The sequence below is a fragment of the Phoca vitulina genome, unplaced genomic scaffold (genome assembly GCF_004348235.1).
Source record: "Phoca vitulina isolate PV1807 unplaced genomic scaffold, GSC_HSeal_1.0 scaffold18, whole genome shotgun sequence".
NCBI classification, from domain to species: domain Eukaryota; kingdom Metazoa; phylum Chordata; class Mammalia; order Carnivora; family Phocidae; genus Phoca; species Phoca vitulina.
The window spans coordinates 35353562-35485936 of record NW_022589721.1 but is presented as its reverse complement, the minus strand read 5'-3'; the positions used below and the strand labels follow the sequence as shown (position 1 = coordinate 35485936).

Here is a 132375-nt window from a genome sequence, read left to right as displayed (position 1 = left end):
CCTCACTTCCCTGACAACAGAGCCCAACAGAATTTGGAACCCCGGTAACCAGGCACCCACATTCCAGAGACAGCCCCCTGCCCAGCTCATTTCATTGGAGACCCTCCAACAAAAAGCATGTTCGGGTGTTGCATCTCAAAGTCCGGAGGCTGCAGGCTGAAGAAAGCACGTCCTGCAAATGCTGTCCCCCGCTGGGGATGTTGTGTCAGGGCTCCCCACCGCCTCTGGCCATTTGGCCGGAAGGACAGACAGGTGACACCAGGAGGCCCAGAGCTGGCCACCCAGCCCCACATGCTCTGATCTGACCTGTGCAGCCCCAGGTCCCCCTCCGTGTGTGCGTGTGTGCATGTGTGTGTGTGTGTGTGTGTGTGTGTGTGTGTGTGTAAAGAGGGGTCATGCAGGGTGGGGCCACCCCGAGCAGGAGCAGGCTAATGAGGGGTCAGATACTCAGTGGGCAGGTCATGTTCAAGGTCAAGGCTGGCTGGGTGGGATGGGGTGTGGGGGGCTGCGAGCTTCTGCCCAGGGTTTATCCCAAGAGCCCTGCAGGGATGGGTCACTGCATCCGGGTGCAGGGCTGTGCACACACAGGTCTGCGTCTGATCTGGAAGCAGCGAGAGGACTGGGCAGGAGGACAGTGAGGAACACCGGGCAGGGCTGTGATGGCTCCAGCCGGCTACCCGTCCCTGTCTTTGCAGACCACGGATGAAATTGGGAGGAGGCTGGCGGACACCCATTCCATCTCCGGGACCTGGGGCGTGACCCCACAGGGGTCCCCAGGAGCAGGTGCTGGGGATTGCGGGGGAAGGCCTCTGACACACCCAGACCACTGTCCCTGGTGGTCACTGACTGGATTGTGCTCCAGGAGCCGGAGCCCACGGAGGCCGAGCCCGAGGCTGAGAAGCCCGGGGCTGGGTGCCTGTGGGTGTGTGGGGACGGGTCGGGGCTGGCCCCACAGGGAAGAGCCCCCAGAGGCTGGTGTGGGCCCTGGAGCAAAGACTGGGCGCAGAGCACCCAGCGGGTGGACGGCAGTCGGGGAGACGTCCCCGTGAGGGCTCCTTCCTGGCTGTGGCTTCTCTGGGAGGCCCTGGGCTAGATTCTGTCTCCGCAAAGGCCCACGGAGAGCAGGCACTGGGTGAGCTTTTCTCCTCTCACAGCTGCTCCACCACCTGAGGACATAGAGCCGGCTCCAACTCCATCGGCAGCTCTGGAGGGAGGGGTGGTGCCTGCAGCGACTTCAGGAGGAGACCAGGAGCCGGCAGGTGACCCAGCACCCGCCCACGGAGAGCCTGACGTGGGCCAGGAAGAACTGGCACCTGCTCCTGCCCCTGCTCCTGCCCCTGCCAGAGCCGCTGCCCCTGCCTGTGCTCTTGTTCCTGCCCCTGACCCAGATCCTGTCCCTGCTCCTACCCTGGATCCTGCAACTGCCACTACTGCTGACCCTGTCCCTCCCCTTGCCCCTGCCCCTGGCCCAGCTCTTACACCTGTCCCTGCCCCTGCCCCTGCTCTTACACCTGTCCCTGCCCCTATGCCAACCCCTGCCCCTCCCCCTGCCAGAGCCACTGCCCCTGCCTGTGCTCCTATTTCTGCCCCTGACCCAGCTCCTAACCCTGCTCCTGCCCTGGATCCTGCACCTGCCACTACTGCTGACCCCGTCCCTTCCCTTGCCCCTGCCCCTGGCCCTGCTCTTACACCTGTCCCTGCCCCTTCCCCCACCCGTTCCAGCTCCCGTTCCTGCCCCTTACCCAGGTCCTGCCCTGGATCCTGCACCTGCCACTACTGCTGACCCCGTCCCTTCCCTTGCCGCTGCCCCTGGCCCTGCTCTTACACCTGGCCCTGCCCCTGGCCCTGCTCTTACACCTGGCCCTGCCCCTGGCCCTGCCCCTATCCTAACCCCTGCCCCTGCTCCTGCTCCTGCAGGGCTCCCAGAGCCACAGCCAGAGCCCACAGCCCTGCGGGAAGAGCTCCTTGTACAATTACCCTTAGTTCCATCGCTGGACCCCGACGCCCCACCAGATTGTTTCATCCCCTCCCCCTATGTTCTTTCTCTCTGGTACCTATTAACTGTTATTTTATCTTTTCATGTTCTGTATACGGTTTATTATTTGTTTTAAATAAAATTACTTGTTTTCAATTGAACACGTCATGAGCATTAAGTACATTCCCAACGCTGTGCCACCACACCACAGAACATTACTGCGGAATATCTCATGCCGCAAAGGAGTCCCTGAACCAGAAGCCCTCCCTGCCCATTTCTGCCCCACCCCAGACCATCAAAACCCCTAAGCTGCTTTCTCTCTCTGTTTCTTTACCTGTTCTGGATGTTTCTGTAAGTGGAAGCACGCAACAGGTGCCTTTGTGGCTGCCCACCTGTTTTCAAAGGGGACTTGTTTTCGTCTGTGTTTATTTGTCATAAAATTTCCCTTATTCGATATTGAAATCCCTAATGGATTACAGATCAGATGTAATCAGAGAGGCCGCTTTAGGAATTATGGGCACAATCTCGGGGCCGAGACCCCTGTTCCTCCTGGGACACCACAGCCTGACCCCAGACAGGACAGGGCTGATTCCTCCTGTGGCCCACACAGAAACCGGGGAAATGCAGAAAGCTGGAAGACACACCACAAAGGGCAAAAGCATTGTTCACAACCCAAGGCCAGAGAAAGGTTTCACCTGACTCTGGTCCAAACCACGCTCCAAGTCACTGGGTTCCACAAGGATGGAGACCAAACACATGCCAGTCCAAGGGGGAGGATAGGCACGCAGGGAATATGTGTCACAGATGTGGAGCTCCCGGGGAAGGACTCCGGCAAAGGAAACCCTATGGAGGCAGCGCTCGTCACCCTCAGACTGGCAGGTGTCTGGTCTGGGGAGAACGTGAGGAAGCGGAGGTCCAATGCAGGTCCCCTGGAGGAAAAGGGTGACGGGCACCCCTGTCTAGGAGAACAGTGAGCAGCACCCATCCCAAGCCACAGGGCACCCATCACCTGGTATGCTCAGCCTCGGACTCACCCCTGGAAACTCTGGCTCGGTTTTTCACAGATGTATTTTCAGGAGTGTTCATCACAGCAGTGGTGGAAAGAGCAGGGAATGGAACAACGCTAATGCCCAAGGAGATGGATGGGATCCATGGTCCAGTCCTCATGATAGAATACCTTGTAGCTACTGTCACATTGTCCTTCGAGGCACAGGATCCGGGAAGCCCCTCCTGAGAGCCCCTCCTGCGACCCTCTTCCTGGGAACATTGAGAATTGTTTGAGGAGGAGGTGGAGAGGATCCAGGATGACAGCGGGTCCAAGGAGAAGGAAGGTCAGCACTGGGAGGACAGTTGGACGTGCCCTGAGCCACCATCCAGGGCCCGGGCTGTGATGCCCTTAGACCTCACCCCAAATAATGGCTCCTGAGGTATGGATCCAGCTTCTGTGGTTTCACTTCCTCCCTCCCTACATCATTTATTCACTCCCTCATTCATTCCCCCCTTCCCCTCCCCTCCCGTCCTCCCTGACTCCCTCCCATCCTCCCTGCCTCCCTCCCTCCCCTCTACCCCTCCCTCCCCTCTGCCCCTCCCATCCTCCCTTTCCTCCTCCCTCTCTCCCCTCCCTCTCCCCATCCTCCCTCCCTCCCATCCTCCCTTCCCTCCTCCCTCTCTCCCCTCCTTCTCTCCCATCCTCCCTCCCTCTCTCTTTCCCTCACTCCCATCCTCCCTCATGCCCTCCCTCATTCAGCAGAGGATCTGGGGTCCCTGCTGTGTACCGAGCACCGGGGCTTCATCAGTGAGCACCCCCCAACCCACAGGGTCATGTCTACTGTGGGAGGTGACGGGGGCAGTCCTCAGGGCTAGCACTGGTGATGAGCACCAGGAATCTGCTCCTGAAAACAGAGGCCAGTTGCACAAAGAAAAGAATGGAGAGAGCCATGCTTAGCACTTCCTCTGGAAAAATCTAGTCCTGAAAAGTGATGAAAAGTAAGTATATCCTAAACTTCATGCAATGTGAGTTCTAGTGGCAGGTACATACTGATTCTTAGAACCAACAAAGAGTAAATCATCCAGTGTCGACTGGGGTGTTGTGACCCAACTTTTCTGACCAAATGACAGCGTTTCAGCCAACATCTCCAGGGCTTCTGAGTTTTCCCAAGGGTCTCTGCAATCCTCTGATCCTTCCATCAACCTCCTTGGGAAGCTCTATCCTGTCGTCTTCCTTGTCTCCTGCCTCTTCTGGGACCCTTCCGTGGCCTCCCCACGAGGGCTACCCCCACCAGGACTCCCTGTGCCCCCTGGCCTGATGCCCACATCCCATGCTGGGTCCTGTGAGCCTAGTGCTTTGTGCAAGGACTGTGTGCTCCCTCTGGGGTCACTTGGCATCTCCCTTGCAGTGGCCTGCATCTTCCTGCGCTGGGTCTCCTCTGAGCAGTCTGTGAGGTCGGACTGTGCCCATGTCACAGACATGGAAGCGAAAGTCCAGAAGGTCCAGACAACCTGCTCCCAGTCCCAGGGTGTGGAGCCTGGGCCAAGGATGGTCAGTGAGCAGAGGAAGACTTGGGCCCAGGGAGACTGAGGGAGGACGTGGCACAGTGAACCCACAGGAGGAGAGTGAGCTATGTGGGGGCCTGGTGCTCAGACCTGCTGGGAGACCACGTCGCACTGGCTCTGTCCCCAGGGCTGGAGGTTGTCAGGGTATCCACCCTCCCAGGCTGCAGGCTGGCAGTGACTGGCAGGAGAGGAGGCACCTGGTGCAGGAGAGAGCCCTCAGGCAGAGAGGAGGGGGCAGGTGCTCCCCCAGCAGCAGGTGCACTGGGGCGGGCTGAGGGGGCATCAGTGGACAGCAGTGCCTGCAGCTGGAGTCTCCACACAGACCCCCTCTTCAGGCTCAGCACAAGCTTGTCTGGATGGCCTTTGTCCCCCAGATACAAAGTCTGGCCCAGGACCCCCCTCAAGCCCCGACTCCCAATCCTTTGTGCTCAGCTCAAGTGACAAGAAACGGCCAATAGTTTAGGTGATGTTGGGTGCACAGGGACATTTGTTTTTCTGGCCCATGCTGTAACGTTGCTGGCATTTTAAAGATCTCAGGGCTTTGATTCAAAAACGGTAGGATGCCAGGGACCCCAGTCGGCTTTCTGGAAACCTGCCTCTGGGCCTTGCAGCCCTCCCATCCCACCAGCTCTGCTCAGAATCCCTCCAGGTTGGGGCGCCTGGGTGGCTCAGTTGGTTAAGCAACTGCCTTCGGCTCAGGTCATGATCTCAGGGTCCTGGGATCGAGCCCCGCATCAGGCTCCCAGCTCGGCGGGAAGCCTGCTTCTCCCTCTCCCACTCCCCCTGCTTGCGTTCCCTCTCTCGCTGTCTCTCTCTCTGTCAAATAAATAAATAAAATCTTTAAAAAAAAAAAAAAAAAAAAAGAATCCCTCCAGGTCACAGACCCACAGTCTTGGGTCCTCAGATGGCCCAGACAATGCACCTTCAAAAAGCGATCCCGGTGGGGCAGTAGGACACACTGCGGATTCCAGCAAATCCCCCTCCCAGAAAGTGAGGGTACCGCTGGACGAGTTGTCTGAAAACAGCCAGGTCAGGGTTCCAGGAAGATACCAGAGGCACAGGAGTAACTGAGGGGCATCTGAAGGTCAGGTACGGGCAGTCAGAGCTTCCAGGCCCTTCTTCCCTAAAGCTCCTCATTCCTCAGCCTTTCTTCCGGTGATTCTGCTCGGTTTCTATTTGCCCCAACTATTATCCATTGCCTAGGCAGCAGAGACTCACATATGACTTTAAATGTTTTGAACACTGAATGTCCACTTCAGGACATAGCCACTTCACTACTGGGAGAGTTGGTAGCAAGCAAGAAGTCACAGAGGACTCCAAGGGTCTGGACTTGGTGTTTCCCTCCCCTGAGATGGGGACACCTGTGGGACGAGCAGGTGGCCAGCTGGTGGGGGGGCAGGGGCAGGCACCTGACGTGGACAGATGCAGTAGGTGAGGCCCGAGGCCCCCGGGGTATGTGCCTGGCATCTGGACTGAACAGGTCTTCAAAGCTGCAGATTGGCTGGGACCATCTTCAGGCTGAGGAGGAAGGGGAGGGGAGCAGAAGGGACTGAGGAGGCTTGGCTTAGACAGGAGAGGGCTGAGCCACTCCTTTGGGGGAAAAGTGGGTCAGGTCCAGGCTCACAGGGACAGACCTTGAGGCCATTGTGCTATGTGAAATAAGCCAGTTCCTAAAGGACCGATACCGGAGGACCCCACTTGTGAGGGACAGAGAGCACTCCAATTTATAGAGGTGGAAGGAGCTGCTGGGTGCCGGGGCTGGGGAAGGGGAATGGGGGGTTAGGGTCTCGTGGGTAGGGGTTCAGTTTGGGATGATGAAAACATGGCGATGGATGGAGGTGGCAGGTGCAGAACAGTGAATGTACTTATTGCCACTGAAATGCGCTTAATGGTATCAGTTGTATGATCTATTACACCACAGATATGAAGCAGGGGATAGAAGAGTGATCCTGACAGAGGGCACAGCAAAAGCAAAGGCTTGTAGTCAGGCCCAGGGCACATGTGGGACGACCACACACTTGGGTGGCCCACATAGGGGGGGTCGTGGTGGAAGAGGTGAGGCTGGAGAGGCCAGGCAGGAAGGGAGCAGACCACAGAGAGGCCCAAAGGTTATGTTCCGAAAAGATCACTCTAGTTACCAGAGGAGAATGGGTTCTGTGCAGCAGAGGACAGGGAGACCCTAACCCTAGCCCTAACCACTATTACCAACCCCACAAAATCAGCAAAATACATTCCTGTACCTTTCTTAAAATAGATGTAAGAAGCCACATCAGAAGGATTGCAAAACCAAGAGCTCATAAATATACTGTGCACCATAAGCAAGTGACTCTTCACAAACACCTCAAAGGTTATTCAATATAGTGAAACCAAGCAATGTTATACACCACAATAAATTTTTAAATAAAAACAAGTGGTCATATTAATTGATGCAGAAAATGTTCTAACCAAAGTCCAATGTCTGTTGCTGATATAAATATTCATGAAAGCAGGAATAAGGAGTAATTTTCTCATTAAATCTCTAGCAAACACCATGCTTAAGTCTGAAGATGGACAGCTCTACTCTGAAATCAGGAACAAGGACAGGATGCTGGTTTTCACCCGTTGCTCAATATTGTACTGAAAGTTCTACCCAGAATGATAAGGCAAGAAATAAGGCATCCACATGTGAAAGTAAACACTAGAACTCTGTCTATTCAGAGACCAGAGATAACATCATCTTATATAGGGCTTCCTAAAGAATCAACAAGAAATGATTACAGCCAGTTACCTAATTCAGCAAAGTTACAGGACAAAATATCAATACACAAAAATCTCTCTTATTTGTATACACTAGCAATGAATCATCCAAAAAGCCTTAAAAATGAAGGGAGTTCTGACACAGGCTACAACACAGATTGAACCTGGAAGTCGTTATGCTGAGTGAAATCAGCCAGTCATAGAGGACAGATACTGTGTGATTCCACTTATAGGAAGTATCCTGAGACACAAAGTAGAATGTGGCTGCAGGGGCCGAGGGGAAAGAGGAATGGGGAGCTGGTGTCTCATGCACAGAGTCCCCCTCGGGGAGAAGGAAAAAGTTCTGGAGAATGATGTACAACCGTGGGAACTCAGCTAAGGCCAGAGAACTGTGCACCTGAAATGTTTTGAGTGGTCAGTGTTATGTTTAGTCACAGTGAAAAAGTGAATGAGGGACTGATGCATGTCATAACATGGGTGGACACTGAAAACAGTCCCAGTGACAGAAGCCATCCAGAAAAGGCCACTCAGATTGGAGCCATCTGTGCTCCTTAAATCCATCAGGGTTATGCAAATAAGGGAAAGTGTCGGGAGCAGTTCCAGAAGAAGAAAACTGGATCCGAATGGAAAAGGACGCTTCAGACAGTGGGGCAGGTGGTGACAGTGGAAGTGGGCCTGTGGTCTGGGTTAAAATGTGGAAACCGCGATGATTTCCTCATTCAGGGTTATGTGGTGGTTCCGCGGGACAGTGTCCCTGTTTGGGGTAAAACGCACTGAAGCACCCCGTGTGAAGTGACAAATGTGGTAAGGAAACGACAGCTGGGGGGTCTGAGTATGGAGTTAAAGCGTATTTGTGCTGTGGTGACAGGTTTACTGCACTTTGAAATCACCGCAGAGTCAATTACTCTTCCAAACAACCATGTCAGCACCTCCCAGAGAAGCAGAGACGACATTGAACTTTGTGATGGAGGCCAAGCCCTCCCAGATCCAGTTCACGCACCATGGAGAGGCCACTGGCCCTTGTAGGAGGCCACATGGTAGCAAGAGACTCGTGGGAGGATTATATCCACGGCCCCTGTGTCTTGGGTGCAGTAGAAGGAGTGGGATTTGGAATTCCAATTTTCCACAGTGCTCCACCAAAAACTGGTTAGAACTGTGAAAATGCATGAAAGGAAGCCTCAGTAAAGTGGACTGGGGACGCCAGAAGGGGAGGCTGGAGGGGAGCCTACCACTCAGGGTCAGTTACAGGAACAACTGTCAGTTACAGACCCGACCTTAGAACCCCCCACAGGAGAGACTCATCAGGCACAGACCCCAGAGGGGAAGATGTAGGTTTCACCTCCTCCAAGAAGTCCACCCTCCCTGCAGCTCAGCAGCTGAGAACCCTCCATCACCTGAAGCCCTGCTTCTCTCCAGTGGACTTTCCTTCAAAACAACCCTCCCAACTTCCCCCACCTTCTCCTGAAATACTGACCAGGTGACAGACCTGTTCTCTGACACACACACACACACACACACACACACCCGTGAGACTCTGATGACAGGCATCGAGGGAGACACACGGAGACGGGAAGACACCCTGTGCTCAGGGAAGAACCGACACTGGGAAAATACCTACTCTCCCCAAAGCCGTCTACACAGTCAGTGCCATCGCTACCAAAGTTGCAGGGGGGTCTTCACAGACACCGAACCAACAGCCCTGAAGCGGGTGTGGACGCGGGGAGGACCCCGCAGGGCGGAGACCGGGAGAGCACGAGCACAGCGGTAGCGGCCGCTCCCTGACCGCACACCGCCTGAGGAGCCCCAGGAACCGAATCCGTGTGGCGCATAAACACAGTCGCGCGGACCCCGCAGACCGGATCCGAGCCCAGAAAGGGGAGACCCCACAGCCCCGCACACAGCACCCCCGGGAACCCACGTCACCGCACACAAAGCCACGGAAACCCCACGGTCTACACAGCGCACCCTTCCTGTGGGCATGGACCCCCTCAACAGTCCCCGCTCAGGCGGCTTCTCCTCACCTTCTCCTCCCAGGCGGGTCCTGAGGAGGCCGGGCTCCTGTCGGTGTACACACGGACCCACATCCTCCACAACGGGCACCGGTGTAGATGCGGACCCACGTCCTCCACTGCGGGTCCTGTCAGCGTGGACGCGGCCCCACATCCTCCCCAGGCCTCCACAGCATGTCCTGAGGAGGCCCGGCTCCTGTCGGTGTGGGTGCAGACCCACGTCCTTCAGAAGCCCCCACAGGGGGTCCTGAGGAGGTCGGGCTCCTGTCAGAAGGGACGCGCATGCCTCCCACGGCTCGGGGAGCTGGGCTCGGGCGCCCCCTGCAGGCGCTGGAGGCAGTGCAAGATGCTGTGCACTCACTTCAGTGGAGGCACCTGTCCCCTGCCCTGGATCCAGCGGAATCCATTAAATTTTGGAAATTCACACTGAAATCGAGCCCAATATCCCCTGACATCTCCAGAAATAGGAACAATTAATTGGAAACTATATGTACTTAAATGAAATGCAGATACAAACTTAAAAACTTGTATCAAAATTCATTCAAAATTGTAGATAAATTTAAAATGCAAAACTATCAAAATATCAAAAAGAAAACATAAAGGAAAATCTACATGACCTTAGTTTTGGTGAGGAATTTTAACACACAACACCAAAGGCCAATCCACAAAAGAAAAAAAATGATAACATGAACCTCCTAAAATTAAAACTTCTACTCTGTGAAAGAAAGACCTTGCTCAGAAAACTAAAAGACAAGTCACACGCTGGGAGAAAATATTTGCAAAACACATATCTGATAAGGGATTTGTATTCAAAATATACAAAAAACTCTCAGAAATCAACAAAAAGGATATAACCTAATTGATAATGGGTAAATATCTGAATGATGCCTAGACAAAGAAGATGTACAGATAATATGCACGTGAAGTATGCTCAACATCTGCTATCATTAGGAAATTACAATTTTAAACAATAGTGAGATAGCAACACACACCTATCAGAAATGCTAAACTACAAAAAACAAGAATAACAATTTCTGGAAGGTGAGAAATGACAGCAACTGTCCTTCACACTGGGGGAATGTACCTACTGCGGCTTCAGAAGACAGTTTGGCAGTTTTTTTCCAAAGCTAAGTAAGTCTCACTTTTAGGATCCAACAATCTTGCTTCTGGAATTTAGACAACTGCTTTGAAAAGCTATCTCCAAACAAAAACTCTCATGCAGTTATGCACAGCAGCTCTATGTCTAGTGGTTAAAATCTGACAGAAATCAGGAGGTACTTCAATAGATGAATCCATAAGCAAACTGGAGTGCATCCATGTGAAGGAAGCAGAATATGCCACCCCAAATATGCCTCTTTGGCACAAGGAATATTTGGGGCTGATTAATTTTAAGAACCAGAAGACACAGGAGAATCTCTGAAAACTAAGCAGAGCTTGCCATTTGGTGAATGAAATGTATGTACACAGATAAAGGAAAGCTCCATTTATAAGGGTATCTCCCTCTCTGTACCAGGAAGAGAAGAATGACTAAATCTCAAAACACTCTTACCAAAGGAGAAGGCACAGACTTAAATCTGCGTAACAACCATATCCTCCTTTACTGTGCTTGGCCTGGTAATGTCCCTTAAGTGGTGTTCCCACCACCCAAAACTTTTGTGTCTTTAGCTGAAGATGGCATTTAGGGTGATGGGAGTTACTGTTTTCCTGGGTATCTCCCATGTAAACAGGATGTATGCATGTTATTAAACTTCTATTTGTTTTTCCCATTTATCTATTCAGCAATAAAAAGGAATGAACTATCACCCCATACAATGACATGGATGATTCTTACACCTATTTTGGTAAGGGAAAGAATCCAGTCTGAAAAGGCTACACACTGTATGACCCCATTTATAGGACATTCTGGAAAAGAAAAAACTACAGATATGACAAAAGGATCATGGGGTAGGGAGCTTGAAGTATGCCATGATATTTTAGTGCTGGATACCTGCCACTGCGCATGTCAAAACCCAAACATTTTCACACCCCAAAGAGTAAATCATAATCTACTCAAGTTAAGTTATTTAGGATGTGGGAATGTCACATTTAGGATGTGGGATGTTTGGGCCAAAGGCAGACTGCCCCAAATGTGCCACTTTGGCATACCAATCATTTTATTTATTTTTTTTTTTTTTAAATATTTTATTTATTTATTTGACAGAGAGAGATACAGCGAGAGAGGGAACACAAGCAGGGGGAGTGGGAGAGGGAGAAGCAGGCTTCCCACCGAGCAGGGAGCCCGATGTGGGGCTCGATCCCAGGACCCTGGGATCATGACCTGAGCCGAAGGCAGACGCTTAACGACTGAGCCACCCAGGCGCCCCTGGCATACCAATCATTTTAAATAAAAGTTACTTAAGAGACAGCCTATGTAAGAGAGACACTCAGACCCTCCTCTGTCCCCCTGGAAGCAGGAAATCCATCTCCACATGAAGATCTCCCTGTGCCAGGAAGTGAAAAGACTTCCTAATCACCAGAGATGGGAAATTTAGAGCCCAGAAGGCTGCATAAACAACCCTTGTTACTTTTGACTAATTTACTACCCCAGCTCAAATTCTGTTTAGAACTCCTTACTAATTGAAGCTCCTAAGGTTGTTTTCTTTCTTCTCTGAACTTCTCACAGATTTATTTTCTCTTTGTCCACAAAGTATAAAACCTGCCTGCCTTAGTCATTTAATCATGTGTACAGGATTAAACTTTGTGGGCTTTTTTTCTCCTGTTAATTAATCTGTCTCATGTCAATGTAATTCCTAGTCGAGCTGGAAGAACCTTGAAATGAGCAAAATTTCTTCTGCCCCTTTAGTGGAAATACAGAATATGACAAATAATCTAACCGTATTGGAAATGTATGAAAAAACACTCACTGTAGGTTGTATGGCAAAAGATGCTGACCTAAGTAGCGTTGGAAATGAGTGGAATCTGTAGACTAAAGGAAAAATGTACTGTACGTACCCAGTGGACTCTATTTCATAAAGTTCTTTCCCATCAGGGTGGTAGCTAATAGTTCTGAAAACACCAGATCCGTAATCTGCAATGGAGCAATGAATTAAATACATGGCAGGTGGTGAGAGCCACTTTGTCACTGTTGAAGTAGAAAGTTACAGATCAGCAAAGGGAGAAGATCACAATATGACCAGGTTGGAGACATCAGCATGAACTCACCTTTGACTTAATATGGACACAGAGAGTTCCACATAGAAATCTTTGATTAGGTGTGTTTACGTAGGCTGGAATACATGCATATATTGCCTTGCATTGTCTGCTGAGCACATTCAGTTCCCGCAGGTAAGACTTTAACACCATTCTCTAATAAAAGGAGCCAGAGCTCTTTGAAGAAATTGCTGACACTAGGACTGAGACAGTAAATGTAGGAGCCAGGATAACCTCGAAGTATCATAAACTAAAGAAGTACCAAGAAAAACCCCACAAAGATGACATTATGTCAATGGAAGGCAGGAGCCAATGGAAAGTGCTGGTGAAAATGAACGATTTGTTAAAAAGAAACCACAGGCCCAAAATGGAGTCACTTATGTTAAGAGACCCAGGTCAGCAAACGAGGACTTACTACCTAACCCAGCTGCAGTTTCACACACCCCCACCTCTATGTAAACTTTAACCAGTCAACCTGGAAAATGTACTGAATGGCCCCTTCTGTTCCCCTTAGGAGGGTGACCTTGCCTAAAACAATGCATCCTTTGCTAATGATTTCCTTTTTTCAATTTCCTGTCTGCTTTTAAAAGCCTTTCCTTCCATGCAGCTCAAAGGAGGTCCTTTCTATTTACTAGATGGGCTGCTGCCCAATTCATGAACTGTTCAATGAAGCCAATGTGATCTTTTAAATTACTCAGTTGTATTTTTTATTAACAGATTACACAGGTTTTTACAATTGGGATTGAATAGACCTGTCCTAACAGAATTCCAAATAATAGATGTAGACACTCAGCCATCCATCAAGGAGGAGAAACTAATTCCCCTCTCCTAAAGTGTGTGGGCTCCGCACAGTGTCTTCCTGCTCACAAAGACACACCATATGCACATGGGAAAGAGTAACTTCATGGTGGGGAAGCCTGGAAGACCAACACTGCCTCAGCCAGGTGACCAACGTTAACATGGACAGTGACAGGTGTTCCCTTGTTGTAGAGTGATGACAGAGCACTTTACCTCCATGATCCAATTCCTCGAAACCTACAACCCCAGTCTAACCATGAGAAAAACAAGTAAATCCCAATGCAGGTCTATGTACAAAATGCCCGACCAGTCCTCCTCAACATGGTCAAGGTCACTGAAACAAGTCTGAGGGACTGTCACAACTAAGGAGAGCCTAAAGAGATGTGATGACCACATGTCACTTGGTGCCCTGCATGGGATCCTGGAGCCAGAAAAGGTAGAACAGAAGGAACCTGAATAAAGTATGGACTTTAGTAATAATGTATCAACATTTATTCTTCAATTGTGACAATTCTGAAAAAAAATAGAGAGTAGAAATCAAAGGTCAAATAAGAGAAACCTATTGCATCGGACTGGAAGCCTAGAGGAAATGGGTGATTTCCTAATAAAAATGCACAACAACAATATGGACCCTAAAATAAGGAAAAAACAAGCAGACCAATTAGCCATCCAGAGGCCTCTTCCTCCTGCTGGTTCTCCCCTCACTGTTCTGGGGTTTTCCTCTCCCAGAACAGAAAAGGAACAGGGACAGAGCTGTTCTGGAACTGCCCTGAGACCTGACCCCACCTACTGTCTTCCTCTCCCCCAGCCATGGCCCGCCCAGTGAGGACACCGTGCATGGGGAGTCTCAGGGACTGTTGATCCTGATGTGTCACCTAGCACTTTGGATGGCAAGGGACTGGACATACTTACTGAAGTAAAAGAAATTAATACTTTTAAATGGTAGAAATACATGATCACTTGCAAGAGGCAAGTGAAGAGTGGGTTTAGACCTGGCAGTACCAGGGGCTCACACTCTCACAGTATGATCTGGACTCTCTCCAATCCTCCATCCTGCTAAGTGTTCTGGACATTCACAGGCATAGTCTCTTTCACTGCATCTGGGGCCTCCAGCAACTGCAGGCTGACACCCACTCATCATCTAGTCTACTGGGAAGCGTTTCTCCTTCCCTTGAGTTCCAAGAAAAGTCACAGCCTTAAGTATCTTTGGTCTTGGGACACATTCTCATCCTTGAAGCCATCTGAGCACCCAGAAGATGGAGCATGGGGTTGGCTAGACTTGGATCATACACCCACCTTCAAGGTGGGTGGAATGTGGGGGTCTATACTCTGGAACCCTTTGGATGGGAGGCAGATGATATTATTGCTCAGTGAATCAGTGGGAGGCTCAAGGATTATTCCACAGCCCAGAATCCACACTTGGCATGTTTTCTAGAGGCCACAGTCCTTGGGTCATGCACATGACTCTCCAAGACCATGCAGTCTCATTGAGAAACTGCCTGCTGAAAGACACAGTTGTTCCTATATCCTTGATTCTTTTTTTTTTTTTTAAGATTTTATTTATTTATTTGACAGAGAAAGAGACAGCGAGAGCAGGAACACAAGCAGGCGGAGTAGGAGAGGGAGAAGCAGGCTTCCTGCCAAGCAGGGAGCCCAATGTGGGACTCGATCCCAGGACCCTGGAATCATGACCTGAGCCGAAGGCAGATGCTTAACGACTGAGCCACCCAGGCGCCCCCTATATCCTTGATTCTTGATGCCCTCACCAACTACCTTGCCTGGTTAATTCCTACTCATTCACTTCCCACCTTGAAAATGTTATTGCACTTGAATAAAATTTGCCCTGTTGATTTAACAAATCCAATGAGGTTACCAAAAATGTTTTGCAGGGTGTTAATGTCTCAGAAATGGGAAGGTTCAACAGGCTGAAGAGACCTAGGAGCTGTCTAGCTACTGAAAAATATGCTAAATGAGACCTAAGAGCAGCCGTGGATTCTTTAAATTAGTTTTCAAATGTGTCTGTTTTGTATAGGAAATGATAGGAAACTCAGAGAAGCGTCAAGAGGGTTAGATAAACAGGTTTGAGGCCTAGTAAGCCTCCAGGACAATGTCACACTACAGAATTGGCCTCCAAACTGTACAGGAAGTTGGTGCCACCCCAAAATCCCTATCAATGGCATTGTTCAGAGACGACAATGGGACAAGGACACTACCACACTGCTGTCAGGAATAAATGAGGGGAAACTGCCATCTTGTGGCAGAATTTACTAACTGAAGTTGACAAAATAGTTTTGTTTTTTATTAGGAATTTATATTGTTTAAACTTACAGTAGAAATTCACATGGGGGATAAGAAATTAATGAATATTGACCTAGTAAAAGTAAAGGTAAATATATTTTAAACTTAGGAGGATTTACCATTGGTGATTTGGCTTTTCTTCTTTTTTGACATAACAGGAAATTTTTCCAATATAGTGAAGAGAATGGTGTGGTGAATGCCATGTACATATCATTTAGACTTAATTATTAATAATTAGCTATATTTGCTTCACATTTTTATATTGTAAAATATTATAAATTACGGACATAACAACACTGCACAGCTAACTCTTTCAGTATGCACTTCTAAAAATACCAGCACAATTTTCCACAGAACCACAATACCGTTATTGAACCTAATGAAAATCAACTATTCTCGGGTGCCTGGGTGGCTCAGATGGTTAAGCATCTGCCTTAGGCTCAGGTCATGATCCCAGGGTCCTGGGATCGAGTCCCGCATCGAGCTCCCTGCTCCTTGGGAGCCTGCTTCTCCCTCTGCCTCTCTCTCTCTGTCTCTCATGAATAAATAAAATCTTAAAAAAAAAAAAAATCAACTATTCTCACATATCATCAGTGTTCGATTGGGGGGGGGTTTCCAAAAACCAATCAACATCAGAAGGCAAACCTAAGACATAACCAGAAGAAATGATATTTGCAAGTCTAAGAATCTATTATAATTTCCCCATGAAAGACAAAATAAATACCTCCCTTATACACTTAAGAGGAAATATTTTTTCCATAAAATTATCCGGGAATGGGCAATGTAAACCTAAAATTATGCATGAAGGAACTTCCCTGTAGCTGTGTGGAGAACTATGTCCAAATGTTCCAATATAACTGTGTTTTTTTAGTGGGAATATATAAGAATTACCGAACCTGAGACATTACATCTCTGCTTTCTCATCACACAGACGCCTGTGTGAGATGTGCAATCACTATGAAACAGTAAGAGAGACTGCCACCCCCCAAAAACTGTGATCTTTCTGGTTTTTGACTTGGGGGGTCTTTGTAAAGCTCTGAGTCGATCAACAACCAATCCCTCAGCTACATCCTCCTCATCTCCCTCGCCCTGTGCCTCCTCTGCTCCTTACTCTTCATTGACCCCCAACACAGCCACCTGCATCCTCTGGCAATCCACATTTAGTGTGTGTTTACCATAGGTCTTTCCATTGTTTTGGCCAAAACCATCATTGTGGTCATGGCTTTCAGGTTCACACCAGGAAGGAAAGTGAGGTGTCACGGGGCCTCTAATTCTGGCATTCCCTAATGCAAGTGACTCTAATCTGGCTAGGAAGGTCTCCCGGCTTCAGTGACACATACACTCTGAGCCGAGATATGCAATCTTTTACAAAATTCTGCAAATCTCTCCTTACCAGGTGTGCAGTGATCTCATTTTACGTTCCATTTTTTGAACCACTTCTCTGTCACTAGGCTTTATTTCACTTTCCTATTTTCCTCATTTACAAAAGTCTTTCCCACACTCCAGTCTCAAACAGGTCTTTCTACTTTTTTCCCAGCATTCCTAAAGGTTAGTTTACAGCTTTCTATCTTCTACTCCTCTGGAATTCACTATTGAGAATTTTAAGAAACTAGCATTCCCTTTTTTTTTTTAATTTAAATTCAACTAGCGAACACATAATACAGCATTAGTTTTTGATATAATATTCGTGACTCATTAGTTGCCCATAACACCCAGTGCTCACCACGTCACGTGCCCTCCTTAATGCCCATCACCCAGTTACCCCAACCCCCCATCCACCTCCCTTTCCACAACCCTCAGTTTTTTTCCTGGAGCCAAGAGTCTCTCATGGTTTGTCTCCCCTTCTAAGTAAAACGACGGGAAAAGGGCTGAGTGTCACCTGTTTCTGAAGCTCCCCATGTGGGGTGTCCACATGACCAGAGATGGGGGGGGGGGGGACAGCTGAGCCAAGGACTGGAAGGGCAGAACTGGAGAGAGTTTCAGGCCAGAGGGCCCAGCTTTTGGTGAGTCCCACAGGGGCACAGCAAGTGGGCAAACTAAGCTGGGGGCTTCCTGGGAACCCCAAGATACCTGGGGCATGTGCAGTTGCATGTGGGCATTAAAGGGGCTTCCAAAACCTTGGGGGATATGGGCATATCCTGGCCAGACACCCCATAAGGTAGGTGATACACCTCTATTTTTCAGGAGACAATGGGACTCAAATAAGGGGGAGAACCCCCAGCTGCTAGAAAGAATATAGTCCTTGGAATAGTCCATGGGGAACTGAGCAAGTGCTGATAAAAGTTTGTAGAACAAGGACGCCTGGGTGGCTCAGTCAGTTGAGCCTCTACCTTTGGTTCGGGTCATGATCCCAGAGTTCGGGGATGGAGTCCCACATCGGGCTCCCTGCTCAGCGGAAGGTCTGCTTCTCCCTTTCCCTCTGCCAGTCCCCCTGCTCGTGCGCTCTGTCAAATAAATAAAACCTTTAAAAAAAAAAAAGTTTGCAGAACAAATGATCATCGTCCAGTGGTATTTGTATCAGACACGTGGGTGTAGTTGCAAAGGTCACTAGGAAGAACCAAACATGAGCTGCAGAGCCATGGAGCTGCTGTTGAGACCCCCACACAGCAGTGCCTGTTGCATAGACCAGAACAACGAGGCCTGAGAGTGGTGTAGGTAGGCCAGTTAACCTCACCTAGCACCACCTATACCCACCCCATTTATAGATGGGTGAACTGTAGTCAGGGTAAGGGGTGTGACTTAGCTGTGGTTGCCCAACAGGCAAGCCATGGATGAAACACCACCAAGAACACAGCTGAGTACAAGCTAAAGGAGCATCCTGAGTAGAAAAATGACCTAAGAGGGAAGCAGGGTTGATGGCCCAGAGGCTAAACAGTGCCCTCCCATCTCTTGTCTTCAGATGATTCCTGTTCCCCATTCTCCATGCACCATGTTCCCCAAAGTCCAAGACCTGCTACAAGTGGACTCTTAGTGAACATCATACCAGGATTGAAACCATTGAGGCAGGACTGAGTTGGTTATCTCAGGAGCAGACAAGAAGCCAGCAAGGTGGGAACAAGAAAAGGGGGCCACATCAGAGAGGTGGTCAGGAGCCTAAATGTGTGCAGGCCCTAAGTGGGACCTTGTCCACCAGCCTTCGCATTGTATCCTAGGTACAATAAAGTCACTAGATCAGAGAAATAGGACCCAACCGATATACATGGAGGACCACTGGCTACACTGAACACACAAGAGGCAAAAGCGATGTACTGACACTAACCGGGAGGCTCACACAGCAGTCAGGAGAAGAGCCAGGGCCAGGACTAGAATGCCGAGCAATGAAGAGAAAGCACAAAAGATCAGAGATTTAGCTTGAAGACAGAACTCACATACCAGCTAAAGTATTGAACACTTGTATGGGAGAAGGAAAGCAAGAAAGGATGACACAGGTTTTTGGCCTAATCAACTAGGTGGGCAGTAGGCCCATTCACTCAAAATCAGAAGACAAAGGGAGATTTAGGGGCCAATCAAATGTTTTGGACACGTCAAGTTTGAAATGCCCATGAAACATCAAAGGAGAAATGCTGGGTAGGCAGCTGGGCTCCAGGTTATCTATCTAGTCTGGGACGCAAGCTTGGGAGACACCAGCAAAGATGGCATCACAACTGCATTAAGCCACCCGATGCGATGCAAGAAAAGTCCTGGGACTATCACTTGGAGCAGCCAAGGTCTGGAGAGGTCATCTACTGAGGCTCAGCCCCGGTCTTCAGCCAGGATTGTGAGGACAAGCTCTCTGCCCCTAAGAACAAAGCCTGGCCTTCTGGGAGCCACACTGGCTCCCTGAGGATGACATATGCTCAGGAATGAGGGCAATACTAAGGACCAAGAATTGTGGTGAGCCTGGAACCCCACCATGCCAGACGCCTGCCTCATCTGTACTCAGATGGGTTAGCACTCACAAGGATTCACTAATCCATTTTTACCAAAAATAGTTTTATTAGTGCAACGTGACATTATGACATAAAGCACTACACCATTTGACAGGGCATTCGAGCACCAGTATACAGTTATATAGCTTCCTCCGTAGTCCTTACTACAAACAGCTGCTTAATCTCAGCCTAAAGACTGAGTAAAACATTCTTTCTACAACACGCTGAACACTCACTTCAGGTTATTGTAGAAGCTTTTTTAAACGGACCTCCTTCTTCTGACAGGAAGAACATTTCATCTGAAAATCTACAAATGGGTCTTGTACTTATCTGACAGTACCCAACAGGCTGGTCTCACATGGGTCCCACAGCCATGGCACCAGATCGAATGACCAGCCATGGACAGACCAACCCCACATCTGTCTGACAGAGCATTCCTGGAAAGGCTCTGCACTCAAGACAAACCCCCACACTACCTGGGCAGGGGAAGTGTTCCAGGATGGAAGACAAGCTAAAAGAAATTGAACCTAAACTCTTCATCAGGAGTGTCCAGGGTGGCCTTGGCTACCCCCGCCTGGCGAGGCCTGCAGACCCTTCCACTCTTCTTTCTGGTGGCCTCACCTACAGGCTGCAGCTGTGCTGTGCGGGCTGCTGTGGGGGAGGGGACAGACGGTGTCAGAACAGTCAGAACAGCTAACATTACCTGCGCCCATTCAACTCTAACCCCTTGGGACAGAAAACTGATGCACTCCTCAAAATTTTAGGGAAGGTATTATCATCAAACTCCACTTAGAGACAGGAGCACCTGGGTGCCTCAGTTAAGCTTCCAACTCTTTGATTTCAGCTCAGGTCATGATCTAAGGGTCAGGAGATCCAGTCCCCCATAGAGCACAGGGCTCTGCTCTCATCGGGGAGTCAGCTTGAGATTCTCTCTCTCCCACTGCCCCTCCGCACCAAACGCTCTCTGTCTCTCTCTCTCTAAAACAGCCCCAGCTTCTTCTCTCCCTGCTCTCCCAGGCCTCCGTGAGTCGGTGTCCTCCCCCTGCCCGCCCCCGCCAGCCCTGTTACTCTGGCCTTCTTCCTGTCACTCCCTGGGCTCTTCCTCTCTGCCCCCTGGAATCAACTCCTCACCAGTTCTGAGTACCCGAAGGGCCTCGCACCGCTCAGCTTCCATCTGAGCCCTGTAGTCCCCAAACAAGGAGTGCATCAGCTGCCTCTTCCGGGGCAGGGGGGTTCTTTCGCTGCGAAGGGTTCGGATTGCCCCAATAGCCTGCTCTTCTGAAAATAAAAACAAATGACTAGTAATCTCTATCCTCACCTCCTGCCGTCCTACAGCAATGACAACTCCATCCCGTGGCACCACCCGCAGGCCATAGCAGCACTATCACAATGCCCCTCCCCCCCCAACTCGACAGAAAGGCTCCTCACTCTGTTTCGGACTGGGTCTCTGCATCTTGAGGCCCAGCTCCAGCTGTTCCACGCACCACGCCAGTTCCCGGGCCAGCTGCTCCGCCTGTGATGAATCGGGGAGAGTGGCTATGAGACGGCAGCAGGACCCCGCGGCCTCCAGCCCCATCTCACAGGGACCCCTCCCACCCTCCCGTCCCATCCCTCTCCCTGCCTTAACTCCGAAACTCCGAGACCACACGCACCGGCCAACGCACTCACACCCGGGATGCATCGGGGATCGCCACCCTTCCCGACCGAGGCCCGCCTTGCCTGAGCCTCCGCGCTTAGGGGCGCTTCCTCTGAGGCCGGCTTTTCTGAGACCTTCCCGCCTCCATTCGCCCCAGAGGGCCCATTCCGGATTTTCTTCTTCTTTCGCTTCTTGGAGGCTGCAGCGCCTCCGCGGCGTTCGGGGTGCTCCCCGGGGGCGCTGTCACTGCACGTGGAGAGCCCTAAGCAGAGACCGACCGGATGGGGCCTGATGGCGGAAGGACTCGGGGCGTTGGGCAGCGATCCAGGGGGCCGGGGGCTGCGGGGCGCGCGGGCGGTACCTGGGCCTTCGGCCGCTGATTTCTCCCGAGCAGAATGTCCTAGGGCCTGGAGAAAGGGGGGGCAGCAAGGGGTCACGGGGGGCCGCCGACTGCCCAAGACCCTGGCACCCCCACGATTTCTCGGCTCAGCTCACCGCCATGCGCCGCCGTCGCCGCCGGAGATTACGTAGGGCCTGAGGTCCGACGCCAAATTCCCTCCTCCGGAAACGCGTCTGCGGCGCCGAGTTCCGCTGGGCGCGGACGGCGCAGTGGGCAGGCACCGCTGGGATGGAAGGACAATCCGCAAACGAGGGAGTTCTCTCAAAGCTCACCTAGTGGGGAGAGAAAAGCCGTCACAGAGAAGCGTCGTGAATAGCGGCCGAAACGGGACGGCGAGTGGTCAGCAAAGACCTCCGGAGCAGCAAAGACCCGTGCCAGGCCGGCGGGACTGGTCGGTTAGCGGGAAGGAGGCCGGGGACAGGGGTCGCGGTGCAAGGCGAGGTCGGAGAGTTGGGCGAGATCCGGTTATGCAGGCGCCGAGGGATACCTGCTGCCCGCTTTGATTTTGAGCGTAAGGGGAAGAGACGTTCATCCGAAGAGTGCTGTGGTCCTGCTCAGATGTGTGTTGTAAAGATCCCTCGCTGTCTTGGGACGAGGGCCGGACGGGCTGGGGGCGGGTGAGGCTGACAATGTGGAGGGATTTGAGAAACAGGGGAAGAGCCTGCGCACTTGGTGGCCTGACTGAGCGCGGCAGCGGAGAGGGAGCCCCCTCCCACAATCCACCTTGCCCCTTTGGCCCCAGGGCAGACCTCCCACCACACAGCACTACAGACCAGGGTGCCTCCTCCCTGCCCGGGGTCACAGGCGTCGGCAGACCTCCGCAAGAAGGACGAGGGGCTTCGGGAGGACACGAGTCTGAGTGCTGTCTGATGATATTCCTGTCAGGGAAATAGGGGTAGAAGTGTCGTTTCCTGAGGCAGTGGACGGGCTGGGAGGTCTCAGAGGGTAGAAATTTGGTCATCACAGATAGCTGGTGTATTATTTATTGCAGCCTAACAAGTTGTCACAAAACTTAGCAAATCGAAAACAGTAAACATCTGGTACAGTTTCTGAGGATCAGGAATCTAGCAACAGTATAGCTGTTTGGTTCTAAGTTAGGGTCTCTGGTGACCCCTCTTGAAGGGAGGAATATCAAAAACTTTTAGACATATTTTTAAACTACCACAGCTAGATGTGTTTCAGTCCTGGCAGACTGGAGGTTTTGGTGGTGAGTGGGTTCCAGATCCAAAAGGGCTTTTTCCTGCCTTGTTTGGCTGTGAATCAACCTGTGTGACTTGGCCCAGAACTGCTTCTTCCAGAAAGCTTTCTCCACCCAGACATCTGTGTCTGAGCACAAGCCTCACACCAGACTATCCTCTTCAACAGCCCTATATGCAATCAGCCACCCAATCCTATCAGTTTATCTCCTCAATGGTCTCCACCCCTCCCCACACACACACCATCTCTGCCCTGAACAACCTCAATCCAGGCCTTGCTAATCTTCCACTCCGTCTTGTCTGTTCTGAAACATCCTGTGGTGGGAGTGAGCTTTCTAAAACAAAAGCTATGATACTGTCATGCCTAGAAATCTATTTCCTCCAGCATGAAGTCCAGGCTTCTTAGCTGACATGGACAGCGGTTTGCCTGACCTTCTGGCCAGCACATGCCCTACAAATCATACAGAGACAACTTTTTCCAGACCTCACTCTGCTCTGGTCCCACTGATCTCCCAGCCTTCTGACCTTCTCCTTACAGGCCCCTGCAACCCCACTGGCCTCTGCCCTGCACAGACACCTCATTTTCCTTCCCTGGCAGTACTAGCACCTATTCAAACCCCCAGACCCAGACAGCAGGTCCTTGAAGAACTTTAGACAGGAAGGCGTAGAGGACCCAGCTTCCATGTCAGTAAGTCTCCACATCTCTCCACTGCTTCCCACCCTGGCATGTAAAAAGGACTCATAAAAGTAAGTACAAGTCTTCAGCTTCCTCTCCCTGGCTTCTGCACCTCCACAACAACCCCAGAAACCACTTCTAACATTTCACTCTCCATCACCATGGCTACTCCCCATTTCTTGAATAGATAAGTCTCCACTAGTCTCCACTAAAATGATCTTTCCTCTGCCTACTCCCCTAGCCTCTTTAGAAAATATATTACAAATTTCATACCTGCAAATATCAATATTCATATGCAGTCACTTATCATTCAAGGTAGTTCTATAAAGTAACTGAGAACACTGAATTTGTGAATACTGAACCATCACTCCTAGGGGAAGTACAGTTGGGTTCCTGGGAGCCTCCAGTCACATTTTCATCAACCGATTGATACATCACCTTCTTATGTATTTTTATTTAATATATATTAACATATAGATCTAATATATGTTGTTGATTTATTAACATTGACATCATGGCCAACAGCACGATGACTAGTACCTGAATGAAGTTTATATAGCACATGTATTTTCTCCATAAGGCACAGCGTACCTTAGGAACACTAGACAACACCCCAGCACTATGCTCGAGGGCCATTTTAAACAGCAAAATCACCACCAAAAAGCACAAGAATGCAAAAAGTGTAACATTGAATATACCATGAAAAGGACACTGGTTTACAGTATGAGAGCAGTGTTGCCTGTTCAATCTCAGCTGGGAACATGTAAGTGTAGTGACCCAGAATTTTCATTACTCTGTGCATGTCTGTGAATGACTGTGAAAGCATGAGGGGAGGTTTTGGGGGTTACAAGTAAATTTTAGCAACCAGGTGAATTTGCAAATACGGAATCCACAATAATGAAGATTAACTGTATAAATAAATGTATTTGAAGGTAAAAATAAAAAATGCATGTAACTACCACCCAGTTGAAGAAACAGAGCATTATCAATGTCTTTCAGGACTTATGTGTGCGTACATAACATAAATATGGGGATGCCTGGGTGACTCAGTTAAGCAGCTGCCTTCATCTCAGGTCATGATCCCAGGGTGCTGGGATCGAGTCCTGCATCGGGCTCCTTGTTTAGCGGGGAGCCTGTTTCTCCCTCTGCCTGCCACTCCCCCTGCTTGTGCTCTCTCTCTCACTCACTTTCTGACAAATAAATAAATAAAATCTTTTTTAAAAATAACATAAATATGTATCTCTAAATAATACTGTTTGGTTTTGCATGTTTTGAACTTTACATACATTAAATCATCCTATAGGTGTTCTTAAGCTTGTTTTTCTCAATAAGTTTGTGAGGGTTACACATGTTGCTGTGTACCATTGTAGTTCACTGTCTTCACTGGTGATAATATTCTACTGTATAAGGAAACCCAACAAACATTCGTTTCTTCCACTTTTTTTTTTTTTTTTTGCTATTATAAACAATGTACTAGGCATATTCTTGTATGTCACCGATGTTCAGGTATTTCTCTAAGATCGATCTAGGAGTGGAAAAGCCAAGTTGTAGGGTTTTTTCACTTTCATTATAGTATACTTTGATGAAAAGAAATTCTTATTTTGAACATTGTTAAATGTATCAATCTTTTTATTTTCCCCTTTTGTGTCTTAAGAACCTTTTGTTAACCTGGGATCATTCAAATTTTTTGTCTGGAAGTGATTTTTGTGTCTTTTGTAAAATAGGAGTTAGTTTTATTTTTCAAAATATGGATAATCAACTTTTCTAACTCCATTTGTGGAATTCAAGTCTGCAGTGCACCTCTGTTTGAAGTTCATTTCCACATATGCATGGATGTATTTCAGAGCTCTACACTGTCTTCCATTAGGCCTTTTGTATAGCCTCACAGTAATGCCACTCTGCTTAACTGCCAGTCTTTACAATAAGTCTGATATACAGGGATGTCCACTATCACCACTGGTGTTCAACAGAGTACTGGAAGTCCTAGCCTCAGCAATCAGACAACAAAAAGAAATAAAAGGCATTCAAATCAGCAAATAAATCAAACTCTCACTCTTCACAGATGACATGATTCTCCATGTAGAAAACCCAAAAGACTCCACCAAAAAATTACTAGGACTGATACAGGAATTCAGCAAAGTCACAGGATATAAAATCAATGCACAGAAGTCAGTCATATTTCTATACATTAACAATGAGGCAGAAGAAAGAGAAATCCAACAATCAATCCCATTTACAATCGCACCAAAAACCATAAGATAGCTAGGAATAAACCTAACCAAAGAGGTAAAGGATCTGTACTCTGAAAACTATAGAACACTTATGAAAGAAATCAAGGAAGACACAAAGACGTGGAAAAACATTCCATGCTCATGGATTGGAAGAACAAATATTGTTAAAATGTCTATGCTGCCTAGAGCAATCTACACATTCAATGCAATCCCTATCAAAATACCATCAACATTTTTCACAGACCTGGAACAAACAACACTAAAATTTGTATGGAACCAGAAAAGACCCCAAATAGCCAAAGGAATGTTGAAAAAGAAAAACCAAAGTGGGAAGCATCACAATTCTGGACTTCAAACTGTATTACAAAGCTGTAATCATCAAGACAGTATGATAATGGCACAAAAACAGACACATAGATCAATGGAACAGAATAGAGAACCCAGAAATGGACCCTCAACTCTATGGTCAACTAATCTTCAACAAAGCAGGAAAGAATATCCACTGGAAAAAAGATGGTCTCTTCAACAAATGGAGTTGGGAAAATTGGACAGCTACATGCAGAAGAATGAAACTGGACCACTTTCTTACACCATACCCCAAAATAAATTCAAAATGGATGAAAAACCTCAATGTGAGATAGGAATCCATCAAAACCCTAGAGGAGAACACAGGCAGAACCTCTTTGACCTCAGCTGCAGCAACTTCTTGCTAGACATGTCTCTAAAGGCAAGGGAAACAAAAGCAAAAATGAACTTTTGGGACTTCATCAAGAGAAAAAGCTTTTGCACAGCAAAGGAAACAGCAAAACCAAAAGACAACCAACAGAATGGGAGAAGATATTTGCAAATGACATATCAGATAAAGGGCTAGTATCCAAAATCTATAAAAAAAAACTTATCAAACTCAACACCTAAGCAAACAACCCAGTCGAGAAATGGGCAGAAGACATGAAAAGACATTTCTCCAAAGAAGACATACAAATGACAAACAGACATATGAAAAAATGCTCAGTATCACTTGGCCTCAGGGAAATACAAATCAAAACCACAATAAGATACCACCTCACATGGGTCAGAATGGCTAAAATTAACAACTCAGGGAACAGATGTTGGCGAGGATGTGGAGAAAGGGGAACCCTCTTAACACTGATGGGAATGCAAATTGGTGCAGCCACTCTGGAAGACAGTATGGAGGCTCCTTAAAAAGTTAAAACTAGAGCACCCTACAACCCAGAAATTGCACTATTAAGTATTTATCCAAAGGATACAAACATAGTGATTCATAGGGCACATGCACCCTAGTGTTTCTAGCAACAATGTCCACAATAGCCAAACTATGTAAAGAACCCAAATGTCCGGGGCACCTGGGTGGCTCAGTCGGTTAAGCGTCTGCCTTCAGCTCAGGTCATGATCCCAGGGTCCTGGGATCGAGCCCCGCATCGGGCTCCCTGCTCAGCGGGAAGCCTGCTTCTCCCTCTCCCTCTGCCATTCCCCCGCTTGTGCTCTCTCTCTCTCTCTCTCTCTGTCAAATAAATAAGATCTTTAAAAAAAAAAAAGAACCCAAATGTCCATCGACAGTTGAATGGACAAAGAAGATGTGGTCTATATATACAATGGGATACTACTCAGCCATCAAAAAGAATGAAATCTTGACATTTACAATGATGTGGATGGAACTAGAGGGTATGCTGCTAAGCAAAATAAGACAGAAAGACAAATACATGATTTCACGCATATGTGGAATTTAAGAAACAAAATAGATGAACATAGGGGAAGGGAAGGAAAAATAAGACGAACGGAGACAAACCATGAGAGACTCAACTATAGGAAATTGGTTGGAAGGGAGGTGCGTGGGGGGATGGGGTAACTGGGTGATGGGCATGAAGGAGGGCACTTGATGGAATGAGCACTGGGTGTTATATGCAAATGATGAATCACTGAAGTCTACCTCTGAAACTAATAATACACTGTATGTTAATTAAATTGAATTTAAATTTTAAAATTAAAAAATATACAATAAGGCTAATACAGATAAAGTAAATCCCCCCACCCTGTTCTTTTACTTCAAGGGCACCTCAACTATTCTTGGACATTTGTTTTTCCATATACATTTTCAAATTGGCTTGTCAGTTTCCATTAAAAACTCCTTTGGGATTTTGTTAGAATTAATTCTATAAAGGATTTTGTGAGAACTGACTCTCCATATTAAATAATCATGAATCTAACATGAACCTGGAATACCTCTCATTTATTTAGGTCTTCTCTATATTTTTCAATAAAGTTTCAAAACTTTGTCCCTAAAGGCCTTTCACATTTTTTGTAATTAATCCTGCATATGTTATTGTTTAATTGCTATTAGGATTCAAAGTGGAACACAAATCATCTAAAAAATATGATATAATAAGAAAAATATTTTATTTTTGTCCCTGATTCATGGCACAGAGTTCCTAAAACCCTTGGAATTTCCTAAGTGATAAGGATGATAGCATTGTGGCCGCCTAGATAGCTCCAAGATGGGGGCTGGTCAGTAGAAATTCTAAGCCTTGATTAGAAGTTTACACCTTTCAGGGCACCTGGGTGGCTCAGTCATTAAGCGTCTGCCTTCGGCTCAGGTCATGATCCCACGGTCCTGGGATCGAGCCCCGCATCGGGCTCCCTGTTCCACAGGAAGCTTGCTTCTCCCTCTCCCACTCCCCCTGCTTGTGTTCCCTCTCTTGCTGTGTCTCTCTCTGTCAAATAAATAAAATCTTTAAAAAAAAAAGAAAAGAAAAAGAAGTTTACCTTTCAGCCCCATCCCCCAACCTCCAGGGAGGGGATAGGGGCTAGAGATTGAGCTAATCATCAATGAACACAACCATACCTACATATTGAAACCTCCATGAAAACCCCTAAAGGAGGGGGTTTGGGTAGCTTTGAAGTTAATGAACACATCCATGTGCTGGGAGGTGGTGCACCCCAACTCCATAGAGACAGAGGCTTCTGTACTTGGGATCCTATCAGGCTTACCCTACTTACCTCCTCATCTGGCTCTTGATTTGTATCTTTTATAATAAATTGCAATTGTAAGTTAGTATTTTCCTGGGTTCTGTAAAGTCCTTCTAGCAAACTGTTGAACTTGGGGGCAGGGGTTGTGGGAACCCCTGATTTGATATCTCAGTCACACAAAAGTGTGAGTATCCTTGGCACTTGATGCTTGTGACCAGTGTCTGAAGTGTGGGCAGTCTTATGGGTGAGCCCTTAACCTGTGTGGTCTGCTCTACCTCCGGTAGTTAGTGTCAAAATTAAGTTGAATTATAGGACTCTAGCTGGTGTTGGAGAAGACACCACATACTTGGTGTCAGCAGGGAAAAAGACTCAATCCTTAGGTTTTTTTGTCTGTCTGGTCTATCCATTATTGAAAGAGGCATATAACACCCTCCTATAATGGTGAATATGTGTATTGCTCTTTATGATTCTATAATTTTGAAGTATTTTGAAACTGTAAATTTAAAATAGTTTTTTCTTCCTGGTTAAATAAATGTTACAGAATTATGTAATGGCATTCTGTTATCTATTGTAATGACCTTGATCTTAAAATTTATACTTCATCTCATACTTATACAGCTTCAATAGCTTTCTTCTTTCCATCTTCTTACTTTAAACTTTGTGTTCTCAGGTTTTACATAGGTCTCCATATAGCCTGATTTTAAAAAATCCAGTCTGGTAATCTTTGCCTTATAACAGGAAAACTTAACCTACCGATACTTTTATGACTTGTATCCTGCTTTTTTATCACTTTTTCTCATTTCTCACCTTACTTTGAATTGATTAGGGTTTTTTCTTTCGTTCAGTGTTTCCCTGTCTACAAGCTTGGAAACTACACACTCTATTTCTATGCTTTTATGGTTAATCTTGAAATTTTAACATGCCTTCTTAATGTATAAAAGTCTTAGGTTTGTCAGTATTTTTACCTTCCTCCTGAATGACATAAAGAACTTTGAATACTACAGTCCTATTCACCCCTTCCTGACTCATCTGCTATTCCTATCTTGACTTTATTTCTGTTTGGTTTTTAAACCTCCCAAATTAGACATAATTTTTATTTACAGTCAGTGTTTTTGCTAGTAAGCTGAGACGACCAGGTCAGAACATGGGATTCCTGCTCATGGGAAAGTAAATGATGTATCTTGGGCATACAGAACATACCTGCACCAGTGCCAGTCTCTAGGTTTACAAAGGCATGTTGTTAGAGACAGGGACTTCTAGAGAAGCCATAATTTTCACAGTCCAGGGTACAGGCTCACATAGTGGGTTAAGGGTAATATTTAGGTATAGAGAAATAACAAACTTGTGTCTCCTTTCCTCAGTGGGAAAGCAGAAAAGGAGTATGGCGCAGTGGTCAAGAGCACTACTGTGAAGGTGGGAATGTCTGCATTCAAATCTCAGCTCCAATATTTACTGTGTAACTTTAAAGCAGGTACTTAACCTCTCTGGTCATCCAGTTCTTCGTCTGTAAAGTGGGGGGAGTAGTTGCACCCGCCTTCATTGGTTTGTTGCAAGAATTAAGTGAGATTATGTGAAGAGCTTGGCACAGTACTTGGATAAAGGTGCCTCACATGGTTGGCATTTGCTGGTTTTTAGCTCTCTAACACCTGCCCCCTTCTTAGTAGCACCCAGGTTCTTTTGGGGGAACTGACTCAGCCCCACCGTGTGTAATCTTGGAGGAACATTAATTCAAGGTTTCCTCTTGGGAAGCTGAGTCATAAGCTTCCTCTCCCTGTCACAGTCCAGTCAGGGAGAACATATGTGACCTATGTGTGTGAATCAGAGAAAGGCAGAGGGAACATTGGTAGAAATTTCACTTAGCAGAGCAGACAGTTCCAGCTATGTGGAGCCTGCTGCCCCTGTTCTTCCAAAGCATCCTTGTTTCCTACACCACCTCCGTTGATTCTGCAAGTTTCCCAATATTTCCACACAATCAAGAATCCCAGATAAAACAATGGTGATGCTACAAATCAGCTGACACTGGGTGTGGGTTTCATGCTGGACCTTTGAAGGAGTCCTGGAATTGGAGTGTTTAGGCTGGTTATCAAAGGAGCTCAAAGAGGAAGAAAGTGTAAAATCAGGGATCCCAAAAGAAGACAGCCCATTTCAAACTCTCCTTAACAATGGAGAAAAGGAAACTGAACTTTTTTTTTTTTAATTCACTACAAGTTATTAGGTATTCAACTAGGAACTTAATATACTTGTCTCATTTAATTTAAACAACTCTATAAGGAATTATTCTCTTCTTAATAGAAACAAAGGCTCAGGGGCCCCTGGGTGCCTCACTCAGCTAAGAGGCTACCTTCGGCTCAGGTCATGATCCCAGGGTCCTGGGATCGAGCCCAACATCAGGCTCCTTGCTCAGTGGGGAAGTCTGCCTCTCCCTCTCCATCTGCCTCTCCCCCTACTCATGCTCTCTCGATCGCTCACTCTTTCTCTCTCAAATAAATAAATAAAATCTTAAAAAAAGAAGAAGAAGAAGCCAAGGCTCAGAGAATTTAAATGTCTTGAACAAGATTCTAAGTACAGAACTGACCCCATCCCAGGTCTGACTTCAAATCCATGGTCTTCCCGGTGTACTAAACTGCCTGAGAGATGAGGCTTTCTCTTGTCTTAAGCCTTGATGGATCCTAAGTCCAAACATCACTCAGCTTCAGAACCCACAGTTATGCTTAGAGAGAATGAAGCTAAGATGCATTTAAGATTTGCAAGGCAGTTTTTACCCTGCAAGACTAGGTTCCTGCAGGTCTCCTGCATCATGTCCCTGTAGAAGCCCCACTGAGCAGGACCTAGAAGGCACCACTCCATCAAGGAGAGGGACACAGTCTTTGAAGTTCATCTCAGCCTGGAGCACAGAGCGAGAGGAAGCAGGTCTGCATCCTTGGAGGGTAAATCAGAGCCAGTGGGTGAGGCAGCACAGAGGAAAGGGCACCTGCACTTCCCTCCTCCCACTTCCCTTTCCTACCGCTCAGCCTCCTGGTCCCTCTCATCTCCTGTCCTCACATGGTCCTGGGCAATAATACTCACCAATACCAACCTCCTTCCAAACTATTCTGAACACTCCCTTTAATTCACTAACTTGCCTAGCTGTTGGAGTCATCTAAGGGCCACCAGAGAAGAGCCTGGTCCACATGCCAGAAGCCGCTGGGCTTTTCCCACAGCCTCAGGGACGTTCTGGTTTATCACTCCCATCCAGTCAGCAAATTCATGACATAACTGGTGTAGCTGCCCAAAGGTTAGGGTTAGTAATCCACTTTCTTTTGCCCTTTTGTCACACAACACGATATGTGCATTGTTAAATGTTTCAGGCTATCCTTAGTTGTTCCTGATCACGGCACTAAAAATGCAGTTAGCAGGGAGGGGCAATATAAAGAGACCCCAGAACTTGCAAGTATGGCTGCCTCTAAGACTGAAACCAGTTGGAATCAACACCGTGGAGTTTCGTCACCTGTAGATGTAATTTTGAGATTAGAACGTGCAGCTGAGGAGGCTGGGAACAATCAATCCAATCACAATGACTTCGTTAAAACCTGCGGAGATGACCTTTATTGGTGTTAGTTCAACTTTTCGGGCTCCCACCAAAAGCCCGAACTAGAAAGCTGACCCAGCAGCCGTTGCGCCAGACTTCCGGCGGAAGGTACTTCGGCCCATGTTTGTTGGGGGCACAGGACGGACAAGGACACACCGCCATGTTCATTGGGGGCAGAGGACGGGAAGGGACGGCAGAGAACAGGGAGCTATCTCGGGGCCTTGTTTCTTGCGGGCACGGGACGGAGAGAAACTCCCGGGGCTTTGTTTATCGGGGACTCAGGACGGGCAGGATCCGTGGCTGCTACCTTTGAGGGGACGGTGGAGAATAAAGATCCATGGCCGCCCTGTTTACTGGGGGCAATTAAAGAACCAGAGACACAGGAGCATAGGAGACTCGGAGGAAACCTGGAGGTGGACAGCGGGTCCAGAAGAGGACCGGTAGCCGAGTCCCCCTCGCCGCCAGAGCGGGTTCAGAAGGCTACGGTTAGTGTTACCTAGGGGCGGCGCAGGAATCGGGGTGCGGCCACGTCCCCAGACCGACGCGGGTAGGGCCGGCCCAGGTCTGTTTTGGGGCTCCCTAGCTGCGGCCAGAATGGGACGGGCTTCCAGGGTGGAGACGCGGAGGGCCAGGTCACCTCCGACAGGTCCCGCGAGTCCCAGCCCCAGTGCACCGGAGAGAAGGTGGAGGTAAAGCGTGGGGCTGGGGAGCCCGGCCAGGCTGAGGAACCAGGGAGCCGGGCTGCGTCGGGGAGCCGCGGTAACCTACTTAAGCCCTACCTCGGGGTCTGCCCAGCAAATCTCCCACCATCCAGCAGGTGGGCTAAGTGAAATGAGGAAGGGAAGTGAGAAAGAGCTATATATTTTCGGATTTCCATGACTGTGTTTCCCCTACAAGTAAAAGTCAACAAGTCAAAAAGAAAGGTCAGTTTCCAAGGGCAGCAATCCGACATTACCCGAATGACCATTTTGGTCAGTCTGGTCAGTTCCATGGCAATCATCTTACCTAACCACTCACTCCATTGGACAACTCCCCCCTACTCCCACCCCACTTCTAGAAACCCTCCTGGTAGTTGCTGGAACAGGTGGACTGGATGGAGCAGAGATGGGTTTCAGCGCCTCAACAAGGGACTGGTCTCAAGCAGGGAGGCAGTCAGGGCTGCAGCGGTGGAGGGAGCCTGTGATGCCTTCTGTGTTCGTTGGGAAATAATAATCAGAGTAATTCTGGCTGGGTGAAGAGAATCTTGAAAGGAGCAGAAGAGAAGTGACTCATTGTGTACAAGAGATCCTCAGTAAGATTACTAGCAGATTTCTCATCAGAAACTTTGGAGCCCAGAAGGCAGTGGGCCAATATATTCAAGGTGCTAAAAGAAAGAAAAAAAAAAAAAAAGTCATCGAAGAACCCTATATCTGGCAAACAGTCCAAAAGTGAAGTAAAATTAAAACATTCCCAGATACACAAAAGCTTGAGGGGGTTTGTTACCACTAGACCTGCTCTGCAAGAAATGCTGAAGGGAGTCCTGCAGGGTGAAATGAAGGGGCACCAGACAGTAACTTGAAGTCATGAAGAAATACATATTTCAGTAAAGGTAAATACATGGGCAATTATAAAAGCTAGTATTGTAACAATGGTTTGTAACTCTACTTTTTGCTGTCCACTTGATTCAAGAAACTTTTTTTTTTTTTTTTTTACAAACTCAGCTATTAGTCTGAAAGCTAGTGTTATTGTAACTTTGGTTTTAAACTCTAAATTTTGTTCTCTATGTAATTTAAGAGTTCAGTGCATTTAAGATAATTCTTAGTTCATGTTTTGAGGCACACAGGGTATAAAGATGTAACTGTGATACTGACAACCAAAGGGATGGGGATAGAGCTGTAAAAGAGCAGAGCTTTTCTTTTATTGAGGTTTAACTGGTGTAAATTCAAATTAGAGTGTTATAACTTCAAGATATTAAATGTAATTCCAATGGTAACAACAAATAGTTATAAAATATATGCAATAGGAAGTGAGAAAGGGATTTTACTACAAAAGATAAACACACAAAAGAAGAAGTAATACAGAAAATGAGGGACAAAAAAGCTATAAGGCATAGAAAATAAATAGCAAAATGACAGAAGTCCCTCTTTATCAATAGTTACTTAAATCTGAATGGATTACATTCTCCAATCAAAGGACAAAGATTGGCAGAATGGATAAAAATACATGATCAAACTATATGCTACCTACAAGGGTTCATTTTAGATCCAAAGATACAAATAGATGGAAGTGAAAGGATGGAAAAAGATATTCCATGCAAATAGTAATCAAAAGATAGCAGATGACTGTACTAATATCAGACAAAACAGACTTTAAGTCAAAAAAAGTTTACAGGAGGCATAGAAGGACATTATTAATATATTAACATTAATAAAAGGTTAAATACAGAAAGAAGTTATAAGAGTTATAAACATTTATGCACCTAACAACAGACCCATCAAATATATGAAGCAAAAGCTGACAGAATTAAAGAGAGAAATAGACAGTGGTACAATAATAGTTGGAGACTTCAATACCCTACTTTCAATAATGGATAGAACAGACAGAAGAAAGTAGAGGATTTAAAAACAAAAATACCAGCTAGATCTAACAGACATATATAGAACGCTCTACCCAACAAACCTCTACATGTTCTCAAGTATACATGGGACATTTTCCAGGCTAGACTATATGTTAGAACACAAATTAAATCTCAGTAGATTTTAGGGGCGCCTGGGTGGCTCAGTCGTTAAGCGTCTGCCTTCGGCTCAGGTCATGATCCCAGGGTCCTGGGATCGAGCCCCGCATCGGGCTCTCTGCTCGGCGGGAAGTCTGCTTCTCCCTCTCCCACTCCCCCTGCTTATGTTCCCTCTCTCGCTGTGTCTCTCTCTGTCAAATAAATAAAATCTTAAAAAAAAATAAAAATCTCAATAGATTTTAAAAGGTAGATATTCAAAGTTATCTTCTCTGACCTCAATAGAATGAAGTTAGAAATCAGTAACAGAAATAAAACTGGAAAATTAACAAACTTGTGGAAATTAAACAACATACTGTTAAATAACCAATGGATAAAAGAAGAAACCACAAGAGAAATTGGCAAATACTTAAAGATGAATGAATGTAAAAGAATACCAAAACTTATGGGACATAATGAAGGCAGTGTTAAGGGAGAGATGTATAGCTATAAATGCTTACATTAGAAAACAAGAAAGTCTCCAAATTACAAACCAGAAGGAATAAGACAAGAACCAAAACTAAACCCAAAACTAGCTCTGGAGGAAGGAAATAATAAAAATTAGAGCAGACAAATGAAACAGAGAGTAGAAAAACAATAGAGAAAATTAAACATGTTTCTTTGAAAGATTAACAAGAGAGACAAACCTTTAGGTAGATGGACTAAGGAAAAAGTAGAGAAGACTCAAATTACTAAAATCAGAAATGAAAATTGGGACATTACTACCAATTCTACATAAAAAGCATAGGAGAGTACTATGAAAAATTATATACCAACAAATATGGATTGGATAACCTAGATGAAATGAAATTTCTGGAAACTCGGAACCTACCAAGGCTAAATGAAAATTTTCTGATCTGAATAGACCTATAACTAATAAAGACTGAATCAGAAACAAATATTTTTTAAAAATGAAATATAAAATAAAAATCTCCTGACAAAGAAAGCCCTGGACCTCATGGTGTCACTGGTGAATTTTACCAAACATTTAAAGAAAAACTAGTATCGGGCGCCTGGGTGGCTCAGTCGTTAAGCGTCTGCCTTCAGCTCAGGTCATGATCCCAGGGTCCTGGGATCGAGTCCCACATCGGGCTCCCTGCTCGGCAGGAAGCCTGCTTCTCCCTCTCCCACTCCCCCTGCTTGTGTTCCTGCTCTCGCTATCTCTCTCTCTGTCAAATAAATAAATAAAATCTTTTAAAAAAAGGAAAAAAGAAAAACTAGTATCAATCCTCCCTCGAGGATCAACTTTTATAAAAAACTGAGGAGGGTACACTTTATAACTCATTCCGAGGCCAGTGTTACCCTGATACCAAAGCCAGAAAAAAATACTAACAAGAAAATAAAACTATAGGCCAATATCCTTTATGAACATTTATGCAAAAATCCTCAACAAAATTTTAGCAAACTGAATTCAAAAGCATAATAAAAGGATTATACACAATAATCAATGGGATTTACTCCTGGAATGCAAGTATGGTTCCACATATAAAAATTGTTCAATGTAAAACACCACATACACAAAATTAAGGGGAAAACCACATAATCATCACAAGGCAGATAAAGCATTTGACAAAATTTAACACATTTCATCATGAAAACACTCAACAAACTAGGAATAGAAGAAAACTACCTCAGATGTCAGTGAATAAGATCTGCCCTCATAATTTGTAGAACATGTCATGTTACCTGTAAGAGAAAGTTAAATTCTCAACAAGTGATAAATTTTTATAATGTTTTCCTGAAAAAAATTATTCCCCTGGACGCCTGGGTGCCGCAGTCGGTTAAGCATCCGACTCTTGGTTTTAGCTCAGGTCATGATCTCAGGGTCGTGAGATCAAGCCCGGCATCAGGCTCCGCACTCAGTGTAGTCTGCTTAAGATTCTCTCTCTGGGGCGCCTGGGTGGCTCAGTCGTTAAGCATCTGCCTTCGGCTCAGGTCATGATCCCAGGGTCCTAGGATCGAGCCCCGCATCAGGCTCCCTGCTCGGCGGGAAGCCTGCTTCTCCTCTCCCACTCTCCCTGCTTGTGTTCCCTCTCTCGCTGTGTCTCTCTCTGTCAAATAAATAAAATCTTTAAAAAAAAAAAAAAAGACTCTCTCTCCTACACTTTGCACAGTTTGGCCATGAACGAAAGTGCACTGCACCTTTTGACAAAGAGACTGGATTTCACAGACGTATGGGTTGGATTCAGTTTTCTTCAGAAGAACTTCAGAATGCACTACAAGAAAATCATATTCTTGATGGAGTAAATCTCCACGTTCAAGCTCAAAGGCCAAAAGTTTTGCAAGGGGATCAAACATCTGATGAAGAGAAAGATTTTTGAGACTATTACTACCTATTGAAGTACACAAAATTAAAAAAAAAAAAAAAAAAAAAAGACTCTCTCTCCCTCTTCCTCTGCCGCTCCCCACCTCAAATAAATAAATACAATCTTAAAAAATATACTTTCCCCTTTTAAAGATGTAATATCAGGTCCCCTTTCAAACAGTCTTTTTGAAGTGTGTTAATTTATGTCTACCAAGACGGCTTCCCCCCAACCCCACCCCAGCCCTGCAAGTCACGTAAGGTCTCCTGTTCGTGATCTTACTGTCAGGAAGCCCACTCCCCTGTTACTTGAGTGATTCCTTTCTCCATACAAATGTCACAAGACACTACCTCTACTGACCATAAGGCATTCTTGGGGAAGGGGGTTTGTCTTAGATTGTAGCTGTGTGTAAAAGTAACATCATTTTGATGAACTAAGAAACAGGTGTGGCGACCTCCCAATGTCTGACTGGGAGCCCATTTTCTTTCTACATGTATATTTTTGGTTAGAAGCACAGTCTAATTCTAAATTCTGAGTCCAAGATCTTACTTTCACACCACAGAAGTAAACAAAAAGTATATGGCACTGGAGGGCAAAAGTAAGTGCTGTGAGAACTATCTTGGGAGAGGAAAGGTTTGGAGAGAACTGAAACCCTGGGGTAGTGAGCCCTGGTGGAAGGGGGATGGTGGGAAACTCCCCCATCTCACTGCCTTTGGGAAGATCGCTACCTGTGCCCTCACCACTGTGAAAATATATATTGGCCACCTGGGGCTGCCATAGCAGAGTGCCACAAACCATGTGGCTTAAAGCAATAGGAATATATTTTTCACAACTCTGGAGGGTAAGAGTACAGATCCAAGCTGTTAACAGGGCCATGCTCTCTCTCAAACCTATACGAAAATCCTTTCTTGCCTCTTCCTAATTTCTGGTGGTTTTCTGGCAGTCTTTGGCATTCCTTGGCTTGTATAACTCCAATATCAGCCCTGGTCTTCCCATGATCTTCTCCCTGTGTCTGTCTTCAGATGGCTATCTTCTTACAAGGACATCAAATTGGAGTCCACCCTACTTCAGTATGACCTCATCTTAACTAATTATATCTACAATGATCTTATTTCCAAATTAGGTCATATTCTGATGTACTGGGACTAGGACTTCTGGGGTTGGGGGAGAGACACAATTCGGCCCATAGCAGGCTGATACACGCAAACACAATCCTAGCAGCATGCAGTCCAGTGGAGTTATGTTAGGAGTCACCAGAACCTAGTTAACCCTGAGTATTCTATACCACCTTCTTGATGGCCACAGCCCTAACATCAGGTGATTCCAGCTATAGGAAATAAGTTCTTTCCAAAGACTAGTGCCGGGGCACCTGGGTGGCTCAGCCAGTTAAGTGTACAACTCTTGATCTCAGCTCAGGTCTTGATCTCAGCGTCCTGAGTTCAAGCCCTGTGCTGGGCTCCATGCTGGGTGCGGAGCCTACTTAAAAAAGAAAAAAAAAAATTGGGTGATATAAAAGATGAAAATAGAAGTATCAAAATGACATTTAAAGGAAAAAATAAATGGAAGACAGAAATATTTTTAAAGTGACTTGGAATAAAGGATCAGCAACCTCAGACTAAAATGGCTCCTTGAGTGTTAAACATGAAAGAAAGAAAAAACACATGCACTAGACACACTGTAGTGAAATTTAAGAATATAAAAAGAAAAAATGATATCTCAAAAGCTTTTAGGCAGAGATTATTACTTACAAAAGAAAATATTTTAATTAACATCAGACTTGTCAATAATGATACTGGAAACAAGAAAACAATAAAATAATATAATCATAACGTTGAAAGAAAATAATTTTGCACCTAAATTTTTATACTTGGGGTAAACTTGGGCTATCATTTTAAGTGATGGTACAGGGATGTCTGGGTGGCTCAGATAGTTGAGTGTACTTGACTTTGGCTCAGGTCATGATCTCAGGTGGTGAGATCCAGCCCTACATTGGGCTCGTGCTGAGTGTGGAGCCTGGTTAAGATTACCTTTCTCCCTCTCTCTCTCTGCCTCTCCCCCCACCCCATTCACATGCTCTCTCTTCCCCCCTCTCTAAAAAATAGAAAATAAATAAATGTAAAAATTAACAAATAAAGTGATAGTACAAGATGAATAGTTGAAGCACAGAGGATCTTTTAGGGCGGTGAAACTATTCTGTACAACATTCTAATGGTAGATACATATCATTATACAGTTTTCAAAACCCATAGAATGTACAACAGCACGAGTGAACCCTAATGTAAACTATGGACTTTTGGGTGAGAATGATGTGTCAATGTATGTTCATAGATTGTACAAATGTTTGACTCTAGGGGTGCCTGGCTGGCTCTGTTGGTGGAGCATGTGACTCGATCTCGCGGTTGTGAGTTCAAGCCCCATGTTGGGCATGGAGCCTACTTAACTTAAAAATAAATAAATAGGGGCACCTGGGTGACTCAGTCAGTTAAGCAGCTGCCTTTGGCTCAGGTCATGATCCCAGGGTCCTGGGATCAAGACCCGCATCTGGCTCCCTGATCAGCAGGGAGTCTGCTTCTCCTTCTCTCTCTGCTGCTCCCCATGTTTGTGATCTCTCACTCGCGCTCTCTCAAATAAATAAATAAAATCTTCAAGAAATAATAAAAATAGGGGCGCCTGGGTGGCTCAGTCGTTGGGCGTCTGCCTTCAGCTCAGGTCATGGTCCCAGGATTCTGGGATTGAGCCCCGCATCGGGCTCCCTGCTCAGCGGGAGGCCTGCTTCTCCCTCTCCCACTCCCCCTGCTTGTGTTCCTGCTCTTGCTGTCTCTGTCTCTGTCAAATAAATAAATAAAATCTTTAAAAAAAAGAAATAATAAAAATAAAAAATAAATAAATGCAAATGTTCGACTCTAGTGTGGGAATTTGATAGTAGGGAAGGCTGTTCATATGTGGGAGCAGGGGGTGCATGGGAAATCTCCCTACCTTTTGCTTAATTTTGCTGTAAACTTAAAACTAAACAGCAGGGGGGGGTTGTTTGTTTTATTTATTTATTTGGGAGACAGGAGGGGAGAGAGAGAGTGAGAGAACGAGCAGGGGAGAGGAACAGAGGGAGAGGGAGAAGCAGACTCCCCGCTGAGCAGAGAGCCCTATTCTGGGTTCAATCCCAGGACCCTGGGATCATGACCTGAGCCGAAGGCAGTCACTTAACCAACTGAGCCACCCAGGTGCCCCTAAAAAGTCTACTTAAAAAAAAAGTGATGGGGGGACCCCTGGGTGGTTCAGTTGGTTAAGCATCTGACTCTTGATCTCAGCTCAGGTCTTGATCAGGGACGTGAGTTCAAGCCCGTATTTAAAAAAAAATAAAGTGATGGTGCAATAAACAAATTCTCAGGCACAGTGAGCCTTTTCTGAAATCACTTATTCTTTTGTAGAAGGAAGTACTATAGTAAGAAAAGATAGAAATCCAGAAAAACAGATGAGATACATAAAAAGTGAGAGTCCACTGTACATATCTACTGGAACTGAACAATTAAATAAATGGGTGACAGAAGAGCCAGATTTCTTACTGTTGAAGTGGGAGATCACAGACAAGCAAGGGAGAAAGACTAGAACGATCCATGCAGCAATGGATTAGAGTTGGAAATATCAGGTTTAGCTTAATATAAATACAGATATGTATAGAAATATTTATATGTGTGTATATAGATTAGTATACACATATGTAATTCCTTGCTGTGTCAGCTGAGATGACCTAGAAGCAATGACAATTCACTGGCAATGAGCATACTTGGCACCCAGATCTTGATTTCTAATACCATTCTCCAATACAAGAAACCAGAGTTCCATGGAAAGATGACTGATGCTATGCTGGAACAAGGAACATACAGGAGCAGCCTGGAGAAGATACTAAATTACAATCTTATCTCAGCCAGCCCCTCTGATTTTTATTTCAAGGTCACCTTGATTAGAACTTTGAGTCTTCCTAGGTGTTATTAAAAACAAACTAAACACCTAGTTAGCTCTAAGATCCATTCTGAATTAGTTTTTGTGGAAAGTGTAACATCTATGTCTAAAAATTTTCTTTGATGTGGATGTCCAATTGTTCCAGTACAATATATTGAAAAAGATTATCTTTTCTCCATTAACAGCCTTTTCTCCTTTATCAAAGATCAATTGACCATATTTGTAGGAGTCTATTTCTGGGCTCTCTATTCTGTTCCATTAGTCTATTTGTCTCTTCTTTCACCAATACCACACTGTCTTGATTACTGTAGCTTTATAGAGTGTTTTAAAGTTGGGTAGAATCAGTGCTTAGATTTTGCTGTTCTTCAGTATTGTGTTGGCTGTTCTGGGTCTTTTGACTTTCCTTACAAACTTTAGAATCTGTTTGTTGATATCCACAAATTTTTATAATTTGGATCTTAACCTCTAAAATATTTTTAAAATTTTGAGACTTTTTTTGACCATGTGTTTTTTACATGTGTATTGGTTAGTCTCCAAATATTTTGGGATTATCTAGCTATCTTTCTGTCATTGATGTCTAGCTTAATTTCATTGTGGTTTGAGACCATGTTTTGTATGATTTCTATCATTTTAAATTTGCTAAGATGTGTTCTATGGCTCAGAATGTGGTTTATCTTGGTGACTGTTCCATGTGACCTTGAGAAGAGTGTGGATTAATATGTACCATGTTTGTAACTGTTTTTTTATTCATTGCATTTGTTTCTTTAAAAAATATATATATTTCCCAGGGTGCCTGGCTGGTTCAGTCGGGAGAGCATGTTGACTCTTGATCTCAGAATGGTGAGTTCAAGCCCACATTGGGCGTGAAGCCTACTTAAAAAATAAATAAATAAATAAATAATAAATAAATAAATAAAATCTTTCCCTCTGTTTCCGCCTTCTCTGGTTTAACTGAGCATTTTATTTAATTCCAATTTTTCTCGTATTTAGCATATTATTTATACTTCTTTGAAAAATATTTTCATGGTTGCAATATATATTTACAATTAATCTGAGTCCGCTTTCAAGTAACACTATAGTGCTTCGTAGGTAGCATAGGTACTTATAACCAATTATTCCCAGTTCCTCCCTCCCATCCCTTATGACACTGCTGTCATTCATTTTACTCATCCATGTGCTATAATTATCCAATATACTATTGCTATTATTACTTTGTAAAACAATAATCTTTTAATTAGGAGTAAGAAAAATAAAATATTTTGTTTCACCTTCATTTATTCCTTCTCTGCCCCTTTTCCTTTCTTTATGAGTTTCCGACTGATAATAGTTCCCACTCTCTCGAGAACTTCTAACATTTCTCACCAGACCGGTCTACTTGGCGCACCAAAGTCGGGACCAGGACCCAGGAACTTGCCAGTAGCACAGAATCTTCTGAGCGGCTAGAGCGGCCGCCGGAAACGGGCATCCGATTGGTGGCGAGCTGGAGGGCGCGGCGGAAGTTCAGGGCGGGCACTTCCTGTCCGGCCGCTCGGGCTCCGGCGGTCTGGCGTCTGCGAGCCGCACCTCCACCCGAGCCCGCGGCGAGTGAGTCGGAAGTAGTGCGGTGGGCGCGGAGGCGTCGGAACGGCCCCGGGGAGCGCGGACAGGGGCCCCGAGCGCGCGCGGAGGCGGCGTGGAGTGTGGAGCGCCGGCGCGTGGGGTGAGAGGCGGGCGGGGGACCGGCGGAGGCCCCCCGCGCAAAGGTCGCGGGGTGGGGGTCCCGGCGCCGCAGGACGCCGAGGCGGGGCGGCCGCGCGGATGGGGAAGGCCTCAGCGAGGGGGCGAAGTTGGGGCTTGGTCAGGGGATGAATCAGATCGTGCTTTCCTCAGAAAGAGGAAAGTGCCCTGCACACAGCGGGCGCAGAGGAGGGGAAAGGATGGAGTTGTGAACGCTGTCTGGGAAGGGGCCTCGGTTGCTGGGGCTGAAAGCGGACGGGCGGGAGATCATTTTCCGGAGCATTCGTTCATTCATTCGGTGGGTGCTCAGGAAGCATCGCCTCAATGGTAGTAATTAAGGCTTACTTACAGCCTCCTGTTTGTGGTTTGCCAACACCATACAAAACACCTTATACGTTTTCTTCATTAAATTCTCAAAATAGTCACTTAGGATAAGTCTCATTTTAAGTCCGTGTAGAGACTCAAGTCACTTCCCTGAGGCGTTTGCACCAGCAGGTGGTGTGTTCAAGATTGGGATTCAGGCCACGCTTCCAGCAGCAGTGGTACATGCCTCCCGGTCAGTCTGGAAGCAAAGGCAGAATGCAGGTCCACTTGTGATACACGTTTCGTTTGCCTGGGGTCGGGGGCTGTGGAGGTGGGAGATGCCTTTGTATCAGAGGCTGTTTGGGAAGGTTTTCCTGGGAGGGATAGCCCTCATGTCAGCTGTCAGCCTAAAGTAAAACCGGATGGGTGGTTCCAAATGTCATAAATATACTGCTAGTTCCCAATACACCCAGCCAGCTTCAGCCTTTCTCTTGAATTTTGGACCTATATATCCAAAAGCTCTGATTCTCCACTTGTAAATCTAATGGGCATCCTAAATACAACATGTACAAAAACAGCTTTTAATTTTTACCCTTCAGATGCAAGTCTTATCCTTTAGAGTGAATGGAAGTTTCATCATCTCAGTAGCTTGGTGCAAAAATCTTGGTGTCTCATCCCAGACCTAATTCCTCAGCAAATCCTGTTGACTATACCTTTGAAATGCATCTAGAATCTGATCACTTATCACCTGCTCCCACCACTCTGGTCCAAGATACTGTCATCTCTGGTGGATTATTGCTAGAGCCTTCCAACTGGTTTTCCTGTTAAATCCTTACACTCCCCACTTCCACCCCTAGTCTGTTCTCAAAGCAGCAGCTGGAGAAGCCACATGGCAGGTCATATCACTGCCCAGATCTTCCAGATGCTTCCCAACTCAGAGTAAGAGCACAAGTTCTATAGCCTATGAGGCACCCCACCCTCCTCTCTCTTGCCCTCCCCTACTCCACTCTCTGGCCTCCTTGCCCTTAACTTGAACACATCAAGTGGGCCATCACTTCAGAACCTTTGCACTTTTGCATTCCCCTTCCTGGGATGTATCTCCCCTAATATCCACATAGTGTCTGCCCTCACTCCATCTAGACCTCTGCTTTGGTGTTGCTTTATCAAAGTTGCCTTCTCTGGCCACCCTGTGTAAAATATCTCCTACCACCAGCTGCTGCCCTCATGCTGTTCGTTCTTTCTGTCCCTTAGCATCACCTGACACAGGCATTTTGTCTGTCAACCTCCCTACTTGTTTGTGCACCATCTTAGAGTAGGAGCCTGGATTGCTTGTCCTCAGCTGTGTGCCCACTCTCCAGGACCTCCAAGGTGGACCTGAGATGCAGCCTATTGTCTACTCCGGTGCACTGCTGGGGCCATCACGTGGTGGCCTTAGGATGCTGTTTGTACCAGGAGCTGCTGGGGAAGCCTCATGGTGGACAAGGGGATATAGTCTCAGAGACCACTGGGTGTTTAGTCCATCTGCCCTTCCCAGAGCTTCCTGGTAGCCCCAAACTTGGTCTCTGTTGCCATAGACCTCTTGAGATCCAGGCACAGAAGGCTCAGTGTTGCTGTGAAAAGCAGGCTGGTCACACTCCATTACAGTCTTCCCTCTCCCTGCAGTTTCGCCCGCCTCCTGGGGCAAGCTAAGAGATCCAATGATGGCTGTCAAGCAGCTCCTTCCTGCTGGGCCCCAGGTGAGTGGTCCTCATGGAGGTATCTCTGTAGACTTAGCCTTTTCTTGGCTAGAGTCTCTCCACGGTTCTGTCTATGAGGGGCTGGTCCCAGCGGGTAGATGGCTCCCTGTCTTCACCAATGTCCTCTGTCCCTGAGTTCAAGTCCCTGAAATATGCTGCACAATGTCTTCCCAATCCCTGCACAAGGCATAGTAGAGGGCAGGGGTTGGGCAGACAGAGACAAGTCAAAATGGTGCTGGTCTCAAAGAGCCCACTCTTGTGAGGACAGCAGGCTGGTACATGCATTCAAAGGGGTTTTGCACATCATGAGCCACCCTGGGCCTGACCCTGGGGTTGCAACAAGATATTGTCGTTCCAGGTCTTAGTTTCCTTTGAGGACGTGGCTGTGTTCCTCTCCCGGGAGGAGTGGGGCTGTCTGGGCCCTGCTCAGAGGGGCCTCTACAGTAATGTGATGCTGGAGACCTACAGAAACCTGATCTCACTGGGTAAGACTCTTTCTGAAGTTCAGCTCTGGTTTCCTTGCTCATGAACAGAACTAGAGTTAGGCTCAAGGCTCAGAGGCATCTCACCCTCTGGGCCCAAACACAAGGCATTTCTGACCTTGGTCCCAGGAAAGCCTGGTGTGCACAGAGGAGAGGACAGGCAGCGCCACAGACTCCCCCAATTGCCTTGTAGGAAATACGGAAGAAGAATATCATTCATTGAACCCTAAGTATATTCACATCCCAAGTTAATCGTAATGCATCTTCAAGGTTGGTGTTGGGTTAAATGGTTTATAGTTGAATCTGAGGCTGATAGATATCGTCACTTTCTTAAGTTCACACAGGCAGTCAGGAGCAGATCTAGGATTTGAATCCATTTGGTTTCAAGCCCTGCCTTACACCAGAATATGCTACTTCCCTTTAGTCCTTGTGGACGTCAACACCAAGACTCTGAGTCTTCTAGCGTGATGTGTTCAGGCACCAACTCTGTCCCTTATCCTTGGACCCCAAAAGAGCTGGGTTTAACTTTTCTTCAGCTAGGGAAGAGGCCTGCATCTGTCTCCTTGGTTTACAGACAGGTGGCAGGGGAGGTCATGAACGGGACACAGGTGCTGCCCATGGGGCCATTCTGCCCTGGACTTGGATGAATTGTCAGCCTTGCTTCCTTTCTCTGGAGCAGGACTTCAAGGTTCCAAACCTGATGTCATCTCCAGGCTGGAGAAGGGGGAAGAGCCATGGGCCCCATACTCACCGAAAATTGAGGAGGGCTGGATCCGGAGTCACAGGAGTGAAAGTGAGTCTCCAGGAATGCTGTTGTGCTCTCCTGCCCATGCTGGCAGGTGCTGCCACTTTGCCAGGCCCTTCTCTATGAGCTCTGGACCACATCTTTTGTCACACCAGAGCTTTGCTCTCCCTCTTCTCCATTTCTACCTCTCTTTTCTTTCTGTTAACACCCCTATTCTATACCCATAAATGAGTTCATGTTTCCCTTACCCAGAAAATGCTCTCTCAATCCCAGAAAAGAGCTCAGGTATCTCTCTGGGGCAGCTGGCTCCCTGCCCTGGCTGCCTGCCAGTTGCTTCTGTGTCACCCATCCTTCTCAGGCCTTGCTGGCCAGCTCTGCCTTGGCTGCTTAGAAAGACCATCCAGAGACATGCCCTCTGCCCAGACTCACTCCTGCTATTGCTCACTCAGAGTTCCCAGGCTGATTCAGGGCCTTGGGAAAAAAACATGAGCTAGAGTTTCTTCCTGTGTAGCAAAGGATATGGGCATGTGAATAGGAAACAGGAAGTGGAGCAGAGTCCTCAGCTGCCACAGCAGCTAGCGACGCCTGGACGTTTGTGCTCAGTGCACGTCTAGCACTTTGCTGACACAGTCAACTTCTGCAGTCCTCCAGTATCCTCGCAGAGCCGGTACCCAAGAAACTCTGAGGTACAGAGAGATTTGTTTGCTGGCCTGAGATCACACAACTGCTCAGGAACGGAGCTGGGTTGGACTCTGGCGTGCCGGCTCCACACCCCATGTGTTCTTCTCCTCTTAGAAACAGCTTTATTGAGGAATATTAAGCATATAATATGCCATGCATGTTTAACATGTGCAGTTTGGTAACATTTCTGCATTATGTGTGTATGTGTGAAACTATTCACTACAGTCAAGGTAGCAAACATATCCATTACCCCCAAAAGTTTTCTGCTGTCTCTCTGTAATTCCTCCCTCTTACCCCTTCCCATCTCTACCATGAAGCAGTTACTGATCTACCTGCTGTCAATATGAATTACATTTCCTAGAATTTTATATTAATGGAATCATAGAGCATGTACCCTTTTTTTTTGTCTGACATCTTTTGACTGCACATAATTCTTTTGATGTTCATCTACTTTATGTATCAATAACTCGTTTTTTCATTTTGGTTAGTATTCTTTTTGTATGGATTTGCCACAATTTGTTTTTCTATTTTGTTGACAGACATTTGGGTTGTTTCCAGTTTGGGGTTAATACAAATAAAGCTGCTCTGAACATTTGTGTACAGATCCTTGTATGACCATGCATTCCTTTTCTCTTGGATAAGTACCTAGTAATAGCATGACCGGATTACATGGTAGGTGTATATTTAACTTTTAGGAAACTGCCAGAATGTTTTCCAAACTGGTTGCACAATTTGACATTCCCACCAGCAATGGGTGAGAGTTCCATTTTCTCCACATCCTCATCAACACTTGGTGTGCTCAGTCTTTTTCATTTTAGCTGCTCTGATAAATGTGTAGTGGTGTCTCATTGTGGTTTTACTTTTACTTTTAATTTCTCTAATAGTTAAACATTTTGAATATCTTATTTTCCGTCTGTGTATTTTCAGTGGTGAAGTGTCTGTTCATATCTTTGCTTATTTTTTAACTCAGTTTGTGTTCTCTTAAGTTTTAAAGAGTTGCTTTCTGAACATAGGAATGTTCTAGATACAGGCCCTTTATCAGATAAATGCTTTGCACAGATATTCTCTTACTGTGCCTTGTCATTTTATTCTCTTACCGGTGTCTTTTGAAGAGTAGAAGTTTTATTAAATTTTGATGAAGTCCAGTTCATCAGTTTGTTCTTTTATGGATTATGCTTTTGGTGTCATATCTAAGAAAACTTTGCTTAATCCAAAACATTTTCTTCTTATATATATATATATATATTTTTTTTTTTTTTATAAATGTTTTATTTATTCATGAAAGTCAGAGAGAGAGAGAGAGGCAGAGGCAGAGGGAGAAGCAGGCTCGCCGCCTAGCAGGGAGCCCGATGCGGGACTCGATCCCACGACCCTGGGATCATGACCTGAGCCGAAGGCAGACGCTTAACCATCTGAGCCACCCAGGCGCCCGACATTTTCTTCTTATAGAAGAAAATTTTGTAACTTAGAAATTTTAGGTACTTGGGTCTGTGATCATATTGAGTTAATTTTTGTGTGTGGTATGAGTTATGGAACCACGTTAAAATTTTTACAAGTGGATGTCCAGTTGTTCCAGCACCATTTGTTGAAAAAACCATCCTTTCTCCACTTGTATTGCCTTTGTGCCTTTGTCAAAAATAGTAAAAAATAGTAAAGTAAATCCCTTTGAAGTACAGTGAGTAGGTCACTGAAGTCTGTTAAAATGACTTAGCCCAATTTTAGATCTCATCTAATCAACATTTTCAGCTGTTTCCTTGTCTGGCTAAACAGTCTGAAGATAACAGACTGTTACAGCTCTAATAGTAAGCAGTGTACAAAAAAGAGGTTCCATTGTGCTCTGTGGCGTCTCACAACAGAGCTCCCCTCTCACTGTTCTGACCTGGTTATCCTTCCAACAGTCCTTGTGTCCACATGATTCAGTGGTTTTGTTTGGGGTTTTGTTTTGTTTTGTTTTTGGTAAATTTCCTTTCATTGGATTTCAGAATTCATCTGTATCACAGTTTTTACAAATATTCAGGTATTTTTATTCATTGGGAATGTGTGGTGTGGATTATTGCACACATTTAGCTTTTCTGCCTTGTGCTGCACCTGCTATTTGGATGAGTAGGTTGCTTCTTTGTATCTATTCTCTATTCACCCTGATTTGCTTCTGTGAAGCCAAGTTGTCCAGATCAAATCATTTGTTCCAGTATCCATTAATCTGTATACACTTTATTCATCATAAGTCATTTATCATTCTTTTTTTTTTTTTTTTTAAGATTTATTCATTTATTTCAGGGGGTCGGGGCAGAGGCAGAGACAGACTCCCTGCTGAGCATAGAGCTCAATGCAGGGCTTGATCTCATAACCCCAAGATCATGACCTGAGTCGAAATCAAGAGTCAGACACTTAACCGACTGAGCCACCCAAGCGCCCCTCATTCGTTTTTAAACAAATATTTGAATATCTATTATAAGTAAGCTAGAAGAAGATACCTTGTTTACAGAGTATGAGCAGTGACATGATCAGCAGTCTTCCTCATCACCCTCGTCACCTTTCTGAGAGCTCTTTTTCCCTCGGGTCATGCCTCACTGTTCCTGCTCTGTCCGTGCCTAGTTAGCCCAGATATAAGCCTAGACCTTGGGCTTCTCTCCTTACTTCCTTCCTTCCCACACCAGCCTTCCTTGCTCTGATAGCATGCTTCTCTTCCCCTCTTTCCTCTTCTCATCCTAGTGAGGTCGTTTTTTGGTTTTACATTCTGAAAATTCACTATCATCCTAGGAGATAGTTGTTTCATATAAATGTTCCTATTTATTCTCTAATTCTTTCTCCCACAGTAAAATACGAGTAACTAATTTTTCTTCATTCTTTCAGGTTTTGAGTCTCGGACGGGAAAGAAGGGATTGACTCCAAAACAGGAAATTTCCAAAGCAGTGGGATCCCAGAGAGCAAAATCAGAAGAACATGTAAGGAATATTTCCAAGGAACCTGATTTTGAAGAGATGAGTAAAACTGAGGGAAAGTTAAAGAATTGCTGGAGAAAATCTGCAGAGGAAAGACTTAAGAAATCCTTCTCCCAGAAGAACAATTCCAGGCCAGTGACATTGACATGTAGGAAAACCCCTATTGGAGGGGAAGGCCAGAAATCCAGTTCTGTGGAGGTAAACTGCACTGCAGACCCAAACTCTTTTGGATTTCATAGAGCATCTAGAGGGGAGAGTCTCCACCAGAATGTGCCATGTATGGATGACTTTAAAGAAAGTCAGGACCTCATTAATCTCCAGTGTTTCCATCTAGGAGAAATAGCCTGTCAGACAGATGTGTTTGTGAAAGTGCCCAGGCAGAGTTCAGTTCTTAGTGAGAATCAGAGGGTTAACAATCCAGAGAAATCCCTTGAGTGTACTGAGTGTGGAGTACCTTTCAGCCTGAGTACAGCACTTTCTCAGCATCAGAGAAGTCACTCTGGAGAGAAGCCCTGTGAGTGTGGTAGATGTGGAAAAATTTCCCGCCACTGCTCTGTCCTCAGCCAACATCAGAGAGTTCACTGTGGAGAGAAGCCCCACACTTGTGCTGAGTGTGGCAAATCTTTCAGGGCTCATTCCTATTTCATTCAGCTCCATAACACTTACACTGGAGAAAGACCTTATGAATGCAGTGAATGTGGGAAAGCTTTCAGTGCACGTTCATCTTACAGTCAACATCTTAAAATTCATATGGGGCAGAAACCTCATGAGTGTAATCAGTGTGGGAAAGCCTTTAGTCATAGCTCTAACCTGATTCATCATCAGAGAATTCATAGTGGAGAGAAACCATACAAGTGCAAGGAATGTGGGAAGGCTTTCAGTAGACACTCACACCTCTTTCAGCATGAGAGAACTCATTCTGGAGAGAAACCTTATAACTGTACTGAGTGTGGCAAAGCCTTCAGTGCACGATTATCTCTCATTCAACATCAGAGAACTCACACAGGAGAAAAACCCTATGAATGCAATGAATGTGGGAAATCCTTTAGCCTGAACCGAACCCTTACTGTTCATCAGAGAATTCACACTGGAGAGAAACCTTATAGGTGTAATGAATGTGGAAAATCTTTCAGTCAGCGCTCCCAAGTCATTCAGCACAAGAGAATTCATACTGGAGAGAAGCCTTACGTTTGCAATGAGTGTGGAAAATCATTCAGTGCTCGCCTGTCCCTCATCCAGCATCAGAGAATTCACACTGGAGAAAAACCTTATGGATGCAGTGAGTGTGGGAAAACCTTCAGCCAAAAGGGACATCTGATTCAGCATCAGCGAATTCACACTGGAGAGAAACCCTATGAGTGTAATGAGTGTGGAAAAGCCTTCAGCCAGAGTTTTAATCTTATTCATCATCAAAGGACACACAATGGTGAGAAGCCCTATGAATGTAATGAGTGTGATAAAGCCTTCAGTGTGCTCTCTTCCCTTGTTCAACATCAGAGAGTCCATAATGGTGAGAAGCCCTATGAGTGTCACAAATGCGGGAAGGCCTTTAGCCAGGGCTCACACCTCATTCAGCATCAAAGGAGCCACACTGGAGAGAAACCCTATGAGTGTAACAAGTGTGGGAAAACCTTTGGGCAGATATCCACCCTAATTAAGCATGAGAGAACACACAATGGAGAGAAACCCTATGAGTGTGGTGACTGTGGGAAAGCCTTCAGCCAGAGCGCACACCTCGTCCGCCATCGAAGGATTCACACTGGAGAGAATCCCTACGAGTGCAGTGACTGTGGGAAGGCCTTCAACGTCCGCTCCTCTCTCGTCCAGCATCACAGAATTCATACGGGGGAGAAGCCTTATGAATGTGAGGAGTGTGGCAAGGCCTTCAGTCAGCATTCACAATTTATTCAGCATCAGAGGGTTCACACTGGAGAGACACCCTACATATGCAATGAATGTGAGAAAGCCTTCAGTGCACGTTTATCCCTTATCCAACACAAGAGAATTCACACAGGAGAGAAACCTTACAAATGCACTGAATGTGGAAAGTCCTTCAGACAAAGCTCTCACCTTATTCGACATCAGAGAGTTCACAGTGGAGAGCGACCTTATGTGTGTAATGAATGTGGGAAAACTTTTAGTCAGAGAATAACTCTTACCAGTCATGAGAAAATTCACACTGGAGAGCAAGCCTATAAGTGCATTAAATGTGGGGTCCTCTTTAGTGCACAGGCAGCTTTCATTCAGCACCATAAAGTTCACAGTGGAGAATAACTGCTTTATTCGATAAAGTCTTCACTGTTTTACAACAGGAGCAGTATACTAATGGGAAAGCCATTGCTTTTACAGCTTTCATTTTGGAGATTCATCTCGAGTGATTTAACAATCTCCCAGTGCACTGTTAACTGAGGGCAGGCTGCCAAATTATGTGGTAAAAATTCCAAGGTCACATGCCTTTCCTCTGATTCAGAGGGTGGCCCTGTACTTAAGTACTTGAAATGAACACAATTTAATTACACTTAAGATTGTGTTTTCATAGCCCCAGACCTTAAGGTGCAGTGAGGTATTTCATGTGGCCGTTTGCTCTTCCTTCCTCATCATCATCATCTATTTCAGGTTCAAGGAAAGTAACTGGAACCCTTACACTTTAAAGCCAGAAAGAGCCAGGTTGAGATTTCCTTGTTGATTTGTTTGGGCCTCTTCAAAAGGGTTTATTGTGAGTGATGTGGTCCCTTTAACTTCAAAACTGTTCTCCCTTTTCAGCATCAGATAATCCAAACAGGAGCAAAATTTGTTAAGGAATGAGGTGAGGTGTGTGTGTAGATTCAGACTTGAGATCCTGCTAAGTCAAATGACACGTGTAAAATGAGTTTTTCTACAAGGTGATTTGGAAAGTCAAACCCCTGTGAATTGGGAGGAAAATAAGCATAAAGTAGACACACTGTGGCATGGGATATGACTTACAGGATTTGTTCTCAAAACCAAGATTGGTGTATTCCACATGTTTTTCAGGGAGAGAAGGGGAGCGTCACAGCTGTTCCCTTTCACTGGGCAGCTGGCACTGAACAGACTCTGGTGAGGAGTGGCAGGTCCTTCTGCTGCCAGAGGACAGGACTCCAGATGAGGACTCCTGGTGAGGCAGGGCCATTGAGCAGCTTTTAGTAGGTAGATAATCGTGCAGGTTGTTTGTCAACCCGTGCACTCTTGTCTTCGTGCTTTAAAGGTGCCTTTTGTCCCCTGGAGTGATGTTGGTCAGCAGCGTCTCAGTGTCCTTTGGTTCATGATGTTTGAGATGAAATACATCCTGGGAGCTCTTTTCTTAAACCCGGTTTCCAGAGTTGCTGCCCTTGTCTGTGGTGCTTCTGCCCGATTCACTCATGAGTGGCTCACTTCAGTATCCTCCGAACGCCTTTCTACAGAAACTTCTTCAGGACTTTCTCCTTTTTTTGTGGAGGAAAGATTAGCATCAAAATGAGCTGAAATAGGTTGTACATATGAGAAATTCAGCAACAGCAGTCTGTGAGAGTTCTAGATGCTGAAATCTGACAACTGAAAGTAGCTTAAGTCTTTGATGAACAAGCTGGATATGATATGTACGATCATTTCAGAAGGGATTGGCCAGTTAGTATTTGGGATAAACTATAATGGAGTGATGCTTTGTATATAAGAATCAGGGTAAGAAAGAAGAAAAGGTAAGAGTAATGAATTACTTAATAATTGGCCATTTTATTCCTTTATAGTGTCCTTTTCACTAATAAAATTATTCCAGTTTTCCTGTTTATCAAAGGGACTTTCTTATAATTTGACTGATCTTTTCTCCTTACGTTGACTTGACCTATACTTCAGGTCTTATTTTCCAGGCTGTTGTCCATATAGTAGTGGTAGTGGTCTTGGCTTATCTTAGAATGTTGAAAAGCTGATTGGAAAATCTGCCTCTTCATGATAATCCTCCTAAGCACATTTCACCACAAATAGCTTTGACTTAAAATAATAAAATAAAAACTGGAGTGAATTTACTGTGATAATAATGGTTATATGCTGAACAAAAATTCTGATTAAGTCAATAAACCTTCACTTTTTTTACCTTAGCATATACCAGGCATTGTGATTAAGGCTTTGCCTGGGTTTTCTCATTTAACCTTCACAGCATTTCAGTGAAGTAGGTACTTTTACTTACCCTTTTCACAGTGGGACTGAGACACAGAGAAGCTGCTCAGTGGCAGTGCTCTGGTACCTGCCCCGGCTCTTGGTACCTCCTGAGTCCTGCTGCACCCCAGCACCCCGAGAATTGAAGAGCTTGCAGCCCCTAGGCCGGCCCGTCTGACTGATTCCAAATCGGAAATGGTACACTTTTCTTAAACGTGGTTTGGTACGTGGGTCTTTTAGGTGTTTTACCAATGAAGGAAAATGAGAAAACAGTCCAAAGGTAGGAGCCTCTGGCTTATGACTTGGCTAATCATTGCCCAACAGCATGTTCCACATAAAAGAGAGGGAATGTCTGTCTTTTCCTGAGGTGACTGGAAACTTCAGTTTCCTGGAGTTGTGTCAGAAGCTCCTTCTTACCTGGCTCTCCTGGCTTCTCAGGGCGTTGGAGCTTTTTATCCAGTTACAACTTCTTCTAGAGAAGGGACCTTTAAGAAGGAAGGAAAGGAAATTAACTGTTTTTGCTCCAAGGATCTCTGGCGTTCTTTTAGGAGACAGAAGGACTAGGAAGCCATGGCAGTGTCTTCCTCAAGACCGCATGCAATCTTAGAATGCCAAATCAGGAAAAAATATTTGGGTTTTTTCCTTTTTAATTCCATCTTTACATACAGGGGAGGTGTTTTCACTTAACTAAGAATCCCAACCTTTATCCTAATCCTCTATTTCAGCTTATATGGCTAAAACATCCTTCTGACTAATTCCTGTGATGAGTTTTTCATTGTTTTAGTTTTCAATTAAGTACTTCATCCAAATTGTATTCAATTTTATTTACATAGTTGTTAATGTTCTCCTCGATTCCAGTCATAAGTTTCTCTGTTACCCAATTTCTTCCTTAGCTTGGAGATGGCATTAATACTAGTTGGGAGCCAGACTCTCCCCTGATGGTGCAGACCCTCTCTGTGCTACACTTGTTGATTAGCACAGAGCAGTCATCCACTTGCCACCCCCAGCTTCTACACCAAGTAAACTAGTTACAATTGAGAAGAGAAAGACACTTCCGTTTCTTCAGTAGATGGAAGGAAGCTTTATGGAAGAGAGATACATTCTGTAGTGACTGGCAGTGCTGACCGATGCCCTGTTCACCTGCCCCAGCCTACTTTCCCCCACCCCAGGAGGGTCACCCAGGCTTGAGAAATGCATTCGCAAGGGTGCACCAACCTCCGTGGGAGATGCTTCAGTGGCTACTTTCTATAGGCCAGGAATGGCATTGGGAGAGCTGTCATGAAAATGGGTTCGATAACTCACTGGGGTTGGTTGAATACCAGACAGTAGCTCATAACCCTTTCAGAGACATGGAAGTGTGTCACCTTAACAGGCCCAGGGCCAGAGCAGTAATCAGAACAGTTACCCTGGATAACGGTGATGGTGTCTCTGAGACTGAAATAGATAGCCTACTGAAGTCTCTATCAGTATAAGTGAAAAAAAACATTAAATTTGGTGAAAAGACCTGAACCTCATGAAAGGAGAAAAGGCCAGATTCCCTTGAGGAAAGATGCTGATGCTCTCCCCCAATTTTATACTATATCTTATTTCCTTCCCCAAAGGGAATGTGGCCAATTATGGGGTAACCACGTTGAAAGACAGGAAATACCCACACCTATAGAGATAAGAAAGTAAAAATTAGCTCGGACCGGGAAAGGAAAAAAATCTATTAAACTATTCACTGGGCTGGAATCACAGACAGGGATGAAACCAGCTTCAAAGTTAATAGGAGACAGTACTTTCCCAAAAAAGATGTGCAGCTGTAAAATGTCATGACATTTTACCTCTGCTTTCTTACTGAGAAACTTTGTTCTCCAATATCACAGACTGACAGGAATGTGTTATAAATTATAAGAATGAAATACCCACTCTCCTGGCAGATAAAAGTCACTTTGATACAGAGAAGCAGCCTTGATTTACAACTAGAACCAGATAAGGAGTTTTGGACACCACATTCCACATCTAAATTTTGCGGTTTCCAAGGAAATAGGAACCTGGGTCCACTTCTCAGTCCAGACCTGATGTTGACCCACTACTCACAGCCCAGCTTTGCTGCCCACCCATCCAAGCACTGCTCCATATAGATTTCACCTAAAATCCACCCTTCCCGGAAGTCTTGTAATAACTCTGCTTTCCTTTGTTTAGTGGGACACCCCACAGATCTCATGCTTGTCACTCTCGTGGTAATGGGTCCATGACCGTGATTGGAGTACAGGCTTGTGTCTGGTAGTCTGAGGCTGATCAGCCTAGGGCAGGAGTTACTGGGCTCTGACTCTGAATTGACACTGGCTCAAGATACTGCTGTTGTTTACCAGTCAGAGTAGGAGCTTATGGAGTCAAGTGGCAAATGGATTTTTAACTCAGGATCATCTCACAGTAAGATCACTGGGACCCAGAACCCACCCCATGGATTTACCCAGATTGAGAATGTATACACAAAGTAGACATACTGCACTTGGCAGAATCCCCATGTGAGTTCCCAGGGTGTTATAATAGGAATCTTTGGACTAAAGAGGCCTGGAGGTGAGCCCAGCTCCCCACCTGTAGGCTAGATTACTCTGGTCAAACTAACCTCTATGAGTGAGTTTGCTATTATGCATGCAAAATGGGAAAAGAAATACCAATCCATGTGGGGTTATTTGGGGATTAGGTAGAACCAAGTATGCAGAGTGACCAAGGTGCTGCCCAGAACACAGTGGGCACACAGCAGGGCCACTCTGGTCAGGGTAGCAAGAACAGAAAGAGCACATTGCCTTTGGAGAGGGATAGCTTGAGTTACAATCTTGGTTTCATCTCACTGGCTTGCTTTTCCTCATAAAAGTGGGCATAGTAGAACTCTTACTGCAGAGAGATTTATGTGTAATAACCCATATAATGTTGTGATGTAATGTTTTCCCAAATAGCACTCTCTTCCTTTCTTTTTTTTTTTTTTTTTATTTTTTAAAGATTTTTATTTATTTATTTGAGACAGAGAGAATGAGAGAGAGAGCACATGAGAGGGGGGAGGGTCAGAGGGAGAAGCAGGCTCCCTGCTGAGCAGGGAGCCCGATGCGGGACTCGATCCAGGGACTCCAGGATCATGACCTGAGCCGAGGGCAGTCGCCTAACCAACTGAGCCACCCAGGCGCCCACTCTCTTCCTTTCTTAAAAGACATCTAGTGTGTAGTTGATTCATGGATTCATTTAATCAACAAATGTATTAGGTAAGTACCTATTCTGGGTATGGTTCTAGATGCTAGGGATAGAGACGTGAATAAAACAAAATCCCTGCCCTCATGGAGCATACACTCTAGCACGGAGAGAAGGATGATAAGCAGAGAAATTGTCTGTTGGTGATGAATGCTCTGAAGAAAAACGGAATAAAGTAGCTTGTTGTGGAACAGAAGTGAGGTATCCTTTCCATCCTGTGGCCAAAGAAAAATATCTAGAAGCTCTTATCGCAGAAGAATTTGGCAAGTAACTGCAGGGCCTGGGTCCCCAAGCCCTATAGGCTGGGGTGCCTGTTGGGGAACAATTGTTTTCCCCTCAAAGCTATGGGGCCTGCTTGAGGATGGGGACTGGTCTTTATCTGCTTCTGTATCCTAAACATTCCAGGTAGAACAGTGGTCATTGCATGTTTCAGACACTGGCTAACCATGGAAACATCTCAAGTCACTCATTTCTCACCCCTTACACCCACCCCCATGCCCTTGGGAAGAGGTTAGGGATCAGGTTTCAGGACACAGCACCAGACTCCAAGGACTGACAACTCATCTGGGTCCCAGCAGCTGAAAGAGGACAGAGCAGCAGGAGGAAGTGCAAGCTGCTCAGAGCCCACCTGCCCCGACTTCCTCACCAACACAGCAGGCTGGCTGGTCCTCCTTATGGGCATCCATTATGAGCCAAACTAGAGAGAACTTGACTATAGTAGCCCCAAGACCCAGGAAATAGCAGAGAGCCTCGTGGAGTTCCCATTCTCACACTTCCAGATGCTCATGCTATTCCATTTGCTCCTCCTGAGTCCACTTCCTCTTCTCACCTGCCTGGGCTTCAGGGTTGTCATTCTAACTGCGGAATGAGAGGAATGAGATCGGGGGAGCTGTCTGTATTATTCACAGTCCCATTTTTCCAGAAACCTAGAACTAAAGGGGCCTTAAGAGGCCCCCAGCTGTGCTGAGAATCCCTTTTTCTGGGGATGGTGATTCCCTGCCACATTAAAACATCTATGATGCTGCCCAATTCCCCAATAGTAAGGTCTGTACTGCACCCAAAAAGCCTCCCTGCATTTTCAGGGCAGTTTCTCTGATCTTTTTTTCTTTCATGTTTATTGGGGTAAATTAACAAACATAGTATATATTTAAGGTATACAATGTGATGATTTAATATACCTATACATTGTTAAATGATTACCACAATCAAGCTAATTAACACGTCCATCACCTCACACAGTTTTTCCACACCTTTCTTTGTGTGATAAGAACATTTAAGATCTATTCTCAGCAAATTTCAAGTACAACATGCAGTATTAAGTATAATCACCATGCTGTACATTAGATCCCCAGAACTGACTCATCTTGTAACTATAAGGTTATACCCTTTGACCAAGATCTCTCCATTTCCCCCAACAGTTTCTCTGGTCCTGATAGTCTGTGCCAAATTTCTTCATCAGAACACACACACAGGGGCGTCTGGGTGGCTCAGTTGGTTAAGCACCTGCCTTCGGCTCAGGTCACCATCTCAGGGTCCTGGGATTGAGTCCCGCGTCGGGCTCCTTGCTCAGCAGAGAGCCTGCTCATGTGCGCTCTCTCTCTCTCTCTGACAAATAAATAAATAAAATCTTTTTTAAAAAATTTAAAGAACACATACACAAAGACTTCCTACAAACCACCAAAATGAAGGAAACACCACTCAAGTGGACAAACTCATAGCTAAAAACAACCTCCCACTCCTCAAAAAACACATTCTGAGAACCCAGCCCTCCCTCTGCACCCACGTGGGAATTTACAGCTCCCATTCCCTTATTTTTCAAAATGAGTACCATCTGTGGCTGTTGGAGCAGTAATGTCACCTCCCCTCTCCTCCATCCCTAAGTAAAGAGTAAGAGAGGGAGGGAGGACCAAGTCTCAGTGGGCCTGGGGCATTGGCCAGCAGTGAGGAGTAAGGGAGAGAAAGGGGCCAGGACAGTCATGACCACAGGTGAGTGTGGGCACAGGGACAGTTCTCGTGCTGGGTGCAGAGTCCCAGGCAAGCAGAGGCTGAGGCTGAGGCTCCCAACCATGCAGGACCCTGTGGACCAGGGTCGGGCACCAGCTATAAAAAAGGCGGGGGGGGGGGCGGTGGGCACTGAAAGCTTTGAGAGTATTTAAGCTGTATCATGTCAGGATGTTGGACAGATAACTAGTTTTATGGAGTTGTTTTAATCAGCCAAGATAAGAGGCAGGGAAGTGGCTGTTGCAGCTTAGTGGTGGGGAAAAGAATAAGGAGGTTGTAGGGATGATCCACATAAGGTATATGGGATTTAACTGGTGGAAGGGAAATGGACAAAGAGAATGTGTCAATTCAGGTGAAGGTGATACAGAACTGAACCTATGGTAGAGAAATGGATAAGCAAGGTGAAGGGATAATGCCAGATAGATTTGCTTAAGACTGAAAGAGATAGGAATTGTCCAGGATAAACGTGATAAGGGACTGAATTCGTGATAAGCATGCAAAAGAAGGAACAAATGCCAGAAATGTTTAAGGGGTAAAATTGGAAGGACTAGGTGCTCACAGATTTAGACAGTGAGGAAGAAATAAGATGAAGGATGACCCCTCATTTCTTATTTAAGTGTCCGAGTACATCAACCAAGGTAAAGTTGGTGTTTTCTTGTATGGGGATAGATATGAAAGACGGTGAGGAAGTGATGGTGCTCTGGGCCATGTTGGGGTCTCTAGATTGGCAGAAGTTTGGGGTGAAAAGTTAGGGGCTGGGGCCTGGGCAAAAGCATCATTGAGGGCAGAGAGAGGAAATGGAGTCCATCAATGAGAGATGGAACTCATTCGTGGAATCAAACTAAAATTAGGATCCTGGTAACATTGAAGCAAAAGAGAAGTTTGAAGGCTGGGGGTGATAACTGTACCAAATACTACAGAAATCCTTTACAATAAGGGCTAAGAGTGTCCCAGGATTTGATACCCAGGATATCCATTGGAACTGCATGCAAAGCCCTATGGGGAGTGGGATAGGGGCAGGAGCCGGGCTGCACTGGGCATGATCACATATGGGGGCAGACAGGCTTCTAGAACACCCTGAGCTGACAGGGTTAGGGCCAATTTAGAAGCAAGGTTATGTAAGGGTCAAGAGGAAGGGTGCAGGGGCGCCTGGGGGGCTCAGTCAGTTAAGTATCTGCCTTTGACTCAGGTCATGATCTCAGGGTCCTGGGATGGAGCCCCCCATCGGGCTCCCTGCTCAGCAGGGAGTCTGCTTCTCCCTCTTCCTCTGCCCCTCCCCATCCCCCGCTCATGCATGCTTGCTTGCTCTCTCTCTCAAATAAATAAATAAAATCCTAAAAAAAAAAAAAAAAAAAGAGGGAGGGTGCAGAGGGAAGTGAGCTGAGAAAAGTCCACAGGAAGGCATGAGATCACAAAGCTCAGGCTCTGCGGTCTGATAGGTAAAGTGCATACACCTGCAGTGAAGTTTTGGAGGCACAGTGGGGACATTGGGGTGATGGAGTCTAATCCTCAAAAGGAGGAACTGCTTGAGGAGAGCATGATGTTGCAACTAGGAACACTGAAGGCCCCACACCGAGAATGGAGTGCTCTTGAGAGGGGCTGTGGTGATACAACTGACACTATGAGGGAGCCTCACTCCTGGTGCCAAAAGGCGAGGGGCTCCCCAAAATGGAGCCATGAGGAGTGCGCAGTGACCCCACCCAATAGACCTTCCTTTTTTTTTTTTTTAAGATTTTATTTATTTATTTGTCAGAGAGAGGGAGAGGGAACACAAGCAAGGGGAGTGGGAGAGAGAAGCAGGCTTCCCACTGAGCAGGGAGCCCGATGTGGGGCTCGATCCCAGGACCCTGGGATCATGACTTGAGCCAAAGGCAGATGCTTAACTGACTGAGCCACCCAGGCACTCCCCCAATAGACCTTCCCACCTTCTGACCTTCAAAGTGGCACATGCACAGGTGCCCGTAAGAGACAAGAGAAGAGCATCCTGGAGAGAAGGGGGCAGACAGGCCCAACAGTGCTAGCAAGTATCCCATTTCCCCACATCCCTGATTTCTGATAGTCCTTCTATCCCTTGCCTCATGGCTCCTGGCACCTCCCTTTCCCTGTGCTTCTCTCTCCCAGGTCAACCACATGCTGCACAGGCCCTGGAAATCCATGGGGAAGCTAGGGAGAGGAGCCCTGGAATAACAGAGGGCACAAATGACTCTTCTGAGGTGGAAGCCTGTCCGCTGCCACTCTAGGACCTCTCAGGTGAGCCTTACAGCTGGGAAATAAGAGAACAGTTCGTAGTTTTGAAGGGAGGAGCAATGGGACCCTGTCGGAGCCTGAGCAGAATGTCTTCTTGGGCATAGGCTACTTGAAAATTCAACCCTGAGTGCCCCTGGGAATTAGTGTTCAAGGTCAGAGGGTCAATGGCCACAACAGTAAGGCTTAGTCTGTGACTGCTGGGTCATGGGACAGGTGCTTCCACACACATATCCCAAGTGGTCATGTGGGGCTAAGTGCCCTCTCAAAGGAGGAGTCTGAAAAATTAGGGACCTGAACAACTTGTCCAAAGCCAGGACCCCCAAATTTTGCCTCTGAAACATCCAAGAATTCTTCCACTATGTGTCACTGTCCCTAGAGGGTAAGACCCCTTCCCAGCTCCATCACTGTGTTATTCCCACAGAGGACAGGGCAGAGCAAGCTGAGTGCCAAGTCTCTCTTCCCCTGATGAGCTCCTCAGGGAGCTCTGATTTCTGAGAAGGACTGGCTCTAGGAACTGGCATCCTCCATTTTGAGGGACCTGGGCCTGGTGGAGAGGGAGACGAAGGTCAGACCTGTGGGAGCCCAGGGTTGGCCAGCAGAGTCTCACCTTTAAAAGCCCCCACTCATTTCTTCCTGCCTCTCTGTTCCTGCTGAAAGACCAAAAAAAAAAAAAAAAAAAAAAAACAGACAAAAAGAGAGTTTGGAGCCTGTTTCTTGCTGTCCTCATTCTAATCAAGCAGCAATCATAAGATTGTCTACATTAACTTAGTTGAGATCTCTATTGTTTCCATGTTACTCATTTTAAAGGTGATGAAAACTCTTTCTACTGATCCTTTCCTGTCCAACCCAGGTAAGGGAGCATTTTTTGCATTGGTCCTCACTTGACGTTTCCATGTCCCCTACTGAAAAGGGGCCCAGATGTCAGATCTGGGGCAACATCTGAGCTGCATTCTATGGATTCTGCTCCCTGGGGACAGATGGAGTCATTTGTGGCCAGTCTTTCAGGCTCAGTGCTGGCCTCCAGGTAGCCCTGACCCCAGGAGAAGCTTGGCCCACAGACACCTGAAATACCAAGGTGAACCAGTGTGAAGCCTGTCCACTAGGTGTCCTGAACTCTCTTAAGAAGTCCATCCACAGTTCAGATTTTACCCTGGACCTCTCCACCACACTAAGATTATGGGCTCTGAGTTTTGGGTAGAAGCCCTAGGCTACATCTGACCCTGTGCCCCGACCAACCCATTCTCGTAGGTTGATAATGTTCCCATTTCATCTGAGAATCCCTGATGGGAATGGTCCTCTGCACCAGCAATTGCTTTAGAAAAGGGAATGGAGGGTGCATGGGTGGCTCAGTTAGTTAAGCACCTGACTCTTGATCTCAGCTCAGACAGCTTGATCTTGGAATTGTGAGTTCAAGCCCTATGAGGGGCTCCATGCTGGGCATGGAGGCTGCTTAAAGAAAGGAAAGGAAAGGAGAGGAGAGGAGAGGAGAGGAGAGGAGAGGAGAGGAGAGGAAAGGAGGAAGGAAGGAAGGAAGGAAGGAAGGAAGGAAGGAAGGAAGGAAGGAAGGAAGGAAGGAAGGAAGGAAGGGAGGGAGGGAGGGAGGGAGGGAGGGAGGGAGGGAGGGAGGGAGGGAAAGAAAGGGACAAAGACAAGAGTCTATCTTTTGTGGGTTGGGCCTTAGTTTCCCTTCGCTGAGTGATGTTTGTGTTTCTTTAGCTCAGTTTTAGGTTTACTGAAAAGTTGAGGTGAAGGTACAGAGAGTTCCCATATATCCTCAAACTCCCACACATCACAGCCTCCCCCAGTACCAACATCCCCCACAGACTGGAACATTTGTTACAATTGATGGACCTACAAGAACACATCATACTCACTCAAAGGCCATAGTTTACATATCAATTCACTCTTGCTGTTGTACATTCTTTGGATATGGACAACTGTATAATGACATATATCCATCATTATGGTATCATGTAGAGAATTTAACTGCCCTAAAAATCTATGCTGCCCCTATTTACCCCTCCCCCTTCTATCCCTGGAAACCACTGATCTTTTTACTGTTTACATAGTTTTGCCTTTTTCAGAATGTCCTATAGTTGGAATCATGCTATATGTAGTCTTTCCAGATTGGCTAGGCTGGTATCATGGAATAAGCTAAGATGTGGTTCCTCCTCTTCAATGTACTGGGAGGTTTAAGAAGAATTGGTGTCAATGCTTCTTTGAATGTTTGGCAGAATTCACCAGTAAAGCCATCAAGTCCAGAGCTTTTTGTTGTTGTTGTTGTTAGTGTTTCCATCTCCTATTTTATGTCTATTCACATTTTCTATTTCTTCATGATTCAGTCTTAGTAGATTGTGTGTTTCTAGGAATTTTTCCATTTCATCTAGGTTATCCAGTTTGTTGACATACAATTGTTCACAGCACTCTCTCATAATCCTTTTTATTTCTGTCAAATTGGAAGTAATATCCCCATTTCTGTTTCTTTTTTTTTTAATTTTTTTATTGTTATGTTAATCCCCATACATTACATCATTAGTTTTATATATAGTGTTCCATGATTCATTGTTTGTGCATAACACCCAGTGCTCCATGCAGAACGTGCCCTCCTCAATACCCATCACCAGGCTAACCCATCCTCCCACCCCCCTCCCCTCTAGAACCCTCAGTTTGTTTTTCAGAGTCCATTGTCTCTCATGGTTCTTCTCCCCCTCCGATTTCCCCCCCTTCATTCTTCCCCTCCTGCTACATTCTTCTTCTTTTTGCCCATTTCTGTTTCTAATTTTAATAGTTTGAGTCTTTTCTTTTTTTCTTAGTCAGTATAGCTAAAGGGTTATCAATTTAGATGTTCATTTCCGTACATATTCATCATTTTATTGGCTCTCCCAACTCGAGAAGGCTGACTTATCATTTATATGGAAAATTCAGGACTGGTGAACTCAGGTGTGGTGACTCCTATGCCATATGAAATTCTCTAGTCTGTGAAAGATAGTTAAATGTGGCAAACCTATAAGAACCAGATTTGAAGCAAATTTGACTAGTGTCTTAGTCAGATTGGGTGACTTACAATAGACACTTATTTCTTACAGTTTTAGAGGCTGGAAAGTCCGAGATCAGGGTGCCATCACGATCAGGTTCTTGATGAGGGCCCTTTTCCTGACTTGAAGATGGCTACGTTGTCACCATGTCCTCACATGACAGAGAGAGAGAGAGAGGAGATGGAGAGACAGAGTGAGAGAGGGAGCAGAGCATACTCTTCTTCTTCTTATAAGAATACTAGTCCTATCATGGGAGTCCCATTCTCATGACCTCATGTAACCAAATCATCTTCCAAAGTTCTCACTTCCAAATACTATCACATAGGGGGTCAGAGCTTCAACATATGAATTTGGGGCACACAAACATTCAGTCCTTAGCATTCATTCCCTCCATGGCCTGCCAAAATTCTTGTCCTTCTTGCATGCAAAATACATTCATTCCATCCCTACAGTCCCTAAAGTCTTCATTCATTCAAGCATCAACTCTGAAGACTAATTCCAAAATCTCATCTAAATATCTGTGTCAGATATAGGTGAGAACTGAGGTATGACTTATTATGAGGCAAAATTCCTCTCCAGCTGAGAACATGTGTAACCAGATAAGCTATGTGTTTCCAAAAGACAATGGTGGGACAGGCATAGAATAGGCATTCCCATTCCAAAAGGGGGAATTGGAAGGAAGAAAGGGGTGATGAGTTCCAAGCAAACTGAAAACCTAGCAGGAAAAATATCATTAGATCTAAGGCACAAGAATAATCCTTATGGGTTCAGGGCTCTGCCTTCTAGATCCACCAGGACAGCAGTCTCCCCTCTGTGGCTCTTCCAGGCGGAGTGGCATCCTGAAGGCTCCAGAAAGCTCTGCAGAGGGCTCCCCAAGGCTCCGGGCAGCCACTCTTAGGCCTACTGAAACCGAGGCAATGGGCGCCCCCTTTGAAATTGAGAAGGCAGCCGTAGTGATCTCCGTATCACCTTTAGGGTCATTCTTCCCTTGTTTGCAGAATGGTGCACATTTGTAACCTAGTAGCTCTGTGGTTCAGTCCTGTAGGATCTTAGAAGTCTGACAGCCTTCCTTCATTTTGTCCAATCTCTGTCCCATTCAATGCAAATTGGCAATGTTTTTGCTCATGTCCCATAATCTCTTTATCAAGTAACAATCCAGCCACATTCCTGGTGTTCTCTTCTGAACACACTTTCTCATTTTTTGCAGTATGGACAGGCTGGGAATTTTCCAATTTTTTAATGTTCTGGTTCCTTTTTGCTTAACAATGCCTCCTTCAATTCATCTCTCTCTTTTTGCGTTTTATTATAAGAAGTCAGGAGGAACCAAGCCACTCTTTCAACACTTTGCTTAGAAATCTCCTCAGCTAAATATCCAATTTAATTCCTCACAAATCCATCTTCCACAAAAGACTAGAACATGAACACAATTCAACCAAGTTCTTTGCCACTTTATAACCAGAATCACCCTTCTTCCAGTTTCCAATAACATGTTCCTTGTTTCCGTATGAGGCCTCATCAGGATGGCCTCTACCATTCATATTGCTACTATCATTCTACTCATGATTATTTATGTGTTCTCCAAGAATATGGAAGCTTTCTCTACATCTCTCCCATTTTCTTTCTGAGTTCTCACCAGAATCACCCTCAACATCCACATCTCTAGCAAAACTCTTCCCACTGCCAAGTTCCAAATCCAATTCCACATTTTTAGGTATTTGTTACTCATCACCCCACTCTTGGGTACCAAAATCTTTTTTTTTTTTTTAAGATTTTATTTTATTTGACAGAGAGAGACACAGCGAGAGAGGGAACACAAGCAGGGGGAGGGGGAGAGGGAGAAGCAGGCTTCCTCTCGAGCAAGGAACCCAATGTGGGGCTCGATCCCAGGACCCCGGGATCATGACCTGAGCCGAAGGCAGATGCTTAACGACTGAGCCACCCAGGTGCCCCCCAAAATCTTTTTTAGTCAGCTTGGGTTGCCATAACTTGACACCATTGACTGACTGGCTTAAAAGACAGAATTTATTTCTCACAGTTCTGGATGCTGGGAAGTTCAAGGTCAAGGTGCTGGCCAATTTGGTTCCCCAGTGAGGGCTTTCCTCCTGGCTTTCAGTCTGACAGCTTTTCATTGTCTTCACCTGGGTGGCAGAAAGGGAGGGAGAGAGAGGAGAAGTGGGGGAAAGAGAGGGGAAGAGGGAGAGAGAAAGAGAAAGAGAGAGAGAACACACTCTGGTCTCTCTTCCTCTTCTTACAAGGGCACTAATCCCATCATAGGGGCCCATCCTCATGACCTCATCTAACCCTAATCACCTCCCAAAGGTCCCACCTCCAAATACTATCATGTTGGAGTTTAGGGCTTCGACATATGAATCTAGGGGGCAGGGACACAAACATTCAATCCATAACAAGTTTTAGCTATACTTTCCTCGATTTCTTCCTCATTTTTTGCTTTTATCTGGTTTTATGGCTTTTTGTTTTTGTTGTCGCAATCAACCACTAACAGAAATTTTCAGGCTTCAGGGGTGCTTGGGTGGCTCCATCGGTTAACCTGCCTTCGGCTCAGGTCATGGTCCCAGGGTCCTGGGATCGAGTCCCGCATCAGGCTCCCTGCTCAGTGGGGAGTCTGCTTCTCCCTCTCCCCCGCCAATCCCCTGCCTGTGCTTTCTCTCACTATCTCTCCGTCTCTCTCTCAAATAAATAAATAAAATCTTAAAAAAAAAAAAAAAAGGAAATTTCAGGCTTCAGTATGTAGTTTGTCATGTGAAACACACTTTACAGCAGTTCTTATGGTCCATTCTTAGTTTCAGTTTTTCCCCCTTTCTTTTCTTTCTAAATTTATTAGATAACTTATTCTCAATAAATTTATTAGAGGTCTGCCTATTATGTATTATAGTAAAAATGACACTGTCTCATGAATTGGTCTAGAATGAAATAGTTTTATTGCAAGTTTGATGAAAAACATAATTTTTCAGTCAATCTGAACTGTCACACACACACACACACACAAACCACACAGATAAATGTGTTGACACTATAAAAGATGGTCAGTTGCTGAACTGAGAAACTCCCAATGACCATGAGATAGTGACTTCCTACCCACCAACCTATACCTCCAACTCCCAACAAGAACTTGAGGCCCATTCGAGAAGAAAGCTGGGCAGAGCATGGGACCAGTGATCTATCATATTCTATACAAATGTTCTTTCCCCTGGACACATTATGGTGGGTTTTTACTGTGTTTTCATAAGACCTTGTGTCGGCATCTTTCTCAGTTTTTCCCTCTAATGTTTTCTGATGTTGCTTCCTGGTTTAGTATTTACTGTGTTATTTTCTCTCATAGTAGTTGCACAGAGCCTGCTCGTTGTCCCTTAGTGTCCCTTCTCTCTGTCCCTTATAGAGATGGAAATTTAGCTGAGCATTTGCCCATCCAAGCAAAAAATGATGTTTCTGAGCTGTGCTGCAGTGAGGTGTGACATGTGGGCCATGTGCAGAAGGAATGTGCACATCTTCTTGGTGTGTCCTCAAAAACACCTTTTCCCACTGGCTGAGATGAGACATGGTAATGCATCATCTTTAGCCATGAAGATGCCCTGAGGAGGGTGGAATCCTCAGGTAGAGGGGTCTGTGCCCTTCCAGCTTCAGGAGGACAGCCACCACACCCACATGTCAGGAGTGGACTGTCACAGGAGACAGAAACAGCCCTGTGCCTTGCTGAAGCCAATGTTGGTTTTGAGCCTCTTTACATCAACTAAGCTTTATTCTAACTAATTCAGAACTTGATACCTGGGAGCAGGCTGGTGCCAAAACAGAACCTAATACATGTGGAGTTGGCTTAAAGATCAGCCAGTCAGGACAGAGATTTTACAGGTGGAAAGCTGGTGACCCTTGCTATGCATGAAAAAGCGTTTGGTATGACTCTTGCTTGTGGTATATTAGGAATAGATTGCATGTGACTAAAACTATAGCCCTAGAGGAAATGGTTGAAAATAGTTCAGAATGTTGGTGAGTGTTGGTTACTTCTTGCCACTTTCAGCAGAGCCCACCTAGAGAGACTTGGGCTAGAGGAAGGCAGATGGAGGAGACGACAGCTGGACAAGGGGGTTTCCTTCTGTCTGTGGCCTGTGATCTGTGAGTCTGTTAAGAAGGCCCCACAAGGCTGAAAATGCCATCCTCTTCTGAACCCCACATGAAGCTTTGAGAAAGCAAGGCTCTGAAGAGGCAGCCAATCCTGTGCCCCACATTCCTCTCAAATACTCTTTAGCCATATGACAGGGGTCAGTCCAGCATTAAACCAAGTGCTAGCCCTTCTAAGCACAGAACCCTTGTGACCTCACAGATCCAAAGGACATGAAGACAGCCCAGCCCATAGAGAGTGGGCCTGTGTCTCATTTCTGGAAGGTCATTCTATAAATATTTGAGGGATATATGGCGGTGCAAGTGGCCTCAAGGTAGTCACCTGGAGCTGGAGAGAGAGAAAGAAGAATGGTGAGCACATAGAGGCCAACAAATAAAAAAGCGTCCTCACACTTAAACCCATGACTAGATGGGGCCTTTCCATGTGGAGCTGAATGGAAGTGTGTATGTAAGAAACTGACCCAGGGACCCAGCTATCAATCAGGAAGCCCCTGCAAAGCCAGGAAGCTGCAGCTAGGGTAGCCTCTCACATTCCTTTGCAGTTGGGCATGCATATTATGGACAAGGACACCCCCCCATCCCGCCGCCTCAGAGAGCCAAGTCAGACCTGATGTGGCCCAGGGTCCAGGGAGCTCCTGCCAGATCTGTGTCTGGGTACCAGGTTGCTATCCCAGAGCTCCCTTCCCTGCCAGGGAGAGGGTCTCCAGCATTCATGCAGAGATGCCCATGGGAGGATTCTGCAGACCCTGCGCAGAGATGACTGCAAAGCTTGCTTACAAGTGTGTGAAAACTTTTCATTCAAATACCACACCGTTTTATTTAAATAACCACATGTCAGACTTACCTTTGGGCCCTGCCAAGCAGAGTTTGAATGCTGCTGTATGTGTCCCATTCTCCTTCTCCACCCTCTGGGTTGGGTGTGTGTGGGCACACGACCTGCCCTCCAATGATAGGACCTGATGGAGAGGCTGCACCTTGTCCAGAGGGACTGGACTGAGCTGCATTCAGGACTGGACAGGACTTTGGCTTGTTCCTCCTGACCAGGGGCTGCATCCTGGTGCAGCAGGTGACCCTATGGAAAGACTGGGCAAACACAGCGCATTATCCCTATTATTCATTCTCCTCTTCTCCTTCAAGTCAGCTGATGGACATCCTCAGTTGGGGAGGACTTGGGTCCCCAATCACTGCCTAGGGAACCTGCCATACAAATTTGTGATTTTACATGAGAGAAAAATATTTGAATCTCAAGTGCTAATACTGGTGATATCCAGGCTTCTAACTTCTCCAGCCCAGTAGTGTGAAGTTTTAGCTCACTGACATTTAATTTGCCTTTCTCTGATGGTTAATCATCAGAGTTTCTCTTTCACCCCAGGGTCTCAACAATATTTCCTGTGTATTTTTCCTGCTAATCTCATTTCTGTTCCTATCGGGTCTTTGGTTCATTTAGAGACTACCATTGTGTGTGTTAAGGAGAGATCTGGTTCTGTTTTTCTCTGAGTGAGCTCACTTTCTCAATACTTCTACTAAAGAATCTACTCTTTTGCCATTGATTGTTGTGCCACATTTATCATCTGTTGAATTTCTGCCTCCACAAAAGTCTGACACCGATCTCTCTGCTGTCCCGCTTCTGCTGTCAGTCGATTCTTCTGTCAAGAGTAATAGCATACCCTCCTTTTCCCTTTTTAGGTTGGTTTGGCTATTCAACGACTTTTCTTTTTCCACAAACATTTTGAGTTTCCTCCTAACCAAGTAGAACTTTGACTAGATTGCAGTGAATTTATAGGTTATATTGGGGGGAAATTTACATCTTTGATATATTAAGTTCCCCAATCCAAAAGCAAGAAATGTCTCTCCATTTACTAAGATCATCTTCTGTGTCCTTTACTGGAGTTTCAGAGTGTTCTCCACAGAGGTCTTGAGTGCTCTTTATTAATTACCCAGCATTTTATAGTTTTTGTTGCTATCACGGAGTACATTTCATTTTTTGTTACATTATCTCGTTGGTTATTGCTGGCGCAGAGAAATGTATTTTTCTTTTTTCTAACTTCTGAAGATACACCCTTTTGTCTTCTTTAATAATGAAAAAGAATTTAAGGCAATATATTTATACTGTTGGTGCAATATTAACAAAACTTATAGAGTCTCTTAAAGAGAGTTTTATTTGAGCCCAAGTTAGGACAGCTTCCCCCGTACAGAATATCCATAAAGAAGAGAATGCTCTGTCCCACATCTGGCATGGAAACTACTTAAAGCAACAACAGAGGGGCGCCTGGGTGGCTCAGTCGTTAAGCGTCTGCCTTCGGCTCGGGTCGTGATCCCAGGGTCCTGGGATCGAGCCCCACATCGGGCTCCCTGCTCCGTGGGGAAGCCTGCTTCTCCCTCTCCCACTCCCCCTGCTTGTGTTCCCTCTCTCGCTATGTCTCTGTCAAATAAATAAATAAAATCTTAAAAAAAAAAAAAAAAAAAGCAACAACAGAAACAACAAAGAAGAGAGTGGGAGAGGGGGGAGGAACATTTGTTGCAAGGTTATATACTTTTTTTTACATAAGAAGTAACAAATCACTAGAAGACATTTCAGAGAGTTACAGCGGTTATCTTAAGCTTTTAGTATATGCAGAGCTGTAGGACCTTAATCTCATGGGAACCAGGGAGGTTTTGTTTTTGTTTTACTCTTCTCTTTATGTATGGAATGCTCCCTTTTAGGTTATTTATAAATGAAGGAAGTGTTATAGGGTTGCAGAGTTCTTGTCTCAAGGAGTCGAAGAATGAATCTTGCACAAAAGGGTGAAGTCATAGCTTATTAAGTGAAGGTGAGAACAGAAAGAAAGCTCTCTAGAGTGAGAGGGGTCCCCAACGGGTTGCCACTGAGGGCTTTTATGGTCTTTTATAGAAAACTGACCAGGGAATTTAAATCTTCTTGATGTCACCACTGATAGCACCATGATTACTTCTCCTTTGAATATCTCCTCTCTGGTGTTTAAGACAAACCAGGTGGTCTAGTTACGTTCCCTTACCTCTGGTTTCTTTACGCCTCAGCATTTCTGGGATTTTTGGTAAGCCTGATCCCATAGCCCCCTACCTATCTCTCCCTACCTAGCCCCGCCTGTCCCTTACTCACAGATATATAATGTGCTCCGAGTAGAAATTGAGCCCATGCTTTGACGTTTTGATGACTCTGATAAATGTTACAGTATAGCTTCCCCGAGAGCCCATGCAGGGCCCACAAACATTAGAAGTTGAAAATTTCCTTTATTTTATGAATACATTATATATTTTTCTCTGAAAAACATTCAGTGAATTTTGTATATTTTACACTTTATACTGGGTTCCATAGGTGTGAGAATGAAGTGTTTTGCTTTCGATTGCTTTATAAATAGTCTGTAATTTTCCAGCTACTATCATTTTGATTAAAAGGTTATGTAGACAGTGTTTCGTAAATTCCAATACTTAAGAGGTTTTTGTCAGCTTTTTATTATATATTTCTAATTTTGATAATCTTCCTGTCAAATGCATCTTAAAACATTCGTATTCTTTATATCTAAGTGTATCATCAGTTTCGGTAAATGTTCCATGAGCAATCCCACGAAATGTGTATTTTTTTTTTTTTGAAAGATTTTATTTATTTATTTGAGAGAGAGAATGAGAGAGAGAGAGCATGAGAGGGGGGAGGGTCAGAGAGAGAAGCAGACTCCCCGCCGAGCAGGGAGCCCGATGCGGGACTCGATCCCGGGACTCCAGGATCATGACCTGAGCCGAAGGCAGTCGCTTAACCAACTGAGCCACCCAGGCGCCCCTCCCACGAAATGTGTATTACCTATTTAAGGAATTTGAGTTTTTCCATCTGTCTGCCGAATCACTGATTGAGGGATTCGGTTCTCCCACGTGAGCCCTCACGTTTTCATCAAGCTGCAGTCTGTTCCGATTCCAGGAACTGTGTACACAAGCCCCACGACAGCGGCATTTCTCCTTTTCCTGCATCTCTAACCCTCGCCTTTTCACATCTAGTCACCAGCGCGCTCCGACCTCCGTGAGAGCCGGGGAGCTCCGGCTCCGCGCCCCCAGGGGGAGGGAACCCCACGTCGCCGGGCCTCCGCCGCCTAGAGCGGCGACGCTGGCCCGGAAGTCGGGGAGGGTCGGGGGAGGGATTTCCGGGGCCCGTCTCTGGGCACAGCCGCGGTAGGGCCGCGGCGTCGCGCGGTGTCCGGAGCGACCCCCGGGAGGGAAGGAGCTCGCGCAGGTGAAGCCTGCACGTTGCGGACCGCGCTCCCGCGTGACCCCGAAGACCCCGCGGTGGGTGCCGGCCTCCAGTGGGCTAGGCAGGGCGTCGTGGTCAGAGGGGCTGGGGTTGCTCGGCCTGGGCGGGGTTGGGGGCCTCGGAGGGCGCCTCCGGGAGCGGGCGTGAGGGGCATCCTCCGGACGGCGGATCCTGACTCGCCCTGGAGCCTGGCCGCAGGACCGCGTGGCGACGGGGCAGGTGTGCGGTGAGTGGTGTCTGGCGCGTGGGGGTCGGGGTGGAGGAGGGGCCTCAGGACTGGGTGCGAACGTCGGAGCTGTACTGAGCTGTGTGAGAAATGAGGTGGTCGTTCCGCGCAGGTGTCCTGCCTGGAGGCCCCGGGTGGTGCAGTCACCCTCCAGGTGGCGACGAGGCTCTGGGGACAGGGAGGAATTTATTCTCCCCCGTGTGAGTGGAGCTGAGGGACGAGCCATGCCCACCCCGTGGATGCCTGCAGTGGGCTGGTGTCTCTGCTTAGCACCCTGTTGAGCTCTTAGCCAAGAGAATCTGCTTCCAGGCTCGCTGGCAGAATCGAATTCCTTGAGGTTCTTGTACTGAAGGGTGTTTCTTTGCTGACTGTCCTTAGTTCCTGAGGCCCCAGTCCTTGCACAGGGACCTGGCACCCCGGAGTCAGCAAGGGTTCGTGTGATTAGATTGGGTCCACCAAGATAATCCCCTCTGCAAGGTCTCTTTTGCTGTGTGGCATACCATGTCCACGGGTTCCAGGGATTGGGCTGTGCACATGGGTGTTGAGGGGCGTTCTGTTTACCACAGATTCGGCCTGTGTCCTCCAGGGCAAGATGCCACATATACTGAGGTGAGAAAAACAAGATGTAAAATGAGCATAGAATATTCTGGAAGGGTACATTAGCAACTGGGAAGGGGAGCAGAGTAGCTGGCTGGGAGTGTTTCACCATAAGTCTTCTGCCTTTGAATTTTGAGCCATGTGACTGCCCCCATTCAGTGACAGTGATAATAATTTAAAGAATTTTAAAATAAAGTGAATGAGTATTGCAAATGACTGTCCCTTTGAGAGAGGGAAAGTGACGGACATCCCCCCCCCCCCCCCATGGAAGCAACATCTGCTTCGTTCTGCTGACAGACACCTTAAGTCAGTGCTCTCCCTGCTTTGAATCTTGTCTGCACGTTCCTGTGAGCATCCGTGTCAGGTTAGTTCTGTCTGTCCTAATAGAGAAACGTGGCCAGTGCCTCACTGTCAGGAGCCGTGGCCTCTGATAGTCTGTACCCCAGTGACCCTGTCTCTGAGCTCTGTCCACACCTTTGCCCCTTGTTCTACCTTTCTAACCAGGCATTGCCGAAGTCCCCTTCCCTGGGCCTGGTTTAAGTGCCTGCCTGCCCCAGGGCTCCGCTCCTTCCTTGCTGCCTCTGTTTCGTGCTGGTCTCAGCCTGTCAAAAACCAGTGATTTGGTTGGACCAACCCGTGTGGTTCTTACGATGATTGCAAAATGCCCTTCAGCAACAAGGAAATTTTCATTAGGAAATTTTCAAAAAGTAAAGATTTATTACTTACAGGCCCTGCAAATTAGCACACCTGGGGCCACACAGTGAGGTTTCCAGTAATGAGAGAGCACTGGCCTGGATTTCTGCTTTGATTGAGGTCAAGGGTAGAGACCTAGGGTTTCAGGGGCTCACTCTTTATTGGTGAATTTAAAACATAAGAGTGGAGGGGTGCCTGGCAGTTGGTTAAGTATCTGACTTCAGACCTGGGTCATGATCTCAGGGTCCTGGAATTGAACCCTGAGTCAGGCTCCCCGCTCATCAGAGAGTCTGCTTCTCCCTCTCCCTCTGCCCCTCCTCCACACTGGTTCACGCACGTGTTCTCTCTCTCAAATGAATAAAGAAATTCTTCTTAATAAAATAAATAAAACATAAGAGTGGGAATTTAAAGCACAGGAAGAGAAAAATAACAAGTGGTCCAAATGGCCAGTAATCAGAATCAAACAAGATTTCCAAGACAAAGGAGGCTGTCAGGGGAGGTGGCCTGGCTCTTTATCTAGTCCAGTGGCTGGCATTTATTCCATCTTTGAAACGGATGCCTGTTTGCAGTGGATGCTTCGGCATCAAAGCTTAATTCAGGCACTTGCTTTACAAAAAAACAAAACAACTGTCAGGGCTTACACTACGCACTACCCAGTAGGCAGGCGGTGTCCGCTGTGTGCTTCTGTCAGTAGTGCAGTGTGAATAAGGGGCCAAAGGGAATTGCCACAGTATGGGTGGGCCACTGAGCAGGGCATGGTGCATTTGCAGAGACAGGGCAGTAGGAGGGGTGGGGGAATCACTAATTTGGTCCTTGTGGGGAACCCATCATGTATCAGTGGGAGTATTGTATCTCCTCAGAAGGAGCATTTAGAACTGGAAATGAGCCCAAGCTTGGGAATCTTCACAGGATAAGGGTGTTGATGCCTTCCTTAACCAAGGAAGTTGGTGTAGGTTCAAAAGTGAACCCTGATGTACCAACATGAAGAGGAAGATAAGGAGGAGCCTAGGAGGGAGCCACTGGTGCAGTGGGAAGACGGCTCAGGATGGTGGAGACCTCAGTGTGGATGCTGCCGGGGGGGGGGACCCACAACTCAGACACCATGATGACCATGTGCACCTCTGAGGCACAGGCTGCCCCTAGCTGCCCAACTGCTGGAGTTGCTGCTCCACTGTGAATGGATCTGATGTTCCACCTTCAGGACATTGTGTCAGGAATGAGGGGTGGGCCCACCATGGGTGCAGGCTCTGTGGGGCTGTTCTCCTATCATGGCAGCCCTGGGCCCTTCTAGGGGTGCCCATGGGACGCTGTGTGCTCACCTTGCCCTGAGGTCAGCATCTTACCCCTTCCCTGAGACCTAGCACCAGGTCTACATCAGGTCTCAGGCTGTAGGGGTGGAAGAGACCCTTGCCTGGTGGGAGTATGGATCCCTGGAGCTAGCTCCTCTGTACACTCACCTGTATCCTTGCTGGTCTCCAGGTCCCAGCCATGCCCAGCCTCAGAGCTCGCTCTGAAGAGGCAGAAATGGAGCCCTCAGTTCCTGGACCATCCCCTTGGATCCCTGCAGCCCAGGCCTGTGTGAATGATGCTCCTGTTGTGACCCACGCTGGATCTGCACTCCATGATCCCCACTGCTGTGGCTACACTGAGCCAGGAACCACTCCCCCTCACCGTCAGCAGCCAGGTACTGGGAGCAAGTTCCCCACTGGTTGCCCTCATTCTGGAGGGACTTTGTCCGTGTCACCCTGTGCTTACCCCCAGGAGGCATCCATGTCATCATTAGGGATAGGGTGCCCCATGGACTTGAGGACCAAGGCTAGAGATCAGAGAGGAATTTGGCCTGGCCCCAGGGTGTCTTGGTGCCTGAGCAGGACACTGTGTTTCCCCACCTGACATAGAGGGGTGTGATATGATGGCTGCCAGCTGAGCCCTGCAGCCCAACTACCAGGCTGGTGGTAGTCCCCTGCATTTAGGGTACAGCCCTAATTCAGGCCGTGATCTACTCCCTTCTGTCTGCATTCGCACAGCCTAGCCACTCCCATCCACTTTGGAGCTCTACTAGAGAGTCCTTTCCTGAAGAGCCCTCAACTAGCTTGCCTTTTCTGTGGACCCCTCAGCAGTGATTAGGATGGTTACTCAGTGTTAGTTTTCCTTACTGCTATATGATGGCTGTTTTACAAGAGGACACTCTTAACTACGTGGGACCTGTGGTCATACTCAGGACTTCTGGGCAGAGTACCCTAGTCAGACTCTGTGGCCAGAGAAGTTTGGGCTAATGGCAGTGTTTGTTCGCATACCTCACGAACTTCCCAGGTATAACTTAAACTGGCCTCTGTACATGGAGGGGAGCGTCTGAAGAACAAGGCAGGCCACCCAGGTTGGTAGATGACAGTTTAATAATCAAGGGAACTTATTTAAGAGGCTTGTCTTGGGTGGCTGCAATACGAGTAGACCCTAGCATCCACCTGCCAAATCTTAAAAGTTGATATAGTGGCCTTAACTGGATTTAGTTACACATACTGTCTTGATGGTCACAGCACCACATCACTATCTCAATGCTGTGTCCTTGGGGCAGCTTCTGGGAGCAGGGACAGCAAGCAGAATGTACGTTCAAGGACAGGGAAAAGGATGAGGAGCCTCCAGTCACCTGGATCCAGCTCATGAGTCAACCAGTGGTCACATCCTCTTGATGACCTCCCCCAGCAGGCAGAGGTAGTACAAGGCAGTCCTGGGTATGTTGGAGCAGGAGAGTGTTAGGAGATAGAGACATGATGAGGTCCCAAGAAGTCGCCCTGAGAGACAGGCCTGCTGACTGCCCCCAGGCAGAGGCAGAATGTGAACCAAATGGTTAACAGTATGCTGGGCAGAGAATGGTGTGGGAGGACAGGCCCTATTCCATTAAAAAGAAAGAAAAAAAAAAAAACTGGGTTGATGGTAATGTTTAAAAAGCCACCGTGGAACAAAATGGTGGAGTACATAGCTCCAAATACCCAGTCCTCCAAAAAAAAAAAAAAAAATAACCAAGCAGAAAGTGCCAGGACCAACTTTGTCAAGAATCTAAATCTAGAAAACAGGTTTACAACAACCAGGTAAATGCTAAATCAAGAAAAAGGCCACTTAAAAATGGTAGGAAAGCTTTGTGGTGTTTTTACTTGCTCTTGCCCCCAAACACTCCCTGGCTCAGTGGCAGTTTTAAAGTGAGCAGCTTGTGTTCCCAGTGTGGGATCGTGGTCCCTGATTCCAAAGGGAGCAGAGAATATATTACTCAAAAATTATTGTTTGTCCTAACCTGCGTGGGATTGGATAAAGGATTGATGCAAAATGCTTGTCTCTGTTTTGCCATACTCAGAACTTAGGGCACAAAAGCCCTGGGTTCAGAAACATTGTAGGGGAACTAAAACCCCACAGCCACCTGGGACATCAGTTAACAGTACAGTCAACCACCTAAAGCCTAGGAGGGAAAGCTGGGGAAACGAGGACATTCAAAAGCACCCTTGTATATCAGAGAATTTAGAAAACTGCATACATGCCCAGGACAGGATATATGCTCAGAAAAGACCTCTGAAGATCATAGCTTCACCTCTGGCTCATATCTAAGGCAATAAAAGCTGGAAGCTAAGATGGTTATATGTAGTGTTAAGGTAGTACCCTAGCACAAAGGCTGGGAGAGGTGTATTACTTTTCGTTTACTGTTAGTGTTCAAGGAAATCTCTGTCAAAACACTAGCTGAACACAAGCTAAAGAAAGAGACCTCAGTGACCACACATGACAGACTAGTTTTAGTTTGCAAAACTTATTTGGGAAAGTCACTAAATGAACAATTGACTGTAACCTTCAACAATCAATAACAGCAAAGCCTGGAGGAGGGAGAGACTGATTTACAGAGTTACCACAATAAATATTCAAATGTCCAGTTTTTAACAAAAAAAAATAACAAAGAATACAAAGAAAAAGGAAAATAAGGCTGGCCCATTCAACGGGAAAAAATTATTTGGCAGAAAGTGTCCCTGAAAAAGCACAGATGGTTGACAAACTAAACCAACTGTCTTAAATGTGCTCAAAGAGCTAAAAGAAACCAGGAAAACAATGTACAAACAAAATGAGCATATCAAGAGATTTTAAATTTATACAATTATAAGTATACAATTTATATAATTATAGAAAGGAACTGAACAGGGGCGCCTGGGTGGCTCAGTTAGTTAAGCATCTGCCTTCAGCTCAGGTCATGATCTTTGGGTCCTGGGATCGACCCCCGCATCAGGCTCCCTGCTCAGTGGGGAGTCTGCTTCTCCCTCTTCCTCCCCCCTCCCCGACTTGTGTGCTCTCGCTCTCTCTCAAATAAATAAATCTTTTTTTTTTTTTTAAGAACTAGAGGGCGCCTGGGTGGCTCAGTCGTTAAGCGTCTGCCTTTGGCTCAGGTCGTGATCCCAGGGTCCTGGGATCGAGCCCCACATTGGGCTCCCTGCACGGCGGGGAAGCCTGCTTCTCCCTCTCCTACTCCCCCTGCTTGTGTTCCCTCTCTCGCTATGTCTCTCTCTGTCAAATAAATAAATAAAATCTTTAAAAAAAAAAAAAAACTAGAACAGAAATTCTAGAGTTGAAAGGTGCAATAACTGAAATGAATTCACTAGAGGGATTCAACAGCAGATTTGAGCAGGCATATTTGAAGATAGGACAATTGAAATTATTCAGTCTGAGAAGCAGGAAGAATAAAGGTTAAAGAAAAGTGAAGAGGGTTTAACAGACCTGTAGGATAGCATCACTCAAACCAACATACACATTATAGAAGAGAGAGAGAAAGGGGCAGAAAGAATATTTGAAGAAACAATGGCCCAAACATCTCAAATTTGATGAAAGACATGAATCTATTCATTCAACAAGCTCAACAAACTCCAACTAGGATAAATTCAAAGAGATTCACATCAAGACTCATTATAATCAAATTGTCAAAGATAGAATCTTGAAAACAAAAGAGGCAGCCTATCTCATATAAGGGATCCTGAATTAGATTAGCAGCCAGTTTCTGATCAGAACCCATGGAGGCCAGAAGGCAGTGGGATGACATTTAAAGTGCTGAGAGAGAAAAAACTGTCAACCAAGAATTCCATATCTGGCAAAATGACCCTTCAAAATGATATTCCCAGATATTTCCAGATAAATAAAAGCTGCGGACTTTTTTTTTTAAGATTTTATTTATTTATTTGAGAGAGAGAGAGCGTGCATGTGCACAAGCAGGGGGTGGGGACAGAGAGAGAAGCAGACTCCCCGCTGAGTAGGGAGCCCGACTTGGGGCTCAATCCCAGAACCCTGAGTTCATGACCTTAGCCAAAGGCAAACGCTTAACTGACTAAGCCACCCAGGCGCCCCTGAGGATATTTATTACCAGTAGACCTGCCCTATTAGAAATGCTAAAGGGAGTCCTACAGGTTAAGATTAAAGGACACTAAGTAGGGACTGAAAGCCATATAAACGAACAAAAATCTCTAGTAAAGGTAACTACGTTGGTAACTATAAAAGCTAGTATTAATGTGTTTTTGGTTTATTACTCCACTTTTTATTTCCTAAATTATTTAAAAGACAATAAAAATCATTATAAATCTATATTAAACACACAACATATAAAGATACATTTGTGACAACACGACAGTGGGGAGCAGAGGTGTATAAGAGCAGAGTTTTTGTATGCTGTTGTGGCTAAGTTGTTATCAGTTCAAACTTGATGGTTTTATTCTGGGGTTCTAATGTACAGCATGGTGACTACAGTTATACTGTATTATGTATTTGAAAATGGCTAAGATAGTAGACCTTAAAAATTCTTAACACAAAAAAAGGAGGTGCCTGGCTGATTGAGTTGGTAGAGCATACCACTCTTGATATTGGGTCATGGGTTTGAGCTCCATGTTGGGTGTAGAGATTACTTAAAAAAATAATAATAATAACTATATAAGGTGATGGATGTGTTAACTAACCTTACGATGGTAATCATTTCACAGTGTACATGTATCGGTGTACAAATCATTACATTGTACACCTTAAACTTAACGATGATGTATGTCAGTTATATTTCAGTAAAGCTTAGGAATAAAAATTAAAATAGCTGTGATGGGGGGGGATCAAACTACATTGTTTCAGGGTATTAGGATGTTATTTGTAATCCCCATTATGCCATTAAAAGAAAATATCTTTAAAGTATCCATAAAAGGGGGGCGCCTGGGTGGCTCAGTCGTTAAGCGTCTGCCTTCAGCTCAGGTCATGATCCCAAGGTCCTGGGATCGAGTCCCACATCGGGCTCCCTGTTTGGCGGGAGGCCTGCTTCTCCCTCTCCCACTCGTCCTGCTTGTGTTCCTGCTCTCGCTGTCTCTCTCTCTGTCAAATAAATAAATAAAATCTTTAAAAAAAAAAAAAAAAGTATCCATAAAAGGAAAAAGAAGAAAATTAAAATGGTAAACTACAAAAAATAACACAAAAGAAGACAGTAATAGAGGAGATGAGGGACATAAAGAGATAAAAGATATCAAAAACTAATAGCAAAATGAAGTAAATCCTTCCTTATCAGTAATTAATTATAAATGGTTTAAACCCTCCAAAGGCAGATATTAGCATAGTGGATGAAAAAGCATGATCCAACTATATACTGTCTACAAGAGGCTTACTTTAGATCCAAAGACACAAATAAGGATAAAGTAAAAGATGAAAAAAGATATTACATGCAAATAAATAGTAACCAAAAGAGCTGGGGTGATTATACTATAACACCAGAAAAAATAAACTAGGTAAAAAACTGTAACAAGAGAAAAGAAGTGCATTATGTGTGAATAAAAGAATCAATTCAACAAGAGGATATAAGTTACAAAAGAGAACCCCAAAATATATGAAACACATATACATTTGAAGGGAGAAATAGTTGTATAATAATAGTTGGAGACTTCAGTACCTCACTTCCAAAAATGGATAGAACATCAGACAGAAGACCAGTAATGAAATAGGGAACTTGAACAACACTGTAAATCAATTAGACCTAATAGACATGTACGTACATACACTCCACCCAAAGGAGCACATATTCTTAAGTGTACGTGGACATTCTCCAACATAGACCTTATGTTAGGCCACAAAACAAATCCCAATAATAAAAACAGCTGAAATCATGTAACGTATTATCTCTAGTCAGTAACAGCAGGAAAATTGAAAAATTTACAAATATGTATAAATAAAACAACATACTCCTAACCCATGGGTCAAGAAAAAAGTCACAAGGGAAATTAGAAAAACCTGCATACAAATGAAAACAAACAAAAACTTATAATATGCAAGGAGAGCAGTGCCAGAAGGTAAATTTATAGCAGTAGGTGGATACATTAAAAAGGAAGAAAGATCAGGGCACCTGGGTGGCTCAGTCGTCAAGCATCTGCCTTTGGCTTCAGGTCATGATCCCGGGGTCCTGGGATTGAGCCCCATGTTGGCCTCCCTGCTCAGTGGGAAGCCTGCTTCTCCCACTCCCACTCCCTCTACTTGTGTTCCCTCTCTTGCTGTGTCTCTCTGTCAAATAAATAAATAAATAATCTTTAAAAAAAAAAAAAAAGGAAGAAAGATCTTAAATCAGTAACCTAACTTTATATCTTAAGGAACTGTGAAAACAAGAGTGAACTAAACCCAAAGCTAACAGAAGGAAGGAAATAATAAACATTACAGGAGAGATAAATAAACTAGAAAGTAGAAAACAGGGGCACCGGGGTGGCTCAGTTGGTTGAGCAGCTGCCTTCAGCTCAGGTCATGATCCCAGGGTCCTGGGATCGAGTCCCGCATCGGGCTCCCTGCTCGGTGGGGGGCCTGCTTCTCCCTCTCCTTCTGCCGTTCCCACTGCTGTGTTCTCCTGCTCTCTCTCTGTCAAATAAATAAATAAAATCTTAAAAAAAAAAGTAGAAAACATTAGAGAATCAACAAAATCAAAAGTTAGTTTTTTGAAAAGATTAAAATTGACAAACCTTTGAAGACACAAATAACAAAAATCAGAAATGGACATTACTACCTATCTTACAAAAGTAAACAGGAGTATAAGAGAAGACTGTTACCAGTTGTGCACTGACAAATTAGATAACCTAGATGAAAGAGAGAAATTCCTAAAGACAAAAAAATTACCAAAGTGACTCAAGAATAAAGTATTATACCCCATGGATGTAACCCAGGAATACAAAGGTAGTTCAACATAACAAAACCAATCAGTGTCATTTACCACATTAATAGAATGAAGGAGAAAAACCATAATCATCTCAACCGATGCAGAAAAAGTATTTGACAAAATCAAACACCCTTTGTGATTAAAAGAAAGAAAAAAAAAGAAAAGAAAAACACTGGGAAAACTCAATATAAGGGAACCTCCTTAACATGATAAAGGGCATTCATGAAGAACCCACAGCTAGCATTATTATACACAATAGTGAAAAATTAAAATCTTTTCCCCTAGTGATCAGGAAAGTATGCCTGTCTTACCACTGCTGTTCGACATTGTACTGGAAGTTCTAACCCAGAGCAATCAGGAAAGAGAAAGAAGACACTCAAATTGAGAAGGAAGATGGAAAACTATCTCTGTTTGCAGAAGACATGATCCTATATATAGAATATCCCACAGAATCCATTAAAAAGCTATAAGAGCTAATAAATGAATTCAGCCAAGTTTCAGGGTACAAATCAACACACAAAATCAATTGTTTCTATATACCAGAAATGAGCAATCTGAAAAGGAAATTAAGAAAACTTCATTTAAATAGCATCAAAAGAAAAAATAGGGGCACCTGGGTGGCTCAATCAGTTAGGCATCTGCCTTTGGCTCAGGTCATGATCTCAGGGTCCTGGGATCAAGCCCCAAGTCAGGCTCCCTCGTCAGCGGGTAGTCTGCTTCTCCCTTTCCCTCTGCCCCTCCCCCCTCTCCCCTCTCATTCTCTCTCTCTCAAAATCTTTAAAAAAAAGAAAAAAGAACCTACAAATAAATTTAACTGAGGAAGTGAAAGACTTGTTTGCTGAGAATTACAAAGCCTTGACAAAAGAAATTAACAAATACATAAATAATTGGAAAGACATCAAGTCCATGGATTGAACTTAATTGTGTTACAATGCCTGTGCTATCCAGAGCAATCTACAAATTCAATACAAACCATATCAAAATTACAACAGCTTGGGCGCCTGGGTGGCTCAGTTGGTTAAGCAACTGCCTTCGGCTCAGGTCATGATCCTGGAGTCCCGGGATCGAGTCCCGCATCGGGCTCCCTGCTCTGCAGGGAGTCTGCTCCTCCCTCTGACCCTCCCCCCTCTCATGTGCTCTCTCTCTCATTCTCTCTCTCTCAAATAAATAAATAAAATCTTAAAAAAAAAAAAATTACAACAGCTTTTTTTGCAGAAATTTTGAAGTTGAGCCCTCTGATTCATATAGAATGACAAAAGGCCCCAAACAGTCAAAACAAGCTTGAAAAGGAAAAACAGAGGACTCATACTCACCAGTTTCAAAAATTACTACAAAGCTTTAATAATCAAAACAATTTGGTACTGACATAAAGCTATACATACAGATCAATGGAATAGAATTGAGAGTCTAGCAGTAAACCAAGACATCTGTCACAAATTGATTTGCAATATGGATGTCAAGACTGTTCAGTGAGAAAAGATAATTCTTCAACAAATAATGCTGGGACAAGTGGATATCCACATGCAGAAGAATAAACTGGGACCTCTACTTCACACCATATACAGAAATTAATTCAAAATGGCCCAACAACCTAAATAAAGAACTAAAATCATAGAACTCTTACAAGAAAACAGGTATAAATTTTCATAACCTTGAGTTTGGCAGTGGATTCTTAGATATGACACCAAAAGCATGAGCAGTAGAGAAAAAGATAGGTACGTTGGACTTTATCACAATTAAAAACTTTTGGGTATCAAAGGACATTGTCAAGAAAGTTAAAAGACACCCTAATAGAATGGGAGAAAGTCTTTGCAAATTGTATTTCTGGTTAAGAGTCTAGTATTCAGAATCTATAAAGAACTCAAACTCAATAATAAGAAGACAAACAACCCAATTTTATGATGGGCAAAGAACTGGAATAAATGCTTTTCAAAAGAAAATATGCAAATTTTCATGGCCAATAAGCACATGAAAAGATGCTTAAATTCATTAGTCATTTGAGAAATGCAAATCAAAACCACAATGAGATAACCACTTCACACCCACTAGAGTGGTTGTAATACTTAAATATGTAACAAGTGTTTTCAAGGGTGTAGAGAAATTGAAACTCTCATACATTGCTGGTGGGAATGGAAAGTGGTGCAGCCACTATGGAATAAAATTTGGCAGTTCTTCAAACGTTTAAACATAGCGTTGCCATAGGACCCAGCAATGCTAGATAAATATGCAAAGAGTTAAAAACAGGTACTCAAACATGTATACGTACATCATGTTCATAGAAGCACTATTCACAATGGCCAAAAGAAAACAGCCTAGATGTCCATCCATGGAAAATATACTATATCCATACAATGGAATATTATTCAGACAAAAAAAAAAAAAAAGGAATGAAGCAGTGATACATGCTACAATGTGGATGAACTTGGAAAAACATTAAGTGAAAGAATCCACACATAAAAAGTCACATGTGATAGGATTCCATTTATATGAGCTATCCAATGCTTAAAGACAAAATGCAGATTGAGGGTTGCTAAGAGTTGGGGAGGAGAGATAAAACTGATGGGTTAATAAGAGGCTCTACTTTGGAGTGATGAAACTGTTTCGGAACTAGATAGAGGTGATGATTGCACAACACTGTAAATGTGCACAACAGGCACAACTAAATGCCACTTAAATGTTCATTTTAAACAATTTTATTTTTGTAAATTTCACCTCAATAAATTAAGTAAATGATAGTCTATCAGGAGATAGACTAGTGGAGCCCCACCTGAGTATGTGGCTTTGACTTGGGTACTTACCGAAGCTGTTTTCCACAAACCTGGAAGCCACTAATCATAAAGGTCTTTAATGAGTGCTTTCTCTCAGGAAATACTAATAGGTTTGTTGTGTTCTAGAAGGGCTTAGAATCCTCACTCTTTTCTCCAGTGGGGATCAGTCATGGGGGCAGCAAGGACAGCGCAAGCAACTCTTTGTTTTCAAATCTTTTTCTTTGCCCTTAAACCCAACTTTTTTTTTAAGATTCTATTTTTAAGTAATCTCTACACCCAGCATGGGGCTCGAACCTACAACCCTGAGCCAGCCAGGTGCCTCCCCTTAAACCCAACTTTTATTGTGTGTGTGCGTCATAAGGGAAACCACATTTCCAATTTTACATTTCCTTTCAAAAGAGAAACTTTAATCATTGTTTCCAACCGTTCTTAAGTTGCAGAGAAGAATTACATCAGATTTAATAAATCCGAAGCAACCTCTCACCATCCTCACCCACAGGACTATTTTGTCTCCTGTCTCAATAAAAGGCTTCCAGGCCAACAGTGGCTTGGGGCTGAAAACTAATCATTGCCACCATCTCCTGAGCCATACTAGTGACCTTATCTTAGGGTCAACAGACTGTGGCCCACAGGCCAGATCCAGCTAGCCAGGGATTTGTTGGGGGGGTTTTGTTCGTTTTTTGTTTTAATGGCCTGCAAGCAAAGAATGGTTTTGAGGTTTTTGCAGGGTTGTAACAAAGCAGACTATATAACCAAGACCATATAGCCACAAAACCTAAAAAGGGTACCCTGTGACCATTTATGAGAAAGCTCCATTGACTCCTGTGTGTCATGCCCTTCTGGTCCCTACTTCATATGCAGCCAGAGGAGGATGGGAGGCTCCCTGGGTCAGTTGCTGGGGGCAGTGCGGGGCATAGTGAGCTTTGGGGCAACCTGTGCAGACTCTTGTTTCCCATAGCAGCCTCCCTGTCCCTGCAGTCCTCAGTGAGCCCTCCCCCCATTACTCCTAGGTGCCCAGCCTCATGTGGACATTTCCTAGACACCCCCAGGTCCAGGGCTCCTGACCTGGGGAGCTCTGAGGCTCACAGAAGAACATGATTTTGACTTGAACCAATAGGGAGACTGCAGGTGATTTCCTGAGATGTGGGTCAGGGGGGTGAGGGTCAGTCTTGTAGGTTGAGGGCCCTGCTGCCTCATCCGTTTAGAGCTCTCCCAGCCCCCTCTCTCATCCCCTTGAGAGATTTGAGACTACCACCCCCAGTGGGTCACACATTCCCAGATGTGTCATCTGTATTTTCCTGTTTCCTTCCAAGTGACTTTGTTTATCATTTCAGATTGGGACACCAGGACTAAGGGCAAGGAATTTCTTCAGAAGAAAGAAGTTTCTGAGGATTTGGAATCACAGGCAGAAATATCAGAAAACTATACCAGTGATTTTTCTCAGGCACCTGAGCTTGGAGAACTCTGTGATGATGTACTAGAGAGAGATTGGGGAACCCCTGACAGTGAGAGACGGGTGCAGTCACTCTACCAGGAGGAGGGCTTTACACCAGTGGCAGTGCTCCTTAGGAGCCCCTTAGAGAAAGAGCTGGGCTGTGATGACTTTGTAAGAAGCATCAGTCTGAGCCCAAACCCAACAGCATCTCAGGGAATTCCTACAGAAGAGAGGCCACATCTGTATGACATATGTGGCCACAGCTTCCAACACAGTATGGACTTAAGTAGCCATGAGGGGCTTCACATAGCCGAAAGCCCACTCATATGTAATGATTGTGGGAAAACCTTCAGAGGAAACCCTGATCTTATTCAGCATCAGATAATCCATACTAGACAGAAGTCCTTCATATGCAATGAATGTGGAAAATCCTTCAGCCAGAACTCATTTCTTAAAAATCATCAGAGGTCTCATGTGAGTGAAAAACCCTACCAGTGCAGTGAGTGCAGGAAAACCTTCAGTGTGCACTCAAACCTCATTAGGCATCAGATTAACCACAGCGGAGAGAAGCCTTATGTATGCAATGAATGTGGAAAAGCCTTTAGCCAGAACTCAAGCCTTAAAAAGCACCAGAAGTCTCACATGAGTGAGAAGCCCTATGAATGCAGTGAATGTGGGAAGGCCTTTAGGCGGAGCTCAAACCTCATCCAACATCAAAGAATTCATTCTGGAGAGAAGCCGTATGTGTGCAACGAATGTGGGAAGGCCTTTAGGCGGAGCTCAAATCTCATTAAACACCACAGGATTCACACAGGTGAGAAACCTTTTCAGTGTAATGAGTGTGGGAAAGCATTCAGCCAGAGCTCACACCTGAGGAAGCATCAGAGGGTTCACACTGGAGAGAGACCTTACGAGTGTAATGAGTGTGGCAAACCATTCAGCCGGGTCTCCAACCTCATTAAGCATCACAGGGTTCACACTGGAGAGAAACCTTATAAGTGCAGTGACTGCGGGAAGGCCTTCAGTCAGAGTTCAAGCCTCATTCAGCATCGGAGAATTCACACTGGAGAAAAGCCTCATGTATGTAATGTGTGTGGAAAAGCCTTTAGTTACAGCTCCGTGCTCAGAAAGCACCAGATAATCCACACAGGAGAGAAGCCGTATGAATGTAGCATCTGTGGGAAGGCTTTCAGCCACAGCTCAGCCCTCATTCAGCATCAGGGTGTGCACACGGGTGACAAGCCCTATGAGTGTCGAGAATGTGGAAAAACATTTGGTCGGAGCTCCAACCTTATCCTTCACCAGCGAGTTCACACTGGAGAGAAACCCTACGAATGTACCGAATGTGGAAAAACCTTCAGCCAGAGTTCAACTCTCATTCAGCATCAGAGAATCCATAATGGCTTGAAACCCCATGAATGTAACCAGTGTGGTAAAGCCTTCAACCGAAGCTCAAACCTCATTCACCACCAGAAAGTTCACACTGGAGAGAAGCCGTACACGTGTGTCGAATGTGGTAAGGGCTTCAGCCAGAGTTCACACCTTATTCAACATCAGATAATCCACACTGGTGAAAGGCCGTATAAGTGCGGTGAGTGTGGGAAGGCCTTCAGTCAGCGTTCAGTCCTCATCCAGCACCAGAGGATCCATACCGGCGTGAAGCCTTATGACTGCTCTGCTTGTGGGAAAGCCTTCAGCCAGCGCTCCAAGTTGGTCAAACACCAGCTGATCCACTCCAGGGAATGAAACGGAGTACAGCTCCATTCCTGACTCCTCTGGCCATGTCCCAGTTTCACCCACCTCCCAGACCTGAAGCCAGGTTCACTTGCTGCCCTCTACCCCCACATCCCACTGTCCACAAAGCCCAGACCCTCCTTCCCCTGCCATCACTCCTGCTTCCTGTGACCTCTTGTTTCTTGTTTGTTTTGCTTGTACATTTTGTTATCAGACTGCCACAATTGTTAGGAGGGAAAAGATGATAGAAGCTGCATATTCATATTCATGAATAGAGATTATTAACAGAACCAAAAAAGTAAACTGACATTTGGTTCGAAATAACCACAGGAATTCTTTTCTTTGGTAATTAGTCATAGAGTGAACTCTTTGTGTATGGTTATAATTAATATTCTGCTTACATAAAATCAGGTCAAGAGTTTTTCAGGTCTGATGGCAGTCATCCTCTCTCAGAAGTGGTGTGTACTCATTACCACCAGTTTCTCACCCTTTCTTGTCCCTCCCATGCAGTCACTAGATGCAGGATTCCTTCTGCCTTTCCTTTGTGCCTGAGTCTGAGGTCATCGGGGCTGCTGCACAATTACACAAGCAGCTGTTTCCCACTCTCTGCCTCTGTGCCTTATGCTCCTGGCTCTTGCCCCACAGAGGCCTGCCCTCTCCATACCCATCCTGTTCTCCTCACAAGCTCCCAGACTCAGTTTTCTCCCACACCCATTCATCTCCAGACATTCATGGAACACCTGTGAGTGCCCCTAGTAGGTGGGGACTGGCCCCTCCTCAGTTTCCCAGAGCTGTGCCCTTCTCTATGAGCAGTGGGAGTTGTCCCAGAAGCAACACATATGCCACCAGAGAGGATCCTCATAGCCAGCCAGCCAGCCCATCTCAACTTGGGGATATCCTAGGATAGGTGGACGGAGAGGCACCTCCTGTGTTTTTCCAGGAGGAAAGGCATTGATGGGCAGATGTAGTCAGGTTTGCAGTTTAGGAAGGGAGGGGCTTGGCTTCTGTGCTTTCAAGGAAGTAGAGGCAAAGCCATCAATTGCAAATGAGGGAGAGGTTTGAAGAGGGAAGTATGGGAGAGTTGGCTCAAGGGTGCACAGGTCAGGCTTGGGCTACAGTGGGCTGCCTACCCTTCTCTCAGAGGCCATTAGAGTAGCCCATCACTGCTCACCCCCTCCCCTCCACTTCAGCCCCACCTTCCCAAGGAAGCACCCTAGACAAGCTGCCACATTTGTAGTTTTGCTGATAGCATTGCTCGGCTAACCCTCCAACTCACTTGCTCATCTTTCCACCGCATGGAGACCTCCATCTGTTCACCCTCATGCTTTCTCACTGTCAGGCAACCCTCTCTGGCTTCATTTTCCCCCTTTCCCAGCCTGGATTCCATCCTTTTTTCCAGTAAATACTTGTGGGACGCTTACTACATACCATTTGCTGGGGACACAGGAAACAGGACAGAAAAACGCCTGCCCTTGATGACTTTACATTCCAGTGGGTAGAGAAAATGCCCTAATGGTTAAGATTGTCATGAGGCAAAAGGAAAGCAGGAAATACGGTCTGGGTGTTTTGAGGGGTTCTGCTTTAAATAGGGGCTGTCAGAGAAGGCCTCACCCAGATGTCCTTTGAGTGACAACTCGAGAATGACCAGTGAAGATGGGGGGTAGGGTATGACAGCAAGAGTAGCCGGTTGGGAAGCCAGAGCTGGGTAGTAAATTAGGAATTCGCAGGTTATGACCTGCTGGAGGAGGAGGCACAGCCACCCACACAGGTCACCAGGGAGCTCCCCCTTTGGGAAGGTGAAAACCCTGGGGTCTTTTTCATTGAAGGCACAGTTTCAGTGCACTCACACAAAGGAATTAAATTCACGAGATTTACCACACAGATCCCAGAAGCAAGGGGGCACCATGACCCAGGAGAAGGGCATTCCACCATTACAGGTCATGAGTGAGCAGGAAATTGAGAGCATGGTAGCATATATTACTTAGGAGGTGCTTAGGGTGGAGGTCACTAAACTAAAGTTGTGATCTCAATGTCCACACACTGGGTGTGTGTAGGGTTATCATACGGTAAAATGCCTGGGCAGTAACTGGGAAAAACAAAAATTTTTCTCATCATGCCAGTACAGAGGCCCTGAGCAGAAACAGGCCTAGAGTGTTCAAGAATCACAGGTCAGTATGGCTAGGAGTTGAGTGAGAGAGGGAGAAGCAGATAGGGTGGGAGGTAATGGGCCATATCACAAAAGGCCTTAGGCCATGACAAGGACTTTGGCTTTTATGCCGGGTGAAATGGGAGATGCTGGAGGCTTTTGATGACTTATATTTTACACGGTCATTGCTGTGTGGAGAGGCTGTAGTGGCAAGCCTGTCCTCTGTGTTACTCCCTTCTCAACTCCTTTTGCCCTTTCTCCTGGCCTCCACACCGTTGGCAGACCCCCTGGGGCTGAAGCATAGCTGTGGGAGGCCAGAGCTTAGACACAGGAAGGAGGAGTGAGTGTCAAGCTTCACTGGGCCCTTGTCCCTACCCAGTGTCTGGGCAGAATTGAGCAAATTCAGGGGCCTGCCATCTGCAGCCTAAGGAATTTTAATTTTGGAACATCATGTTTCCAAAGAGAAAGTTTGGAAAGCAAATTGTCAACTACAATTTCTTTTGGCTTTCATGATGTCCTTGGAAATGTTTCTTGGAAAACAATGGCTCAGAAGCCTGGGTGCCCCCTCCTTGATGCCAACAGATTTCAAACCATTCAAACCCTGCTGGACAGGAAGTGTGAGGTGTGTGCTGTAGTCTCAACCCCAGCCAGAGCAAATACCCAGGCCAGTGCCCTTCCATTGCCCCTCAAGCCATTTTGACCTGCCCTGGGATCCCTGCCCTGCTGACCTCAGTTATTCAAGTAATAAACCTCATACCCTTGTGGTGTGTGGCATTGTCAGTCTTGACCTCTGAACCAAATTGGGGGCGGGGGGGAGGCATCCACCCTGAAGGTAATGGTAAGAATTGGAGTTGGCACTGTGAGCAGGATGACTGGACGATGGCACCCCAGGGTTCTACCTGCTCATGCAGCCACTGTCTGCAAGCCAGCATGCACTCAGCCATGCCACACGTGCTGCATTGTTGGGTCCAGCAGAGCCTTTGTTATAGATGTAGCTGTCCTAAATCACATGATAATAACTTGTTTAGGGATAGCAGTATGGTATAGGAGCCCTCCTTAAAGTGGCCCTGAGTTGTGTGTCTGATCCCAGACCTATCTGTATACTTGAGGCCAAGGCTGCAGCTGACTAGCTCAGGGGAGAGACCATACCCTATGTGAGATCTGTGTCCATTAGGTGACCACTCAGAAGGAGAACATTTGCAAGGAGGCATTAGGTGGCATGCCAAGTGAGGCCCACACTCCAGAGAGCAGATGCTCACTAGAACCCTTGAATACTACCACCATCACAGCAAAGATCCTGATCCTCCGGGTTCTAGGGAAGAACACCCCCAGCACAGCCAAGAGATTAATTCAAACCCAAATTAAGCCTATAAAGCAATCATTGCTATTGGAAGGCCTTCCAACTGCTGTTAGAAGCCAAACCTTGGCCCTCTGGCATATTCCACCTGCAGAAGGGGCAGCCTCCCCTGTCCTCAGTCCCTGCCAGATGCCAGGGTGTTGGAGGGCAGCCCTCCTCAGACCCTTTGACTACCTGGGGAGCCTCTTGGGATGAACTAAGTGAAAAGCAGTGGGAATTCACAAGCAGCACTGCCGACCATCATAGATGATGGAGCTCAGTAGGGAACTGCCATTCCTCATTTCTTAACCAAGACCTCCCTAATAAAGAACCGGATCCAAACATCAGCACAACTGGCCAAATTCCAGGCAGTTATCTTAGCACTGGATGGCCTGGCTAATGAATGGCCCCATCTGCACATTTTTACAAACTCTTGGGCCAGTGCCTAAGAGTTGCCCATTTAGGGCAAAGAAGTCTCAGAATCTCTTGCCTCACGGATGTCTGTACCCATACACAGGCCACAGTACAGGATCTCACCAGGACACCCTCATCCCCTCTGTAGTAGCTGAGGCACTCTTGTCATCTCTCAGAATACACAATGCTGAACTCTTGAAGGATTCAGTGACATTTTCATCTCCCTCACTAACCTCAGGCTGCAGGTTGCAAGAGGGCTGTATAGCTTATTTAAACAAGCACTAATTCAATTAAATATGGTGTGTTTCAGTCATCAAATAACAGAGGTGAATTATAATGAGTGGTCTGGTTCCATTTTTTGATGTTTGCTGATAGCTTTGGAACCTCATCCCCCTTACTCTCCATGCCCACATCTGGACAAGCTGATAAGAAAGCTGTGCTCTCTCCTTTGACACCAGCAGAAGATTGAAACCACATAAGCCTTCACCTATGCTTGGCAATCCTACCCACCATACCCACTGACCACAATAAAGACCCTAAGTCAGTATCCCTTTCTTGGCTCTCCTCTCAAGCCATTTTGCACCAGTTTGAGGAGCCTTCCCTACTCTCCCCAGATACCTCCTTTCCATGCCTTCAAAAAAAAAAAAAATAGAAGCACTAAGCACTCTTTGGCCCCATGCCTTCCACTCTGTTCTTTGGTTTATGGACATCAACAAATTCCTCTGTGTTGTGACTTCTCTGAAAGTTCCCTTCAACTTCCTGGGTTTTTTTTTTTTAAAGATTTTATTCATTTATTTGAGAGAGAGCATGAGCAAGGGGAGAGGCAGAGGGAGAGCGAGAAGCAGACTCCCCGCTGATCAGGGAGTCTGATGTGGGACTCCATCCCAGGACCCTAGGATCATGACCTGAGCTGAAGGCAGATGCCTAACCAACTGAGCCACCCAGGCGTGCCTCAACTTCCTGTTCTAACTAAAACCTGGTTGTCCCCCGATCACACAGGTCACTTGAAGCCTCCTCCCTCCCCCATGTACTATTGGAACCGGAGATTGGGAGGTGTTCTCCTTGCTCTTTACTTCCACTCCCAGACATTATTCCTACCTTCAACCAACAACCCCAATTCCTTTAAGAACAACAAACAAGCGGCTCTAACAGCTGGTACCTGGCCTAATACAAACTGCCAAAAGATTCATGTGCTTGGTAGAGTCCTGGGAGATCTCCCTCTTATAACCCCACAGTTCATGCCCCACAAGTGGGTCCTGAAACTTCTGGGGTCAAAGACTGATGAGGGGGAAGAAAGAGTTTCCCCCAATGTCCACAGCCACCCCTCCACATGAGGTGAAGCTGGGAAACTCTGGAGCATGGTATGCGTAGAGCAGGGCCAGGATACGTGCCAATCCTAAGGCCTCCATGGCTTGGAGAGAACTCCTGAGTCTGAGGGGAGAACAGGGCCCTGATGACTGGGAACAATTCAGGCCATACCAGGACAGCTGTGAGAGCAGAGTCTTAGCTGGACCATTCTCCTGGGGCTTGGCAGGCAAGATCCAGACAGCCATCACTGGCTACGGGGCTTCCCTGGAAGTAACATGAAGGCATGAGTGCAGCCTGGCTCCCCAGTACCCCATGTGGCTTATTCTGCATGTCTTCTTCTGTGCCCATGGGCTAGGCTCTGAGCCTTTCCACATTACAACATCAGCTGAGAAGACCACTCCTATATGGAAATTTGACATAAGAAAAAGGTGGCATCTCCAATCTTCTTATCAAGACGATGGGGGAAAGGATAAACTTCAAAGTATGTAGTGTCGGGATAATCAGATAACCATTTGGAAAAAAAAAAATAGAGCCATTCTTCACATCATATATCAAAATAAATTCTAAATGAAAAACATTTAAATGTAAAGAAACAAAACCAAACAAGTAGTAGATGAAAACATGAATTCCTGTAGAACCTGGAAGTTAGGGAAATTGTACTAGCACTCAAAATCAAGAAACAATAAGAGAAAACGGTGATAAATTTGACTACACAGAAATCAATATTTGCCTGATTAAAAACAATATAATCAAAGTAAAAAGACAAATGACAAACTGGGGAAAATATTTACAACTCATATTACAGATAGCTTGTATAAAATTAAGGTATAAAAGATTGTTTTAAAAATAGGGCCTTATTTTCAACAAACGGTACTTGGACTATTATTAAATAACCCCATACCAACAAAATGAACCTCAACCCTTACACCACACCATATATAAAAATTAAAAGGTATCATCAACCAACTAAAAAAAGGGAGAGTGGGGAGGACTAAAATATATATATCATCAACCAAAATGCAAAGTAGAAACTTCTAGAAGAATATAGTAAAAACCTTAGTGACCTTGACTTTGGCAAATATTTATTAAATAGGATACAAAAGAGCATGACCTTTCAAGGAGGGAAATCAGTGAATAGGACTTCATCAAAATTTTAAACTTTTGTTCCCCAAAATGAAATAATATGAAAAGGCACAGCACTATCTGGGAGAAAATATTTGCAAAACATATATCCAACAAATAACCTGTAGCCCACCCTACAAAGAAGTCCTACAACTTAATTAGAAGACAAATGACCCAATAAAAACTGGCTTAAGATATGAATGGACACTTTACCAAAGAATATATGGCAAATAAGCACAAGAAATGACACTCAGTATCATTAAGCATTAGAAAAATGTGGGGCACGTGGGTGGCTCAGTCGGTTGAGTGACTGACTCTTGGTTTCAGCTCAGGTCGTGATCTCATGGGTCATGGAATCAAGCCCCATGCCCGGCTCCACGATTAGTGGAAGTCTACCTGGATATTCTTTCCCTCTGCCCCTCCCTGACTTGTGTGCATGTGTGCTCTCTCTCTCTCTCAAATAAATAAATAAATCTTTAAAAAAAGGATGGGGGAGGGACAGAGGGAGAGGGAGAAGTAGACTCCCTGCCGAGCAGAGAGCCCAACATGGGGCTTGATCCCAGAACCCTGGATCATGACCAGAGCCAAAGGCAGACACTTAACCAACTGAGCCACCCAGATGCTCTAAGTCTATTCTTTGTAACTATTTCTCTGTTATCAAATTGCTTATTACAACTTGTACAGTTGCATCAAAAAGGATTATACAGGGCTTATTTTATAATTTTTTAATCTTAAACAATTGATAAATTGGTGCATTAAAAATATCTGCAGCTTGGAGCACCTGGGTGGCACAGTCAGTTGAGCGTCTGACTCTTGGTTTCAGCTCAGGTCGTGATCTCAGGGTGGTAGAATTGAGCCCCATGCCAGCCTCTGCGCTCAGCAGAGAATCTGCTTGAGACTGTCTCTCCCTCTCCCTCTGCCCCTCCCATTGGTGCTCTCTCTCTCCAAAATAAATAAATAATCTTTTAAAAAATATATCTGCAACTTATGTCACAATGGGTTAACATAATAGCACTTCTAAAACCAGAGGGAAGAGACCACCAACTAGGAAAAGAAGCAAGTCACAGACAAGTGAAAACGGTGCTTAAATATATGAAAAGATGCTTGACTTCACCCACAAAGATGCAAAAGGAAACCACATTGAGATGCCATTTCTTCTCAGATTGGCAAAATTCCAAATATTTAACAAAATATTTGTTTACGAGGCTGTGAGGAAACATCACCAGTGGGAATGCAAGATGGTGCAACCTATGGAAGGGAACTAGGCAACACACAGCAAAAACGAATTACAAATGCCCACTGAAGGGGCACCTGGGTGGCTCAGTCAGTTAAGCATCTGCCTTTGGCTCAGGTCATGATCTCAGGGTCCTGGGATGGAGCCCCATGTCAGGCTCCCTGCTCAGTGGGGAGTCTACTTCTCCCTCTCCCTCTGTCCTCCCCACTGCTTGTGTGTGTGCTGTCTCTCTTTAAATAAAATCTTTATAACAAAACAAATGCCCACTGACCAGACAATTTGTAGGAATCTGTCTCAAAATTAAACTGGCAAAACTATGCAGAGACCTGCACAAAAACTATTCATTGTAGCACTATTTTTTGTTTAAGATTTTATTTATTTATTTATTTGACAGAGAGAGACACAGCGAGAGAGGGAACACAAGCAGGGGGAGTGGGAGAGAGAGAAGCAGCCTTCCCGTGGAGCAGGGAGCCTGATGCTTGGCTCGATTCCAGGACCCTGAGATCATGACCTGAGCCGAAGGCAGACAGACGCTCAACGACTGAGCCACCCAGGCGCCCCTCATTGTAGCACTATTTTTTAAAGATTTATTTATTTACTTATTTGAGAGAGAACACTTGAGGGGGGAGGGTCAGAAGGAAAAGCAGACTCCCCGCGGAGCAGGGAGCCCAATGCAGGACTCGACCCAGGACTCCAAGATCATGACCTGAGCCAAAGGCAGACGCTTAACTGACTGAGCCACAAGGCGCCCTGTAGCACTATTTTTAATAGCAAAAGATGGGAAACAACCCACATGTCCAGTAATTGCAGACTAGTTGAATACACTATGGTACATTCACACAGAAGAGGAGTATACCGCTGCAAAAAGGAATAAGGAATATTCCTAGACACTGCTAATGAGAGGTCTCCAGCACACTGTTAAGTGAAAAAAGCCAAAATGCAGAACAGTAGGTACAGGATACTACTGTTCATTGAAATTTACTCAGATTTTAAATAAATGGTTACCAGTAGGGAGAGGAAGGTAACAGGTTGGTGGGGACAGGGAGAGAAGCCAGACTTCTCTGAATGTACTTTGTTTTGTAGACTTGACTTTGGAACCATATAAATGTTTTACATAATCATAAAACAAAATTACATGAAAACCTGAAAAATTTGGGGCACCTGGCTGGCTCAATCAGTGGATCATGCAATCTCAGAGTTGTGGGTTCGAGCCCCACATGGGGTGTAGAGATTGCTTAAAAATAAAATCTTAAAAAAGAAAAAAAAACCTGAAAAACTTAACCCTAAAGAGCAAAAGCAAAATGAAACAAATGAACCAGTATATATTGTTAGAGTCTTAACCCCACAGAAACAAATTATTTTAATTTACTTTAAAGCAGAGTAATATCCTAAATGACATATATCCCGACACAACAGAAAGAACTACAAAAGAATGTTAGACTGTTTTCGATAATCATACTGTTAGTAATAATGGCATTGTTATTCTGACACAATTATATATAAATAATAAAGTTAATAATTGTGTTAAGATAATCAGGATCCAAGATTTTTATTTTTATTAAACATTTTTATTTAAATTAAATTAATTAACATATAATGTTTTATTGGTTTCAGAGGCACAGGCCTATGATTCATCAGTCTTACACAATACCCAGTGCTCATTACAACACATGCCCTCCTTAATGTCCATCACCCAGTTACCCCATCCCTCCACCCTCTTCCCTTCCAGCAACTCTCAGTTTGTTTCCTATGATTAAGAGTCTCTTATGGTTTGTCTCCTTCTCTGGTTTTGTCAGGATCCAAGATTTTTTTTTTTTTTTAAAGATTTTTATTTATTTATTTGAGAGAGAGAGAGAGCGCAAGAGGGGGTAGGGTTAGAGGGAGAAGCAGACTCCCCGCCGAGCAGGGAGCCCGATGTGGGACTCGATCCCGGGACTCCGGGATCATGACCTGAGCTGAAGGCAGTCACTTAACCAACTGAGCCACCCAGGCACCCAGGATCCAAGATGTTTAATACAAGAGAAAAAGAGGTACAAATATAAAGAAGTTAATAACCACCTAGCCCTAAATTTGAATTTGAAGTATCAGTGTGAACTCCTGAGGTATTTTTACATTAAAAAATTTTTTCCTAGCTTTTGTCCTCTGAAGACAAGCGTGATAACCAACCTGGTGGCAACGAGCACTCCTAGAGTCCCAGTTGTGTGCTCCAAATGCCATTTCCCACTGGGATGGACTAGGGTTTCTTGAAAAAAATATGTGATTCTAGGGATCCAAGTATTATGGGAGATGAGCTTGGAATAGCTTGTCTTATCTGAAATCAAGTAAGTGATCAATGATCACAGGGCTTGCACCAAAAAGACTCAGGGTGAACTTAAAGAGGCTTGCACTGGCCAAAGATGGAATGATTATTAATTTTAAAAACTGTAATGGATTAAAATCCATCAAATATGTTAAAGTCTTTGAGTTCAAATGATAATAGAAAGAAAGAAACATACCTAATTGGTCACCTCTGAAGAATGACATTAAACCAGAAGACAGAATTCCTTACCTTACTCAGTCCTCATCAGGATAATTGTACTCTTAATCCCCTTCACCTATTTCACCAACACCCCCCCCCCCCCCCCCCCAGTTTTTTTTCTGTAGTCAAGTCAGCCTTTTGATTTGGCTTTTCTTTTTTTTCTTTGTTTTGTTTCTTAAATTTCACATGACTGAAATCACATGGTATTTGTCCTTCTCTGATTGACCTATCCCACTCAGCATTATACTGTCCAAATCCATCCATGTTGTTGCAAATGGCAAGATTTCATTCCAAGATATTCCAAGCTCGTCTCCCATTATTCTGAAAGCTCATAAATAAAGGCAATAATTAAGCATTTAACTTGCCTGTCCTGTATGGATGCCAAACAAATGATAGGGGAAAGTTTGTCTTTCTGGAACCGTTCCCACACAGGCAGAAGGGATACCAATACCAGAATGTCACCATCTTGCAAACTCCTAATGAAACACAGCTAGGCAGTGACTGTTACTGGAAATACATAATGTTCACTTATGAAGTATTCTTGTGTGCCAGTGCAAAATCTAATTACTCTCCACCTCTAAATTTACAGGAACTTCTAGTGACAAAAAGACACCCCAAGAATGCAAATGCCAAAATCCCAAATATGAGAAATTCCACAGGATGCATGACCAGACTTCGATAAATTTCAAAGAGGTGAAAAAAAAAAAAGTGGGAGGAAACTATAGATTAGGATATTTAACCCTTATGCTCATTGCAGCACTATTTACAATAGCCAAAATATGGAAGCTGCCCAAGTGTCCACCTACTGATGAATTAAGAAGATGCAGTGTATATAATATATACAATGGAATACTACTCAACCATAAAAAAGAATGAAATCTTGCCATTTGCAACAACATGGATGGATTTGGACAGTATAACGCTGAGTGGGATAGGTCAATCAGAGAAGGACAAATACCATGTGATCTCACTGCCATGAAATTTAAGAAACAAAACAAAGGGAAAAAAAAAAAAAAGAAGAAAGAAAAGCCAAATCAAAAGGCTGACTTGACTACAAAGAACAAACTGGTGGGTGGGAGGTTGGTGAAATAGGTGAAGGGGATTAAGAGTACAATTTTCTTTTTTTTTTTTTTTAAGATTTTATTAATTTGACAGAGAAAGAGACAGCGAGAGAGGGAACACAAGCAAGGGGAGTGGGAGAGGGAGAAGCAGGCTTCCCACTGAGCAGGGAGCCCGATGCGGGGCTCGATCCCAGGACCCTGGGATCATGACCTGAGCCGAAGGCAGACGCTTAACAGACTGAGCCACCCAGGCGCCCCAAGAGTTCAATTTTCTTGATGAGGACTGAGTAAGGTAAGGAATTACTGACTCACTCTACTGTACACCTGAAACTAATATAACATTGCATGCTAACTATACTGGATTTAAAATTTTTAAATAAGATTCTAGTTTAAAAAAAAAAGATAAAATGTAAGTCTGTATACCAAATGCATTGTGCATTCCTAGTTTTGATGGGGTTTTTGGAATATAGGTGAAGTCCGGAGCCCATGGCCAAGAAAGAATACTTGAGACCTCTCTGGTGCAAAAAGGTGGTTTTATTAAAGCACGGGGACAGGACCCGTGGGCAGAAAAAGCTGCCGGGAGTTTGTGAGGTGTGGCTCATTACATACTTTGGAATTGGGGGAGGTATGGAAAAGGGAGGTTTCGAAAGGATTTTTGTATGTTAAAGAAGACTCACAGGATACCACAGCCTTGCCATTGTCAAGCTAAATTTGTTTTTCCTTCTAGTAAGGCATTAACAGTAAGATAGTTGGGAGCTTCCCAGAGGAACATTACACTTTGCCCGCCTCAAGTATCTTGTCGATGGGCTGCAGATTATAAGGACAATTAATTGTATCTACATTTCCTTCTGGAAGCCAGGTTATTGATAGAAATGCTTTGTTCTTGTAGATTGCTAAGACATTTATAAACTGAGGGAGACTCGTGTCTCGCAGGATTGTAATCTCTATAAATGATTTGTTTTTCCTTTAGGGCAGCCAGGAGTGCCTGAGGAATGTCACATGTATCTCATGGGGCGGGGGGGGGGGGGGGGGGGGGGGGGGGGGGGGGGGGGGGGCGTTGTGGGGTGTCAGCTTCTGCTTTGTCCTCAGTTTGCCTTCTGCTCCCTCATCAGTTTGAATCACGATTCACACAAACCGATTAAAAATAAAAACAGTATGAGACAGACGGAAGACTCTCAACACTGGCTATTTGATGATAATAAAGGATAATGGTTAACATTTAGGTGTGATAATGGCTTTGTAATTACCCTTTTAAGGGCCCTTATGGGATTGGGGAAGGAAGTAACTAGATAGGGAAATAGGTGAAGAGACTCGCTATGGGTAACTGTTTTAGGTGTTTGATGGACACGTGTTAAACTACTTTCTCTACCTTTGTATAGCGTTGAAAGTTTCCATCATAAGAAGCTAAAATGAAGAAGTAAAGAGCGAGAGGGGCGGTCCCCCCCCAGCCCGCTTCATTTTTCTTCCCATCCCAGCACGCTTGCTGCCTGAGGTCACTGGAACTCCCGATCCAGGGGTTCGCGTTTCAGGAGAGGCGAGATGGCCAACTCTTCCTCCCGACCGTTCCCTCGGGCATTCTAGTCCTGGCTGCCTGAGCCTCCTCTCCGGGGCTGCTCCGGCTGAACCGCTCACCGCCCTACCCGGCGCAGGCTTCAACACCCCCCACAAAGTCCGTGAACACCAGTGCTGGTGGTCGAGGAGGCACTGTCACCGCCCAGCCCTTGCCCGGTCCCGGGGCACAGCAACAAGAAGTCACGTTCGGGGCGGGGGAGGAGGGGGTGTTACACCCGGCTTGAAGCGGTAGAGGGACCGGTGAGACAGAATTGGGAAACCCAGGGCAACGTCGACGCAGTCCCGGCGCTGGGGAGCAGCACTACAAACTTCCGCAGGACTGCCGGAAGTGCAGTTCGTGCAAGGCCGGAGCGCGGTGTGGCCTCTCTAGGCGCGCCGGAGGTCTCGTCTCTCGGTGGCTCTGGAGCGCGCCGCAGAGCTGTCAGTCAGGAAAATGGCGCAGGCGGGGAAGGCGGGCCCGACGGCCGCACTGGGGGATGTCGCACGCTAGGACTGGTGGCCCGGGATGTGGGCGGGGACTGAGGAGGCGGGGCCCCCCGGGATTGGCGGATGCGCAGTCGAGGCGGGGCGCCCCCTTTGTCTGAGTGCGTTGCGGGCGTCAGTCTCTTCGCGCGTGAGCCTGCGGCGTGGAAGGTGAGTCGGAGGTGCGTGTGGGCACTGGCAGGCTGGGACCCCCTGCCCGCACGGGAGCCGGAGCTGGGTCGTTCTCCTCACGGACAGGGCACTTCCCCGCGGGCACGCTCTGCTCCCGCCCCTGGCGCCGGTTCCCTCCTGCGGACGTGCTGTGGCGTCCTCTCTCTCCGCGGACCCCTCTCTCAGCCCCCAGCCCCCCGCCTTCCGCCACACCCCAGTCCCCTGGCTGCTCCTCGCTCCGGGGCCTCTCCCGACCCCCACCCCTCGGCCCCTGCCACGCCCTGGGCCCCCGTTACCCTTGACACACCCCAGGCCCCCCGCGACCGGGACCCCGGGCCCTCACCCCACCGCGCCTGCCACGCCCCGATTCCCTCCCCCCGGCCGCGGGACACCTCAGACCCCCCCACACTCCCAGCCTCCCGGCCCCTCCCCCGCGGACTGCGAGCCCTGGCCGGAGTTGCGGGGATGCCGCGGGGCCTCGGCCGAGAGGATCCGGCGCGACTGCGCCGGGGAGGACGCTCAGCGACCCGCGTGTCCCGGGCTCGCTCTCGAGGGCTCCCCAGCATACAGAACCGGAGGCTGAGAAGCCCACCGGACCCCGCGGCGGCCGCAACGCCCCCGCAGTTCGCAGTCGGCCGTCTCCGCGTCCGAGCGGCGTTGGTGTGTCTCTGGCCAAGAGTACTTCCTAATTTTACATTCTTCCTCCCTGTTCCTGTTCATGCTGTCTTTTCCCTATTACTTTGTAAGAGCCCTTTTTTAATGAATGAGACCAATCTTTTCTAACATGGTATGCAAATATTTCCCTAGTTTCTTGTTTTTTCACATTTCAATAGAAAATAATGTTTTTTGTTAAAATGTAAACGTGTGAGAGAACTATAAAAAGTGAGAGTCGTCGTCGGGAGCAGGCTGCCAGTGTGCGCAGAGGAGGCACGGCTGGCTTTGTACCCTTTTCCGGATTTTGCGTGCGCTTTTTTCCGCTTCCAGCCTGAAAGGGAAGCTCGGGGGCAGAGGGGTGGCCGTGCTCTACCGGCCGATACTTGTAGATTTTTCACTTAAAAACTGTCTTCGTGGCCGTGCGTTGTCTCCGTAGGGTGGGCCCGGAGTGGAGTGAGGGGAGGCTGGGGCCTTGAGATCGCCCTCCCCGCATTGTTGTCGCATGAATGTTTTAATTTCCGTTCCCCGGTGATTGGTGAGGTTGAAACTCTTCGTGTGCCTTTGTGCTCCCCCTCTTTTTTTTGCCTTTGTATTTCCTTTGTGATCCGCCAGTTCATACTCTTCTCCGTATATGTTGAAAATATTCTTCACAGGCTGACATTTGAGTCCAGTTACAGTGTTTTGTTCTGGTTTGGGGTTTTTTGAAGAGATTTCAAGTTTTTAGTGGTAAAATATTTACTCCTAAGGCTTTTGAGCTTTGTTATGTTTTAAAGGGCTTTCCCCTTGCCAAGATTATTTTTAAAGTAAATCCTTGTTTTTCTCTGGTACTTGTGCAATGTTGCAATCATCTGGAATTTATTTTGGTGTGGGGTGAGGGGACTCCAGCTTCATTTTTTTTCACTATGCTGTTTCTAACACCACCTATTGAATAATTCATCTTTCCATTGATTTGGAAAACCACCTTTGTCATGCATTAAATTCTTACATGATTTTGGGTCCATTCTGGAATTTGATGGCTTTGATGTGCATACGGTCTTCATTTTCATGCAGCAGATCTGGAAGTCTCTGCCCCCATATTTCTGCTTTTGGTATTTTGCTTTGAAAGGCCCTTCCCACCTGAAATAATAAAAACTTACCTATTTGCATCAAGTTCTTTTTATAAAATGTACTTTAAAATTTCAACTCATTCATTCATTAGCCTAGTGGATTCATTAGACTTGTAGTATTTGATATGAGATGATCTAATTTTTTTCTGGCCTATTTTTTTTTTTCTTTTTTTTTTTTTAATCTTTTTGCTCTACTTTCTGGGAGATGTGTTGAACTTTATGTACAGGCCTAATTTTACTTTTCCTAAAGCATTTAACTGGTCCTAGCCCCATTTACTGATCATCTTTCCTCAGCAATTTGAATTGCGTCCTCTGTTCTCCATTTGTTTATACAGACTTGGCCCTGCTCTGCCCCATTCCTGTGTCACCCCTTTTCGTCCAGGCCCACTTGGCTCTAGGCACCTTGGTTTTGTGGATACAGTGAGAATTTACATCTCATTTCTAAAGTTTGTTTTAAACTTGTTTCTTGTGTCATTTATGAACAGAATCTTTTTCCCTGTGTATTTTCTGACTAGGTGTTGCTGGTGTATAGGAAAGCTATTGGTTTGGATGCGCGATCATTCACTATGGAAGATTGCAGGGTTGTTGGGGCGCCTGGGTGGCTCAGTCGTTAAGCGTCTGCCTTCGGCTCAGGTCATGATCCCGGGGTCCTGGGATCGAGCCCCGCATCGGGCTCCCTGCTGGGCGGGAAGCTTGCTTCTCCCTCTCCCACTCCCCCTGCTTGTGTTCCCTCTCTCGCTATATCTCTCTGTGTCAAATAAATAAATAAAATCTTTAAAAAAAAAAAAAGATTGCAGGGTTGTGCTTTGTGTTCACAAGTGGCTCGGAGGTGCCTCTTCTGAAGATGCTTCCACCATGGAGGGCAGGGTATTCCAGCAAGAAAACCCATAGGTGAGGATGGTGAGGACAGACGGAGGAAGATCCTGGGAGCCACCCACCCCAGACCAGGGACTCGGAGTGTGCCTGTCCTAGCTTGTCCCTGTGGGCAGGGTCTTTGGAGGATAGGCATGCTAGCTCTTTTACATCCAGCCCATGAGGAATTCAACAAGGGCGTTAAGTTCCTAAAACTTAGCTTACAAAACAAAATAATAATAAATGTTAAATTCTAAGCTCTTTGTGTCTCTGCAGTCCCTTCTTTAGCTCCTGTCTGTGTTGCTGGCTGCTCAGTCATCACGAGAGCCAGAGCCTGCTTGGCACAGAATGTCTCACTGCAGTGTGGCTTCTTTCCCGTTGAGCACATCCAGTGCTGCTGAGAACATTGATCTATTCTGGTTTTGTTTGGGTTATTCCCTGAGGAGATTTCCAAAAATGAAATTCCTGCATCTGAAGAATGGCTGTGGCTGATGGATGGGTGGGCACTGGTGCAGGGACCCTCAGGGCGGGTGCGGTTTGTGTTTGGCCCCGTGTTGTGGGAGGCATAGCCTTCTTCACAGTCTGCTCTGATACTCAGTGATGGTGATTCTGGCTCTGGGGCTATCTGAACAGGACTGGGCATGCCCACCTGTTCTACCTTCCTGTCTAAACTCCTGGGTTGGGGTGCCTGGGTGGCTCAGTCAGTTAAGTGTCTGACTCTTAATTTTTGGCTCAGGTCATGATCTCAGGGTTGTGAGATGGAGCCTCGCATTGGGCTCCGTGCTGAGTGTGGAGCCTGCTTAAGATTTTCTCCCCCTCTCTGCCCCTCCCTCCCCTTATTTAAAAAACAAACAAACAAACAAAAACTCCTGTGTTTTTCTCACAGAGCAAAGCCTGGAGGTGGGCATCAGAATCATGGGGGTCAGGGTGGAGGAGAGGGTATCTTACTAAAAGCCAGTTTTGGTGCCCTGGATGGCTCTTTTTACCTGCCTGACAGTTGTCAGGTTTGAGGGCCACAGTGTTTAGCACATCTTTGCATGCAGCCACAGACTTGTTCAAAACTAGTTAGTACCACTTTTTGTATTGGTTTTGTTCTTTTTTTTTTTTTTTTAATCAGAATACAGGTGTCTTAGTTCCTTTGGGCTGCTATAGTAAAATACTGTAGACTAGGTAGCCTATAAAACAACAGACATTTCTCACAGTTCTGGAGGCTGGAAGTCTGAGATCAGGGTGTCTCCACGGTCAGGGAGGACCTTTTCCGATTGCAGACTTCTTGCTGTGTCCTCACGTGGTAGGAGTGAGGAAGCTCTGTCAGGTGTCTTAAAAGGGTATTGATCCCATTGTGAGGACTCCACCCTCATGACCTAAGCATTTCCCAATGGCCTCACCTCCTAACACTATCCCACTGGTTAGGATTTCCCCATATGAATATTGGAAGGACACAACCCTTCCAACCCTAGTAACAAGCATTCTGGTATGCTTTTACTTGGTAATGTGTGAGGGTCCTTCTAGGTAGAGAGCCTTGGTTTCAGTGCTATTCTAGGGCTCTCTCTCCCCCGCCCTCATCCCCAGGAATCTTCCCGTTTGCCCTCTCTACCCACCTCCATGCCTCACTCATACTGAGAGCCTGGTTTTTTGAGTTAATCTAATTGAATGAGCACCACAGCATTTGACTCTGCCCCTTGCTCTCCTCTTGAGGCCCGAAGAGGAGGGGTGTGATCTCCCTGTTTTATAGGTGAGGAGAAAGCACATACACACACTTCTTGGCCCTGGGGGCATTGTTTCTGAAGGAGGACATTATGGACATGCTCTTTGCGTCCCATCATTTCATTTACCCATTGGCTGTCTCGCACAGCTTAAATCTTTCAGGGTGCATGACCTGTCTGGAAGGACTATGGATTGGCAGTGGCACCATCCTTGAGTCTGCGTCCATTCCAGGGGAGCACCCACTGTTGAATGGTGTATCTGATTCATCTACATACTGCCAGGTGGCTTTCCTGAGAAAGAGTGTGAAGTATGGTCTCATAGCTCTTTAATTTCATTCACTTACTCAGCAAACATTGGACTGCTGGCTGCTCTGCTGGGACACGAAGGGAGAAAGAGGACTGGACGACGCAGAGGCCCTCAAGGTTGGGGGTTCAGGAAGGGCCTCAATGAGAGGGTGATATGGCCAAGCACCAGCCAAAGGGCAGGAGCCTCCCTAGCAGAAGGGAAGCCCAGACAGGGTTCTGAGCAGCCTTGTAGCAGCCGTGGAGGGGCAAAGAAGGGTTTGAAGCCAAGGACAGTCATTGTTCCCACTGCTGGGGGGAGGGGCAGGTGCACAACCCTGTTGCAACAGGGCTGGGTTCTGGGTGCGTTTGGAGGGTGGATTAGGAGTGAAAGAGTGAGGAGGAGGGGTGGCTGGGTGGCTCAGTCTGTTGAGCGTCTGACTCTTGGTTTTGACTCAGGTCATGATCTCAGCATCATGAGATCAAGCCTTGTGTTGGGCTCCACGCTCAGCGGGGAATCTGCTTGAAGATTCTTTTGCTCTGCCCTTCCCCCTGCTTGTGCGCACTTGCGTGCGCTCTCTCTCAAATAAATAAATCTTAAAAAAAAAAAAAAAAAAAAAGCCAAATGCCTCCTGGGGTCAGCCGTACCCGTCTCCAGCACCCACTGGGGAGATCCTGAATGGAGTTCCTAATCCTGGCCCAGTTGCAGTGGGGCCATAGTGCAGATGACTGCCTACTTGCACCAGGTCCCCAGGAGACCAGGGCTGGATTATCCATGAAGGTCAAATTCTCATGCAGATGAGGATTGATGGAGGCCCTGGCTGAGGGCACAATATCCAGGAGACCTAGTGGGGACTGAGTTGCAGGAGGACAGGTGACCAACTGTCACCACTGCCAGCAGTGGACAAGGATCTGGCCACATGGAGGTCATAGAAGACCTGGACCAGGGCAGCTTTGGGGTAGGTGGGGAGGGTGGAGACCACACAGGGGAAGCAGCTGGACAACGCCACGGGCAAGATGACTGACCAGGAGAGATGGCAGGTCTGTGCGGTGCTCGAGAGGGTGTGGGTGTCCGGTACACCATCAGTAGGGCAGGAGGCAGAGCGGGTGGTGGCAGTGACTTTCTCATCGTTGTTCTGAGACCTGGTGAGGCAGCCTCCCCCCCCACCCCCGATTCTTTCAAATCTTATTTTTAACCTGTTTTCCAGCATCTATTGTTCATATGAATGTTAAGGTAGTTCTACTCCTTTAAGACTCCTATTAGAATCCTAATTCTAATCTAATTAGAATTAGATTTCTGTTGCATTGACACAGAAACACAGATTTGGCGGGAATGGGCATTCTTGGTGAACTGAGGGATGGAGAGAGGCCAGCTTCTCTCCACCCGAGTCTGCTATCATGTTCCTCAGAGGCAGCTGCAGTTAGGAGTTCCATGTGTATATTCCCAAAAGCTGTCTATGCAAACATACGCATACATCTGATGTTCTACAAAGAAAATGGGGTTGTAGTGCTTCCTGACTTCCTGACCCCAAGCCTTCCCTTTGGGCAGTCCGCAGTGTGAGGCATCCTGTTTGTCAAGGTGATCTTGTACCATTTTTCCTAGAGTGATCTGCCTGCTAGGTTTCTGTGTCCCTGTTGCAGACTCCCTGTGACACTCCAAAAGATGTGAGCCCCATTCCCCCATTAGGAGAGCTCTTAATCCCCCCCCCCCTGTTTTTTCCAGTAATTTGAATATGACAGACACCTCAGGTTAATTTGTCCTGATATGTCTCCAGAACCTGCCCATCCCCAGGCTCCCCATAGTGCTCAGACCAAATCCCTGGATGACTCTGGACTTAATCTACCAGAATCAACCATGTGTCATGCCTCCGTTGCCAATCCCTGGTGGAGCTACCACCAGGCTGATGGCCCCAGCCTCACTAGAGCACCACGGCACAACCAGGGGAGACTGAGGCATCAACAGGCCCACAGGAGTTATGGTCAAGTGAAATATGAAGGGCCTGGAGTGTGGACCTCAAGCAAAACCAGCCATTCTCAGCCTGTCTTCCCTGGAGATTATCTCTGGAGGCAGCCTGGCCTGGCACCCACACCGGACCTGATGACGGCTTGCCATCTTTGTGAATACTCTGGCACCAGCCCTTGTGCGTGGACTGTGAGCCTGAGCAGATGGCTCCGAGTCCTTGTTAGCTCCCAGCTGACCATGAGGACCCCAGGGTCTGGAGAACAAAACCTTGTGGCTGGAGCCTTGGGGTACACAGGTGTCCCCAAACATCTCAGAGGGGATGTTCCTGGGCTCATGGTTAGAGTCCAGGGACCATGGTTCCTGAACTGTGGGGTAAGAGTGGGGGGGGCGGGGCTGGACTCCCAGAACTCAGAATCTGTGAGGGCAAGGCTGGGCCCCTCATGTGTTCCCACCTCTTCCTCAGCCCCACAGGCTCCTCTGACTTCCATCTTCCTCAGAAACCTCAGGGGATCAGGGATGGCAGCGGCCAGGCTCCTGCCACCACCGGCAGGACCCCAGGTGAGCTGCCCCCGAGGCCTCTACATTTCCTCATAGCCCTCCCATGCCCGGGGCTCCAGGTGGTAGCCTGAGTGTCACTGCCTCTATTGAATTCTGCGGCCTCTCCCCCCCGCCCCACCAAGCTGTTCACATGTGTTTCCCCTACCCTCTAACCAAGGGCATCTCCACTCCCCCCACCCCACCCCACACTGCTCCATCTCAGATGTGGAGACTTAGTCCAACCTGCAGCAGCCCCTGTCATTCCAGGCCAAGGTGACCTTTGAGGATGTGGCCGTGCTCCTCTCCCAGGAGGAATGGGACCGCCTGGGCCCTGCTCAGCGGGGCCTCTACCGACACGTGATGATGGAGACCTATGGGAACGTGGTATCACTGGGTATGGCCCCTCAGCAGCCCTCTTCTGTGTCTATGTGCTTGGCCAGGGGTTGGGGGCCCTGTGCTGGGGGTTTTGGGGTCGCCTCCAGGTACTCAGCTCTAGAGGAATGTTAGTCCTGTCTGTCTCATGCCTGCAGGTCACTCAGGCGGGGTGGGGGTGTTCACAGATACTGTATTGACAAAAGGCCTTCCCTCCCGTGAGCAGGACTTCCAGGATCAAAGCCCAATGTGATCTCTCAGCTGGAGCGAGGAGAAGAGCCATGGGTCCTGGATGGGCAAGGGGCTGAGGAGTCTAGGGGCCTGGGGAGTGGCCATTCAGGTGAGTGACAGGAGCTGGCCCTCCTTGACTTGGGGTTAATCAGTTCCGGGTGGCTGTGGGCACTGACAGGTGACAGCAGGAGTAGCTTCCACCTGGGACCTCTGCTAGCAGAGGCTTAACTCAGTGAATTGCACTACTCTCGAGAAGTGTTTTGTTGTCCCTTCAACTCTCTTTTCCTTTTGCAGACAACTACAAACATGACCACATGACAGCTCGTATGCGACAAGACAGTTCACCCTGTCCGTGGGGTAGGTGTATGTCTCATCTTTCTAATCCATACAATCCCTGCAGGTGTTAATGCTCATGATTCACCAGAATGTAAAGAAATTTCCTGGGGTGCTCTGATGCAGAATATGTTCTTGTTACACAACACATACAATCTCTACAAAACTGTCGGGAGGGGTTTTCTAAATTAAAAATTTGTTTCAGTGGAATTGTTTTTTTTCCCTTTGTCTTGTCACATGTAGAACATTCTTCCCTAGTCTGTCCTTGAAACAACTGAAGCCATGATTCTGAAAGTGAGGGCTCTGCTCAGGCCGTCTCCTGCAGCAGGCGGGCACAGGGTGGCCTGGCGCTAGAACTGCCAGCAGCTTGAGTCTGTGAACATGAAGGTTTGATCATGCGGTGACTTGATGCCGTGGGTGATTGAGTAACCTGCTGTACAGTTATTTTTTTAACTTATTAAAGTCATCTTGCTCATCTTGTTACTTTGGCATCAGGGAAGAAACTACCTATTCAGGAAACTTCAACCAGTAGAAATGATACTTTTCAGTGCAAATGGGTAATTATTTCTTTGGCTTACTAGCTTTATTCTATGACAGTGAGGCTTTATAAGTCAAACAAACAGTTTCCCAGTTTCAAAAAAACATAACCTTTTAAAAATAAGATGTATAAAAATTTTACTAAATAGATGACAGTAAACCCAGATTTTTTAAATGAAGAACCTATTAGTGTTACCATTTTTGAAACAGTATACACTTAATAATTGTTCTGAAGATAATAAAAAATAAACAGAAATATCCAATAGGAAAAATGGGCACAAAACTTGAACAAGTTCTGACAGAGGAGGAAAACCAAAGGGCCAATAAATGTGAGAACATGCTTGGCCTCATTATTCATCAGGAAAATGGAAATCAAGACCATTATGATTTACCATGTTAACACCTTCAGAATGAAAAAAAAAAAATGGAAGGATCTGACTATCAAGTTTGAATGAGGATGTAAATATGCACACTCACCTTAGGAAACAGTTTGGCATTATCTAACGAAGTTGAAAATACAGGTCCCTATGTCAAATGTTCCACTCTTGTGTATATAGTAAGGATGTTTGTTTGTAAGCACCAAGAAACATATACAAGAATCTTAATAGAAGCATGCTTCATGATAGAAAAAATTGGGAATGGGGCACCTGGGTGGCTCAGTCGTTAGCGTCTGCCTTCAGCTCAGGTCATGATCCCAGGGTCCTGGGATTGAGCCCCACATCAGGCTCCCTGCTCCGCAGGAAGCCTGCTTCTCCCTCTCCCACTCCCCCTGCTTGTGTTCCCTCTCTTGCTGTGTCTCTCTCTGTCAAATGAATAAAAGCTTAAAAAAAAAAAAAATTGGGAATGACCCAAATGTCCATCAGCAGTAGAATAGACAGAAGAATAAACTGTGGTGTTTTAATAGGAAAGAACGTGTTGTAGTGAAAATGGTTTAATAACTGCTAGGGAACAATATGATGCATCAGAAACACAGGTTGAGAGAGGAAAGCAAATTGAAGAAGACCAGGTACCATGAAATTATAAAAATGTTAGAAATATGCCTAATTAAGTTATTGGTTAAAGATACAAATTTCTAAGATAAAAGTATTTTAAAAGAAAAAGGCGTCTACTTCCAGCCAAGATGGAGTAAACAGAGATGGGAGTCACCCTCTCACTTGAAACAACGTAAAAACGACAAGATATATGAAAACACAGCTCTCAAGGTGTTGGGCATCATTCTCTCAGTGGAAATCAATCAAGGAAGGAAATTAATCCCCGAGAGACAGGAAACAAAGGGGTGATCTCTACAGTTGCCCCAGCTCACAGCTTGAAGAAGATTACAGTGCAGGGAGGGAACTCTGGCAGAGCCCAGTGGTCTCCCAGACTTGAGGACACATAGTCAGGAGTCCAGAGACACCAGGGAGGCTAGAAGTCCCACAGAAGAGTCCATTTGACAAAGAGAACTCTGGATATCCGCAGGGAGAGCCCTTGAGTATTAGCACTCACAAGGAAACAGTCAAATGCCAGGAAAGAGCCCCCTCTTTAGAAGGAGTAGCGGCTACAGTAGCCAGGATTTAAGATGGTCTTCATAACAGAATGAATGTTTGTGCCCCTCTCCCATTTATCTGAGGAAGCCCTAAACCCCAATGTGAATGTATTGGTGATGGAGCCTTTATGGAAGTAATTAAGGTTAAGTGAGGTAATAAGAGTAGGGCCTTGATTTGCTAGGATTAGTGTCTTTTTAAGAAGAGGAAGAGAGACCAGAGCTGTCTGTCTTGGCACACACAACCTCCCAGACCACTGCCCCATGATGTACGTGCCCTGCCTCCATAATCCCCGGGATTGTGAATATGGGTTTTACTCTTATGATTGTGTTATGTTAGGCTTTTGCTTTTAAGGAATGGAGAACCCTCTAAATGTGGGTCTGGAGGTCAGAGACAGAAGTCAGATTCAAAGAATGGGAAGGATTTGATGCACCGTTGCTGCCTTGAAGGGGGCGGGGCCACATGGCGAGGAATGCAGGTAGCAGTGAAGAGCTGAGAGTGGCAAGGAAACAGTCACCTTAGTCCCATAGCTGCAAGGGGCTAAATTTTGACAACAGTAGGAAAGAGCTTGGAGTACATTTATTGCCTGAGCCTCCACACAAGAATTCAGACTAACATGTTATTTCAGCCTTGTGATACATTGAGGAGAGAACTCACTTGTGCCATATAGCTACAGAACTGTGGGCTCGTAAATACAGGGTCCAGTGCTCACACAGGCTGGGAGTGCTGTCTGCTCCCAACAGCAAGAGTGGGAAACCTGGAACTCACAGGATCATCAGTTAGAGAGCTAACTAGTGGGGGGAAAGAGCCCTAAGCACTACTCTGGTCTGATCTGACAAAGTTCAAAGGCAAGAACCATACATGCTACTTCGAAGTAACTTAACCAAGACTATTTAAGCTCTAGAATATTTCTTTTTCTTTTTCTTTTCTTTTTTTTTTTTTTAAGATTTTTTTATTTCAGAGAGAGAGAAAGAGCAGGGGGAGGAACAGGGAGAGAGAAACTAAAGCAGACTGCACTGAGCGAGGAGCCTGACACAGGTCTCAATCTCACGACCCTGAGATCACAGCCTGAGCTGAAACCAAGAGTCAGACATTTAACCAGCAGTGCCACCAGGCGCTCCAAGCCAAGGCTATTTCTAGAAATAAAAAATATCCAGCATCAAACAAGGTAAAATTCATAACATCTGACATCAAATAAAAAGTTACCAAACATCCAAAGAAGTAAGAAAATACAACCATAATTAAAAGAAAAAACAGTCCAGGGGCACCTGGGTGGCTCAGTCGTTGAGCGTCTGCCTTCGGCTCAGGTCATGGTCCTGGAGTCCTGGGATCGAGCCCCGCTTCGGGCTCCCTGCTCTGTGGGAAGCCTGCTTCTCCCTCTCCCGCTCCCCCCGCTTGTGTTCCCTCTCTCGCAGTATCTCCCTCTGTCAAATAAATAAATAAAATCTTTAAAAAAAAAAAAGAAAAAACAGTCCTGTTAAACTGACCAGAAATGACATCAGTGATAGAATTGGGAGACAAGGATATTAAAATAAATTTATTCCATATGTTCAAGGATTAGAGGAAATACTGAGCATATTAAGTAGAAGCATGGAAGATATGTGAAAGACCCAGATCTGATTTTTTTTTTTTTTTTTTTTTTTTTAGATTTTATTTCTTTATTGACAGAGAGACACAGCAAGAGAGGGAACACAAGCAGGGAGAGTGGGAGAGGGAGAAGCAGGCTTCCTGCGGAGCAGGGAGCCCGATGCGGGGCTCGATCCCAGGACCCTGGGATCATGACCTGAGCCGAAGGCAGATGCTTAACAACTGAGCCACCCAGGTGCCCCCCCAGATCTGATTGCTAGAGATGAAAACAACAATGTCTGAGATGAAGAGTTCAGTGCGTAAAATTAGTGGCAGATTAGACATTGCATAAGAAGAGATTAGTGAAAACAAATTATTTTGAAACTACTGAAAAGGAAACAGAAGGAAAAAAAAAGACTACAGGATATCAGGGAGCTGTGGGACAATCTGAAATAACCTAATACATGTAGCTGAAGCCAACAAAGGAGGGATAGGAGGGTCAGAAAAAATATTTTAAGAAATGATGGTTGGAAATTTTCCAAATTTGTTGAAAAGTATAAACTCAGATCTAAGAAACTCAACGAACCCTCTACCTCATAAATGAATAAAATTACACTAAACTACATCGTAATCAAAAGAAGTGTTATAACTAAGAAGCCAACAAAGGAGATAAAATAGAACCATGAAAAGTAAGTTGATTTTTTTAAAGGAGAAAGAGAAGAGGAAACAAACCACGGATGTTTAGTGACTGCTCTAGGGTTTACAATACACATCTGTCACCATCGTTTACCTTCCCACAACGTTAACACCGTTTCACAGGTAGCGTAAGACTTAGAACAGTAGACTTCTGTAGTAGTCCGCTCAGGCTGCCATAACAAAAGGCCACTGATGGAGTGACTTAAACATGAAAAATTTTGTTCTCACAGTTCTGGAGGCTAGAAGTCCAAGACAAAAGTGCAGTTGAGTTTGTGGTGAGGGCTTTCTTCCTGGCTTGCAGACAGCCACTTTTCTGGTGCTCACGTGGCCTCTGTGTGCCTGTGAGTGCGTGGGGTGGGGGGAGGTGGGAAGTGAGTAAGCTTGCTGGTGTCTCTTCTTATGGGGCACTAATCCCATCGTGGCGGCCCTATCCTCGTGACCTTGTCTAACCCTAATCACCTCCCAGAGGCCCCACCACCAGATATTACATGAGGGGTTAGGGCTTCAACATGTAAATTTGGGGGAGGGGGAACACAAAGACACAAACATTTGATCCATTTTACAACAACCCTGTTCCTCTGTCCCAGATTCTGTGATCGTGTCGTCATAAGTTCTACTCTTGAATATGTTAGAAACCCACAGTGCGTTAACTATTTTTTTAAGTTTATTTAAGTGATCTCTACACACAACATGGGGCTTGAACTCACCACCCCAAGATCAAGAGTTGTTCCCCAGCACATAACTATTTTTGCTTTGGACAGTTCTATTTTAGAGTGATTTAGAAAACCTTTTTTACATAGTCTTGTATATTTACCTTCATTTTAACCATTTCCAAAAGCCTTTATTTCCTTGTATAAATCCGACTTTCTGTCAGGTATATTTCTGCAGCCTGAAGAATTCCCTTTAACGTTAGTTTGGATTTGATTGTTGGGTGTTTTCTCCATTGGTGTTTGTAAATTGACAAGTTTTTTTCTTTTCTGCACTTTAAGGATGTCAGTCCATTGTCTTTTGACTTGTTTCTGATGATGAGTCCACTATAACTTTACATTTGTTCCTCTGTGTCGTGTGTGTTTTTCTTCTAACTGCCTCTAAGATTTTCTCTCTGGTTTTTAGCAGTTTGAATATGATGTATCTAAGTGGTATTTTAAAAACATATTTGTGATTCTAATATCTTGGATCTGTCTTTTGATGTCTTCCATTATTTTTAGAAAAATCTCAGCCATTATCTTTTCAGATATTTTTGCTTCCTGTTCTCTTTCTCTTCTGCAATTCCAACTACATCCAGGTTAGGCCATTTGATATTGACCCATACTGGTTTTATTTTTTGTTTCATACATTTGTCTCTTTCTTTTTTTTTTTTTTCTTAAGATTTACTTATTTATTTGAGAGAGAGCACAAGCCAGGGGAGCGGCAGGCAGAGGGAGAAGCAGACTCCCCGCTGAGCAGACCCCTCCCCCCCCCAATGACGTGGGTCTCGATCCCAGGACCCTGGGATCATAACCTGAGCCAAAGGCAGACGCTTAACCATCTGAGCCACCCTGTCGTTGTGGGATTTTTTGGGTAATTTCTGTTGACCTGTTTTCAAGCTCACTGGTCTTAGCTGGGTTGGGTCCACTGATGAACACATTAGAGGCATTTTTGTGTTGCTGTGTTTTTTACATCTAGCATTTCCATTTGGACTCTTAGAGTATCTCTCTGCTTAAATTCCCCATCTGATCATTCACATTGTTCCAACATATGAGTCATCTCTAATTCTAGTTCTGTTGATCACTTAGTCTCTTGACTATATGTGTGTACATGTACACACACACACACAGTCGTTCTTCTTTCTTTTGGGTGTCTCATAATTTTTTATTGAATGTCAGCTATCATTAACTGGGACAGTAGAGATAGAGGTAAATAGTGTATCTGTCTGGAAATGTAGCCTGTCCTACTAGGCTGATAGTGTGAAAGCCTGAGTCAGTCTAGTCAGGACTTGGGCTGGGCTCTGTTGTTCCCAGAATTGCCTTCAGTGCATCACTAGATTCACACTCCTGTGGCACTTCCTTGTACGTAGGGTGAGGGCTTTCAGTCTTCCAGGTGTGCCTACAGGAGAGGGTTTTCTTCTATGCTCTTTCCCCCACTGTAGCAGTAGTAGGCAGTTGCTGGTGACTCAGGGCTTGCTGGCCTTTGGGGCAGGGGCAGGGAGAAATGAGAGGATGCTCCACTGTCCTGGTCCATCCTCAGTTTTAGGCAGGTTTGTATTCCTGGGTCACAGCCCTTCCCCTGGTTGAAGCAGACTTCTCACTGCTGGGCTCATGATCATTTCCTAGCTCTCCCTCAGGAGTAGAAGATAGTTTTCTTTTCCCTTCCCAGCCATTGGAATTTTTTTTTTTTTTTTAAAGATTTATTTATTTATTTATTTGACAGAGAGATAGAGAGCACAAGTAGGCAGAGTGTCAGGCAGAGGGAAAGGGAGAAGCAGGCTCTGCTGAGCAGGGAGCCCGATGCAGGGCTTGATCCCAGGACCCTGGAATCATGACCTGAGCCGAAGGCAGCTACTTAACCAACTGAGCCACCCAGGCGCCCCTCTTTTTTTTTTTTTTAAAGATTTATGGAATTTTTATCTGTATCTTAGAATGAGAAGTTTGCTTTCGCTCACGTAGTGACTTGCAGCTTTTGTTCTGTAGAGGAGAAGGGTTCATGTGGCTGCTTTTGTTCTCCTCTTGTAGGCCTAAGCCACCAAAAGAGGCTTCCTCTGGACCTGCTCCCAGGGGGACATGAGCCCCTGTGTCTGGAGCTCCCCGGGGTTCTTTGGAAATTCATTAATGTTTTAGCCAGGTGCTTCTTCCTTGCTTGGGTGGTGGCCTGTCTTCCATCTTCCTCTTATCTTCCTCCCTTCCATCATCAGTGCAGTTGTCTCCCCATGCACGCACCTATCTCTCCTTAGGGTTCAGGTTGTTTGGTTGCCACCATGACCTTGGCTCTATGATAGATTCAAGAAAGTTACAATTTTATAGATTACCTGACTTTTTCTTGCTGTTAGGGTGGAAGTGATATTCTTTCCAGCTTTCTCCCTCCTGGGGGAATTCAGTTAATACATAATTAATAACCAGTATAATAATATATATTGTTTTACATAATGTATAATAATAGTGATATTAACAGTAAAAGGGACATGGGATTGGTCAGTGTATCCACCCGACTTTGTATGTCAGACTGGGGTTTATGTGCTCCTGTTGGTCATGGTGAGGAGCTCTCCAGTACCACTGATGAGCAGGCAGTGCTGGGGCAGAGGGACACGGGACAGTACGCTGTCCCAGGGCACCTGGGTGGCGCAGTTGGTTAAGCATCTGACTCTTGGTTTCAGCTCAGGTCACAGTCTCGTTGAGTCTTGGGATCGAGCCCCACATCAGGCTCCACACTCAGCATGGAGTCTGCTTATGACTGTCTGCCCCTTCGGCCTCTCTCTCTCTCCCTCTTTCTTGCTCTCAAAAATAAACCTTTAAAAAAATTTTTTGGAAAACAGTAAGCTGTCAAATGGTAGTCTTAATAGGAACAAGGGCTTGGACACTGGTGGGGAAAGAGGAAGATAAGGGATCAAAAAAGAGATGTGGATCCTGAAGGCCCACCAGCCACAAGAGGTAGGGGCTTATTCTAGGAGGAAGGAAGAGCCAAGTTCTCTTTTGGACTCTTGACGTGGATGTGCTGGTGGGCCATCTAGATGGCAAGGTCTGGCAGCAAGCAGAGCACCCACCTGAGCCTGGAGAGCACTGGGAGATGGAGGAGTCAGAGTGTCTGTGTCTGGAGGTGCAGCTGAATCTCAGGGTGGGTGTGAAGAACCAGTTCATCAAGCCTGGAGTAGGACTCCAGCCTCTACAAGGAGGCCCCTCACTCAGGGGAGTCTCCCACTTCCCACTCCTGCCTCTTCTCAGATGATCAGCTGTTGAGGGTTTGCTTCCATCTGGCTGCCACCAACTTCTGCAAAGAACTATTAGCATTTGGTATGTCTTTGCCCCTCCAAGGTACCTAGCTGTCAAAAGGCAACACAGATCAAAACAAGCATATTTTATTTATTGGCCACCTTGGCCCAAATCTTTCTCCGAACACCAGTCAGAAGTCCCATCTTAGAAGGTCCCTTGGCTTTGTAGGGGGACTACTTGGCTTCTTTTTTTTTTTTTTTAAGATTTTATTTATTTGACAGAGAGAGACACAGCAAGAGAGGGAACACAAGCAGGGGGAGTGGGAGAGGGAGAAGCAGGCTTCCCGCCGAGCAGGGAGCCCGATATGGGGCTCGATCCCAGGACCCCGGGATCATGACCTGAGCTGAAGGCAGACGCCTAACGACTGAGCCACCCAGGGCCCCGGGACTACTTGGCTTCTGAATCTTTTATTTTTCAAGGGTCCATGTTGGGGGTTCCAGGTGGCCCATTAAATAGCATCTGTCTCCCCAGACCAAGTTAGGAACTAATTAAAGAGTGAAGCTTATCTCTCAATAATGCTGTTACCAGCAAGGTGTGGGGGATTTGACAATATCCTTATTCTAGATAGAACACAGTTGGAAAATGACTGGGTGCTATTCAGCATGCTTTCTAATCACAGAATGAGACCCACTTGCCACCTGATTGAGGCAGTGAAGGACCACCACAGGCCCCCATGCTGGGGACTGCCTCTGAACGTGAAGGAGCAAAGCCGAATATGGTTCCCTGAGCTGAGAATGCCCAATTCTTACGCACATGAACCAGTGAAATAAGTTACTCCACCTACCCTGGAGAGAAGGGGGAGCAAAGAAGCAGTCAACACATAGGCGCACATGCACATTTGGATGCCATCCTAGCTCCTGATCTCAATATTGCTGGATCAGCATTTGTAAATTTCCCCTCAGAGCTGCTGACCCCTCAGTACCTGTCATAGACCTTAAGTGTGTCTGTGAGAATTCTCTCAGATCTTCCTCTGCCTAGAAGGCTTTGAATTCTGGAATATCCCTCAAGTGCAACAGTTTTTAATGCTGTTCCTGGCAGAGGTCTTTGGGAAGCTGGGGGTGGCAGCATGGTGTTTGGAGTTGGCCTCCTAAGCTGCAGGGCTGAGATTGGGCACTTGAGAGTACACAAGGAGGCCTGGCTGCTGTCATGCAGTCAACCTCTTGCTTCTGGCCCTGACATGGCATCAGCTCCACCTGTTGGGTGACACTGATAAAGATCACTCCATGAGCACAGCCTGTCCTCTCACAACATCCCTGAAGCCCCTTGAGAAGTCTTGGTCTTCTGACCGGCATCTTGTCATCTCAATGGCTTGAACTCCCAAGATTTAAAACACTTGTTCTCTGGCCAGCCTCGCTGGCTCAGATGGTAGAGCATGCAGCTTTTGATCTCAGGGTCGTGAGTTCAAGTCCCACATTGGGCGTAGAGCTCGCCAAAAAAAAAAAAAAAAAAAGTAATCAGCACACCCTGTCCTCCCCGACTCACAGCCCACAGAGTCCCCAACCTGATACTAAAAACATCTACCCCAGCCCTCTGCAATACTTCCTGCTGCCCTGCAGGCCACATTCCAGCTTAGGTGTGGCAAGACTCCCATTGTGTCTCTCCTCTTCCCAGTGCATTCTCCACAAAGAGGAGGTCACACTCCCCCATGTACAAGTCTTCTCTTCCTGTGTCTGTTGGACATGCACACAAGAGCTCACACTTCTACCAGCTCCACACCAGGTGTTGCTGTCAGCCCAACAAGGCTCTCTGCAGTCCTGGGTGGGTTTAGGGTTACATGATGGCCTCTGGAAGCCCTGTACATAAAGACTCCAGGGAGGGACGCCTGCGTGGCTCAGTCGTTAAGCGTCTGCCTTCGGCTCAGGTCATGATCTCAGGGTCCTGGGATCGAGCCCCGCATCGGGCTCCATGCTCAGTGGGGAGTCTGACTCTCCCTCTCCCTGCTTGTTCTCTCAAATAAATAAAATTTTAAGAAACAAAGACTCCAGGGAGAGTGGGATTCGGGCAGTAATGGGCTGCCACCAGCTGCTGTGTGCCTTATGTCCGTGACACCTGCCTCTCAAACTGCCCTGTCAGCCTGGGCGGCACGTGTCTAGTTACTGGACACAGATGCGAGTTTTCTGCTCCTCTGCAGCTCACACGGCCACGTGCATTCAGGGACCACGGCCCTGCTGGCCACCTCTGGTTACACTTGCTCTGCTGTTCTGAGTGGGTTAGCAGTTAACATTTTTACTTTGGATTTGTTGTTTCAGAATATGAAAACAAGGGAGAGAACCAAAATAGGGATTTGGGTCTGAAGCCATTTATTTCAGAGGAAGTATCAGTGCTTCTGGGGGAAACATCCACGGGATGGATTGATCAAAGACGTTATGAACGTGAGCAGAGCTTCTGCGGGAGTCCAAGCCCCGCCGGCCGGCCTGAAGCCCAGGTCCTGAGTCAGAGCGTGCCTCTCCCTCAGCATCAGGCTGTTCCCAGTGGGGAGAGACCCTACAAGTGCACCGAGTGTGGGAAGTGCTTTGGCCGGAGCTCCCATCTGCTGCAGCATCAGAGAACCCACACCGGAGAGAAGCCCTACGTGTGCGGCGTCTGTGGGAAGGCCTTCAGCCAGAGCTCCGTCCTCAGCAAACACCGCAGAATCCACACGGGCGAGAAGCCCTACGAGTGCAACGAATGCGGAAAGGCCTTTCGGGTGAGCTCGGATCTCGCTCAGCACCATAAGATCCACACGGGGGAGAAGCCCCACGAGTGTCTGGAGTGCCGGAAGGCGTTCACGCAGCTCTCGCACCTCATCCAGCACCAGCGGATCCACACCGGCGAGCGGCCGTACGTGTGCCCGCTGTGCGGGAAGGCCTTCAACCACAGCACGGTTCTGCGCAGCCACCAGCGCGTGCACACGGGCGAGAAGCCGCACGAGTGCGCGCAGTGCGGCCGCGCCTTCAGCGTCAAGAGGACGCTCCTGCAGCACCAGCGCGTGCACACGGGCGAGAAGCCCTACACGTGCAGCGAGTGCGGCCGCGCCTTCAGCGACCGCTCGGTGCTCATCCAGCACCACAACGTGCACACCGGCGAGAAGCCGTACGAGTGCGGCGAGTGCGGCAAGGCCTTCAGCCACCGCTCGACGCTCATGAACCACGAGCGCATCCACACGGAGGAGAAGCCGTACGGCTGCTACGCGTGCGGAAAGGCCTTCGTGCAGCACTCGCACCTGACGCAGCACCAGCGCGTGCACACCGGCGAGAAGCCGTACGTGTGCGGCGAGTGCGGGCACGCCTTCAGCGCCCGCCGGTCTCTGGTGCAGCACGAGAGGATCCACACCGGCGAGAGGCCGTTCCGCTGCGCGCAGTGCGGCAAGGCCTTCAGCCTGAAGGCGACCCTGATCGTGCACCTGCGGACCCACACGGGCGAGCGGCCCTACGAGTGCAGCCGCTGCGGCAAGGCCTTCAGCCAGTACTCGGTGCTCATCCAGCACCAGAGGATCCACACGGGCGAGCGGCCCTACGAGTGCGGCGAGTGCGGCCGCGCCTTCAACCAGCACGGGCACCTGATCCAGCACCAGAAGGTGCACCGGAAGCTGTGACGCCCGCTGGCCCCGGGAGAGGCTCCTGCAACTCCGCTGGGTGCCGTTCTGTGGCAGTGCAGCGTCCCAAGCACACGTTCCTGTGGGAAAACCGGAGGATGCCTGTTTTGTGCACCCCACATCCTGAAGTTCTGTTGCACAGTAACCACACAATTGTAGTGACTTTTGGTAAAGGCGGCCATCATTCATTCATTCCTTAACATGAGACCATCTGTTTGAAGTAAGAAACTGAAGGAAGTTAAGACTTAAGGATTTCTTACATTCTAAATAAAGTTTTTTCTTAGAACATGACATGCCTTTCCTAAAAACAGTTATTCTAATTATTGCACATAAATTTGAATTGGATTATTTGCAGTATTCTGTCAGACCACTAAAGTGTTGTGTGGATAAAATGATATAAAAAAAGATTGTCATCAAGTAATATGGCTAGAAATCCTAAGTGTGTGGAGCCACTTGTTTTGTGTGAACAAAGGAAAAAGTCTAAGGATTAATTAGTGAGAAATGATGTAAACTTAGAAAACACTTCATCTGGTGTTTGAACTTTATTCAAGATCAGAAGGGATGTCCTAACTTTTTAAGTGAAAATTCAACTCAAAAATGGATCTTTGCCTCAAAACCCACCCTTATGACTTAAGAGACCTTGTGCCCCAGAAATCATGGGATGCCTTGGGCCTCCAGACCCCATGTGGGTTGGAGGGGAGCTCTGCACGCAGAGCCCAGACCTCATAGCTGCTGTGTTACTCAAAAGACAGTTCTTTGGTAGATAGTTTTAAAACCTAAAATTCTCAAATTCAGATAGCTTTTTTATTATCTAAAATTTCCATTTCTGTGTTTGAGGTTTTTATTTTTTACTCCTGATTGCAAGAGCGTCTAGTATCCATTTTCATGTACTGTAGTGAATCTGGTTTATTCATAATTTTTAAGAGGTTTTTTTCCTCTCGAAAACATCAGCTTCTTGGGAGAAATGAAGGACTATAGTGTTGACCCATAAGGCCACAGCAATACCCTGATGCAGATAAAAGCTTGTTTTCCCCCTCTCTGGTACAGGTGAGAGGAGCCAGCCTCACAGGTGAAACTCTGGAAGCTGAGGTAGCAGGTGTACTGCAGAGAGGAGATGGGCTCCTGAAAGGAACTGACATCACTGATGTGTACTGCAGAGCAGCTGGGACAACAGGGGCTAAGGAATTGAAGCAAAAACAGGACTTGGGATCACTAAGGTAGATGCTAGAGAGGAGGTGCACTCGCTGAGGTATTCCTTCGGAGATGGCTGAAACCTCAGAGGAGATGCTGGAGAAGCCAAGCTCATGGTGCGATTCAGAGGAGCTGAAATCCCTCCATGTTCCTGCAGACGGTAGCTGAAATCACTAGAGCCAGACTGCAGATCAACAGAAGCGTTACTGCAGAGAGCAGCTGACCCCAGTGAGATGCTAGCTCGGAAGTCCCCACAGAGGGAAGCCAGCAGCCCTCACTGGTTGAGTGTAGCTGGCGTCTGACTCAGTGACTGCCCTCAGAGCCCACCGCTATACAGGGCACAGTTCCTAATCCTGTGGAAGAGTTAGAATAAGAAAGAGTCATGTTCCAGTCAAGAGGAGAATAAGAGTTCAGTTAAATACAATGTACAGAAATACTTGTTTGGAAAGACACTGTATCACAAGACAACGTAAGTGATACAGTACAAGTCATTCTGGATTGATAAATCCACCAAATCTAGGGTTTTCGGGGAAATCTGCAAAATGTATAGTTCACTTTTCAACCTTCTTAAGTGAAGTGTACTTAGTATCATTCTGCCTTTTCTTCCTGTCAGCTGCCATTGACCCATTGGTGTGTGCACAGGCTCAGGCGTCCATGGAGCTGGAAGGTGAGCTTCAGTGCCCTTCTCCCTGGGGAGGATCCCTGGGCCGTGCATTTTTGTCACCTACTCTCCAAGGACCAGGAGGTAGCACAGAACCTGCTGGAACATATGGGCAGTCTTTGTTTTTGGGAAGTGGCATCAGGCACCAAAATGACCTTTGGGGTCCCTTCACCCCGTTAATAGCCTTCTCAGCCGTTAACTGCCCATCTCTGACTGATCAGCAACATACCACACTTATTTTGGATTTTTTAATTTTTATTTAGACGTCTTTACATTTTATGCATTTAAATCTTTATCCTATTTTTCCTTACTGCTACCAAGAATTTGACACTTAGTTCTCAATTTTTCTATAATTTAGAAAACACCCAGAATTTTATTTCTGTGTACTATGTATAATCTGACATTTTCCAATAAAAAAGGAATGACTGGAACACCTATTTGTGGGTGAAGGGAGATGAATGACTTTGGTATAAGGACCTACTACAAATCAGCGACCAGAGGACATGAGCTGACAGTTCCCAATAAAGGGACGTACGATGAGGAGAGCCTGGAAAAGGCTAAGTGTGCCAGTTTCAAATAAAAACATACCACCTCCTGATCAATTAGTAAAGGGTATCCTGTAACACAGAGCTATGAAGGTGTCGGGGCATGGGTGCTTTCACGCCTTGCTGGTGATATCCATACAATCCACCTGTGTCAAGTATAGGGCATGTCGGGACCCATCACTTCTCTGGAGAAAAATACCTGCACAGCAGGACCCAGCTTGGCAGGTGCCATGCAGTCCAGAGATGGCCCTGAGGGAGGCAGGACCACTCCTAGGGGACAGGCTGGGGAAGCTCAGGCCACCAAAAGCCACTCTGTGCAGAGGGTCTGGTGGTGAAGGCCCAGGAGGATCTTTCGTGGGAGATGGGCTTGCTCCAGGGCTGAGGAAAATCCTGGGTTGGGGGTGGGAGCAGCACTACTCTGCCCCATCTGGGTGAGTTTGGAGAATAAAAGTTCCTGAGCTGAGAAATGCAGGTGAAGTATAGGGGTCCCCAAGACTGCCCTCCCCTCTGACACCAGTCACAAATTTGGGGATTCCCAAGATCACCCTGAAGTTCAGTAATTTGCTACAAGGACTCATAGAACTCGCCTTGAAACCTGATACACACATGGTTACAGTGTATTACAGGGAACAGACACACATAAAATCAGACAAGGGATTTCATGCAGGCAGAATCCAGAAAAGTACCAAATGCGGGGTCTCTGTAAAGTCATGGACAACATTACTTTCCTGGCTCTGATGTGTGACAGTGTGCATGGAGTATTGCCCACAAGGGAAGCTCACCCGAGCTTTAGTATCCAGAGGTTTTTTGGGCTTGGTGACACATACAGATGGCCCCCTGCATGACACCTGAGTCTGCAGCCTCTCCAGAGGTTTGAGTAGGTGCCACATGGCCAAAGCCCCTCCCATACACCATACTGTTCTGTAGAGTCCCTGGCTCTGGCTCTGAGTAAACAAAGACTCAGGCAGGACACTCCAGCCACCCAGAAGTAGGACAAAGGCCATCCCTCCCCTGGGGTCAGGTTAATCCTTTCTGCAAAAGTGGTTAAAAGTGGGTCAGATCCCAGGCCCACCTCCAACTGCTCCGTGACCTCAGTCCAATCACCTCCCTTCCTCAGCCTCAGCTTCTGATCTGTAGATGAGAATACCACCATTCACACCACAGGGCTGCGGCGAAAATGAAATGAAATCTACAAGAAGACCAGCCCAGCACTCAGTTCTGCATAGTCTGTGTGTTGGAAGTTAGTACAACTGTGAACAGGTGCAGCTATCATGGGAGGCAGGGGGCCACACAGAGAGCAACAGGCCAGGGGAGCTGCTCACCTGCCGCAAGAAGACAGAAATTGCTCCCCAACCCCAAGGGATCTTGGAGAAGCTCAGCCCACGGTCACATAACCCATGCAGGAAACAGGCTGGGCAGGGCAGGGTACACCTGGCGCTGAGCAAGGACTCACTCCCTCCTCAGCATGAAAGGCCACACAGCCCCTCCAGCAGGGACTCCAGGACAGGCTAGAGGACACTAACCCCAGGGTGCACCTGAAGACGGGCCCAGCCCTTGAGGACAGGGGTGGAAGGACCCAGATCCCGCTCTGACCTTTGGCTCAGGTCTGATGCTCTGCCTGGGTCCCTCTGCCTCAGGGTGTGTATCGGGCCAGCCACAAAGATGTGGGCGTGGGTACCACACATGCACACTGTGAGCATGACCTTTACCTTTGGGGTAAGCTGTTCTGTATTTTACCTGGAGGTGCTGACTCAAGCCTCCCCTAACAGGCCAGAGTCCTCAGCTGTCTGATCCTCTGACACCAGCAGTTCATCTCCTGACTGGTAACTGCCCACAGCTATTAACAATTATTAACAATCAGCCTGTGGTCTGAGATGACATTGCTCCCAAAGACCCTCTGTCATCAGCAGGCTGACAACTCAGGTTTTTGATCCTGTAAGCTGAGGAGGCAAGAGGATAGCAGCAGGAGTTAACCCACTAGACACCCAGACTGTCCAATTGAGAAGCAACGAGTCCCTCTGCCTGCACTCCCTCCCATCCTTAGATGAGCTTGACACTTGGCTCCTGTGTGTGTGTCACCAATGGATGGTGCCAGCCCTCTTCAGCCAAAACCAAACAGCCAAGAAAACTTGTCAAACCGTATGTTCTCTAGTTTTGCACAATGAAAACCACCAGCATATTTTTTTCCAGGTATTTCCATTAAATATGCTTCTTCAGACTGCACTGCCCCACCACACCTCCCCACCCCGTAGCCCTCCCACCCAGGGCTTCAGGGCTCCCTTCAAGGCCACAATCCCTTGGGGGTGCCCCTGGCTGAAGGGACATCCATGGAGGAGGAAGGGACCCCCAGAGCACGGGTTCTTAACAAGCAACCCAATGAGAAAGAATCGGGGCCATTAGCAGTGAGTGATAGGGCAGAGGATGTGAGAGATGGTTTTCGTTAAAACCAACACAGAGAAATACAAGTTTCCTGAGTAATCAGACAGTCAAATTCAATACCAGCCAGAGTCGTGCCTATTTAATTAGCAAACAGAGGTGAAAATTATAGTATCTAGTACAGGGAGGTTGTGTGGAACTCAGGCTGTGCTCTAATCAACTTTGCATCCTGACATGGAAGGTAAATGTTTTCCAGTGATTCAGTGTGGTGACATTACGTATTGGGAACAACCACCCTGGAAAGCATTTGCTTATATACATCAATGTCCTTTAAAATGTTTATCCTGTTGGGGTGCCTGAGTGGCTCAGTTGTTAAGCATCTGCCTTCGGCTCAGGTCATGATCCCAGGGTCCTGGGATCGAGTCCCACATCGGGCTCCCTGCTCGGCGGGAAGCCTGCTTCTCCCTCCCCCACTCCCTCTGCTTGTGTTCCTGCTCTCACTGTCTCTGTCAAATAAAGAAAGAAAATCTTTTAAAAAAAATGTTTATCCTTCTCCTGGGGCACCTGGGTGGCTCAGATGGTTGAGCATCTGCCTTCAGCTCAGGTCATGATCTCCAGGTCCTTGGATCAAGCCCCATCTCAGGCTTCCAGCTCAGCAGGGAGCCTGCTTCTCCCTTCTCCCTCTGCCCCCCACCTCCCCTGCTTGTACTCTCACTCTCTTTCTCTCTCAAATGAATAAAATCTTAAAAAAAAAAAAAATGTATCCTGTTCCTAAGAATGTATTTTAAAGACATCTTTTATAGAAAGAATAAGGCCTGATATTTAGTCACTGTGGAGTAACATATGTCCAAATACATTTTATAAACTAAAGTATGTCAATTGGATAGAATTTTGTTGCTATTATAAAGGCAGTTATCATGGAGTAATGTCATGCAGGAATCCATCCCTCCAGCTAGACAGCTATTGGCTGGCAGGAACTGTCTGAAGTAACTATTCTGGAACTGTAAAGTTTAGTCAAACACTTGCAGCTTCCAGGAGTGAGCTTGATGAAGAAGGTAGTAAATATCAGCAAATTTCAGTGAACCTCCATGTCTAGCACAGCACCTACCATGCTCATCACTTACCCCATGGCATGCAGCCATGTGGATAGCAGCCTTCATTTCTGGTATGGCTTGCTGGAGCCAGGTTACATAAGGACCTTGTCCTCCCAAGTACCAGGGTTGTGTGTTTTGATGGTTTATTGCCACTTTTGATCACTGTGAAGCTAGCATAGGTTTATCTGCCATTGTTTTAACTACTGAAACAGTTTCTGGGGTGGGGTAAAGGGATTAAAGACATAATACTTGTTTCTTCCCTTTTTGGGAGACAGAATGAAATCTCCTTCAGGATGCTGGATGACCACACAGTGGAACAGAAACTTCAAGGACCACACACATTGAAGAATAAACACTTTACAAAACTGAAAAAGTCACAGGTGGCTCCAGCCATCAACAAGTAAGATTCAGCAAAATCTGAGAACTGGGAGACTTAAAATTCCAGAATCACCACACATAACGCTCAAAACATCTGGTTCTCAACAAAAAATATTACAAAATATACAAAGAAACTGGAAAGTATGGCCCATTCACAGGGTAAAAACAACTTGACAGAAACCATTCCTGGAGGGGCGCCTGGGTGGCTCAGGTCATGATCCTGGGGTCCTGGGATCAAGTCCCGCATCAGGCTCCCTGCTCAATGGGGAGTGTGCTTCTCCCTCTCCCTCTGCTGCTCCCCCCACTTGTGCTCTCTCTCTCTCAAATTAATGAATAAAATATTTTTTTTAAAAAAAAGAAAAAGAAACCATTCCTGGAGGAGTCCAGACACTGAAATTATTAGTCAAAGATGTTAAATTAATGGCCTTAAATATGTTGAATGACTGAAAGGAAGCCATGGACAAAAAACTAAAGGAAATCAAGAAAATGATATATAAACAAAAAGAATATTAATAAAGAGACAAAATTTATAAAAAAGGAAACAAACAGAAATTCTGGAGCTGGGGGTACAATAATTGAAACAAAAAAAACTCACTGGAGCAGTTCAACAGATTTGAACAGGCAGAAGAAAGGATTAATGAACTTGAAGATAGGACAACTGAAATTATCCAGTATGAGGAGCAGGAAAAAAAAATCACAAACAATGAACAGATCCAAGAAACCTATGGAACACCGTCAAAAGTACTAACATATACATTACACAATTCCAAGAGAAAGTCAATGAACTCCAAACAGGATAAACTAAAAGAGATCCACACTGAGACACACTGTAGTCAAATTGTCAAAACCCAAAGACAATGAAAATGTTGAAAGCAGCAACAGAGAAACAATTCCACATGCACAAATGAGCCTCAGCAGGATTAATAGCTGATTTCTCTTCACAAACTATGGAAGCGAGAAGGTAGTGGGATGGTTTATTAAGTTTGGAAGGAAAAAGTTGTCAACCAAGAATTCAATATCCAGCAAAACTATCCTTCAAGAATGAAAGTGAAATTAAGACATTTTCAGATCAAGAAAAGCTGACAGGGGCGCCTGGGTGGCTCAGTCAGTTAAACGTCTGCCTTCAGCACAGGTCATGGTCTCAGGGTCCTGGGATAGAGCCCCACGTCAGGGCTCCTGGCTCAGTGGGGAGTCTGCCTCTCCCTCTCCCACTCATGCTCTCACTCTCTCTCGCTCTTAAATAAATAAAATCTTTAAAAAAGAGAGAGACACTTAACCAACTGAGCCACCCAGGTGCCCTTGTAATATATTTTTAAAAATTAAAATCATAAAAACTTTTCAATCACAATAGAATAAAATTAGAAATCAATTACAGAAGAAAAACTGGAAAATTAAGCCAAACTCTTAAACAACAAATGGGCCAAAGAAGAAATTACAAGGGAACGTAGAAAATACCCAGTGACAAATGAAAACAAAAACACAACACACCAAAGCTTATAGGATGTTGTGAAAACAGTGCAGAGAAGGAAATCTATAGCTTTATTTTTTTTTAAGATTTTATTTATTTATTTGGCAAAGAGAGAGACAGCAAGAGCAGGAACACAAGCAGAGGGAGTGGGAGAGGGAGAAGCAGGCTTCCCACCGAGCAGGGAGCCCAATGTGGGGCTCGATCCCGGGACCCTGGGATCATGACCTGAGCCGAAGGCAGACACTTAACGACTGAGCCACTCAGGCGCCCCAGGAAATCTACAGCTTTAAAAGCATACATTAAGGGATGCCTGGGTGGCTCAGTTGGTTAAGCATCTGCCTTCGACTCATGTCCTAGGATCGAGTCCCACTTTGGGCTCTCTGCTCAGCGACGAGTCTGCTTCTCCCTCTTGCTCTCCATCTGTGAACTCTCTCACTCTTGCTTGCTCTCAAATAAATAAAATCTTTAAAAAATAATAAATAAAAGCATACATTAAAAAAAAATTTCTCAGGGCACCTGGGTGGCTCAGTCAGCTAAGTGTCCAACTCTTGATCTCAGCTCAGGTCTTGATCTCAGGGTCCTGAGTTCAAGCTCCTACACTTGGCTCCATGCTGGATGGGGAGCCTATTTTTAAAAAATAATAATTAATTAATCTTTAAAAGTTCTCAATCAATAACCTAACTGTATACTTTAAAGAAAAGAGTGCCTGAGTGGCTCAGTTGGTTAAGCATCCAACTCTTGATTTTGGCTCAGGTAATGATCTCAGGGTTGTAAGATCAAGCCCCATGTTGGGCTCCACACTGAGTGTGGAGTCTGCTTAAGATTCCTCTCTCCCTCTCCCTCTGTCCCTCCCCACCACCACACATACACACAATCACTCTCTCAAAAAAAAAAAAAAAAAAGGAAGAAAGAGAAAGAAAAAATAAACCAGGAAAAAAAGCAGTCTAAACACAAGATAATAGATAGAAGATTAATAGTAAAGATCAGAAATGAAATAATGAGCTAGAAAATATAGAGAAAATCAACAAAACTTCAAGTTAGCTCATTGAAAAGATCAACAATATTGACAAACTTTTAAGCTAAATAAATAGAGAAAATTCAAATTATTAAAAACCAGCAATGAATGTGGGGCCATTGTGACCAGCCTTACAGAAATAAAAAGGATATGAGAATACTATGAACTGTATGCCAACAAATTAGATAACCTTGATGAAATGGACAAATTCCTAGAAACACACAATCTACCAGAGACTCATTAAGGAGAAAATCTGAATAGACTAATAACTAGTAAGAAGACTAAATCAATTATCAAAAACCTCCCAACAAAGAATGAAGAAAAAAACCCATTTGATTTTTTCAAGTGATACAAAAAAAGCTTTTGAAAAAACTTTGGTTTCTTAGGACGCCTGGGTGGCTCAGTTGGTGAAGCGTCTGCCTTGGGCTCAGGTCATGATCCCAGGGTCCTAGGATTGAGTCCTGCATCGGGCTCCTTGCTCAGCAGGGAGGCTGCTTCTCCCTCTGCCTGCTGCTCCCCCTGCTTGTGCTCTTCTTCTCTGACAAATAAATAAAATCTTTTAAAACAAAGCAAAACAAAACAACTTCACGGTTTCTTGATAAAAGCACTCAATAAACTAGAAATAAAAGGAAACTTCCTCAGCATAATGAAAATTATATACAGAAACCTAATGTAATACATAATGGTAAAGACTGAAGGCTTTAAGATCAGGAACAAGTAAAGGATGCTCACTTTTGCTACGTCTATTCAACAAAGTACTAGAAATTCTAGCCAGAGCAATTAGGCAAGGAAAATAAATACAAGGCACCCAAGTTGGAAAAGAAGTAAAACTATCTCTGTTCACAGATGACATGATCTTATACAAGGAAACCCTAAAGAGTGCACACACCAAAAAACAAAACAAAACAAAAAACAAGCAAAACAAAATCGTAGGAACAAACTAACTCAGCAAACTAGCAGTATACAAAATCAAGACATAAAAATTAGTTGCATTTCTATGCATTAAAAATAAATAATCCAAAAAAAAAAAAAAGAAATTAAGAAAACAATTCCATTCACAATAGCATTACAGTAAATAAAATACTTAGGAATAAATTTAACCAAGGAGGCAAAGAACTTGTACACTGAAAACCAGAAATGATCACTATTAAAGAACATATAAACAAATGAACATACATCCCATACTCATGAAGACTTGATAGGATTAATATGACAATTCCACCGTAACTGATCTATAGATCCAATGCAATCCCTATCAAAAGCTGTGATTTTGCAGAAACAGAAAATCCCATCCTAAAATTCATATGGAATCCCAGATAGGGATCCCAAATAGCCAAAATAATCTTGAGTAAGTACAAAGTTGAAGGACTCCCTTCCTGGTTTCTAAACTTCCTATAAAACTACAATAAGTGACAGTATGGTGGTGACATAAGGATAGGCATATACATGAATAGAATAGAACCCAAAAAGAAACCCCTACATATATGGTCAATTGATTTTAGACAAGGGTGCCAAGACCATTTATGAACTGTTTATAGTCCCCCCCCACACACACACACACCCCACCATTCATTATGTTGAAACTCTAACCCAATGTGACTGTATTTGGAGATAGGGCCTGTCAACTGTGGATAAAGGTTAAATGAGATCATAAAGGTGGAGCCCTAATCTGATAGGGCTAGTGCCCTTATAAAAGTTAGAGACATCTGAGATCTTACCATGTGATGACTCAGTGAGAAGGCAGCTGTATTTCAGCCAGGAAGAGAATCCTCACTAGGGCTGAATCAGCCTACACCTTGATCTTGGACTTAGTTTTCAGAACTATGAGAGACAGATTTGTTTCTTTTGGTAAATTTGTTTTTTAAGCCACCAGGTCTGTGGGGTTTTTTTGTTTTTTTGTTTTTTTTTCAGCCTGAGCCAATACAGGCATACCTCATTTTACTGTGCTTTGCTTTATGG

At 45.9% G+C, this 132375-nt stretch overlaps 4 protein-coding genes and 1 long non-coding RNA gene across 12 annotated transcripts; 3 read left to right on the top strand and 2 right to left on the bottom strand.

Moving 5' to 3' along the window:
- Positions 1-18003: 18003 nt before the first annotated feature.
- CUNH8orf33 (chromosome unknown C8orf33 homolog) lies at positions 18004-21635 on the bottom strand. 3 transcript variants are annotated; one of them, XM_032415791.1, is made up of 6 exons: positions 21598-21635; positions 21464-21509; positions 21186-21364; positions 20895-20979; positions 20598-20744; positions 18010-20117 (listed from the first exon to the last, which is right to left on the bottom strand). In XM_032415791.1, the coding sequence occupies exons 1-6, from the start codon at positions 21601-21603 to the stop codon at positions 19978-19980; spliced, it is 603 nt and encodes a 200-aa protein (XP_032271682.1). In that variant the 5' UTR covers positions 21604-21635; the 3' UTR covers positions 18010-19977. The 3 variants fall into 3 exon arrangements, with proteins under 3 accessions (XP_032271683.1, XP_032271682.1, XP_032271681.1); XM_032415790.1 differs by having other exon boundaries at positions 21186-21509; positions 21598-21633; XM_032415792.1 differs by lacking the exon at positions 20598-20744 and having other exon boundaries at positions 18004-20117; positions 21186-21509; positions 21598-21633.
- Positions 21636-32330: 10695 nt separating this feature from the next.
- LOC116639488 lies at positions 32331-37245 on the bottom strand. Its single transcript, XR_004300853.1, has 3 exons — positions 37050-37245; positions 36538-36593; positions 32331-33521 (listed from the first exon to the last, which is right to left on the bottom strand). It is a non-coding gene; the product is annotated as an uncharacterized LOC116639488 (long non-coding RNA).
- Positions 37246-42402: 5157 nt separating this feature from the next.
- LOC116639487 (zinc finger protein 252) lies at positions 42403-53836 on the top strand. 2 transcript variants are annotated; one of them, XM_032415907.1, is made up of 5 exons: positions 42404-42866; positions 44849-44922; positions 45281-45407; positions 46084-46197; positions 49684-53836. In XM_032415907.1, the coding sequence occupies exons 2-5, from the start codon at positions 44884-44886 to the stop codon at positions 52044-52046; spliced, it is 2643 nt and encodes an 880-aa protein (XP_032271798.1). In that variant the 5' UTR covers positions 42404-42866; positions 44849-44883; the 3' UTR covers positions 52047-53836. The 2 variants fall into 2 exon arrangements, with proteins under 2 accessions (XP_032271799.1, XP_032271798.1); XM_032415908.1 differs by lacking the exons at positions 44849-44922; positions 45281-45407; positions 46084-46197 and having other exon boundaries at positions 42403-42866.
- Positions 53837-72725: 18889 nt separating this feature from the next.
- ZNF16 (zinc finger protein 16) lies at positions 72726-93104 on the top strand. Of its 3 annotated transcripts, none has more exons than XM_032415848.1 (3): positions 72726-72853; positions 75814-76018; positions 86616-93104. In XM_032415848.1, the coding sequence occupies exons 2-3, from the start codon at positions 75823-75825 to the stop codon at positions 88460-88462; spliced, it is 2043 nt and encodes a 680-aa protein (XP_032271739.1). In that variant the 5' UTR covers positions 72726-72853; positions 75814-75822; the 3' UTR covers positions 88463-93104. The 3 variants fall into 3 exon arrangements, with proteins under 3 accessions (XP_032271739.1, XP_032271738.1, XP_032271737.1); XM_032415847.1 differs by having other exon boundaries at positions 72726-73037; XM_032415846.1 differs by having other exon boundaries at positions 72726-73044.
- Positions 93105-101729: 8625 nt separating this feature from the next.
- Positions 101730-126816, top strand: LOC116639329 (zinc finger protein 250). Of its 3 annotated transcripts, none has more exons than XM_032415541.1 (6): positions 101730-101794; positions 108821-108915; positions 109147-109288; positions 109493-109606; positions 109792-109854; positions 120364-126816. In XM_032415541.1, exons 2-6 carry the CDS (start codon positions 108874-108876, stop codon positions 121686-121688), a joined length of 1686 nt encoding a protein of 561 aa, XP_032271432.1. In that variant the 5' UTR covers positions 101730-101794; positions 108821-108873; the 3' UTR covers positions 121689-126816. The 3 variants fall into 3 exon arrangements, with proteins under 3 accessions (XP_032271432.1, XP_032271434.1, XP_032271433.1); XM_032415543.1 differs by having other exon boundaries at positions 109162-109288; positions 120364-121688; XM_032415542.1 differs by having other exon boundaries at positions 101761-101805; positions 120364-121688.
- Positions 126817-132375: the final 5559 nt, after the last annotated feature.

What these genes read in the sequence shown, in the direction of transcription:
- CUNH8orf33 (XM_032415790.1), bottom strand. An exon ending in CCCTAAGCGCGGAGGCTCAG is followed by an intron (nt 20,980 to 21,185) that starts GCAAGGCGGGCC and finishes GATTCATCACAG; the next exon opens with GCGGAGCAGCTGGCCCGGGA. An exon ending in GAGACCCAGTCCGAAACAGA is followed by an intron (nt 20,745 to 20,894) that starts GTGAGGAGCCTT and finishes TTTTATTTTCAG; the next exon opens with AAGAGCAGGCTATTGGGGCA.
- LOC116639487 (XM_032415907.1), top strand. Translation starts at nt 44,884, where the DNA reads ATGATGGCTGTCAAGCAGCTCCTTCCTGCTGGGCCCCAG. An exon ending in TCCTTCCTGCTGGGCCCCAG is followed by an intron (nt 44,923 to 45,280) that starts GTGAGTGGTCCT and finishes TTGTCGTTCCAG; the next exon opens with GTCTTAGTTTCCTTTGAGGA. An exon ending in CAGAAACCTGATCTCACTGG is followed by an intron (nt 45,408 to 46,083) that starts GTAAGACTCTTT and finishes TCTCTGGAGCAG; the next exon opens with GACTTCAAGGTTCCAAACCT.
- ZNF16 (XM_032415848.1), top strand. Translation starts at nt 75,823, where the DNA reads ATGCCCAGCCTCAGAGCTCGCTCTGAAGAGGCAGAAATGGAGCCCTCA. An exon ending in CCCTCACCGTCAGCAGCCAG is followed by an intron (nt 76,019 to 86,615) that starts GTACTGGGAGCA and finishes TTATCATTTCAG; the next exon opens with ATTGGGACACCAGGACTAAG.
- LOC116639329 (XM_032415541.1), top strand. Translation starts at nt 108,874, where the DNA reads ATGGCAGCGGCCAGGCTCCTGCCACCACCGGCAGGACCCCAG. An exon ending in TGGGAACGTGGTATCACTGG is followed by an intron (nt 109,289 to 109,492) that starts GTATGGCCCCTC and finishes TCCCGTGAGCAG; the next exon opens with GACTTCCAGGATCAAAGCCC. An exon ending in CCTGGGGAGTGGCCATTCAG is followed by an intron (nt 109,607 to 109,791) that starts GTGAGTGACAGG and finishes TTCCTTTTGCAG; the next exon opens with ACAACTACAAACATGACCAC.